The 142,825-nt window shown below is 42.5% G+C and overlaps 8 protein-coding genes, 2 long non-coding RNA genes and 2 other non-coding genes across 17 annotated transcripts; 4 read left to right on the top strand and 8 right to left on the bottom strand.

Moving 5' to 3' along the window:
* Window positions 1–6,221: 6,221 nt before the first annotated feature.
* On the bottom strand, window positions 6,222–8,944 carry LOC143475027 (uncharacterized). Its single transcript, XR_013120907.1, has 4 exons — window positions 8,819–8,944; window positions 8,473–8,523; window positions 7,390–8,397; window positions 6,222–6,712 (listed from the first exon to the last, which is right to left on the bottom strand). It is a non-coding gene; the product is annotated as an uncharacterized LOC143475027 (long non-coding RNA).
* Window positions 8,945–20,564: 11,620 nt separating this feature from the next.
* f13a1b (coagulation factor XIII, A1 polypeptide b) lies at window positions 20,565–31,615 on the bottom strand. The gene is made up of 15 exons (XM_076972774.1): window positions 31,470–31,615; window positions 28,136–28,352; window positions 27,580–27,768; window positions 26,115–26,363; window positions 25,839–25,957; window positions 25,166–25,273; window positions 24,627–24,804; window positions 23,869–24,007; window positions 23,153–23,256; window positions 22,922–23,010; window positions 22,641–22,798; window positions 22,042–22,313; window positions 21,565–21,728; window positions 21,259–21,395; window positions 20,565–21,012 (listed from the first exon to the last, which is right to left on the bottom strand). The coding sequence occupies exons 2-15, from the start codon at window positions 28,314–28,316 to the stop codon at window positions 20,871–20,873; spliced, it is 2,229 nt and encodes a 742-aa protein (XP_076828889.1). The 5' UTR covers window positions 28,317–28,352; window positions 31,470–31,615; the 3' UTR covers window positions 20,565–20,870.
* Window positions 31,616–33,272: 1,657 nt separating this feature from the next.
* LOC143474739 (uncharacterized) lies at window positions 33,273–40,660 on the top strand. The gene is made up of 3 exons (XM_076972304.1): window positions 33,273–33,446; window positions 33,885–34,637; window positions 35,007–40,660. The coding sequence occupies exons 1-3, from the start codon at window positions 33,413–33,415 to the stop codon at window positions 40,529–40,531; spliced, it is 6,312 nt and encodes a 2,103-aa protein (XP_076828419.1). The 5' UTR covers window positions 33,273–33,412; the 3' UTR covers window positions 40,532–40,660.
* A 190-nt stretch (window positions 40,661–40,850) lies between these two features.
* On the bottom strand, window positions 40,851–56,923 carry LOC143474742 (uncharacterized). 2 transcript variants are annotated; one of them, XR_013120848.1, is made up of 4 exons: window positions 56,783–56,923; window positions 56,439–56,648; window positions 45,627–45,673; window positions 40,851–42,397 (listed from the first exon to the last, which is right to left on the bottom strand). It is a non-coding gene; the product is annotated as an uncharacterized LOC143474742 (long non-coding RNA). The 2 variants fall into 2 exon arrangements; XR_013120847.1 differs by having other exon boundaries at window positions 56,439–56,644; window positions 56,783–56,917.
* On the top strand, window positions 50,017–59,192 carry ankrd53 (ankyrin repeat domain 53). Of its 2 annotated transcripts, XM_076972305.1 has the most exons (8): window positions 50,017–50,051; window positions 51,784–51,873; window positions 55,873–55,965; window positions 56,153–56,297; window positions 56,431–56,630; window positions 56,789–56,953; window positions 57,835–57,955; window positions 58,091–59,192. In XM_076972305.1, the coding sequence occupies exons 3-8, from the start codon at window positions 55,952–55,954 to the stop codon at window positions 58,661–58,663; spliced, it is 1,218 nt and encodes a 405-aa protein (XP_076828420.1). In that variant the 5' UTR covers window positions 50,017–50,051; window positions 51,784–51,873; window positions 55,873–55,951; the 3' UTR covers window positions 58,664–59,192. The 2 variants fall into 2 exon arrangements, with proteins under 2 accessions (XP_076828420.1, XP_076828421.1); XM_076972306.1 differs by lacking the exons at window positions 50,017–50,051; window positions 51,784–51,873 and adding an exon at window positions 55,621–55,743.
* A 637-nt stretch (window positions 59,193–59,829) lies between these two features.
* Window positions 59,830–64,798, bottom strand: tex261 (testis expressed 261). Its single transcript, XM_076972307.1, has 6 exons — window positions 64,562–64,798; window positions 63,063–63,142; window positions 62,559–62,712; window positions 62,306–62,373; window positions 62,002–62,104; window positions 59,830–60,865 (listed from the first exon to the last, which is right to left on the bottom strand). The coding sequence occupies exons 1-6, from the start codon at window positions 64,629–64,631 to the stop codon at window positions 60,750–60,752; spliced, it is 591 nt and encodes a 196-aa protein (XP_076828422.1). The 5' UTR covers window positions 64,632–64,798; the 3' UTR covers window positions 59,830–60,749.
* An 815-nt stretch (window positions 64,799–65,613) lies between these two features.
* Window positions 65,614–73,826, bottom strand: shtn2 (shootin 2). The gene is made up of 18 exons (XM_076973422.1): window positions 73,689–73,826; window positions 73,077–73,143; window positions 72,015–72,064; window positions 71,817–71,877; window positions 71,279–71,373; window positions 70,774–70,954; window positions 70,548–70,645; window positions 70,323–70,404; window positions 70,089–70,183; window positions 68,244–68,390; window positions 67,942–68,095; window positions 67,584–67,740; window positions 67,417–67,475; window positions 67,218–67,318; window positions 67,092–67,118; window positions 66,717–66,770; window positions 66,377–66,533; window positions 65,614–66,006 (listed from the first exon to the last, which is right to left on the bottom strand). Exons 2-18 carry the CDS (start codon window positions 73,108–73,110, stop codon window positions 65,858–65,860), a joined length of 1,701 nt encoding a protein of 566 aa, XP_076829537.1. The 5' UTR covers window positions 73,111–73,143; window positions 73,689–73,826; the 3' UTR covers window positions 65,614–65,857.
* Window positions 73,827–90,897: 17,071 nt separating this feature from the next.
* Window positions 90,898–112,092, bottom strand: vax2 (ventral anterior homeobox 2). Its single transcript, XM_076972845.1, has 3 exons — window positions 111,214–112,092; window positions 108,106–108,293; window positions 90,898–94,904 (listed from the first exon to the last, which is right to left on the bottom strand). Exons 1-3 carry the CDS (start codon window positions 111,461–111,463, stop codon window positions 94,410–94,412), a joined length of 933 nt encoding a protein of 310 aa, XP_076828960.1. The 5' UTR covers window positions 111,464–112,092; the 3' UTR covers window positions 90,898–94,409.
* Window positions 112,093–117,603: 5,511 nt separating this feature from the next.
* adisspb (adipose secreted signaling protein b) lies at window positions 117,604–132,255 on the bottom strand. Of its 3 annotated transcripts, none has more exons than XM_076972496.1 (6): window positions 132,104–132,255; window positions 127,337–127,441; window positions 125,342–125,490; window positions 122,263–122,401; window positions 120,207–120,332; window positions 117,604–119,036 (listed from the first exon to the last, which is right to left on the bottom strand). In XM_076972496.1, the coding sequence occupies exons 2-6, from the start codon at window positions 127,359–127,361 to the stop codon at window positions 118,936–118,938; spliced, it is 540 nt and encodes a 179-aa protein (XP_076828611.1). In that variant the 5' UTR covers window positions 127,362–127,441; window positions 132,104–132,255; the 3' UTR covers window positions 117,604–118,935. The 3 variants fall into 3 exon arrangements, with proteins under 3 accessions (XP_076828611.1, XP_076828612.1, XP_076828613.1); XM_076972497.1 differs by having other exon boundaries at window positions 131,995–132,122; XM_076972498.1 differs by lacking the exon at window positions 132,104–132,255 and adding an exon at window positions 129,538–129,583.
* A 164-nt stretch (window positions 132,256–132,419) lies between these two features.
* On the top strand, window positions 132,420–132,492 carry trnak-cuu (transfer RNA lysine (anticodon CUU)). Its single transcript has one exon. It is a non-coding gene; the product is annotated as a tRNA-Lys (tRNA).
* Window positions 132,493–133,441: 949 nt separating this feature from the next.
* Window positions 133,442–137,262, bottom strand: LOC143475228 (uncharacterized). Of its 2 annotated transcripts, none has more exons than XM_076973007.1 (6): window positions 137,137–137,262; window positions 136,185–136,456; window positions 135,061–135,622; window positions 134,849–134,916; window positions 134,676–134,719; window positions 133,442–134,392 (listed from the first exon to the last, which is right to left on the bottom strand). In XM_076973007.1, exons 1-6 carry the CDS (start codon window positions 137,228–137,230, stop codon window positions 134,212–134,214), a joined length of 1,221 nt encoding a protein of 406 aa, XP_076829122.1. In that variant the 5' UTR covers window positions 137,231–137,262; the 3' UTR covers window positions 133,442–134,211. The 2 variants fall into 2 exon arrangements, with proteins under 2 accessions (XP_076829122.1, XP_076829121.1); XM_076973006.1 differs by having other exon boundaries at window positions 136,083–136,456.
* Window positions 137,263–137,865: 603 nt separating this feature from the next.
* Window positions 137,866–137,938, top strand: trnar-acg (transfer RNA arginine (anticodon ACG)). The gene has a single exon. It is a non-coding gene; the product is annotated as a tRNA-Arg (tRNA).
* The last annotated feature ends 4,887 nt before the right edge of the window (window positions 137,939–142,825 follow it).

Here is a 142,825-nt window from a genome sequence, read left to right on the forward strand (position 1 = left end):
TGTCCTTAGAGCACATATAGTCACTTGGACACAGTTCTGTGACCTATTTAAGAAGGTCTTTCTTCCAACTGACTTTCAAGAGCTAGTCATGAGAGGGATTCTTGACCGAATTCAGGCAACCGATGAGCCACTTCCCACGTTTGTAGCCCACATGCTGAGCGAGTTTAGCAAACTGCGAAGCCCCCCCCAGAGCGGGAACAGATTGACCTTATATGTAAGCACACTCTGGAGAGATACAGAGTGGCACTTCACGGTACACCTATTGCATCAGTTATGGACCTTCTCTTGCAAGCCCATGAACTTCATTCTACTCTGGGATCCAGTGGACATCACTGCCGGCGTGCTCAGGAAAGGGTTAAACCCTCAGATGATACACATTGCTTCAAGTGCTCTCTGCCTGGCTTCACATCACGTACCTGTCCACGCTGTAATTCCTTCTCCAAGAGTCATAACAGCAGTCCCAGTATACCATCTGATGCTATAAACTGCCCCTCCAACTCGGTCACTCCTATTCCTGTCGTGGATATCGACAACTTTTCTGGTGGCAGAAGGTCTTCAGGCAGGCCGCAGGGAAACTTCAGAGGGGGGAGGGTGTTTCACAGAGGCACCCCTCCCCCCAAACAATAGACCTGCCTCACTCAGCTCAGCCATATCTAGGGCATGTGGAAGACATCACCTCTGAAGCCTTCTGGAACACTCCTTTTAAAACTAAAGTCAACTTTAGAGGGGAAGCGATTCCTGCCACCTTGGACACAGGCGCCTCGCTGTCAGCCGTGCGATCCAATCTGGTCCCACCTAACAACTCGGGCAGCCTCAAAACTCAACCATGGGCTGGTCCACCTTTACAGTTAGCTGACGGTGCTGCCTGTGAACCTTCAGGAATAACATGGCTCTCAATAGGTTTCCAGGGCAAACGCTTCTACCACAGGTTTGTCATTATTCCCTACTTGTCCTCACCAATGATTTTGGGAATGGACTTCATGCAACGCGCCTCACTGAGTATCCACATCCCATCCAGAACTGTAATGTTCAGTGATGAACTTGACCCCACTCCTGATTCTGATGACACATGTACCTCAGCTGACCTAAATGACTACATAATGGGCATTGAAGCCTCAGCTCCTGCTCTTAGTGACAAGGTGGAGGCGGCTGCACTGGGTCCAGAACAAAAAGTAAAGCTAAAAGAACTACTGGAGCAGTTCTATGATCTCTTTGATGGCCACCTTGGTCACACATCTTTGGCCGAGCATGTCATCGAAACAGGTGATTGTAGACCCATCAGTCTCCCGCCTTACCGCACATCACCTGCAAAAAAAATAATAATTGAGGACCAGATACGGAAGATGCTTGGGGAGGACATCATTGAGCCCTCTTTCAGTCCATGGGCCGCCCCAGTGGTCATTGTGAAAAAACCTTGTGGTGAACCAAGGTTCTGTGTTGACTACAGGGGACTTAACCAGCTCACAGTAAGAGACTCTTATCCTCTCCCAAGGATTGATGAATCTCTGGATTTCTTAGCCAGGGGGAAATTTCTTTCTACTATTGATCTGGCACGTGGATACTGGCAGGTGGCAGTTCAGGAGAGTTCAAGACCCAAGACTGCTTTCATTTCACATCAGGGTTTATACCAGTTCAAGGTGCTTCCTTTTGGCCTCAGTAACGCACCAGCAACATTCCAGAGGCTCATGAACACAGTTCTGGCTGGCCTCACGTACAAGATTTGCGCAGTATACCTGGATAACGTGGTTGTGGCTTCCCCAACCTTTGACCAGCACCTGAAAGACCTGAGCGAAGTTCTCTCCCGTCTCCAGTCAGCTGGCCTGTCTCTTAAACTAAACAAGTGTCAGTTTTGCCTCAGCGAACTTTCTTTCTTGGGCTACCGTGTCACACCGAGTGGCATTATGCCTGATCCTTCTAAGGTAAGCGCCGTGATGGAGTTCAAACCTCCGAAGAACGTGAAGGAGGTTAGACAGTTCCTAGGATTGACGAGCTACTACAGGCGGTTTATCTCCGGTTATGCCAAGCTTGCCGAACCACTGTTCAACCTCACAAAGAATGATGTGTCTTTCTCTTGGGGCAGCAGCTGCCAAACTGCCATGGATACCTTGAAGAACTGCCTAACATCCGCACCTATCTTGAGATTTCCTGACTTCTCAACCCCTTTTTTCATACACACTGATGCTTGCGATGCGGGATTGGGTGCTGCGCTAATGCAGAGAGACCTGGACGGTCGAGACGTCGCTGTAGCGTTTGCAAGCCGTACACTGCACAAGGCAGAAAAGCCATATTCCACACCTGAAAAGGAATGCCTAGCAGTCATCTGGGCCCTGGAGCACTTCAGGCCCTACGTCGAAGGTCTCCACGTGACCGTTATCACTGACCAAAGTAGCCTGAGATGGCTGATGTCCCGTCCTAACCATTCCGGCAGACTAGCAAGGTGGTCCCTCCGGCTCCAAGACTTCGATTTCAGCATCGTCCACAAGCCAGGAGTTCAGAATAGGGTTCCCGATGCGCTGTCCCGCAACCCCCTGCCTAGCGTTGATGCACCTTTAGACATCCTTCCAGACTATGCCACCATAGCGGGACTTGACCTTCGTTCCCTCCCTCCAGTGCTACTGCAAGACCGCTCCCACCTGAGACAACTACAGCTAAATGACCACGAGACTGGCACCCTGCTGCGCGACTTGGAGAACGCTCCTGGAGGCAGTACGAGTGAGTCGAGCACTCCATACATTGAGCAAGATGGGCTGTTATACTTCCTTGACCCCAAATTGCGCTGTGGCCTGCATCCTTTGAGACAGCTCAAGCTGTATGCGCCTACTGCTATTAGGGGCACACTGCTCAAGTACTATCACGACCATCCCACAGCGGGCCACCTGGGAGTCACCAAGACTCTAGCACGACTGAGGCTCAGGTTCTTTTGGCCTAAGATGGCCTCTGATGTGAAAAAGTATGTGGTATCCTGTGCCGTCTGCCAACTCACAAAGCCAAGTCAGAGGAAGCCTGCTGGTCTCATGGTACCCATTACACCTGGAAAACCTTGGGAGTATGTCGGAGTTGATTTTGTGGGACCTCTGCCACGTACGTCTTGTGGGAACGTGCACATCATTGTCTTCATAGACTATTTCTCAAAATGGGTGGAGATTAATGCAGTGAGGGAGGCAACATCTCAGGTTGCGGCCAGTAAGTTTGTGAGTGAAGTTTTTGCTCGGCATGGTACCCCCAAATACCTCATCTCCGATCGAGGTACACCCTTTATTAGTGATCTTTTTGAACGTGTGCTGGTCGCCCTTGGGTCTGAACACAGACTTACAACGGCATACCACCCACAAACAAACGCAACTGAGCGTGTTAATCGCACCCTGAAGACAGCCATTCGTGCGTACGTGGGCGACAAACACTCTTCATGGGATAAGTATATCCCTCAGATCTGTTTTGCCCTGAGAACTGCCCCACATGAAAGTACTGGACTCAGCCCATCAGTGATGCTCTATGGAAGAGAACTGGAAACGCCGCTCGACCTCATCACACAGCCTTCCGGTGAGGGTGCAGAAGAACTTGAGGTCTCATACCCCGAGGGCCTAAGATCCTCGCTGAGGGAAGCACATGATCATGCTAGAGAAGCATTGGAGATGAGCCAGAAAAGGCGCAAACACTACTATGACCAGAAACGTAGACCTGTGTCATATCAGCTGGATGAGCTCGTCAGAGTCAAGACTCACCCTAGGTCAGACGCTGTCGCAAATTTAACAGCCAAGCTAGCCCCAGTGTACTGCGGACCATTTCGTGTAACCCAAAAACTTTCTGACGTGACATACAGGCTGGAAAAGGTGGATACAGGCCGAGACGCTGGTGTCTTCCATGTTGTCAACTTACAGCCCTTCCATACATGGGACACAGCTGCTCCTAACAAGCTTACACAGCCTCTCGTTGAGTGCCCAGATTTGGAGAGAGAAGAGGACTCGTCGGACCCTGACTGCAGTCAGCCAGACCAAGCCTTTCCGGAAAACATGCCTACTGAGTCCTCTAGGGACATTTTTGACTCATTCTGCACTCAACCACAGGACATACCTGACTATGACTCTGCCAATACTGAGCTGACCTTAACTGACCCGGTCATGACAACTGAAAGCCCATACCTTGAACAAAACCCACTGACTGACTGTGAGGTTGACCCTGACGCCTTTAGTTCATACAACCTTAGGCCTAGAAGGGTTCCCAGGGTAACATCAGGTTGGTCATCGTCTAGGTGGACCAACCCTTACCATACTGACAGAAAGAACATTTAGTCAAGTGATGCTCTAGGTAGAGCTCAAGGGCTGTTGATATTGTTACCATTCACTAATGTTCACTTATCAAAAAAAGCACGTTCTAATGTGGTTTACATCTGTTCTAACTGTTCGACATTTGATTGGGCATTACACAGAGAGGGTTTACTTGAGCGCTTGCATGTTTTTTGTTTAGTTTGTGGCATTTACTGACATGTATGCCAGTTGAGTATGCTTTAACGTGTATATTCTCTCAATATTGCTTTGACAATTCTCACCCTGTCCATGTATGAAAATTTTTGTTGGTCTGTTCCTCACTGTGTACGGCTGGGGTCAGCCTCTTTCTTGTCGGGGGAGAAATGTAACGGTTACAGCTACGCTGTGCCTTTAAGGGAGAGATAACTCTTGTTCATAGGGGGTGTGTCTTTGGGGAGGATCCTGAAGAGAGAGAGTGAGATATAGTAGAAGTCCCGGGGAAGAAGACGGTATGCTTGTACAACGGCTTTAGTCCGTACCTTCCTATTCTGTATTAGTGGACTCTCTATTACTACAGTAACACTGTTGTGAGGCTCAACGCTGTTTCATCCTTTTATGTGTAATTGGGTAACAGCCGTGTGACCTGGCTTCGTATGGTCCGTGTAGCCAATAAACCCTCATGCTGCCCACCTCAGAGTGTATGGTGTCCTGAATGCTGACGGCTAATGCTACACCACACGACTTCCAGGCCTGGAGTTTCATGTTTTCCCCGCACTGAGGGTGAGAGTGTTACAAGATCACATTACCTTGTACTTTTGTAATGGATTTTTGTAAGGTTTGTTACGTTTTAACGTTAGCCAAAAGGCTAGCTAGCTACTCACGTATTGGATGGAATTTACCACAGACATTACTACTTTTATAAGTTGGCGTTTTGGCCAGTGATCAATAAAAATGAAGGTGGAAAGAAATTGGAAATGCCATTCATGTGATTTATTTGTAAAGCATATACAATTGTAACGTGTCTAACTGGTGCCAGAAGGTGGCGGACCTGTTTATTGTTCCCGTTCATCTTTCTGAAGTTCGTTAAGCTCAGCAGATTTGAACCTTTACACTTTTGTATACGTTTCCAGTTATCTGCTGCGACGAAAAGGAAGCTAGGAAAATTTACCAGGACAAAATGCTACCTTCTAAAATGGCACTAGTTGTGCACAGAAACTATGAATCCCCATGGAAATTGTGTTTTAAGAAAGCATTTCCTTCGATTTTACAGCTCTATTTAGAAATAGCTGTTGGTAGGCTTATAAAAACGATGTCTAAAAGGAGTCAACGTTTTACGCAAAAAAAGACCTACACAAGACTTCATTTGGACTAGAATTGGCCCTTATCCGGACGTCTCGGGGTCGTCGATACACGACGTGCAGAAGACGTCGGAAAAAAGACGTCATCTGGCGTCACAGTCTGCACCTTCAGGGGACCAAAATCCGACGTGCAAAAATGACTTGGAAAAGACGTCGTTTCAACGTATCTTTGCGCAGTGGGTTATGCGAATAAACTTTAGATCACGTGAGAGGACGCCAAACAATAGTGGTTTTACATCCATCTGGCAGTTACGCATTTTTGCACGTTGAGGTTTTGAAACATTGTTTTCTTTTTCTTTTCTATACATGGAGAAGTTAAATTCAATTTTTGCTCTCTCCAGAACAGTTTTTGTATGCATTTGCCATCTTTACATCGCGATCTTGTACAGAACCACATAACTTGAGGCACGATACGTCATCGTTTATGCGAAAAACTCTTTTCCATCCAGTTTTTCTGAATTTTGGCGATGCGATAGTCTACCTTTTCCACCTCCTCCTAGCGTCAAAATCTTTTTGCGATATTTGGGGCTTTTTTCGAATTTTGGTCTTTTTCCATCCAGCTTTTTTCATGCGCATTTTCAAAATGCGCAAAAACTCGGTGGATGGAAAACCCGACTTCATTTGGACTAGAATTGGCCCTTATCCGGACGTCCCAGGGTCGTCGATACACGACGTGCGGAAGACGTCGGAAAAAAGACGTCATCTGGCGTCACAGTCTGCACCTTCAGGGGCCTAAAATCCGACGTGCAAAAATGACTTGGAAAAGACGTCGTTTCAACTTATCTTTGCTGGGATATTACCACCTTTCCCCAATTGCTTCTAAGTGTGGCATGATTAGTTTTTTCATTTTGCTGTCCTTACGCGGAATCTCCTTCAGAATATTTCTGATGTTGATAATGGAGTCCTTTTCACCCCATGCTTGAATGAGAAGTGTAACCAGTGAATGTATCTCCTTGACATCCAATGAGCTTTTAGGGATTTTCCATTCCTCTTCAAAATGTATTAAGAATTTCATTCTCTCTAAATCAGAAACACTTAGGTCTTCCAAGATGTCAACGAGTGTGATTGGCCACTTACATAGAACGTCACAATGTAGTTCATGGTGGGTACCTTAAGAAAAAAGTAATATATTCATCACAATAATGCATAGTGTGTTATGAAAGCAATTGAACTGAAACAGACTAATAAAGAAAATATAAAGCCATTTTGTGACACAGTGAATTACAGAAAATTTAACCACCGCATGAAGACACTGCGTGAGATTTAGTGGAACCAAGTTCCGGTGTTCTGTCGAATTTTCCTACCCGTCGATCGCTCCAACCTAGGCTTACTGCGCATGCGCAAGTCACTATTACGTTATGATGGATAGACAGCAGGGGAAGTAACTGGCCAGCTGGCAAACGCCGCAACAAACAGAAAACCCTTCCCAAATAAAAGCAGAAATGACAAACAAGGAGACAAACAAGAGAGGGATGGTGGCGAAACACCAACGAACGCAACAGGGAACCAAATAGAGAGAGAAAAGGCTGAGCAACGTGAGGCTGAATATTACTTTAAATGCCTATACTAACTGAATATGACTTTAAATTAACATTAGATTTTATAATGTTATAGACAATGCAGTGAGAATTTGAACTTTTAAAGTCAATCAAATGATTATTTAATTAGTTGATCATAATTTTATTAGTAATTTAGATTTTATTTTTTATATTATTTTGTAATAAATTAGTTAGCCATTATTTAAATGTTTTTTTGTTGTTATCTATGAATAAATCTACATTACTTACTTGAGAGGGGCAGTTGTTGAAGTTCAATTGGGTTGCCGGTAAACATTTGTGTTTGATGTAATGAAGCCAAAATATTCAGTTCAGAATACCCTTGAATGCGAGGGCTTTCACTGTGATTCTGTACTTGTGATTTAAGAATGGAGTTTTCTTTTCGTAGACGACATATTTCTTCATCTTTTCTCACACACTCAACACATCTGGAGGAGTGTTTACTGCAATTCTGTGCCTGTGCAAGTTGGCCCTCTAATCTTCGAACATCCTCTTCTCTCTTCTGCAGAATACACTGCAGTCTTCTAATTTCTGCGTCTTTAGAGTCAGTCAGTTTCTGGTAGTTGTTAAGAAGTGTGATTTTGTCTCTAATTATTTGAATTAGAGATCTCTTCTCTTTGAGGTCATCTCTTTTTTCCATTTTCGTATCAGACAAGCAGAACTGAACTGGAGCATCTTTGTCTGCAATGAAGTACTCAAGAGTTTCAATCAACTTTGCTCTTTCAATCAATGTACTCTTCTTAAGAACATAGAACCTTTTGCCACACTTCTCTACTAAATCCGTCAGTCGATTAACTCTGATTTGGTCCTCAATGGTAATGCCATTAATCTCAAGTTTTTTTCCATGAGTGAAGATCATTACTGTATGATGCCAAATTTCTTCGCTAAGAAGGCCTTCTAGTGTCTGTATTGTTGTGTCTGTGATGGTGGAGTCTACATCAAGTACAAAGAGTAACGCATGAGGTCCTATTTCATAGTGGGACTGCACAGAATGTACGAGCTGTTGCTTTGTTTGTTTTTGCTTGCTGACGGACGTAGACAGATCTCCAGTCCACCCTGGGACACGGACCAATGTTATTGTCCTTCCAGATAATTTTCCGCTCTTTTTCGAAAAGCATGTGTAAAATCTACTCCAGCATGTGAAGCCTTTGTGTCCAAGGATGACATTGCCCACTGTACTCTTCCCAGAACGATGACTACCAATAATCACAAGATCCAGGTTCTTGAATAAGGGGGCATCTGCAAGTTAAATACATACAATTTATATACATATATGTGTGTGTGTGTGTGTGTGTATACATAGTTGAGGTCTACCTGTAAAACCATCTCCAGAGTTTATTAAAGATTGACGATCATCGACTTGTGCTGCATTATAAAAGACAAAACAAAGTTATTTGCCAGTGATCCCACCACCTTTGGGTCAGTAACTGGATCACAGTTACTTTATTTCAGTACATGACCCAGTTCATTAACTTACATTAAATATTATGCATGTTAATATTTGCTTAGACTACTGCCCCCATGACCCAGACCTGGATAAGCGGATGAGAACAGATGGATGGATATTATGTAAAAGATTTCAATAGAGTCTTAACAACCATCTTACCGTTTTACAACATACAACATAAAAAATCTGAAAATGAAAAAACAATATGCTTACAATTATTGCTCCCCATTTTCAATGATGTTTTTCTGCATGGCTATGTTGTGTTCTGAAACCTCATATAAACACAACGAGTCTGTCCATCTGGTCAGCTGGAATGCAAGATATTTTTGTAGATCAAAAACTACTGAATTAATTCAGTAAATTCTGGTAACAATTTTTTTAACTTTTATTATTAAGCCTCTCTGTCTTACTCTGCATGGCAGAAAACTATTAAAAAGACACGGAGAAATAATCAGTTTTGTAATATGTACTGCAGTTCTGTGTGACGTCTGATTATTGTTGTGTGGACATGTGTTGTGAAATATCTAATACACAACAGCACCAGGGCCAAATGGAGTACCCTGTCACGTGAAAAAGATGATGGATGTCAGGGCTGGCTCGGATGCCGTGCCATCTACATCCACAAGGGGCACCCGAGCCAGTCCTAGACTCCAGCAACGCAATCAGCAATGATCTGTCTCACCTGTTGCCATGGCTTCTTAAGGAAGCCAGTGGAGACGGATCATTGCTGATTCGTTGTGGTCATGCCGTTACGCTTTCAGCCTCTCTCTTACTCTGTTTTGCAGCGTTTGCCTCTTTAGGTGTCTCGCCACCTATCTCTCTTATCTCTCTTCTCTGTCTTTTTTCAAGTCCTCTCCTGCGTCCCTTACTGACCTCCCTCAAGTTTTCCTTAACCTGTTTACCTTCCTATCCCGTTGCTGTTCGTATGGGAAGGGTTTTTTGTTTGAATAGCCTTTTTGCTATTAGTCAGCTCCTTCCCCTGACGTCCTTGTTTTTGCCTTATTTCTTTTTACGCGTTGAGCAGTCCGTGTTTATTCAGGTGCTCCTTTTAGTTCTGTTATTTATTGTGGCACTTGGTTCCACCTCTCTCTCGCTCTCTCTAACACGGTGTGTGCGTCCCTACCACCGTCGTTACAATGGATGAAAGATGATGGTTGAAATGATGATGATGAAGGCCATAGTTTGGAAGAAGGTGATTATCCCAAAGGACTGTTGAAAAGCAGGGGATATGCTTATATCACAAGTGATGGGTTTTGTGGCCTATGAAGTTTGGATGGTCTTTTGTTTGATGGTGCAGAGCCTGTCTGCATATTTGGGCATCTGCTATCTGTTTATTGTTGCCATGGAGGCAATCCCCAGCCTCGTCTTGAGATCAAGGTGCGCGATTTCAAAATAAGAGCGGATAGCGCGATTGGAAAAAAAAAATCATAAAAAAAAAACTTTTCAAAATAGCTCGCGGGCCTGAAATAGATGGCCGGCCCGCGGGCCACTATTTGAGTATGGGGGGGTCTAGGACCTCCACAGCTTCCTGGTCCCCACCCATTCTACCCTTTTAGTTGTCTTCTGGCGCTCCTTTTACTGCTGTATCATGTCTCCATTTTAAGGTTCTGTGTTTTGGCCTTTTCCCTCCCTTGGTTTTGTTTTTGTGCGTGTTGTTGTGTCTTTTTATTTCATTGTGCCTAATTATTTATCCTGTCTTTTGAATAGAAGGCAGGGTTTGCTCAGTCTTTGTTTGAGTGAGTTTTTGCAACTTGTTCCTAGAGCTCGAACAGAGCTGGGAAAGACTGCCTTTAGCTTTGCTGCTCCACCTGTTACAGATGGATATAAAAATCCGGGACATTGTTTCTTTGAGCAGATTAAAGACCCTGATAAGAGCAGTCAGGTTCAGATCATCTGTGTTGTGTGTGTATGTTGTAATTTCTGCTACTGCTCGGTCTGTCTTGGCCAGGTCTCCCTTGTAAAAGAGATCTTGTATCTCAAGGGACTAACCTGGTTAAATAAAGGCAAAAAATATATATTTTCCCTGTCTCTCTCAGTTTTGGTTAATTTGTCTCCTTTTGGTTCATTCCCAATTCCTGTTACTCTGTCAGGTTGTTTTTGTTCCTGTGCTTTTGCCTATCGCCTGGTTTGTTTTGCGTTCCTGTTTCCCTCGACCTTTTGTTGAGGCTCTGGATCATGTATTTGATGTTGCACCTCACCCCTTGATCTAGTGACAAGTTTCACTTATCATTATTCAATCAGCAGTGGAATTTTCCAGCCCTACCTCCGCCCTGCATATTTACAACACTGCACTAGTGATAAATCCTGTTTACCAGTTCAGTTAAGTAAATTGTACTTTGCACTTACATTGTACTTAAATTGTATATGCATGTGCATACTGAACATACATTTAGCAAAATTTATATTTTCATGTTCCTTGATGCAGAAAAGGTTGTTCCTATGATTAAGCAAAATACTGTTTCATCTGCCCACCCCTTTTATATGCAGCTTCTGGGTCATTTTTGATCAGGGTACTATGCATAAAGTTATGAACAGTAACACTGGATACTGTAGATTTTTGTCTTGTCATGGTACATCCCCTGACACCTCCCTTCGGGCGTGTGTGTGTGGTCTTCGTACGTTTATGCCTATATATGTCTTTCTTTTGGGTGTGGTTCTGCATGTGCATGTTGTAACTGCCAGGAAAGGTGTGTACTGTCTACTGGAGCAGTTATGGTTTTTCAGTTGTTGTATGCCGACAGGCTAATTAAACCTAACATAATGGACCTTGGTCGTTTATTCTACCTCCTTTTTCTTTGTGAGTAACATCCATAAATGAGCACTGAACGGTCCAAATTCATGTATGAATGGCCACATAAAGTTGGAGTCTAGGTTTATGTGAATAAACCGAATAGTGGAATCTGTGTTGCCAGGTGTATGATAATTATTGTATTTGTATGATTATTTTGCCCTCTGTACAATGTACGATCAAAAGTTTTTTGGCATCTGTGGTGATGCTGACGAGTCGATTCCATACTGCTGCCACAAAGCTGTGAGTGGCAGATGCTGTTCAATACTAGAGTGACTATAGCGCATCCATATACTTGTTATTTTGGTTATGATGGGTGTACGACAATTTCCCTCAAAATACAATTATTTTATGGTTCTGGTACGATAACCCTACATTTCTCACCTGGCAACACATAGCCCAATGGAGGATGGGTTCTCTTTTGGGTCTTGGTCCTCCTGAAGTTTCTTCCTAATCCCCACCAGGGAGTTTTTCCTTGCCATTGTCACCTTGGCTTGCTCATTAGGGATCTGGACCCATACGATTGTAAAGCTGCTTTGTGATAACATGTGTTGTAAAAATCGCTACATAAATAAATTTGACTTGACATAGCCAACCCTAAAATTTTGGGGAAGTTCCTCATTGCCCTAATTTCCTTCATTAAATGACGTGACAGAATTTTGTTTAAAATAAAAAAAGACCCCACAAATCAGTATTATCTGGCAATTCATAGGACTATACTATGAATACAATTCTGAAGGTCTTGAGCAATCACGGACGTAATTTTTGGGGGGGGGGGGACGGGGGGGGGGGGGGACATGTCCCCCCCACTTTTTCAAAAGCCGGTTTTGGTCCCCCCCCAGTTTTTACGGTTAAAACCAAATATTTAAATAGCGGCGTATCCATGTCCCCCCCACTTTTGAAATCAAAATTACGTCCATGTGAGCAATCATATTTGATTTCAAAATGCATAGTGTAAAATTTACTTACCAAAGACGAGTCTCCTCATGTGAAAAAAAAATGAAATATGTAAAATAAGAACCTGATTATTTTTCCTCTCTGATCCATCTGCGATTTAAAGCTATTGTGTAAAAACCAAAAGTGAAAGAGCATTACTGAGAACTGTCCTGTGAAACAGCAGTGGTTTGTTTAAATAAGGGCTTTCTGTGCTCCTCCTTTCTGGACATTGGAAGGAGGGTTGACTGCAGTGAGGTGTGTTTTATTTTCAGTGGGATAAATACAAATGCTTGCTTGTTTCTACAAAATTATCTATTTCAGCTTTAACATGCAAACCGTAATAGCATATTACACCACATATTTCACTTGGGAAAAGGCAGGATAATGGATGTGAATGGGAGGATAATATTGATTGGGTATTATTCATCTGCACCTCAGTGCAGGGTAAAAATTGTTTAGACCAGGGGTCACCAACGTGGTGCCCGTGGGCACCATGTCGCCCGCGAGGACGTTATGAGTCTCCCGCGGGCTTGTTTTAAAAACAGCTCACTATATTGCCATGCACCAAAGCGCTGCATCGTTTATGTTTTTGCTGCTATTAGCGATTGTCTGCGGTTGCTAGCGGTCTTCCCGCTTAGCAATTGACATGCGCACATGAACCCAATAACCCCCCCCACCCCCCCCCCCCCCCCCCCCCCCCGCTCAAGAACTTTCGTTCGCCACCCCCCCCCGCTCTCAACAACTTTCTCTCTGGTAGCCCTCCGCAATAATTGGTATCCAAGAAGTAGCTCCCAACTTCAAAAAGGTTGGTGACCCCTGGTTTAGACATTTCTACCAACCTGAGCATAGCGTGAATTCCTTGAGATGGGGCAGAGCATAGGGTGACCAAACGTCCGTATTTCCCGGGACATGTCTGTATTTCACGTCCTGTCCCGGGCGTCCCGGGATATTTTTTAAAACTGTGGAAATGCCATGGTTTTTAAATTACATTTATCGGGCCATTAATTCTACAGGCACTAGGACTCCCTGAGCCTCGTCAGTTGAGCCTCATCATACTCAACTGGCGGAGAACCAACAACTTATGTTCGCCACCCCCGCCCCCCCCCCCCGCTCGACAACTTACGTTCGCCACGATGGCTACGATTATGATTATGACTATGATTATGATTGACTATGATTATGATTGTGATTATGATTATGATTTATAAGTATACTTACCTGTGACCAGTCTGTATCCATCTGACTAAAAGAGTAAGAGTGTAAAATTCAGGCTTTTACTTACCTGGGCAGGTGCAACCTCTGCAGAAGAGGAGGGATGAACTTAAAACAGTATGGAGGTGATTGTATATGCATGTGCACATGTGAAGTGAAACTATGTAAAATGGAACAATGTCATAACAGGAAAAGATGTGACTAGGGCTGTTTATTCAATTGTATGTTGATGGCAATTAGAATGTTTTATATTCTTTGTCCCCGTTGTACCGGTAGCAGGAGTAGAATGTTCTGTGGGAGGGGCTTGGAGAATATAATGGGGTGTAATTAGTAGAGAAGGAGGCGAGCCCGGGAGAGCAGGCTCGAAATGTTTGTGATAACGAGATCTATGTGACTTTGCAGTCACCGATCTGTAAGCTCTGATTGAGAGGACCCAATTTGATATTGTTTTATTTTTTTCTGTGAACGCGCGCTGTAAATATGTAAATAAGCTGTAGGTGTCTAAAATAAATGTGCAGAGGAAAAGGCAAAGTTTCGACCTCTTGTGCGGATTTATTCCAGGCCACAAGGCCCTCGCCCGACACTACCCATAAAGTGCGACTCCATCCTCCTATACACCTGAGGGGTTAGGGTCGCGCTTTATCACAAGTGGTGGCAGCGGTGTTCGATCGTCTAACCCAAAGAGACGACTACAAGACGGGTAAAGGCGGCAACAAGAGGCTACAACTAACGAGGGGGAGAAACACCATTCCAACTACCGCTAGCGGGAGAAGAAACCCCCAGTCACCCAAAGCGAGCACACGAACTACAGCGAAGAAGAATGCGAGCCGTCCTCAGCTCACAGGCCGGCTGGAAATACAACTGAGATCGCTCACCTGCGACAGCTACTACAAGAATTCGTTGACGCCCAGCAGCGAAAAGATGAAGAGCTGCATAATGAAGCGAAAAAGCAGGATCAACGGTGGCGCTCGTTACAACACCAGTTCGGGCTTCTGCAGGATGAAGTCCGGAGAGGCCAACGAGGAACACAACAGGACGAAGAGGCTCAGCAGACATCAGCAGCGCACGTCAGGATATACAGACCCGTGGCACCAGCAGAGATGGAACACGCGACGGAGGGAGAGCATGGAAGGCCAACGCCGACAGCATGGCCACGACTCCCGCAACTGAAAGACTCAGATGACGTTGAACACTATTTTATCATGTTTGAGCGTCTCGCACTAGCAGCTAAATGGCCGAGAACAGACTGGGCTTTTCATTTAGTCCCTTTACTAGAAGGAAAAGCAAGATCGGCCTATGTCACTATGTGCGTGGAAGAAATCAATGACTTTAATGCAGTAAAAGACGCCATTCTCAAGAAATTCGAGATTAACCCGGAGGCTTACCGGCACCGTTTTCGCAAGGACAATGTTCTAAAAAATGAAACGCCAAAGGAACTGTTCACCAGACTTATGGGACTGTACGAGAAGTGGATATGCCCAAAAGAAAAATCCAAAGACGAAATTGGACAAACGATCGTACTGGAGCAGTTCCTGAATGTCATCAACCCTGAACTAAAGAGCTGGATACTGGAACGCAGCCCGGCTTCAGCGGAGCATGCAGTCGCGATGGCAGAGGCCTTCGTAGCGGCGCGGCAAGCTGAAGGGACGTTCCGACTCGGGAAACCAATCGCCAACCGGCAAATCGGTAAGTTTGAGGCTAATGATTATGGCGCTGGTCGTGAACAACATAGACTGACATTTACATCACAGCGAAGTAAGAGCAGCACAGGTCCAGCAGTGAAACTAAAACTTAGATGCTTTAGCTGTAACCAAATAGGGCATAAAAGTAGCGAATGTCCAAATCCACCAACCAGTTCTAACCGTCTTTGCTATATCCCCAGAGGAGAAAACTCCTATATTACACAAGACAACAGTAATGAAACAACTGTGACCGTCAAAATAGCAGGCGTGAAGTACAAAGCTTTAATAGACACTGGGGCAAGTCAAACGCTAGTTACTCAAGTATGCCTGGAAAACCTTCAGTTTAGCACTACTGGTAAACTAAGAGTTAAATGCATTCACGGCGATGAACAGGTCTACCCAACGGCTGAAATTAATATCTCAATCAAGGGTCAAAATTACCTGGTAAATGTAGGAGTGGTGGAGAACGCTCCCTATGCTGTAATACTAGGTAGAGATATCCCTATTTTGGTTGATCTGCTAAATAAAACAACAAACACAGCAGAGGCTATGGTAGTGACCAGACAGCAAGCTGAAAGAAATGCTGAACTGCTCGAAGAACTGCCTTACGCTGCAGAGCTTGGACAGAAAAAGTCTAAGAAGGAAAAAAGGAAAGATAAAATTAGGGGAACAAAAGTCGTAGAAAAGCTAGACTTCCCCATAGTTGATGACACCTGTTTACCCATCAATCTTGAACAGCTTCAGAGCCAAGATAACACTCTAAAACCACTCTTTAATAAAAGTAAACAACTCGGTGATGGCACAGATGGAGGTTGTCATTTCACTGTGAAAGCAGATAAGCTATACAGAGTCACTGATAAAGGAGAACAGTTGGTACTTCCACAGGATCTCAGGGAGGAGGTACTTAGGCTGGGTCACTCAGACCCTTGGGCAGGTCATTTTGGGCAAACCAAAACCTTTAGCCGTATAGCCCATAGGTTTTATTGGCCAGGTCAATATACGGATGTTGTTAAATTTTGCAAAAACTGCCCGGAGTGTCAGCTTATAGCACCTCAGAGGAAGTCAGACAGGGTCCCTATCGTGAATATGCCTATAATAGATGTCCCCTTTTCACGCATTGCGATGGAAGTGGTGGGGCCACTTCCAAGATCCAGGAATGGCAACCGATACATTCTTGTTGTGTGTGATTATGCTACAAAGTACCCAGAAGCTTTTCCACTTAAAAAAGTAAAAACACGCCAGATTGTCAATGCTCTTATTCAGCTCTTCTCTAGAGTAGGTATACCAAGAGAGATATTGACAGATCAGGGCACAAACTTCACTTCAAAATTCATGAAAGATGTGTACAGCTTGTTAGGCATTAAAGGTATTCACACCACGCCATATCACCCTCAAACTGATGGTTTGACTGAACGCTTCAACAAAACTCTAAAGCAGACTCTGAGAAAACTGGTGAACAGCAACGGAACAGATTGGGACACATGGCTGCCGTATGCTCTGTTCGCATACAGAGAGGTGCCCCAAGCTTCGAGCGGGTTCTCGCCATTCGAGCTTCTCTTCAGTCACCAGGTGAGAGGCCCTCTGGATGTCTTAAAGGAAGCATGGGAAGGTGAGAACAGAGAACAGAAGCTGAACGTCCTAACACGCGTTTTGAAGATGAGAGAGAAGATGAGGCAATTGACTGATCTTGTCCATGCAAATGTGGCAAAGGCTCAAGAACATCAAAAACACTGGTATGACAAAGCAGCAAGGAAAAGAGTGTTACAGCCAGGACAGAAAGCACTAATCCTACTGCCCACCAGCGACACAGGACTTTTGGCCAAATGGCAGGGTCCTTATGAGGTGCACAAAAAGGTTGGAGAGACCACTTATGAACTGTTAATGCCCGATAGAAGGAAGAAGTTTCAGAGTTTCCACATAAACATGCTGAGACCATGGAATGAGCCAGACACCACAAGCTCAGAACAACTGTGGATTAGAGCTGTCAAAGAAGATGAGGAAACCCTGGAGCAGTACTTTCCTACAGGAGGTGCAAGTGCAGTTCTTCCAGACATCTCCCACCTGAGTGCACAGCAGCAGGTTGAATTACGACAGGTTATTCCACCCAAACTGTTTTCAGAGGAACCAGGACGCACAGACATGACCCAACACAGCATCAGAATCACCACAGACGAGCCGATCCGACAGACCACCTGTAGAGTGCCAGCAAGGCTCGTCCCGGAATTGAAAAAGGAGGTAGAGGAGATGCTGAAGATGGGCATCATTGAGCCTTCAAACAGTGAATGGTGCAGCCCTGTCGTCCTAGTGCCAAAGAAAGACGGAGGCTTACGCTTCTGTGTGGACTTCTCAAAGTTGAACGCAGTATCAGCTTTTGATCCATATCCTATGCCAAGAGCGGATGAACTCATAGAGAGGCTAGGGAAGGCCAGGTTTTTGTCTACACTTGACCTATGTAAAGGGTATTGGCAGGTACCACTTAGCCAGGCCTCTAGGAAGCTGACAGCATTCAGGACACCTTCAGGACTATACCACTTTCTCACAATGCCATTTGGGCTGCACGGAGCCGCTGCAACCTTTCAGAGGTTGATGGATGAAGTCCTCAGAGGCACAGAGAACTTCGCTGCAGCCTATATCGATGACGTGGTGGTATACAGCTCATCGTGGAAGGAACATCTGAGACATCTTAGTATCGTCCTGAAAAAGATCACTGAGGCAGGCCTTACAGCAAATCCAAGTGTCATCTTGCTAGTAAGGAGGTCTCATACCTAGGCTATATCCTGGGTGGGGGACACATACGACCCCAAGTGGACAAGGTTGAGGCTGTGAGGGCAACACCGCAACCTTCTACAAAAAGGAGGGTGCGCTCATTTCTAGGTCTTGCAGGATGGTACCGTAGGTTCATCCCCAATTTCTCAACTGTAGCAGCACCACTAACAGATGCGACTAAAAAGGACATGCCACAGAGAGTCAATTGGACTCAGGACTGTGAAAATGCTTTTAATGAACTCAAGGACGCTCTGTGCAAGGAACCAGTGCTAGCCAGCCCGGACTTTTCCAGGCCATTTTTGGTTCAGACTGATGCATCAGGTTTGGGGCTGGGCGCTGTCTTGTTGCAGGGTGAAGGAGAGGACAGAAGGCCCATCCTGTATATAAGCAGGAAACTGTTCCCGAGAGAGGCCAGGTATTCGACCATAGAAAAGGAGGCCCTTGCTATCAAATGGGCCCTGGACTCATTAAAGTATTATTTGCTGGGCAATGACTTTATCCTTGAGACTGACCATAGGGCTTTGCTGTGGATTAGAAAGATGAAGGATTCTAACGCCAGAGTCACACGCTGGTATCTGTCATTGCAACCCTATCGTTTTGACATTCACTATAGGAAGGGCTCCCAGAATGTTACTGCGGACTTCCTTTCTCGCCACTGGGATGGTGTCGAGCTTAAGGTGGGGGGTGTGTGATGATGTAGACCTATACACCTACACATCACCAATAGACATGGCTATGATTATGATTATGACTATGATTATGATTGTGATTGTGATTATGATTTATAAGTATACTTACCTGTGACCAGTCTGTATCCATCTGACTAAAAGAGTAAGAGTGTAAAATTCAGGCTTTTATTTACCTGGGCAGGTGCAACCTCTGCAGAAGAGGAGGGATGAACTTAAAACAGTATGGAGGTGATTGTATATGCATGTGCACATGTGAAGTGAAACTATGTAAAATGGAACAATGTCATAACAGGAAAAGATGTGACTAGAGCTGTTTATTCAATTGTATGTTGATGGCAATTAGAATGTTTTATATTCTTTGTCCCCGTTGTACCGGTAGCAGGAGTAGAATGTTCTGTGGGAGGGGCTTGGAGAATATAATGGGGTGTAATTAGTAGAGAAGTAGGCGAGCCCAGGAGAGCAGGCTCGAAATGTTTGTGATAACGAGATCTATGTGACTTTGCAGTCACCGATCTGTAAGCTCTGATTGAGAGGACCCAATTTGATATTGTTTTATTTTTTTCTGTGAACGCGCGCTGTAAATATGTAAATAAGCTGTAGGTGTCTAAAATAAATGTGCAGAGGAAAAGGCAAAGTTTCGACCTCTTGTGCGGATTTATTCCAGGCCACAAGGCCCTCGCCCGACACTACCCATAAAGTGCGACTCCATCCTCCTATACACCTGAGGGGTTAGGGTCGCGCTTTATCACAGGGCCGCTATTTGAGTATGGGGGGGTCTAGACCTTTCAAATCACCATATCCTATGAAGCTTAATCTCAAACAGATACAATAGCTTTATCATTTCTAGCTGATATAGGTCTAAGCACAGTGAGGTGCTCTAAGCACAAATCTATGGTCTTATTACAAAACAAGTTGCTTTAATGCTGAATTATATGAAGGGCACAATGGACAGCATCCCTAGCATTCACCTATACCACCCCAGGTCCCTCTACACACACACACACACACACACACACACACACACACACACACACACACACACTCCAGACTGAACTAAAGGGGCTGGTGAACTCCACCATTAGCCAGGGAAAGGAGACGTCTTATACAATAAACAGCATATAAAATCCAGTAAGAAAAAGAAACCTAAAATCAAAGAGGATGACAGAAAAAAAGACAAGATTCCCTAGACAGGTTGGAATGACATGCTGAGGTTCACAGATCATTCAGATAACAGAGACTTGTGTTGTTTAGACTATATGTCTTCTTTCTACTCTAGCCAGAGACATGACGAGAGAAAGAAAACAAGCATTGCTGTTGTTGGACAGAGGGACAGTTTAACCCACACTGAACCTTCCCATCAGAATACAGTGTTTCCTGGAGGAATAAATTGTAGTATTAAGAATAAGAGCAGTACCTAGCATACTAATACTAATATACACTAATACTAGTACTAATACTAATATTAGTATATATATATTTTTTATTATTCCTTTATTTAGACAGGATAATCTCTTGTGGCTTACAGACTCATTTACAAGAGAGACCTGTTTTGGACAAGTAATTATTTTTCTAATTACTTGTTATTTTGACACATTATTGCATAGCACTTATCTGTTACTGACACTGTGGCACATGCCTACGTATTCACAGTACGTCTTGGATCACAGCAAATAACTTTATATTTCAGATTTTCAGATATTGGATAAGATTCAAAAGTCGAGCCTAGAATCACCACTGGGGTTTAAGCTCACTGTGGAACTGTTATGTTCTGCTATTAGAAATGTGATTGGAAATGACAGGAAACAGTGGTTTCAATAATTGTATGGGTTGAAATAACCATTAAAAGATGCATGCTGACAGGGTGAAGTTTGCTGCAGAAGAAAGTGTTTGTTCTTCAAACGTTCTTTATTTTCCAGCACTGTCTACTGAAATGAAAATGTATATAATATGCATTGAGGTGCAAATGCAGCGTTATATAGTTTTTCTTTAGCTTTTTCCAGTCGACATAAACATCAAGGCTATGTGTGAGCTATACTGTGTGTATATGATATCTGTGCAATCTAATACAAAGGCATGTAGCTTGTTACAAAATACTATGCTTTGATTACTGAAAATAATGTTCTATTCAGGACATTCTTCTGATTGGTCGAACGCAGTGACGACACTCCGCCTCCTTCTGCTCTCACTCTCGTTCACTCCTGGATGGTGACCTCTGTCTCGCCGTACACCTGTCTGAGAGCAGCACAGTCCAAGCTGGCCATCATCTTTGTAGTGCCCACCCTCCGGGGACTGAAACGCTCTGTCCACGTTATAGAACTGCCTGGGCCAATGATGCTGCAAACACACACACACAAATTTATTTATATAGCGCTTTTTACAACACATGTCACAAAGCAGCTTTACAATAGTATGGATCCAGTCACTTGTCAAACCGTTGTCTTTCATTCAGTATATTCTAAAGAGGACACGGATGAGAAGACATCGTGGGCAGGGACACTGCTGCTAGACTGTTGAGTAAGTCTTGGTCCTTTGATGCTTCCCTGAGTGAGTGTGTTGTGAAGTAAGCTTGGTTTTATCCACCTGTACTTCTTGGTTTGTATGGACATGATCCCAGGCCCCTCTACACGCACGTACACCTCTTCCAGACTGAACTTGAAGGGGTTGGTGAACTCCACCGTCACGTACATCTCCTCATCCACTCTCGGAGAACCAGACACCTGGGACAGGGAGAGGAGACGTCATATACAACATACATCATCTAGAATCTAGCTGGGAACTGGAAGATAAAACAGGACGGGACGAGTTTCTGTTACAACAGTCTGCTCAACACCATTCACAAGTGTAACATGTTTTACATGTGCAACGTTTGAGATTGTTACTACGGACCTTAACAGTCAGCGTGGGGTTGTTGACGGCGACCAGCCTCATGGCAGTGACGATCTGACCCGTCTCCTTCACCTTCCCCGTAGCGATGAAGTTCAGGTTCCCCTGAACCTCCAGCAGCTTTTTCAGGTAGGCCTCACTGCGCACCACTAACTTCTCCTTCTTACCTACGGCCAGTAGGGGGCAGCAGAACAAAGTTAACCATTTAACAGTAACAAACAATGCAGATTTCTTGTTGAGATATGCTGAAAAGCTTGCTACACTGTAAAAATGTATTGACTTCATCCACTTTTTTTTCTAAAATAATTAGTAACTAAAAAAATCCTACTACATCCTACTAATTTCAAACACAATTCTGATCATAGTTTCAAATGATCATTGCTGCAGCAACTAACATCATGGCTAAAATGAGCTAATTTCTAAAGAGGTCGTGCGTGCACACACCCACACACACACACACACACCTCCCCACATGCTTACTCTGCTGTGGCTCCAGTTTCACGGTCGGCGTCTGAAACAGGACTTCAGCGCTCGGCACGCCTGTGTAGAAGACCACGGTGCCGCTGACGTGCATGTCCACCACACGCCGCTGCACACTGTGGTTGGTCAACTGCAACACCAGGTCAAACGTGTCCCCCAGCTGCACCTCCTGGCCAAGGATCTCCACATCTACGTCAGCCTGAGGGGCCGAGGCCTTCTCCCGCTGACAACCAAACTGCTCCGCCCTCTCCATGACCCGACGTTCCGTCTCACTACCTAGATAGACAGAGAGAGAGAGAGAGAGAGAGAGAGAGAGAGAGAGAGAGAGAGAGAGAGAGAGAGAGAGAGAGAGAGAGAGGGGAAGTGGGAGGTTGTTACTATTGCTGCATACAGTTTTCTTGCATCATGAGGTCACATGAAGACCTTTATTTTAAATATTATTTTTAACTTTTTTAAAAATTTGTATTTCAACAAAGGCTTATATGGACAAGGTAGAATACATATGGACTCTTCAATTGTTCAAATCAATACAATGGCAAACCTAGGTGCCAGAGATACTGTGGAAAAAACTACACAGAACTACATTTCCCAGGATGCACCTACCCTCTGGGAACTTGTAGAATTCGGTGATGTCTCTGCGCCCGTCGTGGAGCACAGCCTTGGTGAGGACCATGCGGCCCACGTGGCTGCTGTTCACCTTCACGGGCTGCAGGGTGCCCTCGTTACTGCGGCAGTAGAAGACCACATCACTGTTCACCTGAAGGGGGAGCTGTGGGTCAGCACGACAGGGGGGGAACAGAGGGGGCAAAGAGGGGACACAGAGGGGGCGAGCCAGGGACTGATGAGGACCGTTCTGGACAGGCTGGGCCTGCGTGCTTACCTCAGCAAACACAAACGGGGCATCGAAAGGGTAGCAGACGTGGCCGTGTTTGATAGCCGCTACCGAAGCAGGCCCACACCGGTACATCCCTGAACCATGGAGACCACACCGTTACCATCACTACGGGAAGTACAGCCTACGGTGCTGCACAGAGGGAGAGACGTGCCGCCTCGACCGCCTGGAGCCTGTGTATGTGTGTGTGTGTGTGTGTGTGTGTGTGTGTGTTATCACCGTCACTAGTCTCTTGAGGTGTAGCATCCACAACCTGCCAGCCACCAAACCCATCAGGGAGGTCCGCTCTGGCCATGAAGCACTCGTTCCAGCAGTGATAGTTCCTGCAGGGCACAACCAGCTCAGGGGCTCAGGACAGGAAATGACACGTGAGACCCAGGTGCTATGTGGAGTGCCCAGACTTCACTCTGACAGATTAATATTTATTGTATGTATCTTAGCGTGTACGTAAAGCTGGAATGTGGTACTGTCCAGATGAGTGTGTTGGAATGTAAGACTGACCAGATGGAGTGTGTTGGAATGTAGGACTGACCAGATGGAGTCTGCTAGAATGTAAGACTAACCAGATGGAGTCTGTTAGAATGTAAGACTGACCAGATGGAGTCTGTTAGAGTGTAGGACTGACCAGATGGAGTCTGTTAGAGTGTAGGACTGACCAGATGGAGTCTGTTAGAATGTAAGACTGACCAGATGGAGTCTGTTAGAATGTAGGACTGACCAGATGGAGTCTGTTAGAGTGTAGGACTGACCAGATGGAGTCTGTTAGAATGTAGGACTGACCAGATGGAGTCTGTTAGAATGTAAGACTGACCAGATGGAGTCTGTTAGAATGTAAGGCTGACCAGATGGAGTCTGTTAGAATGTAGGGCTGACCAGATGGAGTCTGTTAGAATGTAGGACTGACCAGATGGAGTCTGTTAGAATGTAAGACTGACCAGATGGAGTCTTTGGTGCGGTCTCTGTCCACTCTGCCTTTCTCGTCCAGGATGATGTCCATCTTCAGGTTACCGTTGTTGTCATGGGCTGAGAAGAAGTTGGTCACCACTCTGCTGGGGATGCCCAGGCAGCGCAAGACTGAGAGAGAGAGAGAGAGAGAGAGAGAGAGAGAGAGAGAGAGAGGAGAGAGAGAGAGAGAGAGAGAGAGAGAGAGAGAGAGAGAGAGAGAGAGAGAGAGAGAGAGAGAGAGAGAGAGAGAGAGAGAGAGAGAGTGTGTGAGTGAGTGAGTGAGTGAGTGAGTGAGTGAGTGAGTGAGTGAGTGAGAGAGAGAGACAACTTTCATCATAAAATGACCATTTTGATGTTAGCTTAAAAAACAAGACAACCAACCCACTGGTTAAAAAATGTTATATGATTATTTTTATGTTTATGTCTTACTTCAAGAAGATGAAACTGCTGTAATAACCAATTATCAGAAGAAAGTTGAGTTCTCAAGACTATTTGCTGCTTTGCTCTGCTCTCTCTTTGATTGTATGCACTTCTTACCATTTATAAAGTTTACTAATCTTAATTCAAGTTTTAGATTTTTTATATATAACCATATTTAAGATTTCTTTATTTCTTATATATTTTATGCATTAAAGGTACAGAAAATATTTTACTCTAAAGCATTTTACAAAGACAATACGTGTTGCTGTGTAATGACTGTCTCCAGTCAGCAGAGGGCAGTAAAGATGTTGAACTGTTGAGCTCTCACAGGTGTTAAACACAGCTGCGTAGACCCAGCACTGGGCATAGCCGACAGACTGTCCCCGACTGCCTGCGTAGTCTCGGAGGATCTCCACACTGCCGGTCCAGGAGGTGGGAGGAACCCCGTACATGTAGTCACCGCTCCAGTTCCCCACCAGCACACCTTCATCGTCACGCGAGTTCACCTGATGGGTCAACAGGGAGGAGGAAGAATTATTACTGACTGTGAATGAATGAAAGAATGAATGAATGAAAGAAATTAATGATCAGCTCAGTTATTGTATGCAGTCTGCATTAAGCATTCTGATACTTCATTTGGGTAGATGTTCGTCTATAAAGGCAGCACAGCTGATGCTGTTCATCATCTGAATTCATAACTAACTTGTACTTAACAAGTTAGAAGTAAAAACCTAGAAGGATGAACTTCATGTGACCCTCACGTCACCTAAACATACACCACCACACCACTAACCGCTGCATTTTCTTTATGAGAGGCTGTAATCTGGCAGGCCTTCAACACAGGCACTGATGGTCATAGTATCTCACCATGGCAGACGCCTTCCTGCTGACTTTCACGGGATCTCCACGGTCCGTGAGGGGCATGGCACCCTTATCCATAATGAACAGGCAGGCGTCGAGAATGCCAAACTCAAACTAAAATGGAGAGAATAAGAACCAAAATATCCTGATGTGTCAGGCACTCAAACATGCCTTATACCATAGATATGCTTTGACATTTTAACTAACTGACCAGATGGCCTTAACATTTTGGTGGAAGCTGAGATGTAAGTGAAAGAGAACAATGAATTTTGACAAAAAAAAAATCTGGATTAATTAAATTTGAGGTGGAGTAGTCACCAAAGCATTTCACTGCCTGTCGTATTGTGTATGACCATGTATGTGACAAATAAACCTTGACTTGACTTGACTAATTAATAAGCAAAAAACTAAACAAATAATAACAGTCCAACTCAAAGTTTGTTTCTAATGTTTACAACTGTGGCTCAGATGTTTTGCATTAAGCCCAGATGCAATTTATCCTGAGCAAACACAGTGTGGTGTGTGAACATGTTGAACAGAACTGAGTTCCTCTGCCACAAAACTCTCTCATTCACAAGTACGCAGTATTTAATAAAACCATTATAACCATAATAAAACTACACTTCCATACTGCAGTCATGGTTTTGCAATCCAATAAAGTGGCACTAAAGTGTTTCACCTGCCCGTAGTTCCAAGAGCGCTCGGCCACGTCGTCGTACGAGCCGTGATAGATGACGCCCAACTCGTTCATCACACACTCCTCCCTCTCCTCTTCATCATTCAGGAACACCGCATCAGCTACAGGCAGAAAACACACAGGCTCAGGGGCAAGGTCAAAGGGTCAGAAAGGTCAGGCAGGTATTCCTTCATTCCTTTCTTCTAAGTAGTGCACTGCGTGTGCCGTCTGCGTTTTGACACACTGGCCTATAGAGGGAGCAGTAGAGAAGCACCACACCTGGTGACCAGGGGTTGAAAAGAATGTAAACGTCCAAATTCGGGTCCCTTCTCGTCCTGCGGATGCCGTAGGGGGTGACCACGGCAACGTACACCCCGTACTTTCCCACGATGCAGTCCGGGGCGGTTATGATGCCCATGGTGACGACATTGTCAGAGGTCTCTAGGACCTGACCATGCCATGTACTCCGACGTTCACCAGACGGGAAGACAGGGATGTAGGTCCCTTTGCTGTACTGAGGGCTGGCACCTAGTGGACAGGGGGACACATTGCACAAACACTCTGAAGTTCCCATCAAGTAAGAGTCATGCTGCAAAATATACACAGTAATGTAAATGACATGCACGCAGTATAGTATACCAGTAAATAAAAATGCTTTAACACATTTTTGTGGTTTATGGCTGTTTAAATGATTAAATGTTTAGCATTTTAGTGGCTGACCACTCCCAAGGCCACTATGGAAACCACAAGATTAGGAGTTTTTCACAACCATCAGTATAAGAGATTTAAACATGAAGAATGAGACACGCTTAACAACAGCTGACATGTCTTCCCCAACCTGATTTTAGACACAGCCCCCTAGTAATAACTAGTGTGTGTGTGTGTGTGTGTGTGTGTGTGTGTGTGTGTGTGTGTGTGTGTGTGTGTGTGTGTGTGTGTGTGTGTATTCGTGTTCTAACTGCACAGATGGGTAAATACAAAGAACAAATTTCGATTGAGGTGAAAATCACAATTGACAAATATGGCACGTTTCACAAAAATTCGTTCACATACTGAGGAGAGTTTTGGGACGGGGGTTTGTTGGGTCTTGCAGCGTCCTCTACTTAGTCTCATATTTAGTTTTGGGTTCTTTGCTGTTTTTGGTAATGTAACCAGGCAGATTCCCTCTTACGTTCCGTTTCCTCCTCATTGACAATATAATTACCGTAAGGTTCAATGAACTGGACAAATAGGACCGAAAGAGGAACACAAAGAGGAAACGATGGCTAGAAGAGGATGTGTGTCAAGAAGAAAGGAAAGTGATCATGGGGCAATGAGTTCTCCGGAGTTTCTGACTAACACCAATTGTATTGCAGTGTTACAGCAATTATTTCTCAACATAAACACAGGGATCTCTGTGACAAGAACAAACCCATATGGCTACATAGAGGAACTGACATTTTATATTAGAAGGATACAGGAACATCTGAGCGAAGGTTTTCAGAGTGAGGCCTGATTGAAATGTATAGAATTTAATAAACCCTAGCTCCACTGTTGTATTTTCTTTTTTTAAGTCTAATTAGCTCCGTAATATCATTATGTGTGTATGTAAGTTCTATCTACTGCTGTTTTACACACACATAAAGCCAGTCACTGCATCTGCACAGCCGTGACAGGCCTGGTCTGGGGTCATTTTATATCATCTGCTCCTGATCCGTGTTACCCCATCATACCTGGTCTTTGGGTTTAAAAGGGAAACACGCACCCATGACAAACTCAACAGCAAACTTGTCCTCAGCAGGTTTGTAGGCTCGGTTGAAGGTGATCTTGATCTTGAACTCCTGGGCCCGGCGCACAATAAGGTAGTCGCAGGAGTACAGGCTGGTGTGGTGTTGTTGTTTGTTCACCTCATGGGGCCGTTTGATCAAGTCCACATCCCAGATGTCCAGGTACTCTGAACAACAGAAGAACGATGGACCGCACATGGCAATGAACAGATGTTTCCAGGAAACTAATTCATTCTGAAAGTGCGTAAGACCTTGTTTGATAAGATGGCTAATAACTTTCTTAGCAGCCATGTCCTTGTTATCTCCTCATTCTGTGTTATCAGCAGCCTGTATAGAGAAAGCTGCTAAGCATTGTGGATCCACACTATCTCCTGACAGGCGACTCAATACCGTAAAAGTACACACCCAACTTTTCTCAATAACTCCTTTCTAGCACACACAACCAGTTACTTTTTAAGTGTAATCCAAAGAAGGGTTCGATACAAAACTCACATGTACACCCGTGACCACACACACATGCGCTCTAAACCTCACCCGTAAGAGGCGGAGGCCCTCTGGGCAGGAGCATGGTAGGTTCAAACTCAGGGAACTTCTCCTCATCGCTATTGGAGCTGGCAACTGGGGCTACGGTGCGTCCACGGTGGGACGCCTGTCTGGGCCGTACGGCGGGGGCCGCAGGGGCCTCTGGAGTGTTAGACGCCTCCTGGTCAGTCATGGCTGGGGTGCTGGTGAAGACGTGCACAAGAAAATCCTAAATGAACAAAAAAAGAGGCAAATTACAGAATGCCTACAGATGATAGAACGTAGGGGCTAAGACACTGAAAGACAGTAAGACCCCAGTGCTAAAAGCTTATATGCAAGTGTGCAGAAGTCAAAGCTTAGAGACATAACAAGACTCAAGGCCACGAAAGGCTTTAAAAGTCATGAGCAACAGTTTGTATTGTATGTGGGAAAGATCTGGAAGCATGTTGATAGAGAACAGGACAAACTCCTCATCAGTTGTAATGGCAAGGTCAGTGTAGGTGGCAAATAAGAACGGTGAGACAATGAGTACAACTTCGGTTTTCTCTGTGTTAAGTTTAAGAAAGTATAGTTTTTAAAATGACAGTTAGATTAAAAATACTAAATACTAATGGACTATAGAGGTAAAATAAGGAGAATTGCTAAACTGTTGACGGACTGGGTGAGAAATAAGGATTATCAATAATACTGACATTATTGATATAAATAATATTGATAAACTGGGATTATCTTCACTGCCACATACTCATACTGCCACATTATATGATGGACCTCGCAAAGATGCATAAATCACACTGATCACGCTGATTGTGAGGAGGGCAGCATGTGAGGGCAAGTGACCGGCTACGTTTGTTGGTAGCAGGGTAGAAGGGTAAATACAGCTGGCAGAGGGTGGGAAACCCACCACATGTTAAATGTATAAAAATGCACAAAATTTGCATTAAACAAATCAGACAGAACCATGATTAGACTTTATTAATGCTAATGTAAACAACTGAAAAGAAGAAAACAATTAAATTAAAATTAGAGACCAAAAAAGCTCACAGCGCTCACATCCTATTGTAACTGGACAAATTAGCCAATTCAAAGCCGCATACAACCATCTTCATGTGAAACAGACACCATACCACTTTAACCAAGCAGCACAGATCCGACACACAGAAACAGATGTTAACGCAAAGGATGTGGTAAAACTGCCACACACTGCAGCTTAGCTGGTGATAACTTAGCAGGAGGCTAATGCACATTTATTGAAGATGATGTCATGGCGATGCAGAGGGCAGCAGAGAGGACTCAGGCTGCTAAGCATTATGGGTGCAGTAAAAGTGAAAAGGGGGTGGGGGTGAAACTGCAGTTTCCTCTGCTATGGAGTGGTTTTTCCAGGCCTGTCAATCTTTCTGTTTTTGTGTTACTAAGAATTGTCACAGGACTAATTTAAAACGTTGAGGTCAGGGACAAATACGAAGGGTGGAGGCGTTCACCACCTTCTATGTTCCAGGGTGGAGTTGCAATAGTGCAGCCACACATACCTGCGGTTCCATCAGAGTCAGTGACGGTGATGTGTTCATGAGCTCATCACATTTTGACTCCGCTCTGGCCAAGGGGCCCGAGTCTGCCAATGTGCAGAAGTGAAGATAAATGACCCTGAGCTCTCAGAGAAAAGTGCCACAGGAGATAATAAACTAACAAGGGACCGTCGTAAACAAAGCGCATGTCTGTGAGGTGTTAACACCAGAGATATGAGTCTGTAAGAGCTGATTGCTCACATTTGTATTACAGCTCAAATAGGATGTAACACATTTTGACATATTCATACACATATTCAAATGTTGTGCTTTTAAACAGCAAACAAGTGAGTGTTTGTGAAATCTACAGCAACTAATGCTAATGGTGAAGCAGTTTAGTTTAGTCTGTCTTGGGTGCCTCTTTGTCAGGAGGAAGGGTAATGAAACGGCAAAATACAGACCAACAAATCATGTTTCCTCTTAGATGTTAATTCTGGCAAATAAACTGCAGCTGTGATGTTCGTGTTATGAAGGAGACACAGCAGCTGTTTTCATTTAAATTAAGAGCGGCACAAACTCTGTCACCACAAAGACACAAGCCCTTCTTTGAGGCTGGGGCGTTACCTAACTGGTGTCTACTGGTGGGCAGGCAGCAGGGAGTACTGGCCTTGCACCTGCTCCAACTCTGGACCAGTGAGTCACCTCACACACAGAGACTGCTCTGTTTGCTCTGTTCCTCTCTCCCACAGCACTTTGGGAAGCTGGAATGCCGATGATCCCACCTTTCCACACTTTTACTTGGCAGAGACGATGCAAAGCAAAGAAAATGTGAGACATAAAATATATAGTAGTATCTTGGCCACTAATATAATTATGTAATACACATATTCACACACACACAGACATACACTCACACACAGAAAGACAGGGTGTGTGTGTGTGTGTGTGTGTGTGTGTGTGTGTGTGTGAGAAAGAGAGAAACCTGGTGGTAGATGATTGTTTACAGAATGTCTGAGCTTTCTTGAAACAAGCTTTTGGCAACATAGTGTAATATCGCACTTATGGTTGATAATTCTGAAATGGTGAATAGTACAAAACAACAATGTGAGTGACTAGTCAGATTCTCTGTATGAACAAACACTGTGCACAAAATCCTAAACTACATTTTATAGCTTATAAATAAATATAATAATGCACAGTCTTTTGTTTAATACAAAGTCAATCAAAGTCTTTTAATGAGGTTTACAGCCTAAGCCAATGTTCAATTACTACCAGTATATAACAGACCTAGGGAGAGTGAGTGCCTAGCCAACTACTGTAGGAAAGGTACTAGGGAGACTCCTTAGCCAACTACAGTAGGAGAGGTACTAGGGAGAGTCCTCAGCCAACTACAATTGGAGAGGTACTATGGAGACTCCTTAGTCAACTACAGTAGTACAGGTATTAGGGAGAGTCCTCAGTTAACTATAGTAGTGCATGTCCATTCAATATAATGGGCACAAATATTTCAAACTGTTTCACTACTAAGAGATATTTCACCACTTACTAGTAAAGCAAACTGTTTGTCCTCTTCAAGCATGTATACAACCTTATAACAATCTTTTCAAGATTTAGATTCTTAATAAGAGATGCTTTTAGCTTTTTGCAGGTACATTTTCTTGAATTTTAGAAATAACAGAAGTCGTGTGAAATGAGCTGGCACTAAGCAGTAGGAAAATTTTTCACGATAAAATACAAATTTCTACATTATAAAGCTACGGTATTAGATTTTACATTCTAACTGTAAACATCCGTTCTACGTAGCGAGTATGGTGTGTCATGGCTGCTCATGTTCCACTAACCTGGTTGGTGTAATGATGGAGGAGCAGGTGGTGTTCTCCAGCGGAGTGTCTCAGAGAGCCTGTGCACCGCCGTCAGACCCCAGAGGAGGCCAGGACCACATCTCCCTCCTACTGCTATTATATACAGAGAAGGAGTAGCCCAGTGTGTGGTGGGAGGATCCATGGGAGTGTGTGACCATGAGAGTGTGTGCGTGTGTGTATGTGTGTGTGTGTACATGTGTACATATAATACAAAACATGTGTTTGGTCATGTTGCCTAAACACATCAGTGTGTGTGGGGTGTGTGTGTGTGGGTGTTTGTGCATAAACACTTAGACTTCAGAATATGTAGTGTGTGTTTTAAGTGAGACAAGAACTTTGCGGAAGGAGACATGTGACTAAATAAAAGACTATGTGAGGAATGTCCATCTTTTTTGTCTGGACAAGCGTTAGTGTAATGGAGTAATGAGACTTAACACGCATTATAAAGATGACAATGTTCATGAGGCTTCTCATACAACACTCATTCATACGTTATTGAAGAGTTCAAAAGAGTAGTTCATATTAGGACTACTTTAATTTCATTCATCATGAAAACGATAAACCCCACTGTCCACTTCTGAATATCTTACAGGATGCTCTCTGTATTCCTATAGGTGGCTAACATGGGACTACATTATTTTGTCCATACAGCTAAGAAAGCCCAGCAGCACAGGCCAGTCGTGGTCTTAAGGAAAGGTTGAGTCACAGGGATGATGCAACTCTCAGCATGTTCAGAAACAGCAGACGCGACAAAACCTTCGAGCAGCAGCAGCTGTAAATGTGCAGAACATCAGGGCTCGGAGCACACGCTCGCTGGGCACACGCTCGCTGGGCACATGCTCGCTGGGCACACGCCTGAACTTGGACTGGGATGTAGGGCTCTTTAAGGAAGTTCTGTGCACGTAGGTTATAAACAGCCTGTTCATACGAAAATCTGCAGGCCTTGTGAAGGAAAAACATGGGACAGAGGCATGAAAAGGCCAGAGGTGAAAGGTCAGAGATGAAAGGCCAGAGGTGAAGGTCAGTGACCTTTTGAGGGACCTTCTGGGGATTCCAGCCCAATCTTCTAACTTGTGCAGATGAACAAAACAATGTGTTTTTGTGCTCAGTCTTTCTGCTTAATAAGTTGAGCAGTACCAGCTGACACCATCATGGTTCGAATTATGGGGGAAATGGGGGGTGGACTGGGGGTGAAGTGGGGGGGGTTTCTGATTTGGGTCCCTCAAAAGAGGTAAAAACCTATTTTTTTGAGGGGGAGGGGGGGCAAATACAAATTCATACCTGTAACACTGGTGCTTTAACACTGGGCCCCGGGGAGATGTAATTTCGTACCTTGTACCTGTACAATGTATGACAATAAAGTCTGATTATGATTCTAAATGTAAATATATTTCTAATATAAATTTCTATATATTTAATATATTTCTATGGATTTAAAAGTATAATTCGCCCTCTGGCTGTATCCCAGTCACAGGTTAACTATGTGCTGGTCCTCTGAAAGGTAAACATTTAGCAGTAAGCACTCAAGTGTTCAACAACAACTGAGCTAATTGGCCAGCTAAACACACAAAAATCTGTATAATGAAATGCAAATTAAGAACTTGAACAGAATTATTATAGGACAGAAAAATGCTGCTGCAAAATGCAGCAACACTGACAGCAGATCTGGTGTCCTGCTGTGGTCTCAGCAGCCGTCACCCATACGTGCTGCTTCCTGTGTTATACCGAGAGTGACAAAGAAGCCACAGGTTGGTCATGTGACTTCCACACGTTGAGTTCCGTTCCACTGTGCCTCACTCGAATAGGAAGTGAACAAAGTGAGTTCATGAGATGCCGAACAGTAAAACTCTCGAGGAGAGCAAAGATTTACGTGAAAACTAACAGCACAGAGGCGCATCAGTGGTCAGAGGTCACAGAGGGCGATGGAGCCGCAGAGTGAGAATGCCTTCGGCGCTGGTAAGATGTGAATGATCTCAAAAGACGATGAAAACGGTGGAGTGGCATGAGTTTTTCAATAAGGAAATGACTGGTACATTCGTAATGCAGGCCACACTCTTCACTGTCTAACAGCACTGCAGACTTCACCGTATGCTGACAACGTCATATCTTCTCATTTATTTCACCTAGGATGAACATAAACAGACATGTGAGCGTATGACTGCATAATGCGAGCAATTGCTAGAAAAAATTAGATCTGAATGTCTGCATGAACTGTTCCTAAAATATGGGCTTATCTTTGTTTAAGTCATAATATAAATAAGGACGCTCTTATTTAACATCAAGGTCACTGAGGGACAATTATGTGAACAGATTTAGAAGCTCCAGTTACAAGTGTAAACTAGTGCTAATGTTAAATGTGTATGCACATAGATTAACCTTCCTCAACTCTTGCAGGAGCCACACAGCAGACTTCTGTAAAGACAGAAGACAGCAAACCCCTTCTGACAAAGCTACGTCTGGTTCTGCTGGGCCGCAAAGGTACCGGGAAGAGTTCTGTGGGAAACACTATCCTCGGCCTCACTGGGGGATTTGAGAGCGGCAAACCCACAGAGGAGTGTGTGAAGAGGAAGGCTGACGTGGCGTGCCATCGCGTTACAGTAGTGGACACGCCAGGATGGGAGTGGTACTATTCAGGCAACGGGACCCCTGGGTGGGTGAGAAGGGAAACGATGAGAAGTGTGTCCCTCTGTCCACCTGGTCCTCACGCTTTGCTTCTGGTGGTACGGTCCTGCGCCTCAGTGACAGCGGACTACTATCGGCAGATTGAAGAGCACTTGGAGCTTCTGGGCAAAGCTGTGTGGGACTACACACTCGTGCTGTTTACACGCGGAGATGAGTTAGGCTCCATTCCCATTGAACAGAGAATACAAAATGGAGGACAGTCCTTCCAGAAGCTTCTAGAAAGGTGTGGAATGAGGTTCCATGTTCTGGAGAACAAACGGCGTGGCGATGACGGAATTCAGGTGAAGGAACTGTTGAGGAAGATAGAGGAGATGGTGAAGGGGAGAGAGGGAGGACATTATGAGTCAGACCCTTTACTGCTAGTGCTGGAAGCAGAAGGGAGAAGGAGAGGCAGAGAGAGAAGAAAGAAACAAAGACTGATGGAGGCTCAAACACAAAGAGGCACTATGAAAGCTGTACTAACAGGTGAGCCGGTAGGAAACACTCAATCTGCAGATAAACGGCCTACTTTAGAATTGTTTAAGCAAGCTTAAGTTTGCATATGTTGTAGGATCAGTTACATTTAGCTTTGAGGATGACTGAGACTGAATAAAAGCAAAAAGGCTTTTAAAAAAAATGAATCCGGTTCAGTTTTATCAGTAGTCATGTGGAAGCTAATTACTATACATTGAACTGTTACATATGTATTTATAATATAATATAATTACATAATGTATTTATTTAACTCACTGATGTACAACCAAGGTATATAGTGAGAAGTTAATTATAGTTTCCATGACACAATCAATGTCCCCTCATATTTGTTAAATTCAATCCTTTTATTGCCCCGCACAGCTGATATAACACACACTGAAGACCTGGACGAAAGAAACTTGTTCTCCAGAGGGTCACGCCGCCTCCCAGAACTACGGCTCATCCTCCTGGGAGAAAGAGAGACCGGGAAAAGCTCGGCTGGGAACACCATCCTCAGAGGGGCTGCACACTTTCAAACAGGAGAGGCCACAGAGGAATGTTCAAGGAAGCAGGCGGAAGTTTCTGGAAGACTGGTCACAGTGGTGGATGTGCCCGGGTGGGAAGGAGGCCCTGAGGGCATCACTCCAGAGAGAGTGAGGAGGGAGGTTGGGGTTAGTGTGACACTCTGTCCTCCTGGTCCCCACGCCCTTCTACTGACTCTGAGGGTAGACGCCCTGGTCAGAGCTCCCGCAGTGAAAGAGCATTTGGAGATACTTGGTGAAGGCGTTTGGAAGCACACCATACTTCTCTTCACAAGAGGTGACCAGCTGAGAGAGGGGGTCACTATTGAGCAGCACATCCAGGGAGGAGGTAGAGACCTTCACTCGTTGATGGAGAAATGTGGAAACAGATATCACGTGATCAGCAGCCTCGGTTTGGAAGGTAACAGCGCCACCGTGCAGGTAACGGGACTGCTGGAGAAGATCGAGAAGATGGTGGCAGGGAATCGGTGTGAGGCATTCTCACCACTCGTGCAGGAGATCCAAGACCTCGGGAAGCAGAAGAACGAGAGGTTCAACCTGAAGCTGAAAGAAGTCAACGACAAGCTTCAGCGTCAAGACACGGAGATGAGAAGGATGAGAGAGCGGGAGGTGAAGAGCCTCAGGTGGTTCTTCGACAGGAGGAGATACAAGGGGAAATCAGCTGAGAAGGCACCTGTGGAGAGAGAGGAAGCGGCAGACAAAGGAGACGATGACAGAAGGAGCATCACGAGTGAGCTGGAGGAGAGGATGACTTGGTTAACAGAAGACAAGGAACAAGAGATTCAGGAACTCAGGTTGGAAAACAACAGAGTCAACGCATCTCTCAAACAGGCCTGCAGAGAGAAGGACGAACTGGTCATGAAATTGGACGAGAGAGAGAAAGAGAGTGAAGAACTGAAAGAAAGGGTGGATGAGCTACAGGTGAAGGTGCAGGAGCAGGAACGTGTCAGCATGTTCAAAGAGCATGAGAGGAAAGAGAGAGAAGGAGAGCTGAAAACGAGACATGAGAACGCTGAAAAGGAGATTGTTATTCTGAAAGAGGAATTAGATCACAAAGAAAAGGAGGGAAATGAGCTAAAGAGAAAGTTTACGGAGACACAGACAAAGTATGAAGAAGAGCTCTTACGGGGGAAACATGAGACTGAAAGACAGCTAGCAGAGAAAAAAGAGTTTGAGCAAAGGCTTGATGAAAAACAGAAAGAGATGGATGAGATTATGATGAAAGCTGAAAACAAAGAAAATGAGCAAGAGGAGAGATGGAAGGAAATGAATGAAAAGAGAGAAAAGGAGAAAAATAAACTCAGAGAAATTGTAGAGCTGATGACAAAAGAGATGGAAGAATTGCAAGCTGCCTACCAAGAACAAGTGAATACACTGAATGCAGAGAGACAAATGCATGAAAACACTGTGGGAAAGTACAACGAACTTTTGGAAAAACTTGTTGGGAAAGACGCAGAACTTGTTACAATGCAGCTAACACAAAAGGAGCACGAGATGAACATAAATGCTAAGACTCAAAAGACCGTGCAGGAAAAAGATGCAGAAATATCTGCACTGACAACAAGATGTAGGGAGAGAGAGCAGGAGATTGAAGCGCTCAACCAAGCTATTGATGCCAAGCAAAGAAACATGGAGAATATTAAAAATGACAGTCAGGCAAAAATGGCAGAATTTACCTCTAGGATGAAACTTTTAGAGGATGAATCCAAGGAGATGGAAGAGTTCCTGAAGAGAGAAAATGTGATTCTAAAAGAGGAAATGGACATCATGAAGAATCTGCATGAGGTGAACACCAGACAAAAAGAAGACGAAACAAGACGCGTCTTAGAGGTGAAGGAAAACCTGATCAATCAGTTACATCAGCAGAATGAAGACAGGGACAGTCGTGTAAAAGACTTGGAAAAGCTGCTATTGGAGAGAGAAATCAGGGGTGACAACCTACAAAACCAAAAGGCAGCACTTGTACAGGAGTTGGAAGACCTTCAGATGAAGTGTGAGGAGTACAAGAGAGACGCAGAGGACGAGAGAGCCAGGATCCAGAGCAGAGAGAAAGAGATTCATGATGTGCTAAATCAATACGAAGAAATGGGGAAGATTAAAGACGCACTGTCCCAAGAGCACATTAAAGAGAAAGAAAAGGCGATTCATCAGTTGATGAAGACCAACAACAAGCTACAAACAGAACTGGAGGTCATGCAGGGAAGAGGTAAAGATCTAGAGAAGAAAATCGAAGAGATCAAACAATACTATGAGGGGAGACTATTAGAGAGGACTGCTGAAATGGATGCTGAAGATGCAGAGAGAGAAGAAGCACTTCGTAGCAGAGAGCTGGAGCTGAGCGAAAGGGAGCAGGTTTGGAGACAAGAGCTTGAAAGACAGGAGAAAAGAGAGAGAGAAATAAATGAGAAAGAGCAAAGACTAAGAGAGGAGAAACAAGAGCTGGATGGAAGAGAGTGCGAAGTATGTGAGAAGGAAAACAAGCTGGAACATCAATGCAAAAATAATGAGAGCCACAGAGAAGATCTAGAGAAGCGAGAAACTGAGCTAGAAAAAAGAGAAACAGAACTTTTTAATTCAGAGCAAAAGTTACAGCAACAGATTAAGAACAGGTATGAGGAGCTAGAGGCAGCGGAGAAGGCTTTTTCCGAAAAGCAGGAAAATGAAATACAAAATATCAGGCAACAGCGAGAAGAGAGAGAGAGCGAGCAAAGAAAAGCAGAAGAGGAGCTTGTGATGAAGCAACTTAATCTAAAGGAACAGGTCAAGAAGTTGGAGGATCACAGAGAGAACCTGGACATCCGAGAAATGGAATTAAGCAAAAGAGAGCAACACCTAACAGATTCTGAGCAGATGTACGAGAGCAAGAAACGAGAACTGTCAGAAGCTATACAGGAGGTGGAGAAAAACAGACGGCACAATGAGAGATGGCTAGCAGAGCTAACGGACAAGGAAAACAATCTTATACAAACACTGAATGAATGTCAGAAGAAAGAAGAGGATTTTTTACAAAGAGAACATGACCTTGCACTTAAAACCCAAGAACTAATGGACAGAAATCAGATATGGGAACAAGAGCTCCAAGAGAAGCACAGAGCTACGTCTGATCACTGGAAAGAAGAATCAGATGCTCTTGTACGAACCTTAGAATTAAGAGAGCAAGAGTTGATGAATACGAGGAATGAACTTGAGAAAAGGATGCAAGAACTTACAGATAAGGAGAAAGGTTTAGAAGAAAGGGAACATCTGATTATACGAAAATGTGAAGAATTTGAGGCTGCAGAAAAGATACTGGAAAACCAGCAGAAAGCACAGAGGGATAGGTCAGAAAAACAGGAAAAGGAAATAGAAAATATCAAGCAACAGATAGAAGAGAGAGAGAGAGAGCTGAGAAAAGTGGAAGAAGAGCTTGTGGTAAAGCAACATAATTTTAGGCAAGAAATGAAGGATGTGGAAGATCTCAGAGAAAACCTCGAGATGAGAGAAAGTGAATTGTGCAAAAGAGAGCAAAAATTAATGGATCTGAAGCAGATTTATGACAAGCAGGCAGATGAATTGTCAAAAGCTGTGCAGGAACTGGAGAGGAATACACAGCATAACAACACATGGCAAGTAGAACAAGCCAAGAAGGAATATGAGGTTATACAAAGGCTGAATGAACTTCGTGAGAAAGAGCAGGATCTTTTACAGAGAAACCACAACTTTGAATTCAAAACCCAACAACAAACAGTCACAAATCAGGAGATTATACCACATCAGCAACAGTGTCTGGGCACACAACAAAACCAGGCAGCTGGCAAAGGAGAGATAGATTTAGAGAGTGACAATCAGGCCTTAGCACTAAGAGAGCAAGAAGTGGTGAAGAAAGAGGGTGAGCTTCAGAAAAGAGAACAAGACCTGAGGAATGCAGAAATAAGTCTGCAGAAGAGAGAGGGAATAGTACAGAAAAGAGAAGGAGAAGCAGAAACTGACAAACAACAGCTTGACAGCATGCTGTGCAACTTCAGGAGAAAACAAGAAGAAATGGAAGAAATTAAGTGTTCTTCTGAAGCAAAACGGCATCAGTTGGACCTCTTGGAGAAAGAGCTTGCTGACAGGGAGCAGAACATAGCAAATATAGAAGAAGACCTGAGAAACAGATATAAAGAATTAGAGATTAAGGAGCACAGTATGGAGGATCATGAGCTAAGCTTAAAATCGAGAGAGAATGCTTTCAAACAACGAGAACAAGAATGGAATGATTTAAACAGAGAGCTAGAATCCAAAAAGAACAATTTAGAGAATTGGAGAAACGAACTAGATGTCATGAAACAGGAACTACACAACGTTAAACAAAATCTGAGGTTGAAAACAGACGACCTAGATAGGTGGGAAAAATATCTGTACAACAGTGAGCTTAAAATGATAAACCACAATCACAATTCTGATTTCCAACCATGGGACAAAACAAAAGCATTTAATGGAAACCAAATAAGAGCTACAGAGAGTCAAGAAATGTATCAGGAGGTTGGAGTGGATGGTGGGACCTGTAAAACAGACCCTAGTGAAAACAGTCAGGAAGGCAACAGTAATACAGCAGAAAGTGCAGATTATCAGTGTGTGGAGATGGCCTTGTCGTCCCCAACAACAAACCACGCATTTGAGGACACAAGGCTAGCAGGCATACGCAAAAGGAAAGGAGCACTGGAAATCAAGATTGAAGAGGAAGCTAATCAAGCAAACCGGCTGCTACAGGAGACGGAGGAAGACGGGGAAGAATTCTTTGAGCCAGCGAGCTCAGACTATCTGATGACTGAAGGTTTGCGCGGTCTGGTCTCTGAACTAAGGGTGGTGTTACTCGGAGAGTCGTGGTCCTCGCGGCAATCAGCCAAACACACCGTCCTGGGGCAGGGTGCGGGGTCTGGAAACCCCTGGAGGGGAAGTGTGTGCGGCAAGCCACTCATGGTGGTAGAGCCCCCCGGGATAAAATGGCGTTCGTCTGGAGATATAAACGTGAGTTTTCAAAGGGAGCTCCTACAAAACGTGTCACTGTGCACACCTGGCCCTCACGCATTCGTCCTTCTTCTACCGGCTTACTTAACTTTTACTGCACAGTACCGCGGAGCAGTGGAGCGCACCATGTCCACGCTGGGGGAGGCCGCATGGAGACGTACCATTATTCTGTTCACGTGGGGGGAGGTTCTTGGAGAGAGTGGGCAACAGCACGTAAAGAGGAACGGGGACTTGGAATGGCTTGTGGACAAATGTGGAGGCAGGTATCATGTGCTGGATAACAGACACAGGGAAACCCATTTGGTAGAACTTCTGGAGAAGGTTGATAAGATGGTTGCAGGAAACTATGGTGGTTGTTATCATGCTTGTAGTTAAGAGAATAGTGGAGGATGGAATACTGTTTTGTATTCTGCCATTTCAAATGGAATTAAGTGTATTATTTGAAACATTTGCATAAGGTTTAACAATTTTGTAAATAAATAAATGTTTCTATTTGAAAGATTATGAACTGCTTGTGGTGTGTGTGGGGGGGGGGGGGGGAAGCCACCTCCTCACAATGAAATACAAAAAAGGTTTAAATGAAATACAGAAAACACTGGGTAATGTGTAAAAAATAAAAACATATATCTGTAATGTAATCATCATAAATCAGAAAAATTGCACTTCCTTTCAAATGTCTTAAATCACTATCACAGTCTTTATTATTTTTTTTTACAGCAGTCTCTGTGATACTCGCTGTCAACAGAAACCTGCAGCATAGCCAGAAGCAGGACCAGAGTAATATCAAAATTGAGTTAACATTTTAACATTTGAAGAAACTGAATGTATTTGGGTTGAAACATTCTCTCACTGTCAAGTCTGTTGCTAGTATCCTGCAGTTTGAGTCAGGATTGTGTGCCAAGCTTGGCGCCATCTGCTGGCTGCGTTTCTGCCACTGCAACACCTACTGCAAACCTTCTGCATGAGAACATTTGCTTGACAATGTTGTACGTGAAATTACTGTGTTCACTGTATTTCTGTACATTTGAACTGGCGCTTACATCACCACTTGTTTTGCGTTTGAAGCAGTAAGCAAGTAAAGATGCATCAACGCTTTTAATGTGTCGTAGGCCACATGAGGCCAAGCAAACTCCATCATTTATTGTGTGCTGTTTGCACGTGTTTAAATGTCTTTTACACAAGTTAAATTATCAATCCAATAGATTATGGAGTTTGTTCAAGTGTTATAATATACTATAAATCTCTTAGTAAGACGAAGATAGATCAATACTGGAAAAAAAAACAAAAACGAGTAAATGAAGAAGGTCTTAGAAGCGCGGATGTATCTGTACAGGTACAATGCTAGTAGGATCCTGGATGTTGTGTTACAGACATTGCGGCTTACGTAACACAACACAAAGGCATCTGCTACAGTGTATCGGTTGTTGCTGAACTGTTGACCAGATCGTTATGTTTGGTTTTCTGAATGCTTACGATGCCTTCAAGGAAGATGTGAAATACTGGGTCAATGATGATTACTATTTCCAAGATTAGAGAGATGTGTGGTTTAAATTTGCAATAGCACTCTCAAATATATCTCAAATGTCAGTATTTTGGCACCTGAAGCATTCTACAAGAAAATACATCACATAAAACTCAGGAAATCAGTGTAATGCCACGAATAAGTTGAGATTTTTACAAAATATTTGAAGAAAGTGAATGAATGCAGGTTGGCAAAAATCTTCTTTTAAGTAAGCTTTAGTGATCATTCACAGAGATAACCACTTGAGTTTGACACATTGGTAGGACACAAACTATGTTTAATTAGTTAAATCATTCAAATAAAAAAAAGGCTCTTTAGTGGCAAAATAAACAAAAAAAAGCCCCAGCCATTAGTCTTGTGGTAGAGTGGTCTCTTGCTGGGTGTCTACTGTTCTGATGACAGGTAAATTATGATTTTGAAAATCAGGGGTGTGTTTCGCTTGAAAAAGAGTCCTATTCAATCTGAGGAACAGACTTTGGAAATAGAATTCTCTTTTAGCGGTCACACAGACAGGCGCGACAAGAAGGCGAGACGCTCGTATGTAATCAGCAGTAATTGCGGTCCATGGTTGTAGCGTAGCCGCCTGTTATCCCTCTACCTTACTATTACCCCAGGCAGGCTGTCAACTCCAACTGCCCGAGCAGGGAGAAGTGCTTCTCTACGGCTTCTATTTTCCACTGGGATGTTGGTACGTCTCAGCAGGGGAGCTATTCTGATGTCTGTAAAGAAAAAAAAACACATCACTTACCATTCATGCAATAAAATAAGTAGGTTTTTTCATCTTTCAAAGACCACATTGTTAGATTTAGGGCAAACACATCACTTAGGTGAATGTAACATGCAATCTAATAGAAAATTTGCTTTCAGTGGCTGAGTGCATTAGCCTAGTCCATTAAACTGTCCATTAAGCTAACTATTATTTTGATTTAGTATCTGTTCATTTATTGCAAATTAGCCTTTTAAGGTAATTCTCTTGCAAAAGCAACATAATTTCAGTCACAAACTTTATAAAGCCCCTTTGATTACATCTCACAAATTATGGCCAACTTTTGGCTAATCGTAAAACATGCATTTCATCACTGTAATGCACGCATCATGTCATCCCGTGGATGGTAATGGATGATAAATCCACTTCACAACTCTTTGTCTTTTTCCGATAGTCTATCTCTCTTTCTCTTTGGGGTTAGAGGAATGGAGTATTGCATCAGAGTACTGGGTGGTGTAAGCAGGAACCCTTACTTTGTGGCTATTTCTTTGTGTTATATCTAAAAGCAACCTTGTTAGGCCATGGTTTGAAACAAGAGCCTAGCCACACTCTTGGTGGCTCCAGCCCTTTTAAAACAGTACTGTGGTGTTCAAAGTGGATTTAACAGGCTATTTCTATCAGTGGCTAATAACTCATTTGAATAATGGATTTTCTAATGACAGAGGCTCTGGCACTTGACCGCGTGAGTGAATGTCTGATTTACTATAATGTCATTATTATTCAAGAGATTTAAAAAGACTCAACAGAGTTTAGACAGTCTGTGCAATATTTCACTGTGCCTTCTGAGCACTTTTTCATCTGAAATAATACATTCTTGTTCATTAGACTCCATTTGCACTACTTCTGTTTTAAAATTAAACAATGGTCAAAGTCTTCTTCATTTTTAAAGCAGCAAAACTATATAGCAGTGATGTCCATCACAGCTCTGACTAACCCAGCCTCATACCGGCCTGTGTCACTCATTCCCAGGGTTCACTCTCCAGGTGCCCTTTAGAATAACCCTTCTAAACTGTTGTTTCTTTAGGCTTTGAGAAACTCTCAGTACTGGCCGAGACTGCATGTCATGGCAAAGGTCAAACGGATCTCTCCTGGGGTGCACTTATTAAACCTGATGTACCGTGAAGAGATGCTCCCTGGATTAGAAACTGCCCTTTTAAACTGATCCAGGATCACCATGCCTGGCCCATGGCCTGACCTCCGCCACACCAGAGACACCACATGGCTCATGTCAGGGGGAGGGTAGCTTCTGCCTCCACCTGATCATCTCCACCTTGTGCACTCACCTTGTGTCTGATGTAGGTAACTCACATCAGGCACAAAACAACACAGCATGCATCCCACAAAGCAAAGGTAATCTGTGTGCATCTGCAGGTCATGAAATTGATCCTTTTTATAAGTACCCTATAGACTTTGGTAAGGTACACAGTCACAGATTTCACAAAGCCAGACAGGAAACCACAATGGGCAGACAGAAAGTGTTATTTCATGCAAAAATCATTTAAATATTTATTTATGTACATCTATAAAATCACAATGTGCAAATGCAAGATCGAGTCTTTGTATTCTCTATGATTTTATCTCAGGCCAGGACCTTCCAGGACCTATGAAAATATGTGAAAATATCAAAAAATGGTCAAAACAAACAATTCTTTACTTTTAGAGAAAAATAACAGATTCAGTCTAAAATAACAGATTCAGTCTAATGGCACCCTAATGGGGAAGATCTTGGGTACTTTTCTGGACACAAGTCACTTTCACCATAGGATGCAGAACTAATAAATGCACATTTGCCTGATGATGTTTGCCCTAAAATAATAAAGAAGAATGTTGTATGCACGTTAAGTTTGTGCAGCTTATAATCACGTAATGACAAAACAAATACGCATAATGACCAGCAGAGGGCGCGTGTGCAGCATTGTCCTTTTGTCAATTTTTTTTTCTCTCTGTCTCTCCCTCTCTCCTTTATCTAAGTGTATTGGGCTTAGAACCAAGTAATAACTTTGAAGAGTGCTTCTACACATCCTGATTTATGCCCTGCGATCTGTCCTGTGATAAGACCTTTGGATTCCTACATATTCCAGAGGTACTACCAGAACGTGCACTATAGACTTAAGTTATTAAAAAACATTCTATGTTGTTGCTGCATTTAAAACGATCCTAAGTCCTGTAGAAATAAGGAGTGGGTAGTCTTTTATCTCTAGTATTGGAGTGTTTTTCTACATTTACATTTTCATGTATATTTATGGCACTTGCCAGATGCTCTTAACCAAAGTGAACTCCACAACTGCTTTGCTGCATACTCAAGAATAATTTCCTCTTAGTGCTGCTGCGTCCAGGTCCAGGTGGGAAAGAGACCGTCAAGCTGAGTGTCTCTTTGTCTCATTGAAACGCCAGACACTGAGGAAGACCACCAATAACCTTCCCAGAAGAAGTGGGTAAATTGCCATTATTCTCTTGACACCCAAAATACAGATGGAGTTGCTCGCTATGTATGTTTATATGAATATGCATGAGTATGTGTTGGGGTAGAAGAAAGTGTCATTACCTCGTGTTCCCAGACACACAAATTGAAGAATAAAAAGACAATAATAAAGAGCAGAGCTAAGGACTTAATTAGAATAAAATACATTTTATACCTGAATTGAAAGGCAGTCACAAATTCCTTGCTAATTCTTTTATTTTCTGTCACTCCTTTTCTTTGTCTTTACCCACACACACACTGTGTTTGCTTGATGTGTTGTCTCTGCGTGGAAGGATCTATCTGTTCATTTTAAGTATTTGTTGATGCTGTGTAAGATTAATTAGGGAAATGCGATCAAAGTGGCTCAACTAGACGTGTCCCCTGTGGCTTTACAGAGGTCATAAGTTCATCAATACACAGTGCCCTCTTGTGGTCAAATGAAAAAGTGGTACTAAAACATACGCAAAACCATGCATAGTACGTTGCATTTACATTGCACAAGCTTTTGTTAATATGCCACGTAACATAACATTAAAACCTGAGACTATATGTGCCATACATGTAACTGTCCTCACACATCACAATTTAAAAATATCTCCAAATACCCTATAGTTGCTGCCAGTCACAGGGCCATGTCACCTCATGTGATAAACACTGAGGAAAAACAATGCCACAAAACAAATGAAATGAAAAGCACTGTCTAGCACTGTCTGACACTCACCCGCGTGTCCACTGGGGAAAATGTCGCTTTTCAGAAGATCGGAAGAACTGAAAGATAAAAAAAATCACACATTTCAGTTTTTATATCACTTACCTCTATGGAAAATGTATGATGCCACAGAAAGTGTGATAATGAAAATCTGTGTTTCAGAGGAGGATATTAAAGATTGATTATGCATCTATAATACATAATTCTGCATATATATATTGAACCATTACTGTTGTACGTGTGTGTGTGTGTGTGTGTGTGTGTGTGTGTGTGTGTGTGGCTGTAAATATGCACAAATCAATCATCATGTGTACAGGCTACCTGTTTGCTGTTTGATCTGCAACACTGGAAAAGTACATAAATAGGCTATATTTGTGTAGACAAACAGTTGTTTTAATGGAAGCAGTGCGATCGACCCGGACAGTACGTCTCTTCTCTTCTGAAAGAGTCTATGTTTGGAGTCTCCATCAACGCTATTTGTTCGAGGTTGAAGCAGGTTACTAACAGACACCACCAGGAAAGTGACACAGTTGAACCATAACAAGATAAAGATGATAAAGACGGAGATAATGAATGAATTAAAGGGAAAACTGAAGAGTGACAGAGTGAAAGAAGGCTTCAAAATAGCACTGTGCAATTGCATTGGCTCAGTAGCTGCTCATGACCCAACAGCGCCGAGCCTGTCTGATCAGATCGTGCTTGTTTTGAGGTATCGGAGGCAGTGCTTTCACCAGTCCTGTCTGGGCAGGGCACCTCACACCGTGACACTGAAAGGCTCTTCAGTGTGCCTGCTTCAACAAACATTTTATGAGAAAGTTTACTGCACAACCTATCACAGAAAACTTTTATATATTAGAATCTAAATATAATAGAATCAACCCACAGACAGCAAACATCCCAACAACACCTTACTGCATGCACACATTTTACACTAGTGTCCATAATATTGTAGTTACACCTGCACACTATAACATATTACTGTAGCATATTACAGAGTAGATTTAACTGAATTAAGTCTGTTACAAAAGGATTAGCACACAAGCTAGACAACATAAATATAACAAATTACCAAAAGCCTAAACACTTTGTCTTGTACTAAATAAATGTGTAGGTTCTAACAGCAGCAATATCGGTTTATTGGCGTATATTATATAATATTGGTGTAGAGGGATGAAAGAACTGGAATAAAACTAGTTCATTTAACTTCAGACTGCTTTTGGACCACAAACTATATCCATTTCAGTTGAAAACTACTATAAAAGTGGAGTATTCCTCGAAGGGAGCGAAACCCTGTGCGACTGCAATTCTCTACCGGTTCCAATGAACGTTCAATTTGGACGTTTATCATTCAAAACATGTCTCAAATGTTAGAATTATTGCATATGTTGGAATAGACGATATTTTGGCAATATACAAAAATAAATAATAGGGTGGCTAAAACCCTGTGGACATAATTAAACTGTGAAGATGACGCACTTATTACATTTCTGGCCAAAAGCCAGTGGCCACTGTTATTATTGTGTAGTTTACCATTTGAGGGAAATCCGTATACTGCACATTTATTAGTTTAAAACAACACCGGTGAGATTTGCTTACCGATTTATCTCAACATTTGTGTATGTCTACATATAAATAGTGTTTGCCAGAATATTAAAGAGAATCATTTTCTAATCAACGTTTTGTTCATAAGTCAAAAAGTCCGGTTTTGGTACATTTAAGATAAATGAGAGACCATAATATAAACATTCTCACAAAATTGTAGGCTACACTAAAATTAGGATACTGCTAAAATTATAATACGCATTTCCCAGGTTTACGTAGCTATAGATGGTCTCAGTTGGTTTATGAATAATTCATGAACAGAAAACGAAAAAAATTAGACCCTCCGACAGACAGCGAGTCTTCTGCGATACAACATCAATTCTCTCCTAGAATTCACTCATTCCTCGGTTTCTGGAAGTACTTGGCTGGATGTCCGGGAAAAGGGATTGAAGTAAAATTATGCTTAAAATAAACAAATTTTAGACAATTATTATTGATTTTTCCCTTTCTAGTTCTTTGTGATAAAAATGTTTTAATTAATGCAATACTATAAGCATTATTCCATTTTCTAAAATGAAAATCAAAACGTGATAGCATGTAATCAACTGTAGTTCTTAACGGCTAAGAATTGGGGTTTTGCTTTAACTAGGCCTATATGACCTGCTAAGCTATAAAAATGGACAAAAGTTTATTTAAATAACTTCTTCCTTAGAACAGGACATGGTTTAGGACCATGCGCGTCCAGCAGCCCACGTAGGAGCGTCTCCCCGCGCGCAGTGCATTCACAGTTCACGGGCCGCGCGACGTTAACGCGATGTGACGGGAAAACCTTTCGAGAAACAAATGGGAGTATAGTATCAGCAAAGGCTGACCGAGCTGTGAACCGCGGCCTTAACACGGAGCAAATTAACATCAACGAAAATAGCACAGCGTTTTCAGATCGCTTATGTGCAAAGCAGCAAAGGCGGCCAGAGGTGTGGAGTCCCCTGGCGTCCTGCCCTAAACTGCCCCAGTCAGGACTACAGTCCAGACGCAGGGCACATCGGGAGATACCTGTTTTGCTGGTCCCGTAATGACACAGAGTTATTGCTCTTTCCAGGGAGGTTGTTGAATGCTGGACTGAAGACAGGCCTTGGCACAGCGACGAGCCTCTGGGAAAGCCTACTTACCCCAAAGGCGCTAGATATAAAGACAGAGAGGAGGCCGTGACTGTTATCATGCCTCCCTCATAATTCCACATCCAGTTGGGTCATTTTTGGACTAAGAGCCAGAATGTTGCTCAGGGTCCATGGGTGACACACCACTCCGAATCCAGCACACTGTGATGCATGTAAAAACCCCACTAACACTGCTCATATACTAATATCTCCTGCATCATATTCCATGGCAATGTTAATGCAGTGGTGCTGTGAACCTCAGCAGTGATGGAGAGCAGAGGGTGTCTGGGAAGTGTGTACAGGAACAAGATGGGCGGCATCCTTGAAACAACCTCCTCAGATTAGCAGTGGTGCATTTATACCTGTTAGCGTTGGCAAGCAGATACAAACTTGCCATCATGATGGGGCCAACTTCACACAGGCCTGAGTTCACCTCATTTAACTAGATATGATTTAATTAGGCTCTATATCATTGAGCATATTGCATTTAAACGAGCACATTCTGTTCTAAATCGTGCTTTTATTTACTCAAGAACGTGTTAAAGATGTATGGTGTATTATAATTAGAATGAAATAGGTGAGGAAGGGTGTGTCCCAGATGACCTCTGACAGCAGGTCACCGTGGTGACGCATGGAGAATATCTCCAAAAGACACTTGTGCACAAGTGGCGGACTTAGAAATATGGGGGCTCAAGGCGAATTTAGCTAGGGGGCCCATCAACATTAATATGCGAGAAATAAGTCCGCTAATCAGGGGCCCCATCCAGTGGGCTGCAGTGGGAGGGGCCCAAGGCAGTTGCCTAGCAACACCTCTATACAAAGACCGCCTCTGCTTGTGCAAAAGCAAAAGCACATGATGATGTAAGAGGAACCAAGACAGAGAAAGCTGATAAAAACTTGATACAATGGGAGAAAGAAAGAGGGAGATTAAAGGTTGTCTAAAGGTTGATTAAAGGTTGATTAGAGTTAATTAAAGGTTGGTGTGATGCACAGATCAGACCCTCCAGAAAGTCGCGATGTTGCGATTTGCAACTTCAACGCAACTTCAAGCAAACCCCGCAAATTCAGGGCGGTGTTGCAACTTCAGCCAATCACCGCAACTTTCCCGCAAATTTGACCAATCACTGATGTCGTATTGATGTGACGTCGACAAACTCCCGCCTTACTTCCGTATATACGTTCAAGAGGAGCAGACTGAAAGCAGCATGAGCGACGAAAATAACGGCTAGAAGATCGGGAAAAGCAGTATCCCAGTACACTACATGAAAGCGGGGATAAACTGTCCAGATCCGACCCGCGAATTGATTATCTATGGCCCCCTGGATGATATTTAATTACTATTAGAACCGGCCCGCAGGCCACAGCCGCCCGATGGTGTTTTGCACGCACAAACACTACATTCCCCACAATGCAACGGTAGCCCGCGAAGTCACTGCAGCGCACGCAAGTGGCGAGGGTCTGAGATAAAGTTTATAAGTTTAAACTTTAAACTGAGATAAAGTTTATTTATCTCTGATCCATATCTATGAGTTACTAGTTCGCTCTGGCGCCAACCACTGGCGATCGATCTCGATATAATACTTAATTTGTGTCCATTTTACAGGCCGCCCGGTAACAACTTACGTTACCCCCCCCCCCCCCCCCCCCCCCCCGTGTCAACAATTAATGTTCGCCACCCCCTCCAGGTTAAAATCTCACTTCAAGCGATCTTGAAAAGTTGGCAACCCTGAATAAATAGGTAAATAGATCATTAAAATGGACTACTAAATAGAGGAAACCATACAACATTTACTCCCTATTGTAATGTACTCACAAAAAAGCAAAAACACACCGCAACTTCCATCGCAATTTTTTTGAAAAACACCCGCAACATCAAACATTTTAGCCCGCAACAATCACAAAAAAGGCCCGCGAAATCCTGGTGGGACTGACAGATGAAAAAAGGAATAGGGAAGGATGAGGAAAACAGCATGTGATTGAAGAGGTGTCATCAATGTATCGAGGTGTGTATATGTGTGTGTGTGTGTGTGAGAGAGAGAGAGAGAGAGAGAGAATGTATGTGTGTGGCACATCTTATCTGTGACATCTGGATATACTCAGCTCCCCTGGAAGGACACCAGACCCAATCACTCACAGGTTCACATGAACATACAACAGTCCTAGACATGTGTATATACATATAAATACAGTCTATACACAGTCACACACAATTTTTACTTCATGCATCTAATTATTTGCAGTTAATTCTTTACATTATGGCTGAGCTTTTTTGTTCTGTATTTTCCAATAAGACCTGGTGTCAGCACTAAACCTTCTCTGTCTGCAGGTCCATTAAGAGCTCTGTCTGCATGGTTACATCTCAGGCATTTAATGAACATATCAGGAGGTGGTATTGAAACCTTGAGAATGTCTGGCCCACTTTACTGTTCCAACTAGTTCTTGCAAGATGAAAATTGTAGAATTACCTGAAAACTGAGGATCGATACGAAAAATCATTGGCTTTTTGTTGAAATACGAATTGGATTTTTTTCAGCATCAGATTTCCTCATAGTATAAACTGAAATGTTATGAAACTGTGTGTATGAGCATCTCAAATACAGGCTGACCTTACGTGAAAGATCAATCTGTATTGATGTTTTTCCCAGTCTGAGGCTCAGTTCTCAAAGTTAGTCAACCTTGATAATATTACATCGTACTTTAACCCCCTGAACACAGGCATGAAAGACGTATCAAGATGACACACACACAGATAGTTAGACTCTATATTAGATGAATATGCTATTAAAGCTTGCAAAGCTTTCTTTATTTGTGAATATAGATCCTACATCCAGTACTATCAGATTTGTTGAGCATCAGCTAATAAAATACAGTAAACTGATGTAAGGAAAGGGTCATTAAAGAGAAAGTCTTGATAAAAGATTTACATTCTAATTAGAAGCCATCTTGTGAGAACTTCAGGAAAGTGAAGGGGGCCTTTAGACATCTTTTACCAAATTCAAGGTCAGATGCGCTGTGACAGGGTGCAAGAGCAATAGAAAGAGAGAGAGAACAAGTGCACTTTTGATCTCTCCTGTGAGCTTGCCATTTTAAGCTGCTGTTTTGGGGGAGGCTCTCCACGAACCTCTTCACACCTCTACCATGTTTCTCAGGTTAGCACCTCCCTGAAGACCCCCATACCTGGCAGACTGAGCCTTGTCAGGGCTTTTAAAGAAGACGATGGCTGACGAAGAAGAATAAATAACTGGATTATATCCTTAGTATCCAATCAACGATAATATCTCTTACCATATTTCCACTGTTCTTCCTTAGTCCTGCTTTGTTTACGTCTGTGCACCATTGCATAAGTCATGTATGCACTAATGGATTAAATTGCCAAGTGAGCTCAAAGGTGCCAGAAATTATAATAATCTAACATTTCAACAAGAGACGCAGCTTCCTCTCCTTGCTCTCTGTTGATTGGATCTTTTTAGATGTCCTTTCCACCAATCACATCTTCCAATGGATCTACATCAAGCAGGAGGGAGGAGCCCAACATTTACGCTTCCTATGCCCTGTACAAGGTCAGCACATCTGGGAATATCCATGGGTGCTGTAGGGATACACCCAGAAACCAGTTAAAGTTACACACATTTTATGAAATGTTTTTATACACAAAAGATAAAAAGTGTCTTTCTATAGTCCTGGTTTTATATAAATATAGTAATAATTTTCCACTTTGCATGATTACAGTAAAAGACTACCTTATTCTGAGTTCAAAATTTTATAAAGAGGTGTTTCATGATGGTTCTATTATATGGTTCACTATATCTATTAGATATAGTGATGGGGAAACACTCTTGACTGCATTATATAAGAAGCCTCTTGCTGACCTCACAAACACTTTCTGACCTCACACCCGACTTGCACACACTACACCTGTGGTGACAATATTAGCACTCATAAAGTCAATCGTATTCAAGGATGAGAATGTGATAATCTGTGTTAGCTAAAGTGTGTGGGGAGGCCGTAAGTGCGATGTGTGTGCCACAGGCACCATTTTCATCTGCTTTCTGTCAAGGCCACGGAGTGATGACTGACTTCACACATTCAGCAACACAACGCATGCAAGACACCCTCCTCTCACCTCGCAACACACACACACACAGGTAGTGAAGTGCAGAGGTGTACAAATCAGGCTCCAACAAAGTCCTCCCTAGAACTATGTTCCAAATGCCCGCCTTTGCCATTGAGTCATGAGATGGTAGATTAACTACTAAACTACTACCTGACCTTTCACACCACCGATGGACTGTAAACAATACCCACGTGTATCATGTAGAAGCTTGTGTCTATTAAGAGTATGTGTCCCTATTACTGATCTGATTATAATAGCTTTCCTCAAGACATATTGCATCAGATAATTCTGGTGCTGCATCAATGTTCTTTTTTAAAATCATTTTGAGAATTGACTTAGACATAAGAAGGTTGTGTACTTGACCAAGTGCAGTTTTTGTGCTGTAAATATTTCTGATCCTGTAGCCATCTTATGTTACCATATACCAAAAGTGGGGTTTAGGAAAAGTACACAAAATGAATTTTCAAGAACAGTTGAATCCCTGACTATCTTCACCACTCACGACAGACAAAGCACATTCAGATATGCCCCCAGCAGACTGATGTGACTGAGCTGATTTGTGGAAAAGTCAGTGAGGGAGTGGCTTTCAGTCTGTATGACTCATCTGTGGCCGGATGGTGGCATGCAAGGCATGTTAGACCACACTAACAGGTATTTTAGTATTGGTCCTCTTGTCTGTCTGTCTCACATCTGCATCTGTTGATGGGTCATGCAGCTTGTAGCTTTATGAAAGTTCATCATTCAAACCTTATCTGTGCATATATGCACCACAGATTTCATTTTTAAACTGTGTCAGACATCCACATGTGGACACAGACCTCAGAGCAAGATGCTTCCACAGAGACCATCACAGACGAAGAAGCTAAAATACATTGGTGGCATGTTTGTCCTGTCCGCTGAAATATGAGCATCAAAGACACATCTCCAGAAGCCACAGGACACAAAGAGGAAGGGGAGGGGTCACCGTGTCCAGCTCCTTTATCATTGCATACACAATTTACCCAGAATAACACGAATCAGTCTGACTGTGGTCTAATGAAAATCGTCCTAAGTTTTTTTTTCTTGACTGGTGGAAATCAACTAATTTATAATATATAAATGTTTCTAATAACTTTGAGGACAATGCACTGTATTTAGGTACCCTACTGAAAAGCCTTACCTGCAGTCTATTTCTACAGGCTTCAGTGTAACACAATCTGCACTGCAAAAAAGATGTTCTCCTCCACATGGGTTCCTCCCCTCCTTGAACCATTCTGGTCCCTCCACGCTTTGCTCGTGGTGTCCTCTCCTCCATGCTTCTCTCTACCTTCGCGTACGGTGTAGTAGGTGTGTGTGGCGAGGGTCGAAGAGCGGTCAGTGCACACAACCGGGTCGCACTGAGACTCCGAGACGCACAACGTGCCAGGGTGCATTAATGTAAGGTTGAGTGGAGAGAGAGAGAGAGACAGAGGGCGAGAGAGAGACAGAGACACGGAGAGAAAAGCAGACAAAGACAGTTATGGAAAAATGAGAAAAGAGAGAGAAGGACTGTTGTATAAACAAAGGAAAAGTGAGAAAGGAGATTTTGAGAGAGAATGGGCAAAGACACAGAATAAGAGCAGAGGAAAACAGACAGAGCGAGACAGAGAGCTACGGGTGGGTGGGGGTGGTAGGGACATTAGCGCATTTACAGCAACACAGCCAAGGAGTCTCGGGGGCCTGAGGTCTTTACAAGCTGCCTCATCTAATATGAAGGTGCTGTGAGGATTGAATGGCTCTTTTGGTCTCCCCCTGGCCATGAATAGCTTTGCCAATAAAAGAGTGAATATTTCACTGCCACATGTTCTAGCTTTCTCCTTTTTTTCCACCCAGTGTGTGCCTGTGTAATTTGAGCGCATGAAGCTCAACTGCTCCATTGACTGTGTTTATAGAGCACGTGTCAGTAAAAGAAACATGTATTTATATCAATTCATGCAGAGCATGTGTGTATGCTGATCAAAGTTATGAACAGATAGAGGAAGACAGAAAGGAGTGAGAGACTTCTAGAATATTTGTTCTTTATCTTAGCTTTCCTGTTAAACGTCATTTCTGCTTCTGTCTTATGGCCATTTTGCCATTTATTGGTCTAGTGGTGTCCAGCGGTACAGGACTGCAGCTACAGTAAGAAGAACCACACAGATGCCTTCAGCACACTCCACACCACAGCTGTTGCCTTTTCCTTGATCTAATTTTCCATATTCTAGTTTTCTGATCCGAAGTCAAGTTAATGTTGGACAATAAGATCACGAGTGCATCTAAAACAGTTGAAACCAGACCGAGAGCTGAGCCTAAAGCTTATATTGGAAAATACATGACCTCACTGAGATGATCAAGGACAGAGAAATTCCAGTGATGGGGCACAGGGTTGAGATATGTGAACACTGTTCCCACACACAATTGATTACTGAAACATACCCAACTTAACCCAACACAAGACAAACACACCGATAACCACACACAGAAAGGGTAGTATATTCATCTTATTCGTTTGAATGAGCACATAATATAGCTGAGTCATGTAAAGTCTCACACATGAAGACCTTATGGTGTTCTACTATTAAGGGAGCATAGGCTACAACTTATTTTTATGATAACAGGACGATCACAACCAAAATTAGTGTTTAAACGCAAATAATTTTGGTAATTACATCCTCATCCCTTTCAGTTCACGAGTTCACGCGCTCAATATCCGACATTTGATACTTCCCGACTAATTAACATATTGACTGTTCACGCTCGACAGAGACATGGAGAAAATACCCGCGATCCATGTCGTTTCGAGCCACGCTTTCCGCACATCGGCAAAGTCTCCACGCCCAACGGGAGGCCTGATCGATATTTACTGATCACCCTTCAGCACACGTCAACCCCTGTGCTTAATAAACTTAATAAAGCTTTCCTGAAAATTGCACGCAGAAAAAATATCAATAAGAAATTAAAGTAAAGAGCAGCGTAGGAACAATAATAAATATGTAGACTGTCAGCTGTGATCAGCACGAAATATTAGAAATCATTCGGCACTTTTATAATGCACAAAAGATTCGGGTTCGTCAACAGGCTAAGCCAAATGCCAAATATAAAAAGGTTCATTGAGGACTCCTACTGGCGCCATCTACAGACTGACAAGCTTAATAGTTAATAATTGCGATCAATTCTGAAACATTTCGTGATTTTTTTTTAGGACGTGATGTGCATGGAAATTCTTTTAATCGATCGTTAACGACATTTTTTGTGTGTTCATCTCTCCAGTGGATATTGCACGCAATCCCTAATAGTAGCATAGTACAAATTCAGAAAGGTAGGCCTGCATTATGTATTTTGGGGAAGCAACACTAGCCAAACGTGAGTGAGTGAGTGAGTGAGTGTCACAGGCCAGATCTGTGTCGCACTCCGCATCTAAAAGGTCAACGTTTATTCCCTTTCCTAGAATTAAGGAAGTGTGATGTCGCTTCTGGATCACTATGGTAACTACCTGAACGTCAACAAATCTCGTGGTCCCACGAGTCATGGCACGCGTGTGGTAATTTGCTTTTACTTAAATAAAAATTATTCCTATACAGCATTTTCAGTATTTTCTATGTTGGCAACATTTGCAACACAACTAGCTTTAATAATTAACGTACCATGCCAATAAGCCTATGGTAATTACATGTACAAGTATGTACAAATTCGATTGTAATAGTTAGAAAATGTATTGTTCTCCGTAGTTTGCCTGGCCGTAAGGGTTCTGGGGTGGGAGGACGGGTTCCCACAGCACCGCCAGACAGCGACATGTTTCACGCCGCGGTGTCAGGGCAGGTGGAGTGGCTGCGTCTGAGTCTGAACAGAGCGCGCACGCAGACGAACAAACAGGTGCGCATTAACTATCCGCTTCATCTGCACATCGTTGGGAAAACCCCCAAGTGTCCGTGAGTCATTGCTGTAGCTTGCCTAGAAGCGTTTAAGGATGCATACAGGTTTCTCGTGTGTGTTTGCGCGCGTGCAGGGTCTCACCGTGCTGCACGTGGCTGCTCAGTACGGCAGGCTGGAGTGCGCGAGGCTGCTCGTGGAGTCTGGCTACGTGCACGTGAACGCCGCGTGCCCGCGTGGGCGGAGACCCGTGCACATGGCGCTCAGTCCTCAGAGCAGACCTCAGTCCCACGCCTGCCTCGCCTATCTTCTGGAACACGGAGCCGAGCCCGACGTGTACGACTCCATTTCTAGCTTAAAAAAACTGTTGTTAACGTTACATGAACTGTCGTGAAGTTAACAACTTTTAAAACAGTATATTTTCATGGATAATTCGATAAACCGTTCACGCATCTTTTCTTATCAGAATGAAAGACCGTGTGTTGTACCTTCAGATCCACAGATGAAGGACTAACCCCTTTGCATATGGCTGCAGCTGAAGGACTGAGGAAATGTGTTAAAACCTTGGTTAAAGCCGGCGCCAACACACATGCATGCGATAGCACAGGGCACACGCCCCTTGACCTGGCACGCCTCTGGGGTCATAGGTCAATTGCCAGGTAAACCTCTTTTTAAATGCTTGACAGTCATCAATCGGTTTAATAATCCAGTCTTGGACCAGGTCAGTAATAGTAATAGTAACACTACTTCCCATGGCAACGCTCTAAAGCATTTGTTTTAGGAAACAAAAAAAACATGTCAAGTGCATACCCCCCCCCCCCCATATATAATGTATATTTTGAGTTATTGTTGAATTATACAAATAAAACGTATAAATATTAGTGCTGTCAATTCCAGGTGCCGCGATTAAAAGTCTTCACCAGGATTTTGCTCAAGCTTGCTAGATTTTCTAATTAGCAATCCAGGTAAAATTAGTGGAATCAACACAATCCAGGAAGCCTGAGCAAAATCCTGGTGAGGACATTTAATCGCGGCACCTGGAATTGACAGCACTAATAAATATATACATATACACACACATGCACACACACGGTATCAGAGATGTGTCTTATACATGATTTTCTTCAGTATTCATCTGTATTTGTGTAGCTCAATACTGTCAAAAGGCGGCTTTACAAAAGGCCCAGACTCCTTGGAGCAAGTCAAAGCCAATGGTGGCAAGGAAATGAACATGAAGAATGAACCTTGAGAGCAGTCCTGTCTGTCTTCAACTAGGTTTAGTTATGTAGCCATGACACGTAATACTGAAGACAGACTCAAACCACAGAGGGCTGTGGTTTAACAGTTTAGAAAAGTCAAAACATAAGCTAAATTCTGACTCTAGTTTACAACTCCAAAATGTGGGCCAATACAGAACATAATCCAAGTTCTGGTAGGGAATGATTTTCAAGTCAGTAGAAATAAAACCTTCCAGAATTGTTTCTGTCACCAATTATATTTCATAATGTAAGACTACAGTAAACGGTTGTGGATATTACAGGTTCTTGAGAAATGCCATGTGGCACAGAGATAAGAAGAATGAAATAGAGAGATGCAGAAAACTACAGGACCTCAGACAGACTCTGATTGAGATGGACAGGAGAACCAAGTTTGAGGAAAAGGTTATTTTCATATTTTTACACTATTCATGTGCAGTAAACCAGCTATAGCATTAGAACATAGGCACCATTTTACTGCACAACAAACTATAAGCCGTATCATCAAAACTTCTTGTCACATTTCCATGGTGGTTTCAGGTGGTCAGAGAAGCGCTCGTTGAGGAGAAGTTGTGCGAATGGGCTGTAAAGAAGGGCCTTCCCCAGCTTTGGGCCCCCCCGAGGGCCTCCTGGGCTTTACACCCTGCCCAGCACACGTCACCTGAACCTGCCAAAATAAAACGTGCCAACACAAAGAAACACTACTCGGGTGCACCAAGAGACGCATGGAACATCTCCCCCAACCCATCTAGACCCCCCCCCGCCAGCATCGGCAGACCGCAGCAGGTGCGTATGGGTGTCCATCCAGAGAAGGCGGAAGCCGAGCCAGACCTGCGTCGTAGCGTCAGGCTACATCGGTCCGTGGACGGACGCGTCCACTACACCACGTCGTGGGACTGCGTTCCACAGCCGACGCCTGCCCTGCCACTGGACGTCCTCCAGAGGGGCCTGTTTCCGTTGGCGTTCCCATCACGCATTGGTTCCCCAGTGGGCTTCCAGTGCAGCAGTGTGCTGGACCTGCCCCACCGAGGGCGCGAGGCAGGAGTTTGCTCCACACCCTGGACAGAGGTGGCCATGCACCTGGCTGAGGAGCTGCGGTCAGGGCATTACTGAACACTGCTGACTGGGTCAGGGCTGAATCAGTCAATGCAATTAGATCATCACTCCAATCCTTGAACAGACTCGGCCAGTACACGTTTGTTCTGTCCCATCTTCTGGAATACACCAGATCCAGCTAATACCAGATCCAGACTTTACATTTTAAAGGGTTTCTATGACCCAATTTCACTCTTTGAACCTGATCTGTCCATCTCCAGTGTGAACGCAGATGACATTCAAGAGGGTTCTACACCCTGGTCACGTAGATATATTAGTCATGACCAAAAGAAAAAGGATATTGCTGTGGAAAAGATTTTTTTCATTTGCACTCCTTTTGAATATTTTAATAAAGGAAATTCTGGCCTTAGTACATTCACTTTCTGTTCTATTGAATTTCTGTGTTAAAAGTATTAGCGATGTATCTAATAATTCTTTAGGTCTTAAGCTTAGCCAAACTTAGTATATAGAAATGTGTTTTACTGAGGGTAAAGAAATTTTGGACCCAACTGATCTGTCAAAAACTTTCATCATACTGTAAAACTGAAATGTGCACTAAAATATAAACCATACCAAAAATAATGCTTTTGAATGCATTACTGACCATGCCCTGTCCACAGATCAGAAATGACCATATAACAATTTTTCTCATTGGGATGTCTCTCAGAATATGGCTCCAGTGTAGGAGTAGCTGTCAGGGCTGTGACAACAGGTCAATGGGCAGCTTATAGACCCTCTCTTGTACGCTTTCCCAGAGGTGGTCTTGCTTCCACTCTGACTCTGAGAAATTGCCGATTTACACTGATCAGAGGCCAGCTGTTGCTACTTAAACACTGCACCTCATGTTTCCTAAGATGGACCAAAGACTGCTTTCTGTTCAGGAACACAGAGTACTGTAGCAACCCCCGGAGTGGCTTATTCCCCCCAGGTGAGAGTCTGCTGTAGTGAGCGTGCGTGTGTTTATAGTGTGAGGCAGACTGCTGACCTCCAATCAACCTCACACTACCAACACTAACCTCCACATCCCCCTCACACAAAGGGCAAGCATCAAATAAAGGGCAACCACTCAGACAGGTATGAGAGAATAACGCTTCACAATGAAAAAGGGGCATGGGCACCGATAGACATGGATATCCTCAACCAGTCGAACATAACGTAGCGTATTAAAGTCCGCAAGTAGTAGCTAACAATTTAGCTGTCGTTTTATTAGAAATGTACCACATTAACAGAATGTGTGGGGGAAAAAATGCTAAAGAGCGAGCTGGTCATCTTAATTTTAATAAAAAATAATAATAAAAATGAGGAGAGGGCAGCCGGCTCCCATATGAAACAGACCATTGTGATGTCTGTAGCTCTGTTTCCGTCTGTGCCCACATGGATCGAGCATCTCCAAGTCTACGTACCTAGATGTCCCCACTGTAAACCCTTAACTGAGATGTATTATCAATCAAAAGACAAAAAGTATGGCATTGATGAACGTCGTGATAGTTAAAATGCTCACAAAACCCCTAACCTTCATTCAGTCATTCATTCATTCAGTGACAGCCACACACACAGAATGTGTGTATAATGTAATACAATTACATGAGAATCACCAGCATCTGCTCTTTATAGTAGTGCCGAGATAAAAGAAGCCCACACCATCAATCATCCAATTACAGACATGCACATCAAATGTCTATTATTAAAGCCTTTGAAAATTCAAGACTTTCTGGGACAGATTTTCAGACACAGATTAAACCCAGTCTAGGTATAGACTAAAAGGTTCAATTTTAATCCAGGATCAGGCTTAATCCTTGTGAAGAAAACGAGAGCCTGAAAACATTCCAAGTCAGAGGGGCCGTGGTGGGAGCTGGCTGTGCTCACTGTGAACAGTCAGATGGGCAAACGGAGAGACAGACATGTAAGAGAGACAGACACGTCTGTAGCACGGTGGAGCCGGCAGCACGTGGTCACCATGGTCACCTCTTCAGTCCTTCCATCTTTTCTGCGGCAGCTTCCAAAACGTGCCCCTCCCCTCCACCTCCCATGGGGGCAGCAGGACGCAGCAGCACGACTCGTCTCTCAACCTCCACCTCAACCTCCACCTTCCTCTGTCAGCGCTTCAGTACATTTTCTGTCGGCTTGGCAAAATGGCCTCCTTCAGAAAGGAGAAGATGAGGAGGATTCCCGAGCGCTTGCCTCTCTTCCCTTTCGTGAAATAGTTCGACACCACGTCGTCTGAATGAGGAGAAAACACATATTACAGTCAAGCCCCCTCCAGCACGGCCATTCAGTTCCCAGTCGAACGCTGCTCCACTCTGTTATTACCTAGGAGTTTGGTATCATGGCCCAGTCAGTCTCGATAGATTGAGTGAACTACCAGTAAATGTCTTAAACAAGACTGGGTTTCTATTTGAGGTCCAGACTTGAATAGCTGTCTAAATGGGCTTCCTTGAAAAGCATTCATGCAGGCTTAACTCTACTATCATTAATACCTATTCCCTGGCCGCGAGCCTGAGGCGTCTCTTTGACTACTACGGGGATGATCGAGTGGCGGTAAGACGGCTAAATATGGGCAAAGGGTGAGTCTTTTACAGGCTCATCTCATCTGCCACATTCATTATTAACATTGCAATTCCATGATTTTCGTTCAACAGATTTCGACATCATTTATTATGCTGGCTAGCTTCCTGTGAGGCGAGTGTGTTAAGATACTCAAATTGTATATGTTGTTTTGTGTGTGCATTCATATTCCATTAGTGCATTTCACATCCCTATCAAATATGAGCTGCTTTTGAAGACAAAACCAAGTTATAAAGTAAATGCAAAGAGGACTTTGCTCCCTAGGGGTTCAGTACAATGCCCGATTTTCACACAGTGTGGATAAACATACACACAAAAACCCATTGACTGTTGATAAGCATTTTAAAGACATTATTACTGTCAACCATTTTGATTCTAATTGTTAAATGTGTTAAGGAATGTCAAGCAATGGGCAGGTGCCTAAGAATACAGGAGTAAGAGTGAGGAGTGTGTGCATGTGTTTGTGTAAGCTGATGAGGTGTTTGGTTTGTGGGCTTGGCAGGACGGGAGATGAGGGCACCAAAGGACTGAACAATATTCTGAAAATTTGTCTTCAAGCCAAATCTCATTGAGGAACCCAGCACTAGAACTCAGAAACCAAAACTCAGACGATGACATTGTGATTTTAATGCACCCATGTTCACAGGCTATGTGAAGACTGGCCATTAAAGTACTAATAAAGTGATCAGGAAATATGGCAGTAACACCAACATTAAAAGTAACTACAATCAGAATATTCAGCAGTTAAGTGCAGTTCCCTCAAGACCTGCACCAGTCACATGTTCACTGACCTCCTTGCTGCATAGTGGAAGGTAGAACATTCTCCCCGGCAGACAGAGATACAAAGAAAGAGAACGGTATCACCCACAGGCAAACCGTGAAGTACGCCAGGACCTGGAGACACGAATTGTTCAAAATTAGAAGAGGAAAGAATTTAAAATCTTTATTCCACAATACCATGTAAGTAGCTGTCAGTGAACCATAAGCAAAAAAACAAAACTGTAATTGATGATAAATGATCAATTAATTATGATATTGATTTGACTTGATATCGCCCCGCATTTGTAATCGGTGTAGCTGCAAGTTTTTACTCACCTCAGAGAAGGCATAATACTCCTCTGCAAAATACTGGAAGGCCATATAATGATTCATCACCACCAGTACTGAGAAACAAACGGGCAAAAGTGAGATTGAGAAGTGGGAAAAAAAGAAAAAGCTATAATGAGTTAGCAGAGTAGCAGCTCTATGAATAACCATTACGGCTGAACTCATCTGCTTATAAGACAACTCAAATTAAACAGAACCAAAGAAGAAACCGTAAGACGCGAGATGCGTCGCCTGAACGTACTACATGATAGGATGAAGTTTGGCGAGCTGAGCTTTATGTAGGGAAAGGTCTGCAACAGGCCAAAGTAGACGAGGTTAGTGAAGAGGCCAACGCCGACCATGAGAATAGGGAAGCCCTCGAAGACGTAGAGGCCCGCCAACACACCTGTTGAGAACTGGGAGAGGGCAAGACTCAGTCACACAAACCAACGGAGTCTGAGACAAGGAGAACTGAAAAACGGGAGCATGAGTACATTCAAGGTAAATGACTTCAGGCCACGAAAACAAAAAAAAAAGAAAAGAAACAGCATTTCAATATGAGGCATAATAGAGCCAGAAGCAATCTAGGGCCATTTCTCAGATCTCTGCAGTCCCACCCTGAAAAACAAAGACGGGCTTGGGAAACAGAAAGCTTTTTTTTTTCTTCTCTAAATTGTGGTGATTTATCTGACTGAACTACCAATACACTTTAAAACACTGTAATATTAACCATGGACAAAAACAAAATCAATGGGGTCTTACTCACCAAGATCATGTATTTTATTATGCGACTGGTGGCAACTGTGTACTCCTCTATCAACTCTGCCAAGTAATAGAGACCTGCGGCTGCACAGGGAGAAATAACAAAATAAAATACAAACCAACACCTTCCACACTATATCCACAGCGACACGTTTGGCCCATTTCCCTTAGAGCCGGATTGTATGCATAGTTATCTCTGTTCCACCTGATTCGCGTCAATGAGGAGTTTAACAACTGAGCAGGAAAAACTCAAAACAGTAGAGGGCGAGGGACCCCCACAAATGGAGCTGGAAAACACTGAGCTACAGCATAAGCGCATAAATCAAGGGATGGCGCAAGTCACCAGGACACATGTATCCCAGGAACACGCAACCTCTCAAACGAAGACTACATTACTACACGCTCTCTCCAAAGTCTGCTTATTAAAACCGAAGTTAAAACACATACATCAAGGGTCTGAGAGGGACATCTTTAGGTCATCGAGTACAGATACTCCCTGTCCGAATACCTGTTAAAAATAAGGAGCTACTCCACGAGTTCTGTTTGAACTGCATGACTGACTGTAGTACATGTGCTGTGCGGCGCACTTGGTGTACTGCACACTGCAAATATTTCCTCCCGTTTTGATGGGTTTTATCTCCAGCCAGGTAGATATCGCCTACGCGGTCACAACGGTCACTTTAATGGCAAAGCAAAGGCAATTACATATATATATCTACATTATATATCCAAGTGTCTAACTGGCCAGGTCTGAGCAGCCGACGTGTACAGGCCAGTCTCCAGCCACATGTACCATTCTGTGCCAGATGTCCGTTTTTGAACGATTACGGCGCATATCTAGTTACATCTGAACCACTGAACTACAATATATATCAATATATGCGTAAAGAATACAAAAAACAACCAGCCTGCAACGTTACACAGCCATTCGCTGTAGATAACGAAGTGACTGCGGGTACCTAATGACAGGTACCTTTACACGGCAGCTCGCAAGAGAACTAGAAATATAAAAATAAGCAAATCCCACGTTCAAGCACAATGTGAACTACCCACCAAAACCCTACAGACATCCATATGGATACAACACTTCACGGTACCGCTTACATGTGTTAGAACTGTTCTAGATAGGACATGGGCCCTTGACATTTTCTTTTGAGATGTAAAAACGGACGATGGAAACTAAAAGTATCGCAAACCGCCTCTATAACCTGCAGATGATGCACTGTGATCAGTGTTAATGTAGTTAGTTGGGTAGCCGGTTGACCACAGCACACACTAACACAACACGGAGGAGGAGGCGAGCTAGCTCGGGCCACTTCAACCACCGTCTACACAAGTTCGCTAGTTATCTAAAATAATAAATAATCTGAGATATTTAACTCGCTAAAACGTGTAAATGTGATTTTTAAAGGGCAGTTATGGTGTCGCCGGACATCTTTAGCTCAGCTAGCCCGCTTGCTAGCGACTGGCTAGCAGTCAGCAACTTCAACACAGCAAACTTACCGATAGCGAGAGTAACAAAGGCGATTTGTACCACTAACGATAACCAGCTGAGCAAATAAATAAACCACATGTTTTACAGTAAAAAAAATCTTCAAATAAACGCGAAGTTCAAAATAAATAAAAAAAATCTGTCGATTTGGGTTATAATAAATATATGAAGGGACCAAAGTTCACGTAACGCTTCCTCTGAGCTGGCTGGCGAGGGGAGAGTGAGGCGAGAGAACACGGAACATCCTGCGCCCCCCCGTGGCTTGGAGGATATACTGCACCTGAACAAAGTACAGATTATGCGGCGTTCTAGGCTACTTCTTTGAGACATATTTATTCATTTTACCCGAACACACAGGCACACAGAGAAATGAGAGAGAGAGAGAGAGAGAGAGAGAGAGAGAGAGAGAGAGAGAGAGAGAAAGAGGGAGAGAGAGAGAGAGAAATCAGGCACCTTACAGTTCCTCACGACAGAAATAAATTCTTTGTTTCCTAGACAAAATGGTTTCTCCCAGAAAAAAAAACCATATAGAATGAATTGATTTTAAAAGATGAAAGCAAAGACCTACAGTGCGAATAATTTTCCTCCATTTAAAATGCTTTTATCAAAGAATAGGAGTGTGGAGGTGTGAACAGAAAAAGCACTTCTCCCCATCTTCTTGATGGATGAATAAACTCACATGAGGGCTTTTACACACACAGACACACACACACACACACACATACAGACACACACACACACACACACACACACACACACACACACACACACACACACACACACACACACACACACACACACACACACACACACACACACACACACACACAGTTGTCACATCAAGGCTCACAGTGAAAAACTTAGAACAGAACCAGAGTAATCTATTAGGAAAGGCTAAAAAGAAAAAGGAAGAGGAAAATAGAGAGAGGTTTATTTCTTTGTAAACTGTTGGGAGTGTTTTTGAAATCCTTTGAAGGTTTCCTTTAATTTTCTGGTGGCTGCAGAAGCAAACTGAATATCTTTATTTGGCTTTGAGACAAATCTGTGAGTGGGACTACTTAGCCATTGTTCAAGATCATTTATTTCAATAGGCAATAGTCCAGAATACAAAACACAGATTTTCAAGACGTTTTCAGACTAATGCTTTTTGATCGCCAGCACCGTTCATCTTAACCATAATTTTCATTAATGACAACTGGCCCTCAGCATTTTACAAGTGCTGCGCTTAGGTTCTTTAATTGTCTGCTTTTAGAAACAACCAATATACACACAGCAACAAGACGACTTCATCAACTGCATCATCTTCTTCAGTTGTCCTCCCAGATGATAGCTTCTGATGCTCTGATACGCGAGTTCCTCTTTTCCTGGTTCTGCTTGAGCCTGCGGAGGACAGGGGCACCTCCACTCTCTGCTATCCAGGACGAGGAGCTTGTGGCTGGAGCCGGCGTAGCTGGTTCTGTGGTGTTGGAAGGGCAGTGCATAAGATAAGCACTCATGCATGGAAAAGGAGTTTCCATATTGCCTGCAGTTGCGGTTACAGACTATTAAAGCCCTCATTTTCACTAAAACCATTTCGACCTGTCAGATTTAATTATGTGGCACAGTTTCTCAGTTTATTCAAAATTCTTTTGTGGCGGCACTTTAAAGAAACAGGTAAAAGACCATTTAAGCATATTCCCATTTACATTTCATTTAAGGAAATACAAACAAGCTTTCATTGCCATTTGTATTGGACATAGGCACTGGTTCCCATTTAAATGCATTTTACCATGGGTTTCCCATTTAAAGACTCTTTACCCTGGGTTTCTCATTTAAAGACTCTTTACCCTGGGTCTTTGGTGCCGTGGGGGGAGATGTCCCTTTTTCATCCCCCATTGCCCGCCTCCTTCTCTGCAAGACCAGCTGAAGCTCCGCCTCTCCTACATTGCGGCTAATTCTCTTCCTGGACAATACCCTTTTATGGGCTGGTTTCTTTATGGAGTCCTGGAATTCATCATTCAGATCATATCAATAGCTGTGAAAAAACAAATACTGTACAAAAGCTCTATATTCGGGTCCATATGGCATAAATAAATAAAGGAATATGTACATACATATATAAACAAGGTCAACTTTAAATACAAAGAGGATACACCATGGAGTCCATGGTGTGACCTCTGATTTTACCAGCATTCCTTGTAACTCAAGCACAGCTGATTTCCTTTTCTCGGTTCTTTGGTCCTGTGATGGGAAATGTGTTTGCTTAGTACCTTCTCAGCAGCTGTTAGTGATTCAACATAACCTTCTCAGCAGTTGCTAAGGTTTACAAAAACTGTCATGTAAGCTCAGGCATACAAATTCTGTTTTCATACATTTTTAAACAGTTCAAAGGGGATACCAAATTGCCAATACAAACTAAACCAAGATTTGATCATTAGTAATAAACAAAATTGAGTGAACTGAGTGATAGATGAGACTGTTTGTTGAAATCCAAATGAGAAATAAAGTGTTGGATCATTCTTCAAAACAAAAAACAAACATACAACAACAACAAACACAAACCTTCCATGCATCTTCATCTGAGGCACTCTGTGAGGTAAACAAACGGTGTAAGGTGAAATTGTGCGACACCTTTCCCTCTATTTGAATCTGAGCTCAGCCTAAAAGCAACACTTTAAATCTGTTTACTTGTGGGGGCTTCAACGTGGGTTTCAGAATAATCCCTTTCTTAATCCTCTCCATCATCTCATCCACTGCCCTGGCTTTCATATCTATGGACGGCACAGGTTCTGCAATAACAGAACAGCAGACAAGAACCACGTCATTAAAAACGTCATGTAACATAATGATTTTGGAAAACAGGGATGCATTTACACAGGACTCTTACTCTTAGAATCAGTCGCACTGCATCTGTCTTTCTTTCTGTTCTTCAAAGCATCCAGTGGACTAGAAGAAAACACCAGTGCATTCATCATTTTTGTTCGTGCACGTGTTATGTGTACACGAACTATGTTATGTGTTAAATAATGGAGGCAATTAGCAAACGGTGTTTACTTGGTAGGGACTGTATAGGGGACAGGAGGAGGTGGAGGTGGTGGTGGTGGTGGTGGTGGAGGAGGTGGAGCTGATATGGCATTCTCTTTATCTGATTGGCCAGATTCAAGGGGAGGAGCCTCGTTCACAATTTGAATCCCATTCTGAAGCTGCTTAACTGTTGAAAATGGTTCATAAATTATGAAGCTGTTTTGGTTTCTGAACTTAGTGTGGCATCTAAACTTTCTGCCATTTTATTCCATCTGATAAATAAAAGTGATGGTCAGAATTGACCGTTACCACAATATGACTGTTTCTATAAATGTAAAACATAAATGTGCCATGTATTTAGTAACCTCATTAGGGCAGTTGGCCTCACCTTCATCTTGAAGTGATGTAACAGTTTTTTGTGAGTCTCTCAACTGATTCTCCAACTTCATCCTCTCTTTCTCACTTGTCTCTAAGTGGGTTCTGACCACCTGCAGCTCTGAAAGGGTGTTAAATTCTTCTATGGCTGACTGACTCTGATTCCTCTATAGGAGGCAACCACAAAAACAAACAGATGTTGAAGGAATATCAACGAGCCAGTTCTGCCAGAAAGTTGAACAAGATTAGCTCGAGTAGGTAACCTTGATTGCTCGATTGTTAATGAGTGCACTCGTGAGCACAAAATGGCGGCACCTGCTGTTGGTGATGGAGCCGTATCTCCTCCAGTGCTTTGCTGATTTGGGACACCTGCTCCAGGGCCTGCCGGAGCTGGCTGTCCGTCTCCGTGTTCTGCACTAGGGCCAAGCTTTGGCGCTCACTCTGCCTCTGCTTCACCAGCACCTGCGGCGACCAATCATTTTTCAATGAGACGGTCATCCAACCAATGAGCTCTTCCGGTAATGAGCGAATCAGGCCTTCCCGTTAGTGAATATGTGGATTTCTACTCAAAAGTTGCTCAGAGGTAAACCAATCAGAATGCCAATAAAAAAAAAAAAAAGTTTTTCAACTATGAATTTCTAGGGCAACTTGAAAAAGGTCTGTTATTGCTATTAATTCCACCATTCTACTTTCAAGAGAAAAAAAAAACTGAAGGCTCATGTTTGTAAGATATCTCCAACTGATCAATCTTTCCAATCACCAACCCAACCACTGATTCAATTAGTAAGTAAATGAAAAAAGGAGATGTACTGCTTATTCAAACAGAGCTAAAAAGAAACCATCATGATGTTAAAATCACTGCTGGACTCCACCCACCAAAAAACACATGTCCCGTTTGTAACAGAGCCCCTCAGTGATTCAAGTTCTTTTCTCATAAACCAAAAAGGAGAACTGCAAAGAGAGCCTGGAAGTGAATCTTTGTTTGGTTTTTGATCACGGCTTTCACTTCTTACGAGCGTGAGCCGTTCTTAGTGCACCTTGTGCCACAAGCGTTGCGCCGCTCAGCCCGTGAGCTGCACTCCCACAACACCACAATTAGAGGGAAGGAACGCAGTCTTGACAACTGAATGGCTAGCAGCTCTTTGTGTGCGCCACAAGCCCGTATTTGCTTTCCGTTTGAGTCGGGCCATCATTAGACTTTCTTTGTGACAAAGAAAAATACGCATAAGAAAATGAATGTATTTTGAAAACAGAGGAAAACACACAAATGGACGGAACCGATGATAAAGAGCCTCATTCAGGCTGTTTGGTGTGTGGCCGTCTTTGTGAGTGAGACTGAGTGGGGTGTGAACAGTAGGGGTCCCTTTCACAGGTGAAGACCCCCCCCCCCCCCCCCCCCCCCCCCCAAACAGGGCCTTCATTATGTCATCTGCAAATGGTGAACAATATGTACAAAGGCGACAATGATGGTGGCGGATATAAAGTGTCAGTGAAGGACAGGGGTTTAAAACGCAGCCGTTTACAAACTGCCATCTTGATGGGTGCTAATTACCACGGGGTAGGAGCAGGGGCGTGGGTGCAAAGAGACTTGCCACCTTCTATACTATGATGCTCACTTAGAGTGAGAATAAATGCCAAAACAACTGGCATTAATAGAGGCAGCTGTGGAGCATGCTGGCTAAGTGTGTGTGTGTGTGTGTGTGTGTGTGTGTGTGTGTGTGTGTGTGTGTGTGTGTGTGTGTGTGTGTGTGTGTGTGTGTGTGCGTGTGCGCGCATCCTAGTGTCCCCTTTGTTTTTTTTTGTTTATTTGACCAGTTGAGGTTCACAATCGCAATGGGAAATGAGTAGGTCCACCACAAACATCTTGCCCCTTGTCTACACACTGAACTGAATGGGGGACACTGTGCGTCGTTTATCTACTGAGCAGATGCATCAATGCTGTGTGCCACCTGCACCTGTCTTCCTTATCTGGGATCTACAAGTAGGTGCGTGTAACTTCCTTTTTTCACTTCTATGAGCAGGAAATCTGCTGACACTAGCAGATAACAGGCATCTTAAAAACGTGCTTCATACAATTGTAAAATCTTGTACTGTATAGGGAAACATGTGGCTCTTAGAGCTGACCCACTGATGGCCGCAGGTGGTGGGAGATGATGGTACCTGATGTGCAAACAGCTCAGCATGATGCCTGAGCCCTTGTTCCATTTCTAGTTTCTGTGACATCTCGGTAAACTCTTCAGTGACAAGCTGGGACACTGAAAGAGAGAGAGAGAGAGAGAGAGAGAGAGAGAGAGAGAGAGAGAGAGAGAGAGAGAGGGAGAGAGATTAATCAACAAAACCTTTTAAACTGTCATTTTAATTTTATTAACAAAGGTGTGCTTGAATACCACTTGCCTCTTTTCATTTTGTTCACTGTTCGACTCTGTTTACTTAACTTCCTCAAAATGGCCTCCTTCTCTTCAACTTCCAGTGCAAGCTATTTAGAGTGATGATGAAGAAATCATGTATGCACGCTAACTGCAGGTCTTATGACACATATTTAATCAGAGACATATTATTGGAGTAAAAAGTAATTAGTTGTAATTAGTTGTAATTAGTAGTATTTATTACATAGGATACCTGGTCTTTCAGTTCCTCATTTTCCTTCTTCAAGTTGTCTATCTGTTCAGAGAGTTGCATTTTCTCACCCAAAAGTTGATCCACAGATGACTGAAGTTCTGACAATGGAAAACAAGGAAGAACAATAATTTTTACTGATAAATGTGCTGAGTTTGTATGTAGAAACTTTTGTTACATTTGGTACATTAGCCGTTCCAGGGAGGGGAAGGCAGACCGGAGGGGTTACCTCTGATCTGGGCGTGACTTTTGAGGGCTGGTTCTTGCTCAGTCTCAATAGGAGTGCTAAGATCAGAGCTGCACTCCTCTTCCAGGTCAATGTTCAGGGCCGACATGTTTTCAGGTAGCTCTGGGATGAGAGGCAGAAGGGCCTGGCTTCTCCTCTGTAAAACCTTGTTTTCTTTTGTCATCTGTGAGTTCAAAGGGTACATCCAGAGATGAAGGAAGGGGAGCGATTGGCTGCCTTACTGCCAGCCAATAGCTGCTCTCAGGTTAGCAGTGCCCCAAAGGACAAACAAAACCACCTTGTTGTTACTGATACAGTTGCATAATAACTACTTGCATGAATTTATATGCTGTTCAAGAATTACGTCCTATATTTGTCTACATGGCGGTTGTATGTTCTGTAATTTACAGTGTAAAAAATGGGATGGTAATAGATCTGGCCTCATTGTCTGTGAAGCAGGATGTATGTAATTTCGCTTTCATCTAACTGGCAGGTGAGGTGAGCTCACCTTTAGAGCGAGGGCCTCCGCACTTTCTCTGCAGGAGCGTTCGATCTGGAACTGCACCTCCAGCAAGTCCATCTCCTTCAGCAGGTGAGAGGACGCTGTAGGAATCAGTGCAGAAAGAGACACAGTGCATACGAGCAACCTGGGACGTAAGACTAGGTGTAGCACTTCCAAACAACAACTCTGGTGCAGTTCCCTCCTCTAAGGTGTCAACCTCAGTCCTGGAGGACCAACACACTCTATACAGCTCACAGTGTTGCGGTGGGAAGAAGTTTTATCCTTTCTGTCACTCTATTTCCTTGTGGACCAGGTTCACAGACCCAGACTAAGCCAAGACATCTACTAAACACAACCGTCAAATGGTGAGTAGTCAATGGCGGTGTAGTTTTAGATGAATATAACCCTCACAAAGGCTGAGAAAAGATGATGCCACCTAAGTGAGCTCATCAGATGAAAATACTGCATTTTTTATTTTTTTTTACATACATTTTTCATGTGTGGTGTGTGAAAGTGGGATATGGCCTGGTGTTCAGATGTTCACCTTCCTCCATTTTAGACAGCTTTTCATGTGCCTCATCCCTCTGCTTCTCCAGAATCTCACACTGCGAAACAGGTAAGATATCAGAAAAGGCCCCAGGTGCTGATGACACATTAGCACGGTGTAGGTTCATTACTACACAACCTAGTTTATTAATACTTCTACTAAATCCACGGTCATGGTAATAACATGTTGAAGCACCTGAATGTCTCGTTCTTCCTCTGAGGACAGGAGGCTCTCATCCTCAGAGTCTGAAAAAGGGAAAATTTTCAAATATTAAGGGTTATGCTTACAGGAAAAATATCACAGCTGTCATGTTTTGATATCCGTAATTAGACTCACTGTACTTAAGTAAAGTAAACAGTAAAGTATACTGTCAAGTAAAGTAATCAAACAGTGCATTTTAGTAGCCGGTTGCTGAAACCTGAAACTTGAAACCTTTCTTTCAAAATGAAAGCAGGAATGAACACAAGTGATAGGAGAGAACTGTTATATGTAACAGTCAAACATGACTTATTGAACTGAAAATTCAAAATGCCACTACCCTTTAAAAGTGCTTATGAGCAGTATAAATTAGTTTATAAATTGGTATTACTTAGGTCATAAAGCCCTAAAAGTCATTAATAATCAGTTACAGTACATTAATACAAAAGAACAACACTAACTTATTTTCCAAATCGTGAGCCCACCTTTATCTATTGTTAAACCTCAGATCTTGCTGGTACCTTAGCATAGTTTTCCTCCATCATTCATGATTATACCTGTCATCTTTATCACATTAACACCTAACACCAGCAGGATATACAATTAGTCAGAAATGAAATTAAACTCGCATTCCACAAGTTGCCCTTTTAACAATCCTTTCTAAGGGAGTCTTGTAAAGCGATACAGAAACTGCAAAGGTCACTGTTCCCCATTATATTTATGAATGATAACTGGTTCTTAATGAGTAAATAAGATGTTAAATAAATGTATTTAAACTATTCATAAACTATTTATATGAGAAATCACAGTGATTGTGTTCATGCAATGGAATGACATAACACATTTTCTAATATTTTAAATGTATATATTATTTATGACAAAACATACAAACTGCATATTTCTGAATTACGGTGCAATATGGGTATCCTTGAAAATAAAATGCATCAGCTTCATACAATTTGATGATAATCCAAGATTTCACAGTTGAACCTATTCCACAGACTAGAACCTACTCCCCAGACTTAATCCACATTTTAAAAACAATTCCATAAATCTTACCTATAATTCTTAAATCTGGTATTGGATTCCACATCTTTGTAACAATAAGAAACAACTTTGAGAATGTCTGTTCATGGGGACACAGAGCAGAAATACAAATGGAAACCAGAACTGAAACTATACAGTTGATTTACAGCACCTCCCAATTTGGGACAGTCTACACGCACGCTTTCAGGAAGTGCTTCACTGAAAAGATGTTTTCAAGTAGGTGAGGTTCACTGTAGATATGTTATACTAATCCATTACACTATCTATGTGTGGGTTCAAATACTAAACTCATCAAACAGATAGCAACATTCTGGAGTTTTAATATAGCAACAGTCATTAGGAGCTGTGTAAAAACAGGCTGTAATTCCTAAACAGTGAATAATTTATTGTTAAACCCTTTGAAGTAAATACGCAGAATTTCAAAGATTGTCATTGTCCATATACACACAACCAGTGATGGCTAAGTTACCTTGAGAAAGTAATCCGATTACTGATTACTGATTACTCCTTTTAAAAGTAACTTAGTTACGTTACATATTACTTGATTTTAAAAGTAACTACGTGAGATTACAAGTTACTTTAGTAGTTACATTTAGCAGCAAAATAAATTTTTCCAATACTCACTTTATTGGCAGTGCATTTTTAACAGTAACAATGTATTGAAGCAGGTTCGGTAACCGAGGCAGAAACTGCTTAATCCAAAAATCCCGAGGAGGGAAACTTTATTGATAACGCAACCCTGGCGCGCGCAGGCTCCGCCCCCCAGTGTCACTTAAAGGGCAAGACTCGCCGTAAGGAGTAGGAGTCGCTACAGTATCTCCTGACATTACGTTTGTGTAGCTGCGCGGTATTATTTGTAAATTTATTTGTAAACGTAATACAAGCGAACTGGGGTGGGTTTCCCGAAACGTTCGTAGCGCCAAGTACTTCGTAACCTCGTATGAAACGTACGAGGTTAAGAAGTACTTAGCGCTACGAACGTTTCGGGAAACCCACCCCAGTTCAGTCAGACAGCTTGTGAAACTAAATACCATTACAATTTCAAGCATTTTAAAGTAGGCGACGTTAGTCAAAATTCCAGCACTTTTCAAACGTGGAACACAAAGCAACATTAAAATTGGTCAGGTAAATGTTCCTTCCCCTGTTTTTGAGGGGTGTTTCTTTACACTACCACACATCGTTAAGTGAGGACACTGCACAGAATGACTTGTAAAACGTGCTCGCGCTCTCACAGGGTCGCGCGCAGCGTGCGGAGTCGAGCGCTACGGTCAGACGCAAAAGTAGAACTGAGCCAAGAAGAAAGCAAAAATATATATTTTACTAGGGAAAATATAAATAGTAACGCACAGTTATTTGGATAAGTAACTTTAATCTGATTACTGGACTGGAAATAGTAGCGCGTTATATTACTCACCGAAAAAAGTGGTAAGATTAGAGTAACGCGTTACTGACATCACTGCACACAACTGTGAAAATTATAACTCTTGATGAGTTACAAAATGATTAATGAGACCTTTATGTCAAAAGTTCTAAAAAAAAACTCTAGAATAAAAACATGTAGGAATGTCCTTCACAAGAGACCTAAGACCATTTTATTTCCTAACAAAAGTCTTTAAGGCCCTGTTTAATACCACTGGGATTTCAGGGTCAAAACAACAAAAGCGAAACACAGTGTTCTTTCTTAGAAATATATCCAAGCTATCACTTTCATCATTTTCAGACTGACTAGATAAAAATGCTTATAGATTGATCATTAGTGCACATAATATGTGTTTAATAGAAAGAACAAGACCAACCAAAGTGCTGTGATATAAGAACACTGTCAGTTGCCTGGTTGACCACAGAAACGGTTTCTGTGACGGAAGAGGGCAACACTTGGAAGTACTGGACAGCTAATCCATTATAGTCTGTACCGCACATGGCAATGAGCCCTTTTATTATCAACAATGAACCCTTTTAAATCTCTTTTTTAATATTAAACAGAGAAGGCTATTGCGTATGCTTTCTTAAATAAAGATTATTTAATTCGTTTAATTCGTACAGTAAAAAAAAAAAAGATACATCAACAATGTATGCTCAAGCAAATGTATGCTAAACCATAACTGAATCCAGCTCCATTGTGATTTAGCAAATGTGTCTGAAACAAGGTATTTTCATAGATGAGGAGGTTGTGCAGTTACATCTATGGATTCTTAATCCATTGCACCCTAGACACAAGGGGACTGAATGCCATGTTTATTGTGTCAGGCCCATTTAAGGTAATTTTGATTGTATTAGGGATTTGTGGACTCCGTGCCGAAAAATATAGTCAAGTGGCTCTGTCACAGCAAACAATCTCAATAGGTTTAAGAATGAACAAAATCCTTGGCAGTTCAGTGAATAGAGTGAAAGTGCCACCACACCAAAGATTGCCCAATGCTACTTCCTGTATATAAAGTTTCTGAGTGTGTATGAACATGGACTACTGATCTGTTGAGGGAAGGGGGGTAATACAGGTGGCAAATGGCCAATTAGATTGTGCGTCACTGAAGTACATTAACCTTAAAACTCCACACTCTGAAATCATGATATCTTGTTTTTTATCCATCCTTTTCCTAAGGAGAAGGGGCTATAATATTGTTGGGTCAACTCTCTTATTGTCTGCAAATATGAAAGGCAAACTTCTACATTTCATACAATTCTAGTAATTGAATGAATTTCTTTTGAAAAGGGGAAACTCTTTCTGTTTTCTGTAACACAGCTCCTATACTCCAGTCTGGCCTTGGAGTGAGAGCACTGCTCTGAAAAAAACTGATAAAACTGCGAATTGTATTGAAGAGGCAAACCAGAACACACCTTTTTTTATAAGCGCTTTATGCAGCTTTACATGAATCTGTTCAAACCCTTTGCCTTAACCACTCAACTTTCTCATCCAGGAAGACCTTGTGCAGCCCAGGATACAGTCAACCCTTTAGTTCATGTAGTCTCAATGGACAGGTCACACAATTTCCATGAACATTCCATGAATTAATATAATCAGAAAATGTACCTTTTGATAAAAACAAAACAATAAAAATGAAGGATATGCACGTTCATGTTTTATCCTATCAGCTGATTGCTGGAAACATTTACATTATTTGTACGAAGAAAGCGAAAGTCTTTTTTTATTTGAATGGCCAAAATTGCATGACATCTTTTGAGGAGCAATAATAACTATCATCTATTTGCACAAGAGAATTTTTCTCACACAGCAAAAGTGCTCTTTCTCTGAACTTTAAATTCCATTAACAAAAAAAAATCCAAAACAAATGAACAATAAACTGCATTGTAACATATTACTGAGTTACTGTACCTGGTACCTTCACAAAATGTGAAGGGTAAATATAGCATACAGAATGAGGTTCCTCACACTGTAAAAAAATACATCATGTTAGTTGAACTGCTCTGCATTCTTCAGCTCAAACGAAATGCTATACATGACAAAGTACTTCCATCTATGTGGTATAAGGTATAAACCTAAAGATATTTAGTACTTTTCTACTAAAGGTTTACTGAGTGTTTGAAAATAGCAGTGGTGATTTAAACAATTCTGAAATCACTTACGATGAGGAGCATTGAAAAATACTTACACTTAATCTTATAACTGTGTGCTTTGGCTTTTTTTACTTGCACTATCCTCTGCTTGGTTGAGGTAGGCTCAGACTTTAATTACTTTTCCTGTATACTGTGTTGAATTCAAGGCTTTATTTCTGGGCCTAGTTGCCTGTTAGCTGTTAGCTGTAATTATTTGTTGCAGGTGTGGTTTTGTGTGAGTTGTGTGAGTTTGGAGAGATGTGTGAGTTGGGGATTGGCACAGCACGTAATGATCTCACCTCTCAAACCCACGTAAGTATCTTTTGTCTGCATTTTATCTCAAGCTTTCCCTATTTACCCTCTAGAAACATAAGCATCTTTCCAGTTCAAAATTTGTTTCTCAATTGCTGCCTCCCTAACCCAGATCTCGAAGATACCGTCACCATTGCATGGCACCACAACACCCATTATCTCATCTATCACCAGTGGTCATCACTGTCACAGACCATGATAGCAGTGAGTGAGAAGCTTCATGTTCAAGTTTTCATCTATCCTGATTCTTCTAGACCTTTCATCAGCCTTTGACACACTAATCCAAGGCCTAGTCCTATTTTCCTCTCCATTCTCTCCGACTTCATAATTACAGGTTCTGCATTGAAATGGCCCTATCAGGCTATCAGGTAACAAAGAGCGGATCCACTTGCTATCTATACAGACTTTCCACTGGTGTCCCTCAGGGCTCAGTGCTATGTTCTCTTCTTTCTTTACACTCGTTCTTGTAGTTTCTCCAAACACTGCTATGTTAAGGATGCTCAATGAATAATTTCTTTCCTACCCTCCAATACTTAGGATTACTGGTTGGCTCGCCACTTGAAGCTCAACCCAAGTAAAACTAAGCTTTGTTACATTTTGGGAACTCCTGGCTGGCTCACCATTTGAAGCTCAACCCAAGTAAGACTAAGCTTTGGAACATTCTGGGAAGTCTTGATGTTCATTCCTTTGAGAACTCCATGGTCACTCAATTAAAGCTGGAACCTTGATATATCTTCGAGTAACCAGTTATCATTCTTAACTCATGTATCAACTTTTACCTGCTCATGCAGGTTTGTGAACAATTCAACACTATTTATCTCAAGTGTTTCCCAGGTGCTTATTTAGTTTCTTGTTATTTCAAAACTTGACTACTGCATCTTGGCCATTCAGTGGTAAGCCATTCTGATGCAATGAACAAATTCATTAGCTTCTCCAGTCTAAAGGGTGTTATAATACCAGTCAAGCAGCTGGACAAGTCTTGCCTTACCTACAAAGTTGGTGAAGCAGGAGTCTACATGAAGGTCGCCCAGTTCAACATCTTGCTAACTTCACATCAACCAAGTTATTATTCCGTCTCAATGTGACAGGCTGATCTAAAACCTTGTTGACCTTCATGTGGATCCACTCATCAGCCCATTAATGGTGGAACAATGCACCAAACCAAAACCACTGTGATGCTCCTGGGTACAAGGGAACGTTTGCAAAGTGGACTTTGTGTATTTAGCCACAAAGTGGCACTCACCACTGTGGTTACCATTTGAGAAATAGCAGCAAAAAATACTTAAAGATTGTGGTGTATTCTTTAAGTCCTAATGTGAATTGATATATTCTCATTTCAGTAAGCTCCAATAGCTCTGTGTGAGCATCTGCATCATTCAGCTCATCTGCTACACTAACAATGAGGTGTAACCCTAATAATGATCACATTTTACATTCAATGCATAAGGAACTTTCTCAAATATGCACCACATACCTCTCCCCAAATGCTTCTAATTCAGGTTTGTACGTGATGAATAGAAGAGCTCATCAAAAAGATCAATTCTCTATTTGCTAGTGCATTCTGAACTAGCACATTAGAGCCTCCTGGCACTTGAGTGCATGGATCGCTGTAGCACTGCTCAAAGTGGACTCGCATGGGGCTGTTTTTCTTTGCTCCACTTTCCACTCTTGAGCTTACGAGATGAGGCAGATGCTGAGAAGTTTGATGGACTTCACCGTTTATGCAGTTTTTCTGTATACGACCTGGCAGGAAGTAAACCAGACAGGTCTTGGTAACGCTGAAAAAAGTAGCTCAATAGATCTGCAGAACTTATATAATTTTGCTGCAGACTGGGATGAGAAGGAATAATGATGTGATTATTTTATGAAACAGACAAGAAAGCTTAAAAGACCTTTCATACAATGTTCTTCAACCTGGCAGATGTGGCACCAAGTAAACTGTTAAAGAGACTCCCATTGAGTGGCTAACACACATAGCAGAGAGTTATGGTCAGGCTAGCATTTAACAAATGGCAGGGATCCTCCATTTGCTGGCCTAGTCTCTTTAAGCATTCTTAACATCAGTGATTTATTGGACATTACATCCAATCATTAAAATGGATATTATATATCGTTTCAAGTGTAATGTCAATGTGTTTTTATATCATTTACAAATTTACATTTTATTAACATACACATAAACAATAGGTACAGGACATAGCTATTCTCAGTTACTATTATTTATTGTTCCCGTTGGCTATAACTAACATTGCAAAGCACGAAGTGACCATAAGTGACCATATTTTAATACAATAGCAGAATAGCTTGAAAGATCACCGTGAACATAGTCAGCAGTTAACAGGGACTTTTTCACTGCAGGAGCAGAAGATTAATGAAACGTTGTGCTTCCTTTGAGAAGTGTTGTACTTTTCACACTTATGTGAAATGCTGTGCTGTTGATGGTGGTCTGGAGAAACTGCATGTAATTTTGCTATTAAAAGAAATGAGAACCTAAAGTTAATGTAATGTAGCTTAGATCAAAATACACAATAACTTATTAAGCATCAATGTGGCAGGTAAATGTAAATGTACTGATGTAAAATGGAGGATGGATTTAATTAAATAAAGTTATAAATCTACAAAAGTGTAATTAAGTAAAGTACAAACACTTTAAAATGACATTTAAGCACTACGATGGAAATACATTTTTACTCTCCATCACCACGAAAAACAACATTCATGACATTCACCAGCAACATGACGCATCTCTGCAAACATTTATTTGACATGTAGGCTATTGTTAATAGTAAATATAGTAAATCAATGTATAGATATAGTAAATCAATGATTAATCTCGAATTCTTGTGCTTACAGTGCTCACATAGTTTAAACTGGCGAGCAGCTGTTTTGTTAGAGAATCAGTGAAATGACACGTGGCTCATTGGTTGGTAGTGACAGTGATCTCATAGGCTTCGGTGGGTCCCTCTCTAGCATCTGTTTGTTTACAGTTTGTTTATGGATTGTTTTGCCCAGAGGGCAGTTGCATCATAAGATGAGTCTCGAGCCATCACAGCTGACTGAACACTAGTCATCGCCAATGCACAGGCAAATAGTGGCTTGGGATGACAGGTTAATAACCAAATTAAAAGTATTAGCTAATAGTAAACTGTTTTTTTGAAGGCAGAAAGATTGTTAACTCCATTGATATCTTAACACCATTTATTATATCATGCACTTATAATACAATTTATAATAAAACTTTAATATCCGAAATTTAGTTTAAAATAAAACAGAAACATACCCTACTGTAACCACGCCTGCATCAGTCTATGAGGTCCGAATCTTGGTAATGCTTTTGGAGCCAAACATAAATTAGAAGCTAAATACATCTGGATAAAAACAACTTCTCTGACGAAAGAAGCAGGTGTTTATTTTAGACTTATTATTCAGTGCCCGCTGTTTATGAAATAGGGCACGAGTGCAGCCCATTGCGTCACCAGTAACTATAATTTACACACGCTGGCAGCGCTAAAACTATGATGATGACAGGACTATTTCTGTCATATTAGCAGGATAGCTAACATTTCACACAACACCACTGATTTTAACAGCTTAAAAAGGCTAAACGAAACATTTCAAAGTTAAATGCATGAATAATAAGGTTATTATGAGGTTGGCTTGTCATTTTGTTATTCCCAACTGTCACGCTGTGTTCATGGGTTAGGAGATATTCTTACGATGTATTTATTCTGTAAAATATATCTTGCTTACAGTAAACTACCAACACAAGGTCCATATTTTCATTACAGTGAACTACCAACATGTTGACGATATGTCTATTGATAATATGTTCGTTTTCTCTGCATTAAATTCAAATCAGAATGTGGACTGCAGATAAACATAAACTCAAATTCAAGTCCCTGATACAACACACACACACACACACACACACACACACACACACACACACTCACACGTACACACACACACACACACACACACACACACACACACACCAAACCCACGGTCATCATTACAGTAATGACAGTGTGCCGGATTAAGCATGGCTTAAAGAGTGCCAGCCGACTAGAGGTCACTGTGGGGTCAAAGGGTCACGATTCCTTAGGGCAGTGACGTCATGAGATAACATACGTCAGCATGGTTGACCCACGTACAAGTGTAAGAAGCAGCATATCTGAGCATGCCACGAGGGACTTTGGGTCGGGGTTTATGCTGCACTGCAGGAGGAACCAACAGCGGGAGCAGGAGGCCGTCGCGAGGCCAGGGGCGGCGGAGACGCTATGCGATCTGACAGAACCGCCTCGCAGTTGCAAATGGCCCCTTGTTGACTTCACCGCGTCGTGCAAACAAAGTGAAAGTGGCCCCGTGGAGATGCGGCCAGGGCTGGTTTCTCTCGGGGGCGCACACCCCATATGTCTGTAACACAGCCTGTGTGCTGTCAGAGAGCAAATACGCTTTTAGCTTGTAATCAGACATGTCAGAGTGAAAGAACACAACGAGGACAAAGCACTCGTTTCCTTGAAAGCCTATAAATAATTATGCAATTTTTTTTTTTATTATTATTGGATTATTGTCAAAAAGTCTGTTGAAACGAATTATATGTAATTCTGCATTTCTGTAGGGTTTGTGGTCATTTCTTTTCTTGTTTGCATTGTTACATAATGTCATAATAATTGTCAAAGCTTGATCATAATATAAGCAACATTATTCAATTTCCTTGCTGTATAAACACAAGATGCATCACCTTCACAGCAGAAGGTTGGCTATCATCCCGTTTGGCCTCAAGGGGGCACTGTGACTCTGTCAACAGCAACCTGTTGCTTTTATTCGTCTCACATGCCCATAACCCAAAATCGGTGCTTATGAACCTGTTTAGATCTTCACTTTCCTCAAGACATGATGATATCAGACAGTTTTAACTTCTTTGTCCTTTTGATTTTTTTCAACCTCATTCAAGACTATTACATTTCTCTATCATTTCCCACCGTGGGACAGTCAGTGGAATGATGTGGTGACTCTTAATTAATGGGAAGCTTATACTTGCATGCCATAGTACAGTCAGTCAGTCAACAGCTCACAAGAGAACAGAGGAAGCAGTCAAACAGACCAGCACACAGACAGAGCATGTCTGTCTGCTGCTGATGATGTCACAGGAAGCCCAGTCTAGCCAGGCACAGAGTGGTACAGTGGGCAGACAGCGACATCCCAGGGGCTGGGCCCTCTGTGTAAGAAGGAAGGACTGAAGACAGGAAAGTGAGACAGGCAGACAGTGAGGGAGGGAGAGTGAGACAGGCAGACAGTGACAGAGGGAGGGTGAGACAGGCAGACAGTGAGGGAAGGAGAGTGAGACAGGCAGACAGTGACAGAGGGAGGGTGAGACAGGCAGACAGTGAGGGAAGGAGAGTGAGACAGGCAAACAGTGAGTGGAGGGAGAGTGAGACAGGCAGACAGTGTGTGGAGGGAGAGTGAGACAGGCAGACAGTGAGGGAAGGAGAGTGAGACAGGCAGATACTGAGTGGACGGAGAGTGAGACAGGCAGACAGTGAGGGAGGGAGAGTGAGACAGGCAGACAGTGAGGGAAGGAGAGTGAGACAGGCAGATACTGAGTGGACGGAGAGTGAGACAGGCAGACAGTGTGTGGAGGGTGCTAGCTGAACTCACACTCCTTTCTGACCCAGGGTTTGGATTTGTAATGGAGGACACTAATGGACATTTTTCTAGACAGTTCCACAGAGGCCTTTAAAAAATGTGATCTTCCTTGCCATGTAGTCAGATCTAATATATCACCTCTTTCAATATGTATGTCAGCCATTAAGGCCTGTTGCTCTGGTTCCTCACATCTGTAAGCTATAAGCCACCTGCCCTTGAGGTTATTTCCTATCAACTGGGGAGAACCCTTATCCCCTCTTTTAATCTCCTCCTTCCCGTCTCTCTCTCTCTCTCTCTCTCTCTCTCTCTCTCTCTCTCTCTCTCTATCTATCTCTCTCTCTCTCTCTCTCTCTCTCTCTCTCTCTCTCTCACACACACACACACACACACACACACACACACTGTTTCCTAACTGTCCTATCTCTGTCTTCCTCTCTTTCCCTCTATCTCTGTGCTGGAATCTGGAAGACATGTATTACTTCTGACATGCAGAAGCACTGATTCTGTAAGGGTCGCGACCCCACACAGCAGGTCCTGGCAGGGTTTTAAGTCCAGTGCAGTCACACATCTGTGCACCCCAGTCTAGCATGACCCTCTCCTGCCCCCACCCCCACACAGCTCCCCCCATACGCCTCCCGCATGCCCCCCCCCAGCTCACTACCCAGCCTCAGATGTGCAGATGTGCACAGTTCATCGTAATAGCTGTGTTGCATGCAGGAGAAATGACCTGTGCACCACACCCTGCTGTCTTCATGTCATCTCTTGCATTGTAATTTCATTCATTGTTATCTTTGCGTTAAGTAAGAGGGTGATATGTTCAAGTTGACCTTCTTTTAATTATTTCTAGCTAGTCCATCATTTGTTTATGTAATGCATTTATTCTGAGTGGATTTATATGTTGTTCTTCTTATGATTTTAAAAGGGCTGCAAAAAACAGGAAACACATACACACATGCGTATGCACACACACACACATACACACATGCGTATGCACACACACACACACGCACACACACACACACATACACACATACACACACGCACACACACACACACATACACACACACACACACACACACACACACACACACACACACACACACACACACACACTCCCACCCCCACCCCCTCATTCCTCTCCATTTCCACATGCACATACACACACCCAAGCCACCAGTGCTCTAGCAGCTGTTGCCAAGTACTAGACACTCTTTATTTGAAGAATTTTTGCGTAAGTTATGTTGGTCCATTACTGTAACAAGTTGCCTATGTAGTTCATTACTCATGTTTCGCTGGTACACTTCAGTGTGAAACTACCATGACTTTCCATCACAATCATCACCTCTCTGCATGATCCTGGCAATTCCTGCAGCTCACACACCTGTGTCATGTGCTCCGGGGCTCAGGTGGGCCTCCTCCAGGCCCCGGTGGGCTCAGGTGAGCTCCATCTCCTGCCGGGCCCTTTGGTCCCCGTCATGGCTGTGACGAAGGGGGCCATCAGCCTCTTGGTGGCTCTGTTACAGTCTGTCGCAGGAGGAGGACGCTGCCGCTCGACCACGCATCATGCGGCGTGACACATCGCATTACCTCCATGGCCCGCTGTCTGATCGGCACATCCCGTTCAGTTGGGTCCTATCAGTCCTGCTCTCATCCCGCTCACACCCCCACCCCCACCAGCCCCACTTCGGTTCTCTGCCCCTCACTCCATCCACCTCTTTTCTGTGACACCCCCCCCCCTCCCTTCCTCCCATCATCACCACCACTCATCCTCCACCCATTTACCAGGCCACCCACCCCCGGACCCCACTCCCCCATCCGTCAGGACAGCACGCATCAGCGCTCCCTGACATGGTGCTCGGGCTCCATTGTGTTTCCTCTGCCCCCCTCTTCCCCCGGGACATGGCACACCTGGTCTTCCCAAATGAGGGGCCCTGGCAAGTGGGTAGAAAGGGAACAGGACAGGGGCGGGATAGAGGGAGGCAGGAGGGGGAGCCGCGTCGGGTCTTTTCGGATTCCCATGGAGCAAAAAGTTAATGATGTGGCCCTTTTGTGGTGCTGGCAGTGGAGACAAAAAAGTTTCTGCCAAAAATTGCCAGAAATGCCAGCGACCGACAACACTGAGAGGCTGACACACTAAAGGGGCACCGACACTAGGACAGACCTCCCACTGGAGGCCTCTGACACTGGGACAGGCCTTCCACTGGATGACTCTGACACTGGGACAGACCTTCCACTGGATGACTCTGACACTAGGACAGACCTCCCACTGGAGGCCTCTGACACTGGGACAGACCTCCCACTGGAGGCCTCTGACACTGGGACAGACCTCCCACTGGAGGACTCTGACACTGGGACAGACCTCCCACTGGAGGACCCTGACACTGGGACAGACCTTCCACTGGAGGACTCTGACACTGGGACAGGCCTTCCACTGGAGGACTCTGACACTGGGACAGGCCTTCCACTGGAGGACTCTGACACTGGGACAGGCTTTTCACATTTTAGGGGTTACAATTCCCCCCAGCTCTGCTTTAACCTAGTGACTAAACAAACTGCTAAAACATTCAAATGTTTTTTACTGAAAAGAATCTGTATGAATTCTTATCAGCTACCTTCAGTTTTTAGGTTTTTTTTAATAGATTTTTTGGTTTGGGATTCTCTCTACCTCTCAAATAATTCTCTTTCTTTTACAAATAAACGCAGCTCGTATGCGACTCGCTATGCCTGCTGGGTCTAATCTGGGCTGACAGCTTCCTCCCGTAATTGGTGCTAACACCCAGATGGACAGGGCCCTCATTTGCTGCCTAATAATGTGGTGGCTGTGGGGAGCAGAAGAGGGGGGAGACCTTGATTCGTTGGTTATGGATACAGAAGCGGTACACACCCCAGGCTTCAGGCCCGACAGCTTGAACGGGCTTTTGTTCACACATTTGTTCAAAAGCGAGCGTTCCCTGTAGTCCCGCCCCTCCCTGTCCAGTACTCTCCACCACGGAGCAATACTCTCACTCCCATGTCCTGCTCCCCCCCTCTTTTCTCTCTCTATCTATCTATCTCTCTCTTCTTCCTTGTATCTTTTTTTTTCTTTTAGATAATAGCATAGCGGATGCATGCCTGTATTTTCTCTTGTGCGTGTGTGTTTGTGTGTGTGAGTAAGACAAGCTTGGCACATTAGGCTGGGTGGTCAAACTCAGCTGTTTTTCAGCGTGGACTGCTTGACCTTTTTGGATTAATGAGGCTGTGGGTTGTGACCTCTGAACTGAACGAGGTCATCTGAAGTTGGAGTGCTTGGCCATTATTTACAACGTCTTTACACCAATTCATTTATAAGTTACGTGTCTGCTCAGTCACTGACAATTCACTGTGATGTTTCTATTAAAAAAATCCAAGAATGCAATAACTTAACAGTGATTAAGGTAATCTTCACATGAGCTAAACTGCTCATCAATACTGAATACAAACCTCTTTCTATACTTGCACATAAATTAAATATTCATCCATTTGTGGGTAAGTAAGGACAAGAAAGAAAGGAAAGGAGTCAGTGATTATCTGTTCATTCACTAAGGGGCTGCACATTTGAATGGATCAGGTTCAATTGACACACACAAGATGACCTTCGTGACAGCAGCTCTGAGTGTTTCCAGCAGCTGAACCCATGACGTTAACTCACAGTGTCAACGAACAGATCACAGATTCAAGCCTAGTGAATGATTCACCTGAAATCCCCACTATTATCCAATTAAAGTTAGTGATGTGAACAGGTGACATTCTTTTGGTGTGATAAATTAAGAGCTTAAGCTAATTGCTAAATCTACCAGATCTTCGCATTTTAACTTAAATGTCGAAATCATTTTGTATGGCTAGGAGGATGAATGAATCAACACGGGTCAGCTGGTGCCGGTATTAAACCATCCCAACTCTCTTTTTAAATGTAGACACTGAAATGTGTGTGTGTGTGTGTGTGTGTGTGTGTGTGTGTTATAAATGCCCGGCTCAAGACGTATGGGCAGCCACACACATTTGAATGAACCAAAAATGTTTACTGAAAGAAATTAATACAATTTCTAAATAAGCCTGACCAAAATAACTATGTAAAGGTCCAGAATGCAAGTGGAGTGTAAGCAGCGTATTTAGAAGTAATGCAAAACAAAAGCAAAAAAAAAAACCCAGAGAAGGCACAGAAGGCACAGGGCTGCACTGAAGGTACTGAAGACAAGGTGAGTTCTCGCCATAATAGTGAAACAGGCCTTTATGCTCCCTGCCTTTTACCTGGGAGCCGCTCGATAAAGGCCAGACCTGTCAGCATGACCTCACCCTACTGGAGAGAAAAGAGAAATAACACACACAGCAGAGTCAGGCAGGGCTGTGATACTCCGTCTGTCCGTCCATCCGTCCGTCTCTGTGTGTCCTTGAAAGCGAAATCCGTCTGTGACTACAAACCTTGTGTATGTTTTACTGTTTATCTGCAGAATCAAATCCACTGTGTGTGCACGATACAAAGTCCCCACGGGCCATAACCCAGACCGACGTGCAGAATGGCACACGAGGGGACGAAAAAAAAAAAAAACCACAGCAATGTTTTTCATGCGACCATCGCAACGTGTCACAAGCTTGGCGGTTCACAGTATTGTGCCTAGCAAGAAGAAACGTCGGAGTCCACAGCGCCATGGGGGTTAATTGATTCTGAACAGAGATGAGGAGAAACAAAACACATTCACAGTCGGTGTGTGGGAGTTCTGGTACATGGTCAAAAAAGCAGGAGAGATAAAGAAGCAAGTTGTCCTTGGGTGGGAGAATGGAAGTAGATGTGAAAATTGGGGCCAGCAGGTCTGGCAATAAGGAGAAGGGTTTACATGGGGAATCTGTGAGTTCATCTGGAGAAGGTGAGGCGACAGACCTTCAGTTCACCACAAACATTCACTTCATCACATCTGTGTTTACACTCGAAGGGGACAGGCCAGTGACACAGTTTGAATCTTAACCTTTTTTACATTTCTTTTTAATCTTCCAAGTTTTTCCTAAAGCTTGAATTTGTATTCATTACAGCAGTGCAAAGTCATAACCTCTGAAATGCTAAACATAAAACTACACCAAAAATAAAAGCATTTTTTGTTAAACAAATTGGCTACAAATGCTGTAATGAATGACATTTAAAATGAAACCACATTCACTCCATCATCACATATTTTCATTACATTTTGCACACAACACTGACAAAAATCATCTCACTGACAAAATGTAAAAAAAACTTTCACTGACAGACTGTCATACAGACATTTTCACACCTGTTAGAAGTCATTTTGTTCAATATAATGAGTCCTGAAATTTTATCAAATCACTTTGAGTTTGTGATTTCATATTAATATTGTGAGACATAATAAAAGGTTTTGGCTTTTTCATTAATTTTACTGTCCTACTGTTTTGATAGTGATTATGTTTTCATACTGATACAGCTATTGTGCTTGAATTCAATACTATAGTGAAAAAAACAATAGATTAAATAATATAACATGTTCAGTATCGTCTTTACTATTTAGATTCAGAAGCAGGGTCTGATATATCCCTGTTCTCAAATTAGCATTTCGCATTTGGAGTAAATTTTTCAGCAAATTATAAGATCGTTAAGCACTCTTAAGGATTCCACTTTTTCCCTTGTTTGTTTTTTGTTTTTGTATTCTCTTTGTCTCAGGAATACTGTTGACAGAACAGCTGTCTAGACCGCTACAGACCTGTTCATCTGCCATTCTCAACTCCCACTTCCTTTATTGTCTTTTGTGAAGAGGGCAGAGGGGGCGTGAGGGCACGGGGAGAAAGGAAGTATACATCTCAGCTTTCCTGCTCTCTTCCCCTTAAACTAACAAAGCACATTTACATCATCTGTCCCTCATTCTGCTGTGTAAACTTATTTGAATAGCGGGAGAGTGAAGGACGGCTCCTCACGCCCCTCCCCCTTCTAGTTTGTTCCCGCTGAACATGAAACACAAGACACGCCGAACATCAGCTGGTACTGTGCTGACCTACATCTCAGTCTACAAGGTGTGTTTTGCTTTAAGATGGATTCTCATCAGTATAATTTGATTTAATACCAAGTCATTATCATGGGTCAAACTGGTGTGAAAATATGACACAGGAATAGGTGAACACTCTTCTCTCTCTCTTTTTTTCTCTCTCTTTTCTTCTCTCTCTTCTCTCGCCTTTCCTTGTTCCTTCCAGTACTGCAAGAGTTCCAGCAACACCTCTCCGAGGAAGGCCGAATGGTTTCTTAATGACAGAGTCAGAGGCTTGTGTGAAGTGTGTCAAAACAAGCCGGCTTCAACTCACCCAGGCCGAGAAAGGCAGACCATGTCTGGGGGCTCTGCCGAGCCAATCAGCATGGGGGTCACCCTGCAATTTGCCCCTGAAGGGGCCAAATCTGAACCTGCCCCACCTCTCGCTCGAGCACTCCTCAGCTTTCCTTGCTAATCCATCACCTTCACAGCTGATCCAGCCCCCCCCCCTCCGATGACCCATGGCCCAGTGCAGCTCACAGTGGGTCACATGACTCGTGCAGGTGTGGAGGGCTCTGTCACCCCCCCAATTAGCAACCCTAATTAGTGAAGAGGCCTCCTGCAGGGTCACTGAACAGGGTCCGGGGAGAGAGCGGATGGACGAAGAAAAGATAAGTAGAAAGAGGAAGAGAAAGAGAGAGCAGGAGGGAGGGAGGGAAACTGCAGTACAGTGATGCGTGGCAGAAAGCACAGAGCCCAAAACCAGTACAACAGGCCTCACACACACTGGCTGACTCCAAACAGGCCAGAGAGCTGAGCTCACCACACCGAGCTGCTCATGGACTTTATTTCCTAACTCTTCAAGAAAAGTGTTGCAGTGCTTCAAGAAAAGCCATGCATTATAGATATTTCATGCTTCTAAACCACCAACATTTGCATTTTAGTACACAATACATTCCGATTTACGTGCTTAACTATATTACATTTTGTCTCGATGGGAGTTTTAGAGTGATAAACGAAAGGACACGAGCCGTTCTGCCCCACCTGTATGGTCCCTCGCTCATTCATGCACAGGTGTTGCCGTCACGGTTCCCAGCTGTCACCGTCCCATGAGTCCTGCACCCCTATTCCTGCACCGCCCCACACACACCCCAGCAGGTCACCCATTCAGCGCTCCTTCTCCCCAGCCATCCACTCCCTGGAAGAAAAGACGCCAATCATTTTAATTGGCACCCCAGGGTTGATTGTCTCAGCAAGCCCCAGAAGAGGAGGGCAGCTCCAGGAGGAAGGAACGCACCAAAGCATGTGGTTAAACATACTGTGGCGGTTTGGTCCCCCTTTACTCAAAAATGACCCGGACGCTTGGCCGAGACTTGAAAAGGGTGTTTCTGCAGACTGATCGTAGACAAGGGAAGGATGGTCAAAGATATAAGCACTCGGGAGATTTGTAAGGCTAATCCAGACTGAGACACAACGACGGGAAAATAGAAATGATTCGCTTTACGCGAGTTGTGCTTCTGCTTTGGCAGTGTACACGAAGGCGGTGTTTTGTACGCACAGTATACTCGTAATCTGCTGTTAATGAACCAATTTGCTGTCAAGAACTGCTTGCCACCAAGACTGTTGCCGCCCATGAACGTTTTTCTGTCAGGCTTCATGGAGTTGAAAACAGAACCATCAGACCACTAGCATGGTTGATTAAGTATGTCTGGAAAATACCATGGTAAACATCCCACCTTAAAGGTTTATGAGTGTTTTTTTTTAAAGAGATGAACAGAGAATACTATCACATGTGTGAAAGAAGCAGGTTCTTGCTGTCTTTACGAAGAAAAATTGCTGTTAACAAACTAAATGTTGCCAAAGGGATTACAGGCCTTGGCCGATCTGTCTTGAAAGCAGTACAGGGTTGTTCCCTCCATGTGCTCTTCTTCAAGATTGATTACTTTTACACCAAATTAAACAAAGTTATCACCTTAAGCATGGCGATGGGGATTCTACATTCATGGGAATGTGCTTAGAAATGTCAGGAACTCTGAAGGCTCCAAAAAAGGAATGTGGTTTATAAAGCTGTGTTGACCTTGCACACATCTCTCCTGGCTGTACAGGAGGGCAAGTGAGATTACCGTATGGATGAACAAACACTGAACAGATTGATGGCATTAATAGATTAATTCAATGTCAGTGACTGATGCCTACTGAATATCAAAATTAGAACATAGTCAAGAAATGAGAGACACAGAGAGGGAAATTACATAGACATATATTTATATGTATATGAATAAAAATACATATACATATTATACAATATCTTGGCTTTTATAGCCTGAGCATCAAAACAGCTCTTTCACCGAAAAACACAAAGAAATTTTTCTTTTAAATAAGTGCAAATTGTTAACGAGACAGAGAACTGTAAAGCGTTTATAAACTTATTTTCATTCTTTCCTTCTTTTTTTGTTTACTGTAAGACCACATGATACCAACATGAAAGTACTGTGCAAAGACTCATACATCTCATACATTATATTTACATGGGAATGTTTTTCTTTTTTGAGAGAATATGGTGCCAATTATGTTCTGAAAAGGTTACACAATTTTCTGTGTGTAGTTAAAATAACACTGAGAAAGAAAAGAACCACAATCTTTATCAATCATAAAACCATAAAAGGCCTATTACAATCACACCAGCGAGGAAAGCTCTATACAGACCTGTCCTGTACACTCCCCCCTTCAGGACTGTTAACTATTCCCTACCATTCACAGTGTTTTCATGCTCTCGAAATATAAGAGTTAAAACACGAGAGTCAATGTTTTGATTTTGTAAGACGGGTGGAGCTTTTCAGGGGACCATTTGGAGATTCTGATTCTCAGACAGATCACTGGATCCCTGCCCAAGAGGAATCCTCAACTGATCACTGGATCTCTGCCCCAGAGGAATCCCACTGCCTTGGCAGCCTTGCTGTTGTGCTTTCTCAAATCTGCTGTTCAAATCATGATCAAGTATCTTCTTCTGTCACGAGCACACATACATGCGTGCACACGCACACACACGCACACACAGATTACAAATACATGATGATGCTAGAATCTCTACAATTCGTTTGCTGTTTTAAGTACAGTTAGTCGGGTGTTATAATTTCCTTCTAAAGAGTGTTAAATAAACTGTGTTTTACTTGGTAAACGGCATTGAAGACCTGCAGTCTGACAGTTTTGGTAAACATCAATTCTAAGCCACTTGTTGTGTCAGAGCTGAAAGAAAAACAGGATTAATACTATCATTCCTTCAAATACCACAATCAGCAAAACACCAAAAACAGAAAGTACAAAATGTTGTGAGTGGAAGCCATGGCCTTATGAGAAGCTGTAATGTAAACAAACCAAATTTAATGAGTAAAGGCAAAGAAAATGAGAAAAAAAAGTGTTGCGCTGCTATAAACTGCTGCTAACTGGAAAAAAAAAAAATCGGTAAACGGTATTCAACAGCAACAAGGAGACTCAACAGAGGTTCCCATGACAACCGAACCACCACAGTGGACACTGTGGAACAGTCACAAGAGTGCAAGAGATCAAATGCAGTTCTCCATAGGTGTGCTGCGGTTACAAGGTTGTCATTCCAAAAAGGGGAAGGAGCTTTACGTTCTGCACCTGTAGATAATTACAGTCCTCAAAAGGTGTGTCCAGAGAGGCTAGGCGGGGGTCAGGGTCATACCATCACCGTCGCTCATCTTTAACAAAAGAAGATAACTGAGGCCTGCTATCTCTTTTGAGTCATCCAACTGTCCTTTGGTACATATGAACTTGGAGACCACAGAGTGCCGCTTTATTAGCATACATAGAAAACGTGGACAATTTGTCATTGGCCCACAGTGTCACTGCATTGAATCAGAATCAGCGATGAAATCAAAAGCAACAATGGAGACGTTGTGAGACTATGAGCCTGTCTGTAGCAGTACGGAGTAGGGACAGGGAGACGGCGGGTCCCCACGGCCGGGTCACGCGCCTGTCCCGGACACCAATTAAACGATAGAGCTTTGATAATTCTTGATTAAACTTCAACTGAGGCCGGGTTGGGTGAGAGAAGCTGTCAAGAACTGTACATGTATGAAAATAAAGTGCTTAGGTTTTTAAAATAATGGAACTGCACACAGTATGATTGTGTGAACAGAGGGCATGACCAATGAGATGGACATGGGTAGGACAGGACAGGGAATGGACAGGCTGGATGGGTAGGGACAACAGCTGGATGGGCGGGGACATGAGCTGGAGTATCAAATGGCTGAGTATCAAATCATGTTGCACGTCATGCATGCTGGGCCATCATGCACGGAAGGCAGTTCAAACACACCAAGAGCTAACAATGCTAATCACTTAGCCTTCAACCCTAGTCACCATAAGACAGAATGAAGAGGCCGCTAATTGCTAAATCTTGACACATGGCTTCACTGCTAATCATGTAATCATGAAAAATACTATTATGTCCTCCGTAAACTTTGTAAGTGGATAGAGTCTGAGTCTGTTGTCTGAGTATCGTCTAGGTCTGTCTGCTCATGTACAAAAAGCAAATCTGTTCGTCCGCAAACATTCAGTAAAAAAAAAATTAAAATAAAAAATTTGAAAGTCAGCACTGCACAAGCCCTCGAAATTTGAAAACTAGCTAAGACATTCATAGTGTATGGATTTTCCCACTAGTGTATTGCCCCTTGATTTGCTAACAATATGAAAGAAGTTGCTAGCTAATCATGTTGCACTAGCTAATCATGTTCCACTAGCTACGAGCTGGAATACTGAGATGATGTTGTTGGCCATATTAGATGTGACTTTTAAAACATTTTTCAAACTTTTAGATAAAATAAATGTTTGCTTGGCTGAAGAAATATTTGGTTTTAAATTTCTGAAAAGCTACAAAAACATACAGTTCTAAATTCATACAGTTTACTTTCTGTTAACCTTATTAAATTTGCAAGGCCTAGCCAATTTCATGGATATTATTTACCAGATCGTTTGTGAATCTGCTTTAAAAATAGACAATGGTGGAAGAAACTGATACCATTACAGTGCATGATGGACTGAGCTTTCCCATCTGTTTGTGGTATTATCTGAAAGATGGGGCTGGTTGGATGTAGAGTGGTCCTGTTATTGTAAATGTGTACAGAATGTTCAAAAGATGCACTAAGAAAAACATTTCTCACACACTCGATCTCAAACGCACAAAATGCACATTATTGAAAAACTCTCCCGTAATGACAATTCTAGTTAAAAGCAGCATAAAAACATGTACCACAAGGTTCATCAAACATTATCGACATGAATCATTCATTTCATTTTTTTTTAAACACCCATTTGGATACAACGTCTCTCGTAAAGCGGTTTTGCCTTTCACAATTACAGTAACAATGTTGAAGTTTTTTCCATTATTCACATAGACGATGCCTGAGGCTGTTTGCAACGCGTGTGTAGTGCACACACACACACACACACACACAAACACACGTGTGCACACACGTACACAAGAAATTCAAAAAAGGGAAGAAAACCGTGAGCATCTGTGAAGACGAATCCAAGCTTAAGTACTGAAAATGTAGGCAGTTAATTATGTGGGTGTCCTCTTCCATGTTTCATACACATACACACCTTTTTATCACCTTAACATGATGAAAATACCTTCACAGGAGGGGACGAGCGGTCCAAAATGGAGATGAGTGCCGTTTCTGTTCTTTAAAGTTCTACAGCCCCTATTTCTTCTGCCGCCATCTTGTGTAGAGCAGAAAGCAGTTCGCTCCCCTCCCCAGCGACAATGCAGAGGAAGGAGGGCAGTTCCAGTCTGTAGGCCCCGCCAGGCTCCGTGTCTCTTTAGGAAACCGTCTTCTTACCACCCAGATCTCCGTCCTTCCTCTCTGTCCGTGTGTAGGGCTCGAACGCCGACACCCCACACCCGTAGCCGGGCGTCAGCTCGTGGTGAGACCCTCCCAGCAGCGGGACAGGGAACAGGGACGGAGGAGGCACGCCCAGCCGGGGCGAGGGCGGGGTGCCGCCGAGAGAGGACAACGATAGGCCGAACGGCCCACCCCCGGCGGCCACGCCCCCCGGAGGGGTCCCGGCGCCGCTGACCCCGGGCGAGGACGAAGACGCGGACGGGCTGCCCAGGAGTGAGCCGTTGCCAGGGTGTGGTGGAGGCAGGAGAGGGTTGGGCGGAGGCACAGGTACGGAGAGCAGCCGTCCCTGCTCCAGCAGACGCAGGATGTTGCACGTGGCCAGCGACTCGGAGGCAGAGGAGGAGCGCCTGTCCAGGTCCTTGGTCTGGTCCTTCTTCTGTTTGGTGCGGCGGTTTTGGAACCACACCTTCACCTGTGGGGTGAGGAAGAACTCACTCAACTGGTGAAAGAAGACAAGAGGAAAACGTACCCAGTTCTGGAAACCAAAACCAAAAACAATGCCTGGAACTTCTGCTTTTTCTTTGGATGAAGATGACGAGATGATTAGCAGGGAAGATTAGTTTAGACCCAGAAAAAAATTCTCAATTGCATTAATAATTGTGATCTTCATTCTTTTTATGTTTTTTCTGTACTCTTAAAATCTAGGCAGAGGTCTTTGAGGTATTTACAGCCCCTCCATCAGGGTTTCCTACAGTGCTGCCATAGTTGTTGCTTCACCAGACCAGCAGAACAACACTGGATAGAAAGTGTAAAGTGTAAGCGCTCAGGACAAAATGCTGATGTATTTCTAAATGATTCTGGACAACGGCAGAAGAGGCCGGGATGTGCAGCAATCCCCTACGTGCTGTAAAAAGAGACCAGCAGGAAACCGTAGGGAAGAGCTGTCAGACCGGCCGGGCAGGACTGGTGAGATTACAACTCCAGCTCGGCCATTAGGCTGTGGATAATGGGATTGCTCATGAGCCCCTCTGAGGATGTTGATGCTACAGTCTTAGTCTCAATGTGCCAATGCATTGTGTGTGTGTGTGTGTGTGTGTGTGTGTGTGTGTGTGTGTGTACAAGAGTGAGAGAGAAAAAGATATATATGGCAATGGTTTCCAAAATTATGTAGTTATGAACATCATATACACACAGTTATCACTCACTAAGTATCAACATTATCACCTGGAGGAATGAACCTTAAACTGACTGAAGTGGCTTTGCTATTACACAAAGAGGGAGAATGTTCTTGGTGGACTTTGATACCATGTAAAGCCAGAGGTTAAAAGCCTAGATGTGACCCTAGACTGAGAAAGTTATCTACACCATATTGGCCACCACACATCCTAATGCCCTCTGCTCTGTGTGTGTGTTCAGGATTAGACTATGTAAGTGCTGTAATTGTTGGTGTTGGTGGGAATGGCACCACATTACCTTCCTCTACAGTGGGGAAAATAAGTATTTAGTCAGTCACCAATTGTGCAAGTTCTCCCACTTAAAAAGATGAGAGAGGCTTGTAATTGACATCATAGGTAGACCTCAACTATGAGAGACAAAATGTGAAAAAAAATTGAGAAAATCATTTTGTCTGACTTTTAAAGAATTTATTTGCAAATAATGGTGGAAAATAAGTATGTTTTGTATCTTTTAATGTTATACTCATATTGTATATTTAGATCAGGACATGCAAGTTCACAGAATGGATCTAGAGTTTAATACAACGCTTATGACTACGTAGCCTTTACTCACCTAAGTCTGAAATGCAACACCATCTGAAATACCACTGAAGCTTTTGACTTTTTATGGGTTAATTCTTTTTGACATTTACTTCTACAAACTTCTACATCTACAAGTATTTATAGACGTCGTACCCTTTATTTGGTTTCTAACTTTTTGTTGTGAGTAGGCTGCTTAATTTTGTATATGCACAAAGAAAAATTTGTGTTTACTATTTACTATTTAATTATTTTTCATGCATAATGACATTGACTAGAAGCTTGATATATAAATGTCAGACGGGTTGTCCTGAGGGCGCAAATGACGTGTTGATGCCAGAAGTCAGAGGAGAATGGCCAGACTGGTTCGTGCTGATAGAATGGCAACAGTAACTCAAATAACCAGTCATTACAACCGAGGCATGCAGAAGAGCACAACATGTCTAACCTTGAGGCGGATGGGCTACAGCAGCTGACCACACCGGGTGCCACTCCTGTCAGCTAAGAACAGGAAACTGAGATTACAATTCACACAGGCTCACCAAAATTGGACAATAGAAGATTGGAAAAACGTTGTCTGGTCTGAGGAGTCTCTATCTCTGCTGCGACATTCGAATGGTAGGGTCAGAATTTGGCATCAACAACATGAAAGCATGGATCCATCCTGCCTTGTATCAACAGTTCAGGCTGGTGGTGCAATGGTGTGGGGGATGTTTTCCTGGCACACTTTGTGCCCATTAGTACCAAATGAGCATCGTGTCAATGCCACAGCCTTCCTGAGTATTGTTGCTGACCATGTCCATCCCTTTATGACCACAGTGTATCCATCTTCTGATGGCCCCTTCCAGCAGGATAATGCGGCATGTCATAAAGCGCAAAGCATGAAACCAGTTCTTCTTTAAATGCTCACTATTGGTGTAAATTACAAACACATTTTTGATTGGACACATGGCCCCTGCTTCCTGACTGTAAATCATTTATACCAAGGTCTCCTAGTGCTTTGGCTACCTTTCATATCACAGAACACGAGGCACGAGAAAAGCCCTCGGCTCCACGAGAAAAGCCCTCAGCTCCACGATGATTTTGCAGGGGGGGGTTGGCTGGTGTATGATGATGAAAGAAAGCAAATCTCCATTGTACATCTATACTATGGGAACGAAATCCTCTCTAATGGGATGCAGGGTTCAGTGCTGGGGCAGAGATTACAGACTGAGATTTGTGTGACCTGGATTTGCTCTCGCGCGTAGGCATCGCTGCCACCCGCTCCGCCCGGCCACGACTGCGCCTCTTCGACCCCGGACCACGTCATTCTGCAGCACGCCTGCCACACCCGCTTGTGTTTGGAGCATCGGCCACCACACACCTGCTGCTCTCGCCGTGTTTGGAGAGATGAAGATAGAAAAGGACTCCACAAATAGTCAAACAAAATCAAACCAAATCAAATGGAAGTGGAATGTAATAACGGGAGTCTTTCAGTGGGCATGTTTTAGTTGTTCATGCAACTTGGAAACCCTACGACAGCAGAATAAGTTATATGCATGGGGCACAAAGCAAACAGTATTTAAGAGAATGCGTGTTGTACGGTTACAGTGCCTTCATTCCCATCACTAGCACGACGCAATCCCCACAGCACTCTGTGCCTCTGATCTTGGTACTGCCTGACAGGTGATGTGGATCACTAATAAACTTATTATTGAGATTGACAGCCAAAATCACAGCCAGAGGCACTCCTGCTGCTGACCTTTTGGTGACCCCATGAAGAGGTTAAGCATCCTCTGCACAGTTCCGTGTTCATCACACATGGAATGAGGATGTGTGAACCAGCAATTAGCTGTGAAACACAGTGATGCTTTGCATTTATTAGGCTTTGGGTTCCTGACCTCGCTGGACTGTGGACACTGTAGCTCAGGGTTCTGTAGTTCAATGTTATACAGGGTTCTGTACCTCAGGGTTCTGTAGCTCAGGGTTCTACAGGGTTCTGTAGTTCAGGGTTCTACAGGGTTCTGTAGTTCAGTGTTCTACAGGGTTCTGTAGCTCAGGGTTCTGTAGCTCACGGTTCTGTAGTTCAGGGTTCTACAGGGTTCTGTAGTTCAGTGTTCTACAGGGTTCTGCAGCTCAGGGTTCTGCAGCTCAGGGTTCTGTAGTTCAGTGATCTACAGGGTTCTGTAGCTCAGGGTTCTACAGGGTTCTGCAGCTCAGGGTTCTGTAGTTCATGCTTTTTCATTCAAGGACAAACATCACCCTCATACTTTTCCAGGACTGTAGTTTTCACTACAGAGTTGAAATTTTGCCTAGCATTAAAATATTTGTAAAAAATAATAATAATTTGCCTGTCTTTTAATTACATTACATTTGTAGTTCAGAACTACTGAACTGAAAGCTACTGCTGGGTAGGTGAGGAGAAGCTTGTGTCCGGGCTGGTGTTTGCTTCTCATGTGTCCAACCTGACCCTGCTCCGTTCTGTCCTCTCAATCACACATTCTCTGCCCAACACCTTCTCCCTATGCCTCCCAATGGTAGCGCCGCAGACCCGCCCAGACCCGCCCAGACCTCTGTCCTCAGCCCTCACCTCCTCCCCGATCACGGTCTCAACCTTGGGGCTGCCATTTCCTAAACACGTGTCCCCCGCAGGTTCAGCCAAGGGACAACTCTGTCTTAATGCACCACTGGGGGATATGGCTCCATAATCTGCCTGAGCACAAAAGCCCTTATTAGCGTTCTGACCCACCCCTCCCCTCCCCTCCCCACTATTACCCCCCCCCCCCCCAACCATAGGGCTCAGAACTAGAGTCTGGTGCTCAGGTTTAGTTAAGGCAATTAGACTTACAGTACATGGGCTGAGACTGAGAGAACAGCTCTTATGTACTTTAGGATTAATTTTTCCGATGCACAGACTGAGCAACAACGCCCCCTCTGGTCTCTCCGCAGCATAATCAGGTCCAAACTGCTACAGTAGAGTTAAGAGACAAATGCTAGTAGAGATAAGGCTCATGTTGCACCAACAGAGCTTGGCTTAGGAGACATATTTAACTCAAACTGAACTGAAGCTGAAATTCAGACTATAATGATTAAAGCAAATGGTTACTAGCCAACACAGACTTGGCATATACTAGGAGTGGCAGAGAAAAGGAAACAATATCAAGTCCAACTAACAGGAACAAGCTTCGTTTATAATAATTCCACAAACAACAATGTTTAGAATAAAGAATTTAGTTAAATTTCTATAAAAGCTCCCGAAATATATACACAAAAGATTAAATATTTTTCAGACATTAAAATTCACTTTTTTTTTTTTTACTTTTGACATATTTCCTGTCACTAAGTCACACAACCTACTCGATGCCTCCCGGGCAAACATTGTATTGTCTTTGCTTAAATTCGTCTCTAGGCTCACCCCAAGAGAAATGGGAGGTCAGCGTGAGTTTGAGCATGTGGCAGCTGTGTGCCTGAGTGTAAGTGTGCTTGCATTAAGCCACTTGTGTGGAGATCCCAGCGGCCTGTGTGTCCCGCTGAGCTCACAGGTTTCTATCCTGCCTGACCCAGTCATGTAATTGCATTATGTATTTCCTGGCAAGTGACACGACAGCCAGGGATATCGAAGCGATATCAGAATTAGTTCCCTGAGACAGAAAAGGGATGTTAGATGATGAACAGTGGTGGTTTAACAGAAGTGCTGATCCTGGATCTGTATCAGGGTAGCGTAGCACCAGTTGCCCTCACACACTGTGGCCATATAGCCAGGACACCTACACACTGAGACACACACAAACGTACAGCCAGGACTCCTGCACACTGAGACACACACCAACACTGTGGTCGTACAGCCAGGACACCTGTACACTGAGACACACACAAATATTGTGGTCATACAGCCAGGACACCTGTACACTGAGACACACACAAATATTGTGGTCATACAGCCAGGACACCTGTACACTGAGACACACACAAATATTGTGGTCATACAGCCAGGACACCTGTACACTGAGACACACACAAATATTGTGGTCATACAGCCAGGACACCTGTACACTGAGACACACACAAATATTGTGGTCGTACAGCCAGGACACCTGTACACTGAGACACACACAAATATTGTGGTCGTACAGCCAGGACACCTGCACACTGCGACACACACCAACGCTGTGGTCGTACAGCCAGGACATCTACACACTGAGACACACACCAACGCTGTGGTCGTACAGCCAGGACATCTACACACTGAGACACACACCAATATTGTGGTCAGACAGCCAGGACACCTGCATACTGAGACACACACCAACACTGTGCCTAGAGAGCTGAACTGCTAATTGGTTTGTTGACAGAGACAACTGGTTAAACACGCAGAATGTCATTATGGCAACAGGGTGAACATAATCATAGTTTCCATTTATACAGTAGTTACCAAGCAAACGTTTGGACACATTTGATTGACTTAATAATCTCTAAGACACTTTGACATAAAGACAGAGTTATGCCTAAATTAAGTTGTTAAACAAATACGTCTAGATGTATGCCTCTGAATTTATTTCCCAAAACAAAATATTTACGTTTTTTAATAATTGCATAGAAAATGTATAAAGGGACTTTATTGAATATAAAATTTCTATTTGGATTTTTACAAAGCTTTTTGGTCACTGCATAATCCCATATATGTTATTTCATTATTTTGATGCTTTGCTATTACTTACAGAAAACAAGAGGTTTCAAACTGGGGGTAAAAGTGTGGTTCTGGCTAGCAGCTTATCTTACACCAGGACTTGGGACCTGCTTTTCCAAACCAAATATAATTATGAAATGTCACAGGCAAACCTACAAAACTGGACTTGTATCTCTGTGCATGTGAGGTCAACGTGGAGAGACTCTGTCCGTAGATACACGTATGCTTGCCATATTGATATATTCGCATCTCTCTGAACAGTCGGTTTAATGGCTAAATTATCGCTATGAGCCACAAGACACAGTAGATCATCTGGAACATGTGCTGTTTTTTCCATATACATCAGTAAACACTCTCCACCCAGCCAAAGCGTTCTCCTGGCCTCTATGTGAACCTCACTTACATCTAGTACATTATACACACATCTCTTTTTCTCTGTAAATCAATCATTCTCGCTCAAACATACAAAACACATGGCAAGCTGTTCCTCTCTCTCTCTCAGACATTATGTTTCAGTTATGCTAGATGTTGTTGTTCTGGGTGCTGTGAATAAGAGCACTGGAAGTTTTCATTGACTGACCTATTGTGTGATTGCTTGAGACGGCTGTACACGAAGACATAAGCTGGATATACGATTCGTCTTTTATATCGACAGGTTGTGCTCTATAATATCAAACCTGCTACTAATGTTTTCAGCGTACTCCTAAAACAGACACCTCTGCTCCCTTATGTCACGTGTGTTTTGTAAATTGTTTTGTAAACCGTGCATTATAATCGTCGTGTTAGGTTTTTCAGTCTGACTTATCCTCCTCAAAGCATCAAGACAACCGTGTTTTCACACCACCTAGCCAAGTATCGCCCAGCTGACCAGCAGAGAAGAAGGAGGTCAGCAAAGGGGGAACGTTCCTCGCCAAGAGAGCGACGGTTTACAAGACAGGTGCCACTCTTTGCTTAAATGTTTCCTCCATTTACAGCTGATCAACATTCTCAGATCAGGATGGGGGAACACTGCCTCAGCACAGCTCTGGGACGCTGGCCAGACCATCCTGAGCCACTCTCCCGGGAATACAAGACGTTCCCTGAATGGAGCTGCACGGATTCTGTCTCCTACCGGCAACCGCCGTCACTGTGGCTGCTGAACGACAACCTCAGCACACAGAACCGAATACGTGTACAAATCTGCGGTCAATCATCTGCAAACAACCTCAGAAGATGTGTGTAGTTATTGGGTTCAGGGATCACATAGTGGGCTGCCTGTGTTTGCAGGATATACGATTACGGTAATGTTGGTGTAAAAGCTTTCTTGACTGAAGCAATTACATTATGATTCTACAAATATAAACACTGAAGGGGACTGAAGCAACCAGCAAGGTGAGAAAAAATGACTGCACTATTACAGCATGAACCTTTCAAAAGAGCAGGCACAGGAGAAGAACCTGAAGAACCTAATGCAGATCCACCTAAAAATCCTGGTTCTCCATGATACTGGAATAAACAGTAGCGATCAGTTAACCATTAAATCCATTACTTTATCATAGGGTGGACTAAAATAATGCAAGAATACAATGCATCAACCAAGCTCAAAGTGCTCATAAATGCAAATACACAAACAAGGTACTAGAGTAAATATAGTCTACAGACACACGTTTGTGTGTGTGCATGTGTGTGTTGTGTGTGTGTGTGTGTGTAATATGCACCAAAGCAACTAAATGGTACCATTACTAAAATACATGACTTATAGCAGTATGCCATTCTCAGCACAGTCATTGACATAGTAGTGTGGTACTAGGTGTAAGTATAGTCTCTAAGTATAATGACTGATAAAGTGGGCGGAGAGTGCATGTGTTTAGTCATTCAACTGAGCTGAATTGTCCACATTAAATCTCATCAACTTGCAGCATGAAAGAATTTCTCTGCACGAGGGGTGATGGGAATAACAGCAAACCCAATCTGAGCGAACCACAGGACAAACCAAAAGCCAGGACCCCCCGAATCCCCACAAATGCACACGGCTCCCGATTTAGGAGCAGCAGGTAAACGCCTCAGTGAACTGCGAGATCAAATCTTTTGAACATATTTCTGCAATGAAACCTATAAGCAAACGAGAAGTCTTTTTCACTTTCCTCATATGAGGTCCTATCAACCCCAGGGGTGTCAAAGTCTCCGCGTGAGAGGGAACACCTGAAGAGAGGACGAACGTCACAGAGGGCCAGGACAAACCCACGTTTAGCTTTGTCGTGCGCATGCGTCTTACATGCCAGGAGCAGCGAGTTAAACTCCCATAACAACGGAACTGAATACAGAGGACGCTGCCGAGACCAGCAGTGCTTTCTGTTTGGCCCTAAATTAATTAAGCACTAAATTAATACTAAATAATTTAAGGCAAACAATAAATCAAGGTTATGTCATTAGAACGAGAATAACAAATTCCTTCATACACCACACGACTTCCTTCCCAAAGGCAACACAGCTTACAGCCGATTGTTTTAAAGACAGAGACATTGTCGTGCAATAGCATCTTATATCCTATGGCATGTAACTGGCTCGGTTCAGTAGACTTTGGACCTCATGCAAACGGGTCAATACACAGCACATTCCCGGGAAAAAAGTAGAGTCCGTGCCTGTATACCCGCTGTGTTACACCGGGGCGGGCAGAGCCACCTGCTGGGGGTGGAGACCGTGCTAGCGGTGGGTAAGTGGATATTCACTCAGGTGCATCTGAAACGAAGAATTTGTATGAATTTCATGCATGACTGCTGAGACAGCACGAAACATCTCTAGTGGCAAATTAACTGAAATGCGGAGGCGTGGAATTACTCTTCTGAATGCAAGTTAAATACGTTTGAACGCACGCTAAACCTGCCCTTTATCACTCTTAATCGAGTTACTACATGAAACTTCAGTGTCAATTATTTCTAGTAAACACCTGCAGAAAACGCGATCTTCACCCTGTATGTCATTTGTCCTTGTTTGATTAGTTCATCTTCGATTCTCCCAAGTTTCCGTGAAAGTTTCTCGCACAGGTTTGACTACACATTCAGTGAAAGAGTGTCTCAACCGGAACTCACGTCGCACAGATGCCGCGATTTTAAAGAACAACACGATATTCTGAAAGTGTGCACTATACACACACACGTTCAGTCTAGGACGGGACGGTAGTGCCAAGAGTTTCACATCAGTGAGATACGCGTGACTGCACACAAGTACCCGTCAGATTAGCAGAAATATTGTTTTCCTTTCTTGAGTTGAGGTGTGTGAAAAGTTTAGAAAGAAAAAGACATAAACAAAGAGGATCAGATGTCAATAGTGTCAACATGTATTAATAGTATAGTTTTACCAAAACATAAAAAATACAAAATGCTATACTATATTTCGTTTTTTTCACTCTTCGGTGTTTTCTGAGACAGTTTTCTTTTACCAGTTAAAAATGTCAGTTACGTCAAGGACATTGGTATTGAGAGTATGTACCCCTAAAGAAATGCAATATATATTACCGAGCATCAAAAATCCCATTTTATTTGTACGTACTTCCTTTTCCTGAATTAAAAAAAAATATAAATAAAATAAAAAGTAATTTTATTCTGTTTTAAACTAAAACGCTCGAGTTCCTTTTATACAAAAAAAAACATCTATGTAATCAGTTGTGGTTGAAATTATTCGTGTTTTGACGACTTATGCAACCACTCATACATGCCTGCATTTGTACTATTCAAGAGTACCAAATTAAAACGAAAGTCTTTAAACCCACTATTTTCCCCACAGTTATTACGCGTGGAACATTTCTGTCCGCTCAGAGCTGATGCTACAAAATGCGTCACGACCAATGAATATGAATGAGGTTGCATATTAGCATTTACTAGTCATATAAAACACCTGTAGATTTGAAAAGCCATTTCAACAAATTGAAAATGCAAATGGTCTCTTGATTTAGCGCACGTGCGCCTCATACTGTGTGGAACAGCAGAGGAATCTGAAGAACGTCTTGAAAGAACTTTAATTCAGTGTATTACTAGAAAAGAGTGCCTGTCTTAATAGGAATGCTTTCAGAATGTATGAAATATTACTGGAACCTCAACAATAAATTCTGCTGTGCAGTCCCGTGATGTTCAGTCGAAATGAGACATTATTTCAGGAAGTTTAAATTCATTTAGAAAGTACAAGGTGAATATTAAATTTTTTGTTCTATTAGAAACGGACATTTTCTCTACAAGGAAAACTTCCCAAAAGTTCGCAGTCCAATAAAAGCTCTTTCAAGGTCTGCCATGCAAAAATGTAATTCATTTGAAAGGGACAACGACGACTTTCCAGAAGCATTTTAGGGACATCCACGTTTCTTAAAACGGAACTCTGACAGGGCAACAAACTGAAAATCTTCAAATGCAATGTGATTTCGATAAAAGGCTTGTATGAAAGCAAAATTTTTAATTGTTTTCATTTTAGGGTTTTGTTTTGTTTTGTTTTTTGTTTATTTTTACAAACGTTTCAGCCAAACATTTTAGATTACGGCTTCGCCATTTGGGTCAAAGGGCACTGGGTTACTCCAGACGTTTGTAATTGGTGGGGTCGAGTTCACACTTACCCAATCAAACCATGTTTTCGAAACGTTATTTACCTCGTGTAATGTATCCTTTAATTAATTTTTGCTTATGCACAGAAATATTAAATTAACTGAACGGGGGGATATTTGTTTGATTGTGCTATTACAAAACAGTGGTTTTAATGCTGACCAACTGAGAAAGTAAAACGTTTCAGTCAACGACATCGAATATAGGTAAAGAATTAAATAACCTATAGAGTAGAACATTGCAGTTTGATAATGGGCAAATACTTACTCACTAATGCATATATTAAAAGATCGCTGAATCGATGTGTAAATCGTTTAATTAATCACACAATATCCTTGAAAAATGACATGTCTTTATAGGAAACATATTTATGTTGACAATATCTCATGACTTATCCTGAAGTCACGAGACGTCCAAAAAGCTTCAAGAAATGTTATCATAAAAGAGCAAAACTTTCCGAATGCAATTTTTCCTAAATAATCGACTTTATGGAGTTATCTTCGTCATCTGGTAATTAACTGCTTACATGCAATGGTTCATTATGTGTACAGGATGTTATGAAACACAATTTCCATGGCATACGCATAATTTACCTTCATGATTCGACTACCATGCCAAAACCTTCACACTCATTTCAATGTCTATGCAACAGCTGCAGTTCGGATCACTGCGATTATCACAATAAAACGTTGGTTATGTGTAGAAATTTGCACTAGATAAATAAATAAAAAATCTAAGCTCCCCAACACGACCAGTAATTTGTTTTCTGGTGAGATTTACCAGCGCCACCACGTGGCAAAAGAGTAAACTATTTAAAACGTGCTACGTGATTTTTAAATCAGATGTTGTGTTTAATGGAGTTTATTTTTTCTCCCTGTGGAATTTTCTGGGATGAAAGTGGAAATTCTAATAACTTAGTAAGGCGGACTAAGTTGCCCGAATAATCGCAGATCACATTAAACGTAAGTATAATATCTTGAAGAATGTTCTAAACGTTGTCAAAAGGTCACTAAGAAGATTTGTAGTTGATACGCCTGTTTATTATATTGCAAATTTCATACAATGACCATATCAACAATCAATGATGAATAATTTTGTTTGACTAATAGATCATTTGTTTATTCTAAATTATAGTTTAGATGTTTATTTGGGCCTGTAAAACATTTTTGTATCCCTAAAAATGACATTGTAAGTTGTATTTTTGGTTGGATTCTCGTTGGATGATTAAGGACTTGTAAATAAAGGCTTTACATGTAACAGTTCAACTAGTGTGTCACTTTCCTTTTGCTGTAGTGTCTTGCAATCATAGTGTTCAGTTATATAATATGCTTTCCTTCTTTAAAAGCATAGATTGACAGAAAAAAACAACAGAAATTTAAAGTAACAAATCTGTGGTTAAAATAGTTAATACCGGAGTAATACAATTCAAAAGGGGCGTGAACTACGCCAAGTTAACTAAGTTAGTCCTTTTTCTTATGCACAAAGAGGTGTTCCACCCACTAACGCCCACTGTGCGAATACTAATTATGAGCATTGTACAAACGACAAAGCACATCGACATGTTCCTTTAACAGACAGGAGACTGGACACTTCCGGAAATGTCTGTCGTCCATTCGCACGTTGTATTTTTTTATTATTCTCCGTTCAAATTTTATCACTTTTTTTGGCTCAAAGTATGTTACATAACCACGACAATAATTAAACTGTTTTTAAATGCACACAAATACCCAATTTTCTTATTATTTGTAAAGGAAAAGAAAATGCAATCGCTTCAACCTTTTTTGTTATATACCTCTGCGCCAGGTTTGATTTGTTTTTTTTTTGTTTTTTTTTTGCACGTAAAATCATTGACACGTTTTCTTTGTGATTAAGCATGCCTGTCAGACTGTCTTCAAATATCCGTTGCATCGTTTCTGTGTACACCAACGTTTGCCTTCGTCTTTTCTAGACACCAGGTTTTTAAACAGTACATTATTTATATGAATAGTGTGTTGTATTATTTTTTATGCATCAAAATAAAAGTTGCCTATTCATTAATAGGATAATATGCTTACAAATAATACATAACGGTTTTCAGTCCGTCATCATCACAGTGTAGCCTCCTTTTTAGGTTGACGTTGGCAAAGTATATTCAAAATATTCATATTTAAACATTAATTAAACATTAACGACGTTGAACAAAGGCTATTTATTAAAACTACGTCTGAAACTAGAACGTCACTAATTACAGACGTAGTGAAGACTGTCACGTGTTGATACTAGAAGAAGCGACACTCAGCTCACCATGTTTACTATCAATAGGGCACTACATTTTGTACTTATTCAATATGTAGCTATAGCCACACAATTAAATTAAATTCAAGCACTTTATGTCTACATTAGCAATACGTTCTAACGATGATTTCATCATCTACAATCACCGGCCTTATCCGAGCTTATGAACAACAAATGTCTCTCAATGAACTTTGCTACTTCAAAATAGCAATGTAGCGATAAGTGTCGTGTTGCGTGCCAATTATCATGAAATATAATTATTAACGAGAAATTGACATAAAAACAAGAAGAAAAATATATAACAAGCGCACTAATCGAATAGAGCCATTTTTACAATAACAATATAGATTAAAAGGTGAAGAAGTGACTTCTTACTCTATAACATATCCGCCATGCATTTCTTATTTTTTTTACCTGAGTTTCGGAGAGGTTCAGTTGTCTGGCGAGCTCGGTTCGCTCGCGTCCCACCACGTACTGACAGCGCTGGAACTCCAGCTCGAGACGGTAGAGCTGCTCCGCGGTGAAGGAGGTGCGCGTGCGTTTCGGTCGGTCCAAGTCGAGGCCTTTCGGCAAAACGATCTCGCGAATGGTGCCCTTGGCATCTGCGGAGGAAGTATTCACAGAAAATCAATAACTCATTACTCAAAGACAATAGGCAAAGGTTCTTAGCACATCAATGTAATTTGATTTCGTTTTAGCTTCGGAGTCCTGTTAATCAAAGAAGGCGTATATTTAGTTTATGGGACAACAGTCATGTCTATAGGCAATGGCATGCCATAATTTCTGAAATATCCTGATCACAATTAATCTCTAGGACTACAGATTAACGCACAAAAATATTAGCATTCTTATTTGCAAATTGCATCCTACGCTGCAAAATTGTGTCTAAACATCTTGGGCTGTGAATGGGCCTATTCTCATCAATAATCAAACAGTTCATATGAACTATTTAAGATTTACAATCTGGAATATGTTTCAAGTATATGTTAAAGAGGCAATTTAAATACTAGTCGATTTGTTGTAAGCAAACAAAAAGTAAATAAAGCACACTTTTATACTCGATGTCTAGTCGATGTCTAGACGTGCGTTAGTGAATTGTCACCTAATACAACAGATGGGCTGTAGCCGCCACTAACAAATACAACTGATGAGGAGACAGTGAACACTGTGTCGGTATCTTTGGCCTCTTACACGCATATCACATAAAATGTAGCCTCCCGTACACGAAATATTGAATGCATTATATTTAATACTAGGGTTGTTGAATTATTTTTCCCTCTCTTTTTTGCAATTCAATAACTTGTACTGACGTGATGCATTGATAATTCGCGTGTAAGTCCAATGTTGTAGTACTCTAAACACATAAAAGCTACAGACCTCAGGAACACATGTAACACAAGAGAGGGAGGCTACTTGTGCCCACAGCCTGTGAACCAGAAAATAACTGTGCCGTTGAAATAAGATTAGATCCTTTAGTTTTCTAATAATTTAACAACTCAACAGCAACTACAGTAATAGTGTATTTTAAATAGCAGCTACATTGTGCAGCAGCCTATCCAGGCCGAACATTTTAGATGATGGCTCCACCTCTCTGTCTTATCTGCCTGGCAACCACTATTACCCCACATTTACAATAACTTTAATATCGGCATCATTTTCACAGTTTATATATGTATTCAATAATGTGTTGAAGAATATGCTTTTTCATTATTTTTCGACTAATCATATATAGTTGTTCTGAGTTTTCGGAGGGGGGTTGCTTTTTTTTTTTACTGTCGACCATATTATAGACTTGCTGACCTTTCGATGACCCAGGTTCTCACGGGGTAGCAAGTGCGCTGAGTCGCAAGAAACAAACAGGACGGGGATAGCGGGCTTAACACCTCTGAGATGATAAACAGCACGTCCAGTCCGCCTCGGACTACGTGCTCATAAATTAATTTGTGCCATTAGCAGTCTTAAATCTGCCACCGCGGACGAGTACCTTTAAAATGAATTTTGTTAACTTCAGTTACCCACTTGAACTCTAGAAGCGGTGTCAATAACAATCATTTAAAAATATTTCGAAAGTAATAGGGTTTAGGTTAAGTTGACGTACGTGCAACGTATTAGGCAAAGACAGTGTCACATTGTGTTTCTAAAGCTAATTTTATTATTTGTGATCATTTGTATGTATTTATTTAGCTGTTCATATTATTTTATTCGACTGGACGTACATGTTGCTGAATGAACAATTTTGCTTAATAGACTGTGTCATTCAGCCATTATACACGAGCTAACTGTGTGCATATAAAAGCCTAAAAGAACGTTCACTTTCACTTCTTCGTATTGGTACTAGTCTAATGAACGCAAAATGTAATCTGTGGCTAGTACAAATGTGTGTTTTTGACCTTATTAGACTTAATGAGAGAACTTATCAGTAATAATCTACAGTCAACCTGCTTTATAAGCATGTGGAAATAAGAAATCAGAAAAAAGGTTTACCAGTGGCCTACGATGCATTCACACTACTACAGATAATGTCTTATATTGTGGCTAATTTTGAAATTTCGTTTTTCTTGATTAATTTAACGGGTTTTAAATCTCGATATCTATTTCTGTTCATAAGAAAATCTGTTTAACATAGAATATTTCTCAATGCTCAATGCTCATTAATAAAATTTAATTACAAAAATATTCTAAAACAAAATGGGATTATTGCGAAATAGATAAAATATGTGTATGAAATAATTTAATAATATAGCATAGCTTTTTCTCCCTCACAATAACTCCAGCGTTTACGGTTATTTGTTCCGGTTCAGTTGTAAGCACACACACACACGTGCACGAACACGAGGACTTGTGCTCATGTACACAAGGACTTTGTTTGTTTGCTAACATTATTCAAGGTGTTGTAAAGACTGGAAAACATTCCGGACATGCAGACGATAAAGGATTAAATAGGCTACCTTTGATATGCACGTATATTCTCGCGTGTTTGTATCAAATGTCAATTAAATAGTATGTCTTACTTTTTGTTATATGCAATTACAGTCCCCCTCTATTTTGAACACTACGCTATGTATGGACGCATTTCATAGAGGAATACACTAATATTTAGGCATATAGGCGTTCTTTAACCGTTTTATCTAAATAGTTCCAGACTGTTACAATTAATTTCCCAAAATGTTCTGGCCAAACACATATTCTGTTGTCGCTTTTCTAATATTCCCGGTACGACACACTTTAACGGTACTAGAAGAGTGCCCGTCTATGATCACATAGCTTTTACAACTTTATCAAGTTTGAGGCCACTGTTCTGACTAGAAGTGTCAGGTTACTTTCTATCATTTTACATGATACTATTAAACAAAGTATTTGCATTTTACATCTACTTTTAAACAAAGCATAAACACATTATTGTTGTTATTATTATTATTATTGTTGTTATTATTATTGTTATTATTATTATTGTTGTTATTATTATTATTCAGGCATTTATATAAACCTCCTCAAAAGCTTATCCATCGTGTGACTATTTACCTCTAACTAAAATTCTTCGGCAGTAGTCCGGGTCCACTCCTAAAAGTTTATCGGGTCCATCCTCGCTGGAGGACGTCGGTGTGGACGCTGAGGTCCCTGGGGTGTCTGTTGAACTTTGTATAGGGGACCGGCTCCCCAGTTCCGCCCGACTTTTAGAGTCTCTGCCCCTGTCACGACACAATGAATTGGGTCCACAGTGGTTTCTGTCCTCGGCGATTCCATCGCCCATACTCGTGGCTTGATCAAACATGTAACAAGTAGGCCTATAGTTGATTTTTGTTTACCTTCTCCCTAATACGCTATTATTGTTTGGACATTTACTCTGTTCTTGGTTTCAATGGGCAAACGGTTCCCAAAACACATCCAATCAGAATCCCGCCAACGAAAGCAATGAGTAAGTCGAGTTCCTCTCCAAGTGTCTGGGCATGGTCCGTTGTCCTGCCTCCACAAAGTTCTGAAAGACAACAGGGCAGCGGGTGAATGGAGGCCTGTGAACAAGTCAGGGTATCCTCCTCGGCTACGGACCTGTGTTCAACCCAAAACGCATAGCCTTTTGTACGTAGGCAGCGCGTTTCCAGATCTGTGACCAAACCGCTGGGAGGTGCTTCACCGCTTAACCGCGTACTACTGGAAAAAGACGTGTACGCAGTAGCGCAGCACAACAAACAAGTATCCCGCTTTTCGTTTCAGCGAACGTCTCCTTTGACGTTACAGTTCTCCCAGCAGTGATGCGCCCACGGTGTCAACACGAGCTCTTCGCTCTCAGAAGGACGTGCGCCAATGATACGCACATTTTTTCAGCATTTAAGCTAGACTATGTCAGAAGTGTGAACCCATTAAAAATAAGTAAATACAGATATATATTTAAAATGAGCTAACTTGTCATTTTTTGTCATAACCATTTGTCTATACGACGACCATATGAATATAATCCTGGTGGCAGGATACATTTTTAAATTGACAGTCGGCACATACGTAACTTCCGGTGTCTGTGAGCTAGCCATTGATTGGTAAACAAAGTGGAGTAAAGCGCACGAGGAGGAGTAAACGTGAAGACCAGTACTAGTACCAGGATGCGGGGAAACCCAAATTAAGCATTTGGTTTAATCCTGCATTTTATAAGATAACCGTTCCTATTGAAAATGCATTACATGGTTCGTGAAATATAAAATAAAGAAGCATTTGAATAGTAAAATTGTGATATATTACTCCGTATCAAACATGTTTTTTTCGACGTTCGTCGAAGTTTACATTATTAACCTGTATTTTGCTATGCTACATAGCCAACACAGACCGAAGCTATGTCAAAATGCCCGGTCTGTGTTAGGCTATTAGAGAGCACGTTACGTGGATTTGTGTGTTTGGGTAGAAGTCTGCAGCTGCATTTAGAGCGTCTTTGCCTTTCTGGACCGCACATTTTATGGTTAAATTGGTTATTGGAACATTATATCAAACTAATTTGCCTTGACTGAACAAATTGTTTCAACTTTGTTCTATTTTACATCGATATGCAAGGATACCTTAATAAGCACTTATTAAGGTATCCTTGCATATCGATGTAAAATAGATCTAAATACTAATTTTGCTCACGAGTTTTTTTCACGGTATACTTCAACACATTTATATCTGTAATATTTTTAAACATTATGTACAAATAGGATGCTGAGTCAATTCAGAAATATTATAGAAATATTGTTTAATAGCATAAAGCAGTACGTAGATGATGTCAGTACACTTGATAAAAGATGGTATTTTAGTGTAATACATTGACTATTGTGTAAAATGTAAGAATTTAATATATACAGCCAGAGTTCATTATTGCCCTATATCAACTGATCTATACGTCAACAGCACGCAGGACTGAAAGTAGCCACAATTCACAATCACAAAATTAGAATCCTTTATCTAACATCGCAGTCCCATTACGCCGAAAGCAATGACATAATTACAGTTTTGCCACTTTTAGCAGTGTTTATCTTAGAGCGCCGAAATGACTCATTATTCAATTCAGCTGCTCCACACAGATTAAACTGTGAACGTAATGAATGAACCTGTCAATCAGAGTACTTCCACCAAACCGAAAACACAGTCAAGAGAGGTCTAATTGCTTCAACTGCTCTGTGACTCCCCCTGCCTGTGTGTGTGTGTGTGTGTGTGTGTGTGTGTGTGTGTTACACACGATCATGTATGATCTGCCCTCTAACTCTTCGTATATAAATCAGTAATGTAGTCTACGATACTCACTTTTTCTTCGCTATTTGGTACATAACTATAAATTCATACGGTTCACTCTCATAGAATAATTCTGCTACACAGTCACACCTCTCAACTGACTTGGGTGTTGACCTTTTAAAGTGAGTCGTGATAATAGGCCAATGAGTTTATACGTAAAAAGGAATATTTCTGAAATATTTGGTCTGGTTAGTCTTGTAAGGGGAGCAGCTGTCTGGGTACCAGTTCGGTGTACGGGAGCAGAATTCTAGTTGTTTCACAACATTAAAACTGAATAGCGTTGTCACCGTTTAGGATCTCTTAAAGATGTAGGCTACTTTTGTCATCCTTTGTCGAATTCAACTTTTAAACATTCATTTAAGATGTATTTATTTTTACAGCATATCCTGTATAGATTATAAAGGTTCCTAATTCCCAACAATAAAACAACATTTTTCACCTTCCACTCTACAATTTTCAGTTGACAAAATAATGTATTGAAAGAAAGAAATACATTTTTTTAACTCTTCGCGTAGTTATTTAGCATCAGGAAAGTGAATTAAGCAGCACCCAAAGGGCAAACTAATTATAAACGTTTAAACTAACTTATAAATGTATTTATGATAATGTGTTAACGGAAGGATTTAAAAATGTTTTATATTCCCGTGAAATCTCTAAAACGCAGTTTGGACCATTATTTAAATGCTATAAAAATAATGAAAAGGCATTTGCTGGCATCCTCAAAACAGACCGTTCTTCGAACTTGGAGACTATGAACAATTAGGAAGAGTCAAAAACTTTCGGCCAAAACGAATTTGTACAATATAATAAATACAATCTATTAAGGCAAATACTTTGTTGTCAAATAAATGAAGCGTGTTTCCTTTTTATAGACCGAGTTTCTTTTTTCCTCTACAGGTAGGCTATAGGAGAAACATTATCTAAAAAACACAAGTCGCAATAACAGTAAGCACTACCTACACTAAACCACAGGCTAATGTATAATGACACATGTTACAACAACACTTGTAACCACCAGAGGCAAAAATACAGGACCAGTGTGATTTATTGATTTGAATTATTTTTTACCTGTGGATGTTTTCACACTGGTGATTTTGTGATATAGCATGTAAATGCTCGGGGAATGTGGTCAGGAAATTAAAAATGTATTCACTGTAAATGCTGCCACATCTTCTTTTATACTTTCTTTCGTCGACTCTAAATATCATATGAACAACCTCAGATCCACAGCACGCAACATGTCAATTTGGCTTTTCACAGAGAGCCGTCACAACTCTTCAAACTGCGTATGACACAAGATATTAAAAGAGCAGCAAACACACTGGAGATGTCAACGTTGTCGTGCCCAAAATAAATTTCTGATTTCCATCCACTTTTAGTATCAAACATATACTTATAACAGCCCAATTACGAAAATGGTTCACCAATTTCGTGTGGAAATGCATCCCGCACCAGAGGACGTTAATATTCTCGTCACACGTAGACTATTGTATGGCAAACATTTTTATTTATCGCCTATTTGCTGCGTTTCTGACTCCCGCACCTGGAAGTGCCTGAATCTCGTTGGCCCAATACTGCAAAATCACCCGGGGATAAATGGACCCCTGTAGGGGTTGAATGTGATGTTAGCAACCTTTTGAGTTCAGTCGACACTTTCTGTGTAGATTTCTAAAATAATATCCTGTAACAGATTCTTAAAGTAATTTAAGTAATCAAAATGTATTTAAAAATACGAAATGTATTGAAGATCTTTTTAAAAAGTATAGAAACGGCGTTTAAAACTTATTTAGCGCTCTGTACCGCTGAAAAACAATATGAGAGAACTAGTCTATGTCCATACCAATAATTTTACTGTTTGTATTGATATGGAGCATGTTCTTGGGAATTTCATGAATTATTTTAATGAAGACCGTTGAGCTTCTTAAATGGGCCATGAGAAAAGTCTCGAAACACTAGTAAAATTAATAATACGACGGTTTGCGTAAAAATAGAAATATATATTTAAAACAAATTTACCTTTGCAGTGAAGTTAGAATACCGTCTTCTTTTTATTTTTAATTTCTCGCAACCTATTAACTGAAAAACGATTTACACCCTCGATAACACATTGGTCATTCGCGTGAACATTCAAACAACATAATACTTTATTCCTATGGTTAGGAAACATTTGTTAGATTTATAGCCATTTATAAATGGAAAATTTGGATACGGTCCATTTGGGGGGGGAAAATCAAGGTCTACTGTTTATTAAATGACAAACACGGGCTACAAACTATCTACCCTTGCATAGCAGTGTTTTATATTAAATTAGACGTCTTGTTTAATCAAGATATCTTGTAGACATTAATACAGCTCTGCGGGTGCTACACCTAGACCAGGGGTGCTCATTACGTCGATCGCGATCGACCGGTCGATCGCGAAGGAAGTGTCGGTCGATCGCGAAGGAATGTGCGTAGATCGCGTCACATTAAAAAATTACGTTCGCCGCCACCCCGGTAGATCTTTCTGACTTGGTCATCTTATAAGTAGCTCGCAAGCTGAAAACTGTGGGCACCCCTGACCTAGACTAATTATAAGTTACTGCATTAACCGCTACAAGACTATCAGATCGGGACGGACCGGCACAGACAGGCACAGACGATCTTCAGCTGTTATCCTGGTGTTATTTTATTCACTTATTACAATTTTTGTCAAGCTTTTCATGCTTTACAATCTCGTTCATTTTATACGCAAACATAATAGAAGAGTTTTAAGTACACTAAGTTTCAGGGTGCATGTCACGTGCTTAGAACAGCTGTCGTGCGGGCTGAATCGTTGGTGTGTTAGAGTATCAAACCTCCCATTATATGTCCTGTATGGCCCACAGAGGCACTGGACAGGATCAAACACAACAGCTGTTCTCTCTATATAAACAGAGACCCCAAAACCAAATAACCCATATGTGGGCAAACACATTAATGTTTTAAAATCTAGCCATCTCTGGATATCCTTCTAATTATGACCCAGTGTAAATAAAAGAAAGGGACCTAATGCAGGCTTACATTTGCCCCGGAAAAACACGACTTCCCATTGGCTGTGTGTGCACAATGTTGCCTCACCATGGCCTGACCTACGAGACTCAGGTCATCACTGCAGAACGTAGACTTAGGTGACTATTAAGGCCTGGCTGAGAATCCTGGGGGAAAAAGAGAGAATGAGGGAAGGATGGAAGATCCACTGGAGGAGGAAGGAGGAGGAGGAGAGGAGTGGGGGGGGCAGGGGTTTTCTGTAAAGGGGAGCGGTTGGACAGATAAACAGAGTACCAGCCCACCACCTCAGTTCGGCAGACACTCACTGGGAATGCAGATTGAAATCCTTATAAAACTGGACTGATTATAGCAGGTCAGATTTGTCTGCTCCAAATGGCATTTTCAGTGATGCAATACAACATAAATCCACTGCTATACGTTTAAGAGCACTTAAATTAAAAGCACTTAGCTCGCTGTGTGCCCTTGAATCACCAGACAACTTCTTACTGGCTTTCTCCATATTCATAAGACACATTATATATACTGTGAACAAAAACAGACTTAAATATCACCACCTCACCATTAGAAATCTTGTCATAGTTTTATTTTTGAGTAGCAGGCCCTTTCTCTCCCTCGTTAAACCACCATGAGGTACAGACTCACGAGTCCAGAGAAGAGTGTGGTGATTCTCTGGAAGGAGGCAGGTCACAGAAAAACCTCTTTTACTCACTCTCATAGGAAATGGCCATTTCCACCCTCATTGATTACCAAGATTTAGTCTAAAACACATTTCAATATACAAGATCAAACAAACACCACATTGGATATTATCTTAGTGGCCCACCTCTTCATGCACAGATGGATTTTCCATTATAACTTGAGAACTACAGTATGAAACCTTGTGTGCTTTCAAGTTATTATAATATATGCATCAATGAGGATCAGCCTTTTTCTCAAATGGAAGATCAAACTTATTTAAATGTGCAGCGTGTTTAAGTCAGGTGTCCCTGATCCGTTATGTCTTCAGATTCACAAATTTGTCCTCTGGTTGAACACTTGAACTGCTGGTAGAAATGCAGGACAAATATCCTGCCGTCAACCACAGAACATAGACAATGACATTTTAATTACTGAGCACGGTATTTCAACATACAGTCAGGCATCTTTATTTGACTTAGGCCAGTAGACAGCACACAGTAACATGCAAACGTATTCACAACACACCAGGCAGGAAACGTGCCAGGTGACTTGAAGCATTCACACCTCTGCCCTTGATCTTCAACAAGATTTACCCCTGAAGGCCAAGCTCCATATACCAGACACTGGACCTGCCCTAACGCTTCATTACCAGATTTAGCTGGTGTATTTGTGCAGGAAATACCACCAGATTATGCCAGACTCCAGCTGTCCGGGGCATATTCTTCCAATTCTGCTTTAAAGTCCCTTGCTTTAAAGAATCGATTTGGTTTCACAGTAAAGAAATTTCACTAACCTTTAAATTGGAGATGCCCATTTTTACAAAAATATGTTTTACATTACTAGACTTCAGTAAGGCTTCAGACATTCCACATAAACTGTAACAGACGAATGCTAGCGTCTCGGCAGAGACACTAAATGAGGGTAATTGTCTCAGGCACTTAGGCACTCGAACATACGCCACAAACATAAAATACAAACCTTTATACATTATTTCACAGAATGAACACAGCCCTTGATGTAAAAGAGGGAACACATTCTTAATTTTGTTATATTCCTACAAGCTTGTGTCTCTACGCTTATTAAAAATAGAAAGTTGGAAGGGGCTCTTGTAAGCAGTTTATTGTCCTTCAGTAGAAGCAGTTTGACCACTATGAATTGTATCTTCCATGTATTTGGCTCAACACACATCCATGGTTAAAACAGAAAGTACCTTAAAAAAGTAAAATACACACTACTACACTCAGAGCCACTACATTCGACAGTTGAGTCTATACTGCTAACTTGATATAGTTGACTACAATGATTTTTACCGCACTCTGTACAAGACAAATTTATGGCCAATAGTGACACCTAGTGGAACAGTAGAGAAATTTCATAACAGTACATCCATGCGCCCACTGCTGGTCATAAAAATAGTATAAAGTATCCAGGACAGACAGAAGCACAGCAACAAGCATACAAGCAAAAACACAGCACGTTTTCTTTCCAAAAAAAAAAAAAAAATTTCAACCATATAAAAGTCAAAAAGAGAACAAAATATGATTATTGCCTTATACTCAAAAACGAACTATATGCATTTCATTGTCAGTGGGCCAAAAGACACCAATGTCGTACAGTATTTTGCAATTGTGTGTTGGTTTGCAGTTGAGCATGATGCAGTGGGAGACGAAAGAATCTTGACTGACTGGGTTTTAGATTGGTGGGCAGCTCGAGTGTGGAATTTCTTCCGCCCTCGTGTCTTCTGGTAGATACACCGCATGCCTTTGAGGTTTAGGACATGCAATTAGTCGAATCCTTGCCAGTCGCTCTGCTCAGAGTCGTACTCGAGCTCGGCACCAATGCACCGCACACCTTCCAATAACATTGGAGTCCCGTGGTGTCGGTCTGAAAAAGAGTGAAAGAGATGGTAAGAAAGCAGAGGATAGAGAGAAGGGATTCTGATTTCACAGTCAAATCTACCTGAGGAATTTCACAATTTTACCTACCAGTACTTTTTATTTTATCTTATGAAGTTCCTTGCTAAGGAGGGGCTCAGTCATACAGGTATATATATACACACAGGTTCCTCACAAAAAGTAAAACAAATGTATTCATGCCAGGCAGAAAGGGTGTGGCAGGCTGAATTAGACGGGCATGCCATTTTTAAAGCCAATGCACTTTCCTAGCGAAGCTAAACTATTTACTCTGCCATTGTGCTTAATATGTCATACTGCTGTAAAAATCTATTTGTTGTTCAGAATCATAAACAAAACACCTGAAGCGAAATCTGGAAAAACAGGATGTCGAGAATGAAACTAAGACTTCACAAGGCTTGTAGAACGTGTGTCATGTGACATGTAGAAATTAAAAACGTTTCTTTTTAAGCACATTTCTAAACTGACTCAATATTAAATTCAATGTTAGCCTGATTCACAAGCACAAGCTCAAAACAGTTCAACATTTGCAAACAGATCTAAAGTAGACTTTTATTACACTTACATTTCTAATAAAAGTCTCATTCATAAATTAAGTTCAGCAAACATTTGTGCATTTTCCCAAACCTTTTTTGATTTGTAATGAGCTTTTAAAATAATAACATTATGTATATCTTCTGCTTATGTAATCTGTTAAATATTTAATAGTTTAAAATGCGTGTCAAAAGCTAAATTTGATTCATCACAATTTATAAAGCCACAAAGTGAGGCTTTCAAGTTATTCAATATTTCCCTACATGTCAGTTACAAAATCTGACCAGCAGAGGGAAGCAGACACCAACCACATTTGATATTTCACTGTTCTTTGACTAATTTTGTTTGACTTATTGATGTTGTTTTGTTTACACAGCCAAAATTAGAATTCTTGTAACCAACCAGACCTGTAACCATCAAGAAAAAGAATAGTTTACGAATAATGATCACTTAAAAGTACTGAAATATCCTTATCGAGATTCTAGATCATGTAATTATCATTGTGGTCATCAATATGGTAATGCCAATAATTCCTATTACTTTTATAGGGAACACATTCCTGATAATAGTGCCTCAAGTGAGGCTGGCTTTGCCATCATGAACTCACCCATGACGCGTGCGTGAACTTTGACCTTTACGCATGCATCCTCTTTGCTCTCACTGACTATGATCATCTCCTCACACATCACACCTTCCTGGTGAGCCATGTACTCACAGGTCACCTTCAGTCCTCCTGAAGAGAACAAGAACGATGAAGATGACACGAGGGGTAAACATGTGGAAACGGAGCAATGTGTGTCGTCATTCAAGAGTGAGCAGGAACAAAAACAGGTATAAAGCTGAGGACAAGCACCTTTATTTGTTAAGAAACACAAACAAAAATTAGCATTACAAAAGGATCCAGCCTCCAGAGCTTCTGAAAGGTACTCAAACAACTGGAAAAAAAACACAGATCCCCACACACAAAGTCCTCCACTCCCTCCCTCCTGACCATGACATGCACTCAAGATTGTTTATACGCTCTTCATGCTGGGCCCCTCCTTGAAATAAGTTTCCTAACGCTACATACTTTCATTTGTTCAGGTGTTTCGCCCACCGGCAGAGCACAGACACGAGCCGTCGGGAGGCGAGCCCCAAGAATCCAGAACCTAGAACCCAGGCGCACTCCTAAACGAGCCCGAACATTTCCTGATCAGCCGGGGCGGGGCAGTGGAAAACGCCCAAGGCTGCCGGCTGCTGTAGCCACACAACTCACTCAGGGCCTAAGCTACGATAAAGCAGCGGACTGGCTTAAATGTTCACCCGCTTTGGTGGTCCGGGTGCAAGGGGTCCCTCATTTGCAAGTGGCGTCATGATGTAGTGAAAGTCAGCCAGCCGGCAGCCATTAACCAGAGTCAGCACTGCTGTCAGTCACTTGGTGCCACAACCCTGCAGTACTGGAGTCAGCAAGAGAAAAGCCAAATAAACACGTACAGGGCATCGTGGGTAGAAGTTTCTCACTACAGTTAGTCTGTGAAAACGTTTGTAGCATTGCTGGGTACAGTTCTACTCTTGAAGAAGGGACAAAAAAGGAATATACTTTTTTTAAAACCATGTCTAATACAATACTTCATCATTCTAACAATTAAATGAAACAATTATTTCATTGTTATTTGTGCAGTGACTTCCTGGTGATTATAACATACAAAGGGAAGACTGTCTCCATCTGTATACAGTCCTCAAACACAGCCCTAACCTGAACAGTAATGGAATGAGGATATGCATATGTTGTTAATTAAAGCAGGAGTTCTCAGTAAGCTGGATGCCGTAAAACAAAGGAGAGGATTGTTTTCTCCTGCCAGAAATCAGTCCTGCTATTTCCACATCTTATCCCTCTTCAACTAGGCGTAAAGCACAAAACTACGAAGCAGGAGATTCCTATTACCACAAAAAAAATTATTAATTCATATTTACATTGCAGTAGGTGATTCCTTAAATGCTACCACATTAAACAAACTGACTCACTTTCACGTCTGATTTTACTGAGCACCAACCATCACTCCCCTCCACTCACGGCTTCAAACGGCATCTCCGACCAGTGATGTCAGTAACGCGTTACTTAGTAACGCGTTACTCTAATCTTACCACTTTTTTCGGTAACGAGTAATATAACGCGCTACTATTTCCAGTCCAGTAATCAGATTAAAGTTACTTATCCAAATAACTGTGCGTTACTATTTTTATTTTCCCTAGTAAAATATATATTTTATCTTTCTTCTTGGTCAGTTCTACTTTTGCATCTGACCGTAGCGCTCGACTCCGCACGCTGCGCGCGACCTTGTGAAAGCGGGCGACGTCGCGCGCCAAGGTTGCGTTATCAATAAAGTTTCCCTCCTCTGGATTTTTGGATTAAGCAGTTTCTGCCTCGGTTACCGAACCTGCTTCAATACATTGTTACTGTTAAAAATGCACTTCCAATAAAGTGAGTATTGGAAATATTTATTTTGCTGCTGAATGTAACTATTAAAGTAACTTGTAATCTAACGTAGTTACTTTTAAAATCAAGTAATCAGTAACGTAACTAAGTTACTTTTAAAAGGAGTAATCTGTAATCAGTAATCAGATTACTTTTTCAAAGTAACTTAGCCATCACTATCTCCGACACAGGAGGAGTGTGGACGTACCGTCAGCCGTCACCGTGATGTCTTTGACCTGGAGGTAGGGGTTGGGCACCGGGGCCGGACACACGTCTCTCCCGAGCGCCGGCACCTCAGGCAGCGTGAAAACGATCTCGTACTTGTGCTGCGTCTTCAGGAAGCCCACCTGTGTAGGAGGAATACAGAACAGGAGATGAACAGGTCCTGATCAGAAGATGTCTCTTTACGTTACCCTCATCATTACCGTGTGCAGTGAAAAACATCATTTCTTATGCTTCTGGAAAAAAACGTGAGCCCTTTGTCTGTGAAGGTTCGGCCAACCAGGTCTTTTAACTGCCCAGTAGTAAATGAGTCTAAACCATTGGACCTGCAGCATTACACTTCCCACTACTGTGCCCAGAGAGCCCGACGGGTGTTATCGTGAGACAGATGCAGTAGGGGGTGAGATGAGAGGTGTGAAGAGAGGGTGAGACCCTGTTTGGTCTCAGATCCCTCAAGTGTCTGTCTCTATGGCAACAGAGTTGTAAACAGGCACAAATTTTGGGCATTATGTGTGTGTGTGTGTGTTTGTAGGTGTTATGTGAGCGAGACAGAAAACCAATCAAAGAAACAACACGTTAAAAATGAAAACGCCCCAGAGAGATGCCAGTGTGTATGTGGTGCATCACTGTAACGTGTCTAAAAGGCATCTGTGCAAAACCAAAACCAAAATTCTACCACTCAAAACAAGCAAACATGATGTTTCACTTCAAGAACAAAACAGCGCCAGAACGGGCCGCGTGTGCAGCCGTGCTGAACCACCGCAATCATCTGCCCCCAGTTCGCAACCAATGCAGAATCACAAAGCCCCTCATTCAATAAAGCCTTGCAGGTCCAGGGAGACACTCCGGGGGTGTGCTGGCCAAGACGAGAGAAGACAGATCGTCACACTCTCAAAGGGTCTGTTCAGCTCCTTCTCGCCGAGTGGAGGAAACACAATGTCAAGATTTGCAGCCACAGTACGGATGCCAGAGGTAAACGACGTGCGCAGATTAATAAATGCAGCACAGAGCAATAGAGCCTGTGGGTTGAGGAACTCCTAAATAGATCTGGCAAACGGTCTCCTGGCCTTCAGCAGGAAGAAAGAAGCCCAGCAGAAGTTGGAAAGAGGATGTGGTTTGGATCTCAGATCTCAGGCTCTTCATGGTGCGAGTGTGTTTAGCGCTGGATAACCGCTACTTCAGAGCCCGTCCTGATTAGCCTAATTTAACCAAGCAGTCATAATCACAGAGTATGACTAGCTATAGTCTTTCTTCCCCAGATTATTATAAAGGTCACTGACAGGCGAGCAGGTGCATGTTTCAGATTACGCTGGATAATCAGGAACCGTGCAGACTGGGTGTCGTCACTGGAACAGAATAATGAATAATGACATTTACCAGGCGTCCAATTTAGAATAAACAAAGAAGTTACATCACGGTTTTTAAACAGCAAGAAAATCCTTTAAAATCAAACATATAAATGTGGAATATTTGAGACAAATGAGAACGAGACAAGTGCAACAGGCATAATAAGGAAGTGATGTACACAACATAACGGCAACCTCAGACACGTACAACACATACTGCTGGTGGAAGTTGGCTTGAAGACAACTGATACACGTCTTAGCTCGTGTTTTTCCCCAAAGACAAGAACGAGAGAGAGTTTATAGTCTGATGAGACCAAAGTCGAACTTTAATTGCCATGTTTGGCAGACAACGCATAGACATCACAAGATCACACAACGACTGTTGCCATGACAACAGCAGAACCACAACAAAAAACACCACCAGAACACGATGAGTATAGCGAGGATGACTAGGGGCGATTCCTAAAAGGACTGGGATTTAGGAGATCTTCCAACAGGATCTTCCACACCGCACCGGCTCCGAACCAAACAGGCCAATGTTCTGGAGCAGTCTGGACAAAGTTCAAACCTCAATACCTGAGGAATGATTTACAAACTGCTGTTCACAAATGGGGCCCTTCAAACCTGATTTTGTCAGGAATTGGCAAAGATTCCATTCATCCAAATCCAAATCGAGACAACTGGCACAGATTAAAAACATGCAGAGGGTCAAGACACTTTCTAGAAAGCTGAACACAATGTTCAACCAATGAGACTTAAAGCTGTACAGTAATTGGTGCCAAAGGTGGACCTACCCAACAGTTCCACCAGTGAGTGAATACTTGTGAATACTTGTGAATACTTGTGAATACTTAAAAACACTGCATTGTTATTTGTGGGGTTTGTCCTCCACTTTGATACTGAAGCTTTGCATTCACGGTAGACAATTTAAAACATTGTGATTTAGAACAGGGATCAGTTCAGGGATCAGTACTGCAAAGGGCGACATTACAGCAGAAACCGTGTGCGTCTGTCCCCCCCCACTCTTAGCCCTAATCCATTACCCAAGACACTGGGGCAACTGCACATGGTGGAATTTCATGTTCTTATGAAGAACTGATCAGAATTAACACGGCCACATTCTACCATAAATGGAATTCACTTCTGTCATACGTTGCTTCACTTACGGTTTTTTCTGATGACTGAATGACTTCTTACCCCCCACCCACCCCTTTTTATTTTATTTATTTACTATTATTCCTTTTAGTTTTTGTTGTCTTGCTTGGTTGTTTTTGTCTTTCGTCTGTCTGTCTGTTTGTGTTACATGGTAAAATTGGGCACTGGTCGAATGCTATTATATATGATCCTCTACCAGTTATTTACTACTTTTTATATTTTGTGTATCTACTGTATGTATGTCTACCATTGTCCCAAATAAAACATTTAATAATAAAAAAAAAAAAAAAAAAAAAAAAGAACTGATCAGAACTGTTCAGAACACCATTCTTCCATGTCATCCCAGCATGTGAAATACTGTTCACACTGGAGAAATAAACAACCTGGACGCATGTTCACTGTTTGGGTGTGATCTCCCACACTTTGAGAGTTTGACAGTGCACTGGCCAGCACTCATGTCTGTAACCCTTCAGTGGTCACGTCACCGTTATCCTCCTGAGGGCCCCTCCCCCGTCACGTCGTACACGTTATACCCTACGTCACACAGGTAAACCCGTCACTCACCTTAACTAGAAAGTTGCCATCTGCTTCAGGAATCACCATGACAACGGAGTCGTGCAGCTTCTCGTCGAAGTGGACGTGCGAGTGAGCGGAGGCAGCAGCGGGGTCGGCGTGTTGCTCCACGAAGCGAACGCCCACCGACTTGGAGGAGGCTGGAGAGTGGACGAACACACGGGTCAAGAAAACCGCTCGCACGCGCACGGTCACGAAAACCAAACAGAACGTCCACCGCATCAGTGATTCTCTGTTCCACCCCATAATACATATCCAACAGGAGACTGCGAAAGCTCTGCTGGCCTTACAGGGAAAACGAGAGAACAGTGAAGCCCTTTATCATCGCTCGTGTCGACACTTGAGACAGAAATGTGAATGAGATGAATCAGGGAAGTGTCTGTCCGCTGGCTACTTTCATCAGTCTCCATTAGCTCGGCAAACTGTGCGTGTTAATCAGCTGTTCTTTAAGCTGATGAGCGAAACTCACTTTGAAGACTAATAGCAGTAGGAACCAGGCCCTCTCGCACCAGAGCACATGCGTGGACCCCCTCACACATGTGAGGGCCCCTCACACCCGAGCAGGTAATTCAGGTCTTATACGGTTACTGCAAACTCTGCCACTGCTGTGAGATTTCCTCAACCACTTATAATGAAATCTAGAATGGCACTGGAAATCTAGTAGACCATTACTAGATTACACTATTACTAGATAGCACCCATGTTTTGTTTCATCTTCAATAACAGAATTCAGAGAATCTGGTTTCTCTACATACGGAGGACAGTCCCGAGTCCAAGCTCTGCTTTCACGGTGTTCACAGCTGCTCAGTAATCCAGTTATGTAATCACACACACACACACACACACACACACACACACACACACACACACACACACACACACACACTTTTGTACTCCACATGTATAGGGCATTCAATCTATGCAAATATCTTTCTTTTGTTCATATCAGTCCTTGTCTGTCTAGGATGTTTCCATAGTGTCTCCCCCCCGGGCCTCCCCCCCCGAGTGTATGCCGCTCATCTTCCCTGTAAGAGTCACTTTGCCTCCTCATTTACCCTCTCTGTGGTCATAAACAGGGCTGTAACGTATCCAAATTTATATTTACATTTAGGGAATTTAGCAGACGCTCTTCTCCAGAGCGACTTAGAGTGCTTTGACCTGGTTATCAGTGGTATATGTTTCATTAATCTGTTAGGCAACGTGCTATGTATTTATGTGAACAGTACAGCAGCCGAGCTCTCGTACATAGAGGGGGGGGGACGCAAGACGGAGAGGAGTGAGAAACCAAGCCTACACTTGCCAGTACTCAAGAGTGTAACAATGTCTAAAAATGATCAACCTGGTCTTAATCTTGTCCCGGTTACTATGGCAATCACCATTTAGGATAGTTTCCAATGCTATCCTTGATCTCTGATGACCTGCAGGATTCTGGATTTTGTTCTATTAACTGTGATGCAAATCTATGTCCATCTTGCATTTTTGTCTGAACTCTCTTACGCACTTTCAACTTTGGTCATCTTCTCCATTAGATGACAATAGCTTTGTATTTATTCTAATAAGATACACTCTTTAACTCACACATACTCCAAAGAACAGACCCTCACCTCTAAAGGCAAAACCCCAGAGGCAAGAATGCAAAATTCAATTAGTACTCAACACAGAGTCTTACCGAAGCGTTTTTAAGTCTCCAGTTCATGAACAAAACACAGCAGGTCATTCAGGCCAGCAAAGCTCTGTGGCATGTTTCAGCGTTTCACACGATTTGAGCTCCACGGAGGGATTATTTTTACTGCACTTGGTTGTACATTTGCACACGGTCCTTACACAACAAAAGCATCGTTTGGTACGTCATTATGTATTAGTTCTGCTTTAAGAAACATACAAGTTTTGGACAAAGGGTCATGAAAGCATAGTTGCTGGTCTGGACAAGTATGTGACACGATACAGAGACAGAAAAACAGAGAGGAGCAGAGGAGTGAGGCTGACCTTTTTTGGCAGTGGCCATGTTCATGTCTGTCAAGACGGCACTTGGAGAGAAAGAGAGTGAGTCTCTCACAGTCTCATCATGACTGCCATCTGGTCCCAATAATCCTGAGAGTGAAGTAACAGATGAGTAGGAGAAAGAGAGAGAGAGCGAGAGAGAGAGAGAGAGCGAGAGAGGGAGGGAGGAGGGGGAAAAAGAGGTCATTGATGTTCTGAATTTGGGGGGGTATGTTTGGAATTTCAATTCCTAAAAAAGAAAATGTAATGAATAAGGTAAATAAATCACCACCCCCCCCCCCCCTCCTCCCCAAAGCAAACCCTTCAACACTGGATAGTCTATGCCCAACTTTGACTTCACTAGTCCAATTCCATCACAGGTCTTTTTCATTACTTTAGCTAGCTGTGTTGAATAATACCCTACAGTGCAACAAATTAAAATATATATACAATCTCAACATCAGTCCACTAAGAGGATTATGTTAAACAGTCTCCACCAGCTCCAGCATTTCTGCTGCCCGTGTGCACACACGTCCCTGGAGTACCAAGCCATCTAACAGATCCCCCGCGCCTCCACGAACACACAAACCGAAGGGGAGGATCTCCATGATGGAGAAACCTCCACACAGTCCGACAGCTCACACATGGGAACCAGACACATCTTCAACACAGAATATAAAACATTTGTGATCCTGACAGATTCGTGGGCCTCTGGGAGGCGTTAACGATCTCTCCTCTTCTCCTGGCTGTGGACACCAGACAGTGAACAAGAAGAAGACAGGATGACGACTGATCTGTACGTGTTAACACTGGATTCAAAACTGGCTCAAGTTGGCTCTTTCATGTTTCCCATTGTTCATTCTGTGATGTCTTGTGTGTCAGAGCACAGAAATGTATTTTGCAGTGCGTGTGTAAACCTACACACTGTGTTCCCTCCACACACTCCACATCTTCCTGCTCTCCCTTGCACCAGAAACGCCATGAATCTCCTCCCCTCATGGCTGGGGTTCATTACAGACCCACCGTGTCCACAGCGGCATAAACTACTGCTGAGGGTCTCTTAATATTCACCTTATGCAGGCAACATCTGTCTCGCTGAAACGAGGGTACAGTAGATTGGAACACACACACACACACACACACACACACACACACACACACACACACACACACACACACACACACACACACACACACACACACACACACAGACTCCTGCATGCACAGACACCAATCCTCTCCTCCATCCTCTGCTACACAACCATCTTGAGAGATAAACAAGAGATAGACAGAGAGACGGAGACAGACGGCTGGAGCAAGGAGAACGCTGTGAGAGAGAGAGAACTCCAAAGATCCGGGCGGATGAGACGATGTTCAGTGTCCCTGCGTAACACCAAGAGGAATAATGCAGAATAACAGTCCACAGAGCAAACGTTCATGCACGAGAGAGCAACAGTCACACTTCTGCTCTGCATACACAAACACACTTATCCACTGGCTCCACTCAGCATGCCTACAGTGCCACACATGGAAACAGCTTACATGGGGCAGCCATGGGACACACATGCTCTCAGCTTAACACGTCAAACCCCCCTGGACACGGTGGTCTTTGGGATGCCTGGAATATTCTAAAAAGGTTTTGACCCCACAGAGCAACTGTCAGTGAGTGCACCAAATGCTAACAGCAGGTGACATTGTGAGCGCATACTTACACTTAATGAAGGCAACAGGCCTCGCAAACCGGTCCAACAGCCCAATATCACACAGAGTAACGGCAGTCCCAGGGCCAACATGGCTACCACAACATGTTTTTAGTGTAGCTTTAAGCGGCGGGCAGGTTAATGCCTTAGACTGATGCTTTGTGTTTGGGCAGGTCAAGGAGTATACGAGAGAACAGCCAAACACTCCTGACTCGACATGTTTCAACTACGTCAGAGCCGAGCAGAAGTGATTTACTCTACGTATACTCATACGGCGCAGGGTCTAGACTTTGTTGACGCTGTGATACCGAAGTAAAGTACCCGAGTCACCATGTTTACGGATTACTGTGCAGCAAAAACAAAAAGACGGTATTAAATTAACATAAACCAGTCCGGCGTGTGTCAGAGCATCTTATGTAATAGCCGCATACGTACACAAACACTATTACACACAAACACATAAGACAAAGAGATGCAATGCAAAAAATAGATCAGTGTGATTCATACCTTGGAACACTGGTGAATGTCATTTCCATGGTAAGTAGTCAAAGACTAAAATTGCTGTTAAAGGGACACATTTGTTAAAATGCAGAAATTGCCTTCGGTCCGTCAGAACACTCCCCAAAAGCTCATTAGGACCAGAAACTTTTCAGTGTGCTCTCAGCGTGCAGGACACAATGGACATTCATTAGTGGTTCATTTGCATTCATACACTCACTCCCAAACTGAGGGGTTCGCGTCCTTACACCTCACACTCCTCCAAAGTACGAATACACTTACAGCATGAACCAGATATTTATAATGACATGGTAGATTTAGCATGTCTTTGAGAACTAGGGCAGTGTCTGATTTAGCCTTGCAAGTGTCACTTAAAAAAAAAAAAGACCTCTGGGACCACTAGCCCACACGGGCCTGTCACATTTAAACGATCCTCATCTTCCCTTCACCCAGGCCTACATCAGTGAGGTAACATGACAAAGTATTCAACTACTTACAGATTATCTACTGAACCTGCAGTAATCACAAGACCCAGGACTGGATTTGAGATCCAAAGTTGATTATATCTGCTGTATTCTACGGAGGAGCCTACATGCTCTTCTGAATGCAGAAAACTGAACAATAGCTCCCAATTGCACCCTCGGATACAACAATGCTTACAGTCCGCCTGACCGTTCAGATGTCCTTGACATTACAGTGTTCACCATGTCCCTGCAACCGCGGAGGGGTACATGACATAAGAGGGGCCTTCCGTGGATAGTCTGAATGCCACACTTCTCGCAATGAACTTCACTCCTGCTCAACTTTTAACAATGGGTTATTGCCTCAAAACAGTGTTGATTGGATGTAAATAAAACAAACAAACTGTGTGCAACACTGTTGTAACGTGCTACTGTTTAATCAAGATCGTCCACCTGAGCATGAGAAACAGGTGGCCATTTAAACGCGAAACCGAAATGAAAGTTTGTCCAAACTATAGTGGCCAAAGCTCATCATTGTTGTTGGTGAAAGATTTATCATGATTCACATCGAGATTGTTTCTCTCGCCAGCACTATTTCCACATATCACTTAGCTTTCAAATCAGAAAAGCTATCCAACGTACATCAGCAAGTGCTACTGAAGCCAAGATAAACAGAATTACTCAATCGCCAGATAAATCAGAAGTCTTCACACGTCATTCACTGATTTAGGGGAACGTATTCTTTACTCCAAGGAGCGCGAGGCCAAAGCTCAAGGAAGAAAATCAAGTTCAGACAGCTTTCACATCAGCTCACTGGGAACTAAACCAGCCAACAACGCACCAAAACTTCTCCCATCGTGTACGTACTCTGAAAATAACTAACTTCTATGTGTGTAGCAGTACTCACTCAACCATCTCCCCAAAGCCCCCAACCGCTCTGAGATTCTCCCCCAAGTGTTTTGAGCCAACCACCAATCTTAATTATCTAGCTAAAGTGGATTGTGCACCTACTAAAATGAAAATTTGCTGTGCACGCACCATCATCCTACGAGAATCTAGTGCTCATGGCGAAAACACGTTAAGCCTAGATAGATCTCATCTGCATCATCACCACCAAAGTGACTTCTGGTGGAAGCACATGTTGCTCGTTTACAAACTTGTAGAATAGCTTTTGCCAAACACTTCTTAAATATCACTGATGACACAACACCCAAATCATAACCTAGATATTATTAGCATGTGAATCTGGAATGCTGGCATATACTGTTGAAGTAAAACAGTTCATTAACACACACACACACAAAAATTGTCAACTCACAATGAATTATTTTTTTGCATTGTATTGTATTTTGTTTATATTGTAGATTTATCCACTTCTAACCATATAATAATTCAAACCATAAAACATCTTGATCTAACTCATGTTGCTTCTTGTATACAGTTTTAATAAGGTATTCAGCTTTAATATGAGAATCGACACGTGCCTCAAACCCTTTTCACTGCTTTTTAAAATTAACTCAATTTTGTGGATAGCTGAGAACATTTATGAGAGATGAGCGTGTCGGTTCATATTGCACCCCTCACTGTGGCTGCGGTTACGAGGAAAGTCCCTGCAGCTACACACACACAGAACCGTGGCAGACGACCCAAAAAAGCACTTCAAACTCGTCTTTTGCGAGATATACTACGGAACATTATAAAGCAACTACATTTTAAAGGGTGTAGCTAAACAAAAATTCACCAACACCTGAGCAGCCTGCTTTAATTAAAAAAGCCACCCTTTGTCAGGGATCACACCCACAACTGCACTGGTATTGCAGGTTTGCGCTTTCTTGGATCACAGAGGGAACTGATCTAACTGTCGACAGTAGCGCATGGATGAACCCAAACGGACCCTTCTGCATCGCACGTCTACTTGGATACGCAAAGTACAACAACTCACTCGCTATTACGTAATAAACCAATTTTAAAAACTGCTAGCTAACCTGTTTGCTCTGTGACCAACCTTATTTTTACGTCTTAAAGAAGCACGACGCTCCAGTCGATCGTGCTTTTTTACCTAATGAACCGTTGCACCGATTTTAGACACACGGGAATGTGAACTACAGCAGTACCTTCTGCAGATGAACGGAGTAGATGCACGGTGAGCCAGCCAGGAGAACCCCACGGATATCAGCTCACTCCGCCCTCACGTGGTCCACCAGTCATCATCACTTCCGCGTTAGTCACGTGGTCGCTGTATTGTTTTCCCATATGTTTCGGATCAGATGTTTATCGCAGCTTAAGCAGCAACAGTATTGTAGGTTAGCGAATCTAGTCGATCTAAGTAGCAAGTTAAGTAGCTAACAAAAACTTAAACCGGATCTTCTCGCGAATATAGGAGGTTTTTATTGGAGGTTGTGAAATAAGGCGTGGTTTACATCGCTTACCGCCCGGCTAGCTCAGTCGGTAGAGCATGAGACTCTTAATCTCAGGGTCGTGGGTTCGAGCCCCACGTTGGGCGATGAAGTTTTACAGCCAAACAATCTAACATGCGAGTTACTACACGTGAGATTCCAGTGATTCCAATGATTCTTTAACCAAATTGTAAATATTCCTTGACATTAAGTGAAATGTGTTTTAAAGTTCACAGGCACAACTTCAAAACATATCTAAAGAAACATTTAACCAAATTAACCAAACCTTTTCTGCCACTACTATATATTTTAAATGTCTATCTCTAAATGAAGAATAATTGTGAACTCATTGAAGACAAAATTCTAAATTTGCTTATATTTACAAAATACAAATAAGTTGGTCACTGAAAACACTGGGAATGGTTTATTTGTACGTCAGTTATTTGTTGAAATAAACACCTAATGTAAGATTTCCAGACACTTCACTCCCCAAATCACTCGTACTTGAGGCGACACTGCCGAATGTCCGAAGTTCCGAGATGCCGCGCGGTCACCGGGGATTCTCAATTATTCACACAATCCTCAATTCTTGGTAGAGAAGCAGGACGTGATTGGCCGGTAGGCGGGGATTCTTGGTAGCGCTCTGACCTGTGATTGGCCCAGGATTGGTCCAAGTCTTGGTAGCGGTTCCAAAAGTACGGCCAGCGATTGGTCAATTCTTGGTAGCAGACTGAAAGGTGATTGGACAGCGCTACAAAAAATTTGCTCGACTTACGGTCGACAGTGACTGGCGCTATTATTAATAGTAACTATTACCAAGATTCGCCCAGTCAGGCATCGTATCGAATCCAGCATCGGACAAGTTTATAAATAGTTAAACACAAAGGAAATGCGTGATATTATGAACGATAAAACCAACCAGACACTTTTATTAAAAACACAACACATTAGAGAATAGTATTCACAATATATATATATATATATATATATATATATATATATATATATATATAAATATAAATAATATATATTACGGATAATAATACAGATCCCTATGCTAATAAATTTAGAAAAAAATACAATGTTTAATATATAAAAATATACAATGTTTTGAATTGACTAAGATACCAATACTACAGCTACTACTAATAATATATTTACAATGATGACACTGAGACACACACACACACACACACACACACACACACACACACACACACACACACACACACACACACACACACACACACACACACACACACACACACACACACACACACACACACACAATTATTATATACACAATTAGATGCAGACGCATAATTTTTATTTTGGGGCTTTCTTCTTTCCATAGCCCCGTGCTACCAGCATAGCCTTCCAATCCTCTAGTGACATGGTGTCAGATTCTTCACAATACCAGTTGCCAAAGTACTGGTGATGTGTGGGGGGCTTCCTCTCTTTTTGACATCTCCTGCAAATTATAGCGCTGGTATGGCGAACATATTTGCGTGTCTTTATACCAGCCTTCTCGTTATTTATTTTCCTCTTCCGGTATTGCTGTGTCGTGTACGGCACATCCGACACCTTGGTCACTGCCAACGCACCCTGACTGGATGCAGCGGTAGCAGGCATAATGTGTGCCACTGCTTGTGCCACCACCTGGCTATGGCTGTCTGGACCAGGTCCTGGCACTACATACACCAAGCCTTCAGGGACAGATCCTGGATCAGAAGGCATGCTGTAGGAGACACACTGGGGAGGTGCAGGCAGGTTCTGCTGAGGTGGAGCAGATGAAGCTGGACCTGATGTGAAGGGCAAATGTCTCTTCAACTTTGCCGTCCCCGCAGTGTCAGAGGCAGGATAAAGACATGGGGGCTGTCTGTGGAGGGGTGAGAGGCAAGACTGTCCTTCTGGGGTGTGGACCGCTGTGTTGTAGGACCTGATACTGGTGCTTCTGGAGGCATAATGCCCTGATGAAGAACATCAGACTCCTGTGAACGAGTCCGCCTGCAGTACACACACACACACACACACACACACACACACACGCACACACACACACGCACACACAGTTCAGATTATTAAATTAAAAAGACATTTTAAGAAGAACATGGCTGTCAACAAATAAATCTCAATATTAATTAAATATAGTTGAATCATTTTTTTAACATCGGAAATTTGATTGACTCACCACTCTGACAGTGTGGTGGCATTAATTTCTGGTAGCTGCCAGAAATGCTACAATCGCACACGGTAATGGTGCGGGATTACACAGAATATAACATCTTACCATAATGAGCAAGGCATCCACTTGACCTTGACTTCATTTTTACCCTTTTAAGATAGCAAGAAAGTTAATGTAAACATCAGACTGTACAACTTAACATAGGCAAAATTTAATCTAGGTATTTTGCATGTTTTCCAGTCTTTGATATTTGGTTCCTTCAATCCATTAAGACCTACTTTTGCATTCCTCCATCCGAGAATTTTCTCAACAGGAAACGCGTCTTTGTGCACACCATGATTGCAATCTGAAGGCAAAAAAGACAGAAAAAAACATTATGTTGTGACCACCAAGTTCGAAATCAATTTTAAAACAATTACAAAATGGTAATAATACCTTAATGGAACTTGATGCAGAAAATACAAATTATTCCATGATAAATGCATTTTACCTGACTTTTTTTCCTTCCTTAAAGATGAATTTGCTCCCTTTGTTGAAGACCCGTTTTCACATTCCACACTGGCCATATTTTGTGCCGTCAATGAGTCTGATTCTGCTCCATCTTCCTCTGGCTGGATTTGGGCAGAGGCAGTTTGAATATCTGCCCCTTTCACATTTTTATCCATCCCAATTGTTGATGTAGAAGGCGTGCATTCCTCAATAACTTTAGTCATGCTCTGGGATGGTGATTCCTCAGTTAACACAGGGGTGTTCATATTTGTGCATGTAGATGGTGCAGAAGCATTCCTGTTAAGCACAGATGTTTTCACTCCTGTTGGCAGGTTCGCTGAAACATCCAAAGAACTCAGACTGGTTGTTTCATCTCGCAACAAGGAACCTTTGGGGGACAAGGCAGCTTCCAGATGTGCATCTGAAATTCTCTCCATGCGAACTTCCACTTTGGTATGTAGTTCTTTGGGCCCTGTGAGTGTTTGGGAGGGCTTTGGGGCATCCTGGGCATTCTGGGAGTGATCAGAATTAGCATGGGTCCTCTTGTGCACATTCCAGCCACACTGGAAGATGGTAGATACATGCAGAAATATGTTCCATCAGTTTTAATGTCAGCAATTATGGAATATAATGCACTGATGATACATGGTGCACTAGTTCATATGCTAATAAAAAAATAGGTGTATCCAGGCCAATAGGTGGTGTAGGCTCCATTTTCATTGTCTTTCAACATAAAGACCAATTAATTAATGATGCAACCCCACACCCCTAATTGACAAACAACAACCAAGCATCCAACAATTACGTATGAACGTCTGAAATGGAAAGACTAGGTTAAAATGGATCTGATTGTACTCATTCAGCTAATAAAAAAAACATCAAATTAAAGAAGATGTTATTCTGCATCTTAACCTCACAGTCATTGTTTCATAAATGACTATACTACTATATCAGTACAGGGCCACCATAAATTCTGTTATTCCATTACCTTTCAACTGTACCATATATACACACACAACATACCTTACTCCCTCTGCCCTCTGGCTTATTACTGGTATCTGAAATAGAAACCGGATGGGTCACACCGGACATCCCACCATCATCTTTCTTCAGGCTGCAGGTTACCTGATGTCTTAAAATGGTGTGTTTTCTCTGCTCTTCACTTTCTTGCAACTGTTGCTTCAGATCATCAATTTCCCTCCAGCTACATGAAATTTCCACCCTGGTCTCCAAGAGCACTTCAGTAAAAACCTTCACAATGTCAGCAGTTGTCTTCACCATGACCGACTCAATGAGTGTCTTAAATTTGGCAGCTATGGGGTCTTCCCCCTCCATGGTGAATGGTAGATCGTCTAGTTGCAGAGTAGAAGGTGGAGATATCTCACAAACTGTACTTCCTGTATATAAAAAAAATGAAGTTACAAAATATAACAGAAAATCAAAAATAAATATGCAATGGTTACAAACTAAATACAGATTACTATAATAAGTAAGCTGTTGCATTAGGTTGACTCGTTATGCTCACATCAAATCACAAGATGGCAGGACGATCATTCATTTCATAAACCACATTTACTTAGATCTCACAGACCATTTTCCCACGCTCTTTAAAAATAACCAATAAGAATTAACTCGTGAAAATCCTCAAACGTTAAAGCAGTTTTTGAAGTACATATAAACACTACATATAAACACGAGTATCATTACTGCAACATGATATATCTTAATTCTTATGCTTTTGTAGATTAACCGCAAACATTATGACTCGTGCTGTCTGAATTGTCGTCCGTTTAGCTAACCCTTAACTACGACTAGGTGGCTACCAAGCTAGGTAGGCCCGTGTCATGATTTCAATGTCTAATTTACTATTATTTCCATTAAACAGCAGTGTTGTGTGGATTTCTGGTTTTGCAAAGCAGCAGGTAGAGATGATTATGACTTATTTACCTCCCGTTTAAACTGATTTACCGGTTAGTGACCAGACAACATAGTTCAGTAAAGGCAAAACGGAGATTTCCCAGAACATGTGCAAACTTATATTGCGTGTACTCGGACCTAAAACATCGCTATGACTTACCCAGACATGGAAACAAAAAAGGGACATGGATAGGAGTCCTGCTGCAATTTATGCCACGTGTTTTTTGACTAGCTACCGGTACCGTTTGGAACATTGACCGTATATACAGTCAATGCTTTGGAAAAGTACCGGGTAGAAACACGCGCTACGATTTACGTTCCTGATTGGTTCACTCTGTCTGTCTGTCGAGGCGATTTTTGGTAGCGATAAGGCCAACGATTGGCCGATTCTTGGTAGCAATCTTGGTAGCAAGCTGAAAGGTGATTGGATATCGCTATCAAGAATTAGCTCGACAGACAGTCGACAATGCAGCCAGGTTCTTTGCGACCGCCTTTCCAGTTTCTCAAATCAAAAGACAATTATCAAGAAGGCGTCGCTCATGTAACTTGTAGTATATGTCGACCTTGCTTCACACGTTAGTTAGGTTGCGTTAATTGTCCTCTGTGTTTCTCGTTAAAAGAAACGGGTGTGCTGTCGTATAAATCGAGGAAATGTGTATGTTTCGGTGCGGTGTGGAAAATGTTCTTGCTGTAACTAATCGGGTAGGTTAGCTAGCTACTTGTTCCTGCTAGCGGTCTCGTCAGAAGTATTAGGTTAGCTAACTACCAAATGTTTATTAAATTATGTATATTAACTAGCTGACTTGTTACAGTAACTGATTGTTTTAAACAATTGTTTGTTGTGTAATAACAAAAATGCAGGAAAACAACAACAAAAACAGAAGTCGTCGGGCCAGTGGCGCAATGGATAACGCGTCTGACTACGGATCAGAAGATTCTAGGTTCGACTCCTGGCTGGCTCGCATTCTATATATATATATATATATATATATATATATATATATATATATATATATATATATATATATATATATATATATATATATATATATACTGCTCAAAAAAATAAAGGGAACACTTAAACAACACAATATAACTCCAAGTCAACCACAATTCTGTGAAACCAACCTGGGGGGTGTTCCAGAAAGCGGGTTAAGTGACTAACTCAGGGTTTGTTAACTCTGAGTTCACTAAAACCCGGAGTTTCCTGTTCCAGAAAGCGGGTTAAAACAAACTCTATGTCAGTTGCTATAGCAACTTACGCTCTGAACCTAACCTGCTCGCTGGCAGGTTAACTTGGACCTGACCCAGAGTTACAAACACGTCATCATGACGTGTCCTTTCCTCGAAGATCATGTGGATATTGAAGCTCAGTTTATTCGCTGAGTTCTTCGTCGGGAACGCCTTATAAAACCCCGAATAGACATAGGCCTACTATCATTTTCGGATTATTTTTTAAATGAACGTTATCGTTTTCAGCACAATCCATTACTTACATCAATAACTTTATTATTATAATAACATTTCAAATATTACACATCGCGGATCAGCCCTAAATTCTCTCCAGATTGTTATATATCGGTCTTCGTTTTTTGCTAGTGGAAGTTTTCTTTATAGTGTAGGAGATGCGGAATCTGTCAGCAAAACTACTGTATGTTGGTCTGTCCAAAAACTATGTCCGGCATTAAAATGACTAGTGCCCGGTTTTGTGGTGTTTCCTGGGCTTAAGCCAGTTATGGACATCAAAGAGGAATTCCACAGCATCATTGGTTTGTCTTTAATTCACATGGACAATAAAGAAATTAAGCAAAGGAGAAGCAATATATAACGAACTTCATTCCATTTACATTTTAAGGATTTCCTAGAGTGATTGGCTGTATTGATGGAACCTACATATGCTACCTATTCCAGCACCATTAGAACATGAAAATTCATCCATAGCATTAATGTACAGGTACTAACCTTTATAATCCTTAATGAATAATGTACTTATCTTTAATGGTAACAAAAATAACGTAGCTATTGTAACTGACCGTTCTTCCCATCAAGATCATATGTGATGCTTCCCACCTCATCACAAATGTTGAAGCCAGATGGCCAGGATCCGTATATGATTCCACACTGTACAACAAATCTGAACAGAGTAGGCCTGCGGTAGTTTTGCTAGTTGTTCACATGCAGTGTAATAGTTAAATCATTGCAAACCCTAGTGAGATTATAGGACATGACGGCCTCCTTCATGGAGACAGAGGGTATCCCTGCCTGTCCTATAGGCCTACCTTATGACTCCCTATTCAGATCCTGCACCTGGACCACAGTCCCGCTACAATCAGGCCCACAGCAAAACCAGGGCAAGAATTTAAATGACCCTAGGAATCCTCGAGGCCAGGTTCCAGTGCCTGAAGGGGCTCAGAGTAACCCCTGATAGGGTGTGCCACATAATAATGGCATATGTGGTATTACACAACATTGCAACCATCCAGGAAGAGCGACAGCCTACCATCTTTGACATGCCCACAGATGAGGAACCTTACATGCATGTGGGTGACAACAGAGATGGTGGAGTTGTCAGAGACTCCATCTGCAATCACTGCTTTCCACATTAAATCATGCACCACCACCCACCCCACCCCACCATCCACCCTGTAACCTTTTAATATACATTACAGTCAGAGCCGGAGTGGCTAATCGGGAGATTCGGGAGGATTCCTGATGGGCCGGCTCATGTCAGTCTCTAGTTTGGGCCGATTGGGAGGGAAAAATAATTTTGGGCCGGATTTGGACATGAAACTCCCGGGCTGAAAATGTGTCCCACTCCGGCCCTGATTAAAGTCAAATTCACTGTTATGTTTCATTATTTCATTTTTCTTGTAAATAAATATATTTTAGAATATATTTTAAGAATAAGATATAGTTATATACAGCCATACCACTTTGTACTATATTCTTATACTTCATTTTTATTTGATGCCATGTGTGTTTCACACCACTCAGATTAGACCTGGAATCAGTAAGTGTTCAATTAAAAAATATTTAAAAACTCAATACAGTATTATAAAGGTGGAGAATAATAATATAATCGCACCCTTCTGCTAAATATAAAAATATCATTTTCACTCACGCATTAACTCTGTTGGCAATTCTTTGACATGCTGACTGCCTTTCTCTAGCAGCTACCGCAGTATTACATTTACGTTTAATAATATCTAAATATTCTGCATACGCAGTCATTAATACTCCTAAGCTACAGTGGTGTGAAATACGATGCTCGGCTGATTTTCGCGTTTAAGTCCATGATAAATCCTATTTATCTGCGTTCCATTAAGAATGCCTTTTATAGTTACGCGTGAACGCGCTTCTGTCTGGGTCAACCTACTCAGAGTTGAGCGACCCTGATTACTTTAACTCCGATCAGCCGTTTTGGAACCGAAAACTCTGAGTATGTCAGATCGGGGTAAGACAACTCAGAGTTCAGGGTTAAGTTTAGAGTTTGTTAACCCCGCTTTCTGGAATACCCCCCTGTTCAGTTAGGAAGCAACACTGATTGTGAATCAATTTCACCTGCTGTTGTGCAAATGGAATAGACAACAGGTAGAAATGAGAGGCAATTAGCAAGACCCCGCCTATAAAGGAGTGGTTCTGCAGGTGGGGACCACAGACCACTTCTCAGTACCTATGCTTTCTGGCTGATGTTTTGGTCACTTTTGAATGCTGGTGGTCCTTTCACACTCGTGGTAGCATGAGACGGACTCTACAACCCACACAAGTGGCTCAGGTAGTGCAGCTCATCCAGGATGGCACATCAATGCGAGCTGTGGCAAGAAGGTTTGCTGTGTCTGTCAACGTAGTGTCCAGAGGCTGGAGGTGCTACCAGGAGACAGGCCAATACACTAGAAGACATGGAGGGGGCCGTAGGAGGGCAACAACCCAGCAGCAGGACCGCTACCTCCGCCTTTGTGCAAGAAGGAACAGGAGGAGCACTGCCAGAGCCCTGCAAAATGACCTCCAGCAGGCCAAAAATGTGCATGTGTCTGCCCAAACGGTTAGAACCTGACTCCATGAGGATGGTATGAGGGCCCGACGTCCACAGATGGGGGTTGTGCTCACAGCCCAACACCGTGCAGGACGCTTGGCATTTGCCAGAGAACACCAGGATTGGCAAATTCGCCACTGGCGCCTTGTGCTCTTCACAGATGAAAGCAGGTTCACACAGAGCACATGTGACAGTCTGGAGACGCCGTGGAGAGCGATCTGCTGCCTGCAACATCCTTCAGCATGACCGGTTTGGCAGTGGGTCAGTAATGGTGTGGGGTGGCATTTCTTTGGAGGGCCGCATAGCCCTTCATGTGCTCACCAGAGGTAGCCTGACTGCCATTAGGTACAGAGATGAGATCCTCAGACCCCTTGTGAGACCATATGCTGGTGCGGTTGGCCCTGGGTTCCTCCTAATGCGGGACAATGCTAGACCTCATGTGGCTGGAGTGTGTCAGCAGTTCCTGCAAGATGAAGGCATTGAAGCTATGGACTGGCCCGCCCGTTCCCCAGGCCTGAATCCGATTGAGCACATCTGGGACATCATGTCTCGCTCCATCCACCAACGTCACGTTGCACCACAGACTGTCCAGGAGTTGGCGGGTACTTTAGTCCAGGTCTGGGAGGAGATCCCTCAGGAGACCATCCGCCACCTCATCAGGAGCATGCCCAGGCGTTGTAGTGAGGTAATATAGGCACGTGGAGGTCACACACAATACTGAGCCTCATTTTGACTTGTTTTAAGGACATTACATCAAAGTTGGATCAGCCTGTAGTGTGTTTTTCCACTTTAATTTTGTGTGTGGCTCCAAATCCAGGCCTCCATTGGTTAATAAATTTGATTTCCATTGATGATTTTTGTGTGATTTTGTTGTCAGCACATTCAACTTTGTACAGAACAAAGTATTCAGTGAGAATATTTCATTCATTCAGATCTAGGATGTGTTGAGTGTTTCCTTTATTTTTTTGAGCAGTGTATATAATGTTTCTTTCTACTTATGTTAATACATATGGATATATAATAAAAATATATATTGCCAATATAAGTAACATCGATAGCAATAAATACTACAAGAACGCTGCACAATTGACATTTGCTCAGAAATAAAACACCTTAATGATTTCTGATAAGTATTGTTTTCTGATTATTTGTATGCATTTCCATCCATCCATATCTGAACCGCTTAATCCCGCTAGTCGGGGTCACAGGGGGCTGGAGCCAATCCCAACATCTCCGGGCGAAGGCAGGGTACACCATGGGCAGGTCGCCAGTCTACCGCATGGCCAACACACACGCACGCACGCACTCACACCTACGGGCAATTTTAGCATGATCAATCAACCTAACTCGCATGTCTTTGGACTGTGGGAGGAAACCGGAGTACCCGGAGGAAACCCCGCAGGCACAGGGAGAACATGCAAACTCCACACAGAGCAGCCCAGACCGAGAATCGAACCCAGACCGCCTTGCTGTGAGGCAACAGTGCTAACCACCACACCACCATGCCGCCCTTGTATGCGTTTACTTTTTGTTATGGTAGGACCCAGGGTAAAGTAAAGTTATATAGGAGCCTGACCACGTAAATCAGGCTAATGAGCGCAGATTAATCCGTAGCACGTGACCTCCCTCTGGTGGATGACAGCTGGTACTGCGAGCCAGACGTTTTACCTTCAGCTTTGGTATTTTGAAACAAAAATGTTCTTGTGATGAGCACAATGCACAGAGATGCATCTGTGACCACAAGAGACGACATGAAGCCACAAATGATCCTGGATTACAACTCTACCAAAGGAGGAGTGGACAATCTGGACAAAGT

The sequence above is a fragment of the Brachyhypopomus gauderio genome, chromosome 14, assembly GCF_052324685.1.
Source record: "Brachyhypopomus gauderio isolate BG-103 chromosome 14, BGAUD_0.2, whole genome shotgun sequence".
Lineage (NCBI taxonomy): Eukaryota > Metazoa > Chordata > Actinopteri > Gymnotiformes > Hypopomidae > Brachyhypopomus > Brachyhypopomus gauderio.

What these genes read in the sequence shown, in the direction of transcription:
- f13a1b (XM_076972774.1), bottom strand. Translation starts at nt 28,316, where the DNA reads ATGACTGACCAGGAGGCGTCTAACACTCCAGAGGCCCCTGCGGCCCCC. An exon ending in AGGGCCTCCGCCTCTTACGG is followed by an intron (nt 27,769 to 28,135) that starts GTGAGGTTTAGA and finishes TCTGTTGTTCAG; the next exon opens with AGTACCTGGACATCTGGGAT. An exon ending in ACCCCACGCTGACTGTTAAG is followed by an intron (nt 21,396 to 21,564) that starts GTCCGTAGTAAC and finishes TCCCTGTCCCAG; the next exon opens with GTGTCTGGTTCTCCGAGAGT.
- LOC143474739 (XM_076972304.1), top strand. Translation starts at nt 33,413, where the DNA reads ATGGAGCCGCAGAGTGAGAATGCCTTCGGCGCTG. An exon ending in TGAGAATGCCTTCGGCGCTG is followed by an intron (nt 33,447 to 33,884) that starts GTAAGATGTGAA and finishes CAACTCTTGCAG; the next exon opens with GAGCCACACAGCAGACTTCT. An exon ending in TATGAAAGCTGTACTAACAG is followed by an intron (nt 34,638 to 35,006) that starts GTGAGCCGGTAG and finishes TGCCCCGCACAG; the next exon opens with CTGATATAACACACACTGAA.
- ankrd53 (XM_076972305.1), top strand. An exon ending in CACGGAGCCGAGCCCGACGT is followed by an intron (nt 56,631 to 56,788) that starts GTACGACTCCAT and finishes TTGTACCTTCAG; the next exon opens with ATCCACAGATGAAGGACTAA. An exon ending in GGTCATAGGTCAATTGCCAG is followed by an intron (nt 56,954 to 57,834) that starts GTAAACCTCTTT and finishes TGGATATTACAG; the next exon opens with GTTCTTGAGAAATGCCATGT.
- tex261 (XM_076972307.1), bottom strand. Translation starts at nt 64,631, where the DNA reads ATGTGGTTTATTTATTTGCTCAGCTGGTTATCGTTAGTGGTACAAATC. An exon ending in AAACTTCATCCTATCATGTA is followed by an intron (nt 62,374 to 62,558) that starts GTACGTTCAGGC and finishes TTTGTTTCTCAG; the next exon opens with TACTGGTGGTGATGAATCAT. An exon ending in TTCCACTATGCAGCAAGGAG is followed by an intron (nt 60,866 to 62,001) that starts GTCAGTGAACAT and finishes CTCCTCATTCAG; the next exon opens with ACGACGTGGTGTCGAACTAT.
- shtn2 (XM_076973422.1), bottom strand. Translation starts at nt 73,110, where the DNA reads ATGTGGAATCCAATACCAGATTTAAGAATTATAG. An exon ending in TACATCACTTCAAGATGAAG is followed by an intron (nt 67,741 to 67,941) that starts GTGAGGCCAACT and finishes CATTTTCAACAG; the next exon opens with TTAAGCAGCTTCAGAATGGG. An exon ending in CCACGTTGAAGCCCCCACAA is followed by an intron (nt 67,119 to 67,217) that starts GTAAACAGATTT and finishes TTTACCTCACAG; the next exon opens with AGTGCCTCAGATGAAGATGC.
- vax2 (XM_076972845.1), bottom strand. Translation starts at nt 111,463, where the DNA reads ATGTTTGATCAAGCCACGAGTATGGGCGATGGAATCGCCGAGGACAGA. An exon ending in CCGAAGAATTTTAGTTAGAG is followed by an intron (nt 108,294 to 111,213) that starts GTAAATAGTCAC and finishes CTTCCTCCGCAG; the next exon opens with ATGCCAAGGGCACCATTCGC. An exon ending in TGAACCTCTCCGAAACTCAG is followed by an intron (nt 94,905 to 108,105) that starts GTAAAAAAAATA and finishes CTCACCCCACAG; the next exon opens with GTGAAGGTGTGGTTCCAAAA.
- adisspb (XM_076972496.1), bottom strand. Translation starts at nt 127,361, where the DNA reads ATGAACATGGCCACTGCCAAAAAAG. An exon ending in ATGGCAACTTTCTAGTTAAG is followed by an intron (nt 122,402 to 125,341) that starts GTGAGTGACGGG and finishes CCTCCTACACAG; the next exon opens with GTGGGCTTCCTGAAGACGCA. An exon ending in AGTTCACGCACGCGTCATGG is followed by an intron (nt 119,037 to 120,206) that starts GTGAGTTCATGA and finishes ACTCTTTTTCAG; the next exon opens with ACCGACACCACGGGACTCCA.
- LOC143475228 (XM_076973006.1), bottom strand. Translation starts at nt 137,230, where the DNA reads ATGTTCCAAACGGTACCGGTAGCTAGTCAAAAAACACGTGGCATAAAT. An exon ending in TTTTTTGTTTCCATGTCTGG is followed by an intron (nt 136,457 to 137,136) that starts GTAAGTCATAGC and finishes TTTTATATACAG; the next exon opens with GAAGTACAGTTTGTGAGATA. An exon ending in TGGATGCCTTGCTCATTATG is followed by an intron (nt 134,393 to 134,675) that starts GTAAGATGTTAT and finishes TGTGTACTGCAG; the next exon opens with GCGGACTCGTTCACAGGAGT.